Source organism: Anser anser, assembly GCF_964211835.1.
Source record: "Anser anser genome assembly, chromosome: 4".
Lineage (NCBI taxonomy): Eukaryota > Metazoa > Chordata > Aves > Anseriformes > Anatidae > Anser > Anser anser.
This window is the reverse complement of record NC_139724.1, coordinates 59,376,728-59,510,773: the sequence shown is the minus strand read 5'-3', so window position 1 is coordinate 59,510,773 and position 134,046 is coordinate 59,376,728. Positions and strand designations below refer to the sequence as shown.

General features: G+C 41.2%; 1 protein-coding gene across 2 annotated transcripts; it reads left to right on the top strand.

Moving 5' to 3' along the window:
* The first annotated feature begins 71,909 nt into the window (after positions 1–71,909).
* RBPJ (recombination signal binding protein for immunoglobulin kappa J region) lies at positions 71,910–131,227 on the top strand. 2 transcript variants are annotated; one of them, XM_083833802.1, is made up of 11 exons: positions 71,910–72,000; positions 103,354–103,392; positions 106,150–106,245; positions 116,284–116,449; positions 117,543–117,717; positions 119,211–119,348; positions 119,561–119,673; positions 121,887–122,027; positions 125,465–125,620; positions 126,297–126,400; positions 126,512–131,227. In XM_083833802.1, the coding sequence occupies exons 1-11, from the start codon at positions 71,981–71,983 to the stop codon at positions 126,825–126,827; spliced, it is 1,464 nt and encodes a 487-aa protein (XP_083689928.1). In that variant the 5' UTR covers positions 71,910–71,980; the 3' UTR covers positions 126,828–131,227. The 2 variants fall into 2 exon arrangements, with proteins under 2 accessions (XP_083689928.1, XP_083689927.1); XM_083833801.1 differs by lacking the exon at positions 71,910–72,000 and adding an exon at positions 85,655–92,882.
* The last annotated feature ends 2,819 nt before the right edge of the window (positions 131,228–134,046 follow it).

Sequence of the window (134,046 nt, the reverse complement as noted above, 5' to 3'; positions counted from 1 at the left end):
TCACTCTTGCCATCCAACCAGTTTCTAGCTAAAAGCAAAAGCTCAGCTGGCTGCAATGAAATGTACCGCTTGCATAGTAATTGCTGCACATAAGGTCATTCACATAAATAAATGAAAGCCACGCTGGTAGCTGTCGACGCTTTAGAGCAGCTTCAAGAGCTGTTCTGCTTAGCTAAAATGGTGCCAGGATGCTTTTGTTGTCTGACAGCCTGCTGGCAAGGGCCGCCCTTTTGGGTACTTTTGATGGTGGTACTGCTTAATACTGAGGGGGTGCGTGGGGACTGGCAGGCCCCAGGGTCTGGGATGTGGGGGATCCCCATGGGGCAGCAGGGCATCCCACCACCCCAGCCAGGAGCAGGAACGGCCGGGGGGCAATGGGGACAGCCCCCTGGGGACAGGGACAGGACAAGGCCAGGCTGGGGTGTCAGCCCACGGGTAGGCCTGGCTCAGCAGGGCCCATGGCCAGGCAGGGCTGTGGGGAGACAAAACCCAGCCCTGCTGTGGTGCTGCTGGGGCAGGGGCTGATGTCCCCAGGGGTTCTGGGCCATGGGCAGGGTGGAGACATCCGGGGGGGGTGTCAGGGACAGTTGGGGCTGGCAGGACCCTCAGGGCCCCGCCAGCAGTAGCACACATGGGCCACAGACATCCAGATGAACACACCTGCTTGCTCCATGCTGGTCCTGTTCCAAGCAGAGAACTTCCCTGAGTGCCTTCTCCAGTTCATAAACCTGAAACCTAATCAAATACCAGATTTTAATGCTTCTGCCAGAAGAAGGTGACTGCTACAGTCTGGCCTTTTTTTTTTTTTTTTTTCCTGGATAGCTGGAGATGCTTTACAAATGCTGATGTCTCTTGAGTGTAGCCAGACAAAATCATCATCTGGCCAGACAGTAAACAAAACCATTTGTTAAAGGTGAGCACACAACCTAAGCATCAGCTTGGTCTTTTGACTATAAACAAAGTATACATGCCTATTTGAATGAAATTTTCCCTGCAAACTGGAGTAAGTTTAAAAATCAGCAGAGTAGTTTTCAATGGAAAAGTCTGTTTCTCAGGAACATGTAAGGCAGAACCACTGGAAGTGGCTCTTGACAAGATTGCACGTGATGGCGGCCAGACTAGCTGCAGGACTCAGTGATGGTCACCCCATGTTCCTGCAGCTGGGTGGTGCCTGTAACACTGCTAGGTGAAATCAAGGAGAATTGCAAGCACTCAGTATCTGATAAGTCAGTCCCTGACTGACATAACTCACTCCACAGAGAGGTAAACTTCTGTAAATGGGTAAAAGGATCCCAAAGTGAAGGTTAGTTTCCAACAGGTAAGTCGGAACTGAAGGTTACCTGCCATTAAGGCAAAGATGATGTGATGGGGAAAGCTTTGATCTGATTTTTTGCCATGCTCATAGCAATATTCTTTCTTTGTGTAGCGTTTTCCACCCAAGCAACAATGCTGCTGTAGAAAAAATGATACAGTTGATGAATTATTTTGTGTTAGCTTTCCAGTCAGAAAAGTGAAAGGATATGCATTTGTCATACTTAAATGATGTCACTTTGGGAAGGGAATAATGTTTTTGGACTACAAGATAATTAACGTCTGCTGACCCTGAAGGTTTGATTAAACTATCAAATACCAAGTGACATCTTTGCCACATGACACTTCTTTGGAAACCATAAGCACCAGAACAGCATTTCAGTGTATACTTTGGCTAATGTGGAGCCACCGCTCCTCCCCAGGGCTGGATTTGTCATGACTCCTGGGCGGTGATGAATCTTTGGTCTCTTGAAATAGATTCCTTCCTATTTTAGAGAGAAATAAGAAGACACAGGCAAGGGATTAATAAATTTTAGGTAGAATTCCTGAAGCAAGGAACTTAAATGGATATGAAAAAATGGTAGTGCTGAGACCTTTCACAATCATCACAAAGAGAGAAACTGTATTATTTTTTCTGTAGGTGTTTAAAGTGCATTAACTAATGCTGCCACCAATGAAGTTCCTTACATCAAAGGAAAGGCACTGGTAAAGAACGAGGAGTACCCATCTGAGACCAAAGGCTTGGGAGATAGTAAAGAAAGACAAAGAGAAGGGAGCAAAAGGGGAAGGAGATACAGGTGATGAAAGAAGTGACACAAATGTGGGAGAAAAGCAGACAAGGCAATTATTAGAAAATTAATTGGAAGATTATTCCAACACACTGGAAATCTGTCAGTCCCACATGTGAGTGTGACCTGCTCTGTCAGATAACAAGATCTCATCTTCCACTACTTCACTTCTAAAAGGTCAAATCTGTCCTGATCCTCATTTGTCTTCTGCCACTGTGTCCAAGTTCTTGCAAGTGCTGTGGTTATCAATAAAAACCCAGGCATGCCAGCTTTGGCAGACCAGTGAATACAGCAGGTGAAAATATGGAAAGCTATTTAAAACTAAGTATCAGAATGTTGTTGCTGCAATTCCATCATGGGGCTTAAAGTGGAATGAATTTTAATTTAAAAATAAAGGGGGAATACTTATTTTTATATTCTAACCTTTCCCCTCCTTTAAGAGAGAGTATCACAAAATTTTATAATGTCCAGCTTTCTCTAGATACAAAGATGAGCTTTTTTCGTGCTCTGTAACTGCAAGACACCACACTCGTGATGCTTTGTTGCTCCCTAAGTGTCCCAATTGGAAGGAAGTTTGTTGAGTAAATGAAACAATAGCCATGAAAATAGTAAAGGAAGGAACATCCCCTAAACTCTGCTGAACTTGTTACATTCCACAGAGGGGAGAAGAGAGGGAGAAAGACATAAGAAATTCAATTTGAAATCTTTTGTTGGATTTTGTTTTAAAATTTTCTGTGAAAAGATTCAAGTGAATTTTATTTTTTTCAGTCCTCAAACTTGTTTTGGATGAAGTTCATTTTTTTGGATCCAGACCTTGTACTGGCAGTAATGTTTGGTTGGTGATAGAAAACTTCAGGCTTGGATTCCTCAGACTGTTCCATTCACCTGTGTTAGCTGAAATGCCAGAGAAATAATTTGGGCATGCAGGGCAGTTTCCCTAGAAGAAGCGTTTAAAATGTTGCCCCATCATTCAGAAACCGAAGATCATAATTTATTTCCTTCTTTTTCACATACTGCACCATAATTTGTCTCCAATTTCAATGATCTTGAATGAAAATCATTTTGCTGGCATGATGTGGAAAACGGAGAATATGAAATCAAAGGTATTCAGTCAAAAGCCAGTTAACTGACCGAGTTTATTACAGAATTGTCCCTAATACGCTCAACCTTCATTTAAATGTTTTATTAAATAATTATATCATTTGACATCTCTTGGTTTGTTTGTTCTAAGGATTTGTGTGTTTCTCAGTTTGCTAGCCTAGAGCATGGGATTGGAAAATACCAAGAAACCTGTCATGCTTCGAGGAAGGAAGTGATTTTTTTTTCTGGAGTAAACTTCTATGCTTGATAGAAGATCTATATATTCTTTCCCTAAGTGAACTTACTTGTGTTGAAAAAGAAACATATAAACTGTTGTGGCTTGGGCTAGAGAAATGAACTCATACTGTTAGCACGAAGAACAGCAGCGAACAACAGCCATCTTTCTTCAGCTGTCCCTGTATTTTATGCCCCTGCGCCAGTCACTTTGCCACTATATTGCATTATTCTCTAGAAATCTGTTTCATATTTCTTGGAACAGCTCCCTGATGCAGCAATTTATGGCAGCTCCTGGATGACTTCAGGAAATAGGATAAAGTTCAAAGTCCCACCATTTTCTGGAGGTAAAAGGAGTATAATAACACTTCCTGAGATTTTTTTTTCCACGAAACAAAGGCTAAAACACAAGATCAGTGTTGACAGAAGAAGTTCCTCTTAAAGCTCCTGCAAGATGGCTGTGATTGACAGAAGTTTGTTTTTGCTTGGAGTGGAGACTCAGCAGCACTAGGAGGAGGTGATGACACTGCTTTGGTGGCAGTGATGCGCTATGACGTTCAAAGAACAAGGAGATACTTGTGGCACTTGTGGGAAAAGAAAACAAAAGCTCGCCTGAAGAAGCATGGCTTTTTACTTTCTCTTATGACTGATATCAGATAGGGATGAATTGTTATGGGGATTTGAAGGAGGAACTTGGATGTGAGACATCAAAAAGAGCGGGGAGGTGTTTATGTACTGGCATGGTAAGCTAGTCCTATTATTGCTGAGCCAGAAGGAGTTATCGTGGCACTTCATAAGGAAAAGAGAGCGATCATTTGTTTTTTGGAGACTGATTTCTGTTCACTGCTAAGGAGCTAAGGGGATGGCTATTTCCACCTTTGGGTATCTTGTCACAAGGAGAAACGTGTCAACGCACAAAGCTTTGCAGAAGTCTCTGTGATCATCTCCAGGCAGTGTGTCTGAGATCAATGATTCATTTAAAATTATTACAATTCTTCAAGTGTGAATGGATTTTATGGAGTACTGATACTTCACTTTTGTACTTTTCCTACAAAATGTCTGCTTACCTTAGTAAAACTAAGTGTAAGATGTTGCCAGTATATTTAAGAGCTCAGAACTTTACCGAGTCAACCAGGTACTTGTTCTACACATATGGCAGATCCGAGGTGTATATGTATGTCTGCTTTTGCACTGTTGAAAACATTCCCAGACTTCACAAACAGAAAGAATCACCTGGTCAATAATATTCTCAGTGGAGAGCAGACAGTGGGATCTGATGCTGCACAGTCTAGTTGCTATTAACTGTTACTGCTGGCAACGGTGTATGTGGGATTTATAGGTGAATGGCCTACCCATAGCTTTGGGAATTCATTCTTCTCATGCTTTATTAATAAACTGTCTTGCTTTTGCTGAAAGAATTTATAGCAGCGTGGATTGTTATTGTTGGTACACTGAAGAGCATGCAGACATTTGAAAAGGACCTGCATCTTTTACATCTTTTATTAAGTGCCAGAGAAGAGAGTGTATAGAGAGCTGGGGTGGAAGTAAGGCTACAGAGCATACCACATGTGGCTTTTTTTTTTTTTTTTTGAGGCTTCTTGTGCCCTTTGCTGGAACATTTCCTGCCCAACACTTGAAAGGAAGTATTCAGGTCTAAATGGATCTTGTCTCTGAGCAGACTTGGCAATTCCTATGCTAAATGTTAAGCCATTTTTAGAATATAAAAATAAAGGAGTAGATAGCAGAGTGCTATTAAAACACTATTTGTTTCTTTCCATACACCTTTAAAGGTATGGACCTGAGGATAGAGATATTCACAAAATTCATAGTTTATTTCATTCTGATTGGAAAGGCAAATTACTGAGTCAGTGTTCTCCTCATTTTTTCCTTAGCTGTTGATTATTACTTGATCGTGTTGCTTTTGGAAGCTATTATTCTTTATTTTACTCTCACAATCTGGAAGTAGCTCTCAGTTTCCAAACTGGTCTGAGACTGCCTTGTTTCTGCTAACTGGTACCTTGTTTTGATTTGTTCCTCAGACTGATATGTTATGTCAAAGTTCCCCTTGCATGGCATCTCACCACTGCCCTGGTGTGCCCATATTCTTGGATCAACCACCACACTGGAATATAAGAAATGGTAGAATCATATTAAGGAAGGACTGAAGGACTTATTCTTCGCTTGTTGAAATACTAGAGAATATGCTCCAGAAAGCATTTCAGCTGCTTTTTTAAAGATCCGGGGTTCTAGTCAGCCTTGTTCCACTAGACCTAGGATCGTAAGATATCATAAGACCAGATTTTCTGGGTGACTCGACGTGGTTTATGTCAGTACTTCATTTTTAAACAGTTCGGTTTAGTCTGTTTTACTTTATTGGTGTGTTGCAACAAAGTATGCTGAGTGTTCATCACAGAGCAACCAGAGACCTGGGACGGGGGGTCAGGAAGAACAGATGTGGCTTTATAGATGCAGGTTAGAAGTTCATTCAAGTGGGAGGGGTAATAGCTATGTCTGTCTCAATGGGACGCAGCAAAATAGGAACGGGGCAGCGAGTTATACATGTCTGCAGAATGCCTTGCAACTATAGGATGCCGCTTTATCTGAAGAGTGGCTTTTCTGCTCTTCTGAATTTCCAGAAGGCACAGAAAGCATTAATCTGAAACATGAAACCAGGCCCAAGGTCCTAAGCCACACTAAAATAGCAGCGTTGTTTCATTTTCCAGCTGAGTAATTACTCCTCGGAGCCAGCGAGAAGGAGGGGCTTGGAATGCCACTTGGAAATGACTTCCCCCACACACCTCCACAATTTTTTAAAGAGTTTCCACGCAATGAAGTCAGTGCTTAATTCCAAGGAGCACACAAATGGGGATTAGTGTACAGGATGCAAGAGGAGCATCTCTCCAGAATTGCTGGGGGACTGTTTTGAAGAAAACAGAAGGGAAAGGGGAGAAGCCAGTTTAGATTTCACATTGTCAAAAATATGGCCATACATACAAGGTCCACTCCAGCTGTTCTGTATTACCAGAATGGCACAAAAATGTCCCATTCAGTCTGGCCCAGATACACAATCTGTTAGTCTTGCATTTTTATTCTTAGAATGGTCCATCTTAAAAAGGATAGGGTATTATCCAATACTAGGAGACTTTAAATTTCATGATATCCACCACAAAATAGAGCAGTGTTTAGGACACTCAGCTGAGTAGCCTACATTCATAAACTTGTGCTTCACCTTTCTGTTCTGAACCATCTTCTTCCCATAAGAGTTAAAAAAAAAATAGCCTTCCTTTTCCTTCAACTTTTCAATTTTTTATCTTTCTCTTTTTTTTCCTATCACTCTGACTGCCTAGGTTCCTGTTTCTCTTCCTTCCTCCTCAACATTGAACTCACCTACTATTTATTGTTACAGAATTTATTACTATTGCCTCTTTATGGGATTGGTATCACTGTCCATCACTACACTGTGCAAATGCTTTCTCAAAAACTTAGCTAAATGCCTATTATATTTCATGTTGTTTCTGGTACGTTGCCCATACTCATTCACACGGTGTGGGTAGAGTTCTTTGCAGGGCAGGAAGATATTTGGGGTTTATTGGAGACAAGGGCCATGATGCGGTGGAAGGCTTTGCTGCATTGTGATCGTGTTGTCCCAGAGGATAAAGCAGCTGCAGGGGCTTGTTGATCAAAATTCATTTTCATTTCTACAGTTTAGTCCATTGAATGCTTGAGAAATTAGGAGCAGATTTTCAAACCAGCTTCCGAAGCTTCTGGAAGGCCATATTCATACAGAGGTCTGAGTCGATGGGAAAGAGGACAGAGGAGGTCTGTTACCGCCTACAGGTTGTTTAGCTGCAGAAAATGAGGCTGCCTAAGGTGGGATCTGACCGAGGGGTGGGTTGATTGTCACTAAGGAGTGAAGAATAAGCTTTCCAGCAGAGCAGAGGAGGAGAGTGATGCTCTCTGGCCATCCACACCTAGCAGGGCATCAGTCAATGCCCTGATGTGCCACATGACAGTGATAGCTCAAATCTGAAGGTTTCCGCTATATTTTCAGGCAGCTCAAACCTTTTCCCCATTCTGATGAACACTGACTCAGTCTTGCCTAAGTTCAGTTTGAACCTTGCTTTATCTAAGACTTGACTTCCTGTAAATGTGCTGCCTTTTCAATAATAGTAACAGCGCTGTAGCTGTTCACACCAAGTGTCTCTTGCAGTGTTATCAGCAATACCTCTGCCACCTTGGAGCATCCACCAGTGAACCTGTGTAGCTATGAGAGAAGATGAAGGATACGCTTGGACAGAAGACACAGCCATATATCATTCTGCGCTCTGCTTCAAAGATGATATCACAGGTACCACAGTGCAGGGTCACCTCTTTCAGTATGCAGCATTTTGTGGATTATTACATCCCTGCATATGGCTGTATATGGAGTTTTCTCCATATAATCAACGTTTTCTGCATGTTAGTGGTAGGCTGAGTGGCAGTAAAGACAGTCTCCATGCCGTGTCCTGACGTGAACCCTGACTGTGAGGCCTCCAGAAAGCTGGCAGTTGTATGCTGTTGGCACTTTCTGGTTACTGCTTTTTTTGATAGTTTTGCCCAGGAATGAGATGGCGATTGCAGAGATCTTCAGGGGATAGTGTTTCCTTCCCTAGGAGTGGAAAAACTGCTTATTTTCCAAGGAGCTCGGTAGGTGAATCTCTCTAACTGAAGTATTGGCTATTTCCACCTTTGGCAGGCAAACTTGTTCTTCACCATTACCAATACTGAAAGCCATAAAACTGTTTTGTAATTTATGGCTCTTTTTTTTCCCCACTTTTTGTGAGCTTTGCCATACATATATGGGATAGGATCATCCAGAAGTGACAAAACAGGTATCTGCTAAAAGATGGAACCACATTTCTTATGCACTTGATGTCACCAGTACCATATATTGATGGTTCTTTGCAGATTCCAGGGCCTCAGCCTACCTTCTTCATTAAAGTCCCTGGCTTGGTGAGCTGGTTTAGGTACTGAACTAACTATTGTGGTTGTAATTGTGCTATACTTTTTAAAGAGTAATTTCTGTCTGCCTGATTTATTGGTCTTGAGCCATCTCTGAACCATGATGAACTTCCTATCAGAGTGGGCAGTTTGGCATTCACGTGTTGCTGACAACTATCATCAGATAGTTGGGCTGCTGGTTAAGGCATTAATGAGAGAGTATTTCTGTTCTTATAAGGTGAGCAAACATTCCAGATAGGAGGCTCTTTTTAGAAGTAGACCTGTTTGGTGAGAAAGCTCCGAAGCACTGAGACAGCAGTGGTGAAAAGAGGAACTTGGGCTTGATAATGTCCTGATCACACCAGAAAAGTGGTATGTTGATTTCAATCCCTCAGCCACTCCTAAGTGTTCTACCCTCTGCATAAGATCTGTAGGGCACGTACCTTGTTCAATGCTTTCTGTTTGACCACTTCCAGTGCAAATCTTACAGGTATTATTTTCCCATTGGTCTCCTGTCGTTAGAAGGTTCTGGTGCCAAGTGGCTAGGCACATGCAATCCTGCCATCCTCTGTTTTCTAGTTGTTCCTTCTGTGATTTGTTCTCACAGAGAGAGTTCTGTTGACTCAAGAAACACAAGAAATTGTGTCCTGGACAAGGCTGGCTAGTCCTTACTCAACACTCAACCTGCCAACAAATCTAAGACAACTGTTAGTGTAATAATAATGAATTCATCCTTGTGCTTCATATGCTACAAGTTAGCTTTAGGGTGAGGCGGGGCAGGGTGTGTGTGTGCTTTTTGTGTGTTTGTATATGTTTGTTTTTTTTTAATGTGTGTGTGTGTGTTTTGCTTTTTTTTTTATGAGAGCTGTGACTAGCTCTGGAATGTCTGAAACTCACTTCTGTTTCTTGTCATTCATAATCAATTCCAGTTTTATCAAATATTTTACAAACTTGTAGCTACACATTTTCTCCTACATCAGCCAATGGGACTAAAAGATAAATATGCATAATAGGGCCAGAACGTCAAGACACGTGTGACACTTTGTTATGCCTGAGAATATTGCAGTTTACAGCATCTGAAAGTTCTTGTTCTTTTCTCTTATTGTATCCTCAACTACTGTTCTATTCAAGTTTAGCCAAAACCATGTTGTTCTTGTTACAGTTCCCACTAACAAAGTACATAGCTTTTCATTTTTATTCTTATCCTCATTAATGATAATACAAAATTACAAAGCAAATACAATGAAGATTGTCAAGTTCCACAGGAGAATATATACTTCACGAGCCCCACGTAGACAGCTTATCTAACACTCAGCCAGTTCTTTTATGACCCATTTTAATCTGCTCGAAAAGGTAGTAATGAGAGGCATTTCCCAAATGATGTGAGAAAAATAATGTTTCATTCACCAAGAATCTCCAGGCACTTGTTACTCAGTACCCACAGGTAGATGAGTGCGGCCATGCATCTGCCCCTAAAATATGTGTATCTCAGAAAGGAGTCAATGGTATTGTGGGTCAGCGAAGGGTTCTGAAGACTCCGTAGGTGGGCTTTTTCGGATCTTCCAAAAGAAATTCAAGACACGCTAATTCTTAAGTCTACATCCTCTCTTCCCTTTCCTTCTTCCACCATCACCTTGTGTGTGTAAGCACGGAATGCTGATAGCACAGCTGCCAGAGACAGCTCTTGCATTACTGACGGAATGCCCAGTCCAAGCTAGTTTGCTTACCTCCAATGTAGGCTTGTAGGTGTGGGAAAAAAATATGAAAGGAAAATGCCATCCTGGCTATTACACCTGACTTTCATTGTGTTTTGGAATGTTTACGTATGGGCATTTTAAATACATAATTATTGTGAGCAATGGAGTCAGAGAGTTGTTCCTGCTTACAGCATAAATCTCTTTGTCACTACTGTGCATATTATCTTCTAAAACTTGACTTAATCTGTGGCTTGGATTTGTGGGAGCTGCTTTTTTTGGCTTTGTTATGTAACTACGCTTACAACTGTGCCAAATAGCCTGCTTGCTTCAATAGGATGATAATTTGTGAGAGCAGGAGGGAGGAGAGAGAAAGGCTGAAGTGCCACATCTGCTTGGCACCTTCTATCCACAAAGCATTTGCAAACGTAAAGGTATCGGTGTAGGTGGAGGTTTTACAGAACACTTTAGAAATTATTTATTTTCAAAGACTCCGAAATCTTGTGGGATTAAAATCTTCATCAGCATACTGATGTTTAATAAGTTACCAGCTGAGATGTGGTAAATCCAGTGTGAATGCTTTTAGCCCATGGAAAATGTCAGGCAATTTGACATAGTTTTGCCTGCAGGGAAAGATGGTTAAACTAAGCCATACTACCACGTGTTTGGCCAAATTAAAAGTGTACAGCCAGCTATTTCCTGGGCCTCAGATGATTTATGACAGCTTGACCTGTGATTGTGAGTCCTTCTGCACCTTCATGTGCATCCAAATGATCCTCAGAAACTGAAATCTTGAGGGATGTCTAAATATAGCCAATTTTTAATTTGATTCAACTGCTTTGGCACCAGAAAACCTTTTAGAATTTGCTCTGGCCAGGATGCATGTAAAGATTGTTTCTCTGACTATGTAATGTTGATTATTTTATGGATTTCCATGCTGTGGTCACTTTGGTACAGCAAGCACAAGGAAGTACTCCCTCCCTCACTGCCCCAGTCTTTCCAGTGATCTTGTGGAGAAAGGTTTTAGAGAATGACTCAAAAAAGAGGATCCATGTGTTTGCTTTTTGCTACCTACCATTGACTTCTCTCAAAAACTTGCAGGGGGGATTCCTGAGTTACGAGTGTACAGCTCATACTACACAGTGCATTACTAAGTACAGTACTGTCTTGCAGAAGGTAAGGTTTGAATATCACTCTTGTGGCTTGAATATATTATAGTGTGAAATGAACAGGAATTACCATTTAATCATGTATCAACTGACATTTCCCTTTGAAAATTCAACTTCTACTTGATTGCTGTATTTTTAAGGCTAGAAGGGACGTCATGATCACCTATGCGTGTCCTTCCACGTGACAGTTTGCAAAATTTTACAGTTCTCAGTTGAAACAAACCTAGGACCCAAGCAAGCTCAACACTAAAAGTTTGTAAAAGACCATTTTTAAGAAGAGGCAGTAGGAAACCTCAGGCTGCAACACACTCCAACTTTAGAGGAAAGTGAATTTGATTTAGATTTGAACTTTGTGCCCTGGCCTTGACTCAATCTTTTCCAAGTAAAATTAGTATCTGGCAAAAATACCCCAAACCCCTTGCTTATTGGGTAATATACTTCATTAGTCATTTAAAGAAGTGTAAAAAGATATACTTGGGAGGCTGCGTTGCTTCGGAAGGATGCAGAGTACCTCAAAGACACAACAGCCCCTTGCTACGGTATGAAGCACAGCAGTATTATTTTGAAAAAGCAACTGAATACAAAAAGTTCTGATCAAAACCAAGATACAAATAATCCTGACCTAGTCGATCTTTGCTCAGGCAATGACCCATTTGGAAAAAAAAATAAAAGTTTGGATTTAACTTCTATTTTTTATTTAATGACTAAGTGTAGACACTAAAGAAGGGAATTGCCTGTTTTTACTAGCTGATTCCCTTTCCTTCCTCCTTGGCTCATGTGTCTCTCTGGTGAGTAATGGGGAGGTTGCTTCTCTGGAACACAAGGGGAAAGTTTCAGTAAATTGCAAAAGCATGTTTGTTACTTGGAAGTCTTTTGGCACATTTTTGAGTAAAGTTCATGGAAACCTTAAAACTATTCTGAAGAGAGACTTAGAGGCTACATTATCAAAAAATAAGCACCTACGCACAGGGACCTGCTTATGGAGAGTTCATTGCAAGATCAAGAATCTAAGCTGTTGTGCAGTCAAACAGGTGTGCATAAAATACACTGCTGCGTCTGCAGATGAGGCAGTTCCCTAACATGGAAATATACAGCTCTTGAATTTGCATGGATGTGTCTATAATTTATAAGGGTGAATTAAGTACCCAGTTTTATCTGGGAATTAAATTTGTTCCTTTCTTCTTTCCCTGACCCTTATGCTTTCCTTGTGCATAAGCTCTAAGTTCTCCCTGCAGAGCAATTTAACACTTCCAGAAGTCTTTGCTTTCAGAGACAGCACAATGTGAAGCAAGATTAGGAATACAGTCATATTGGTGACTGGTATGTTCATACAGAACTCTGATCTCAATTGGACTTCTAGGTCCTGCCACCAACAACTTGTGTTTTATTTTCTTATTTATTAAAAAACATTAGAACTTAAGGATTTGTAGGGAAAATAAACAAATCTGCAAGATGGCAAAGAGGGTTTTGAAAGGGAGCAAAGGAGAGGATGGATGTTCTCTGGCAGAGTTTGAGATCTAGAAGAATATGCTCACACTAGTCTTTTGGCTGCCTGGATGACATCTGCAGCTGCTCATGTGCTGTTTTATATGTCTGCTTGCTGACTTTAGTAGTCATATTAAAAAAAAAAAAAAAAGGAAAAACAGAAGAAAAAAAAGAAAAAAGAAAAAGGATTTTTCATTCCTTAAAATAATCTTTAAAAATGCACTTCTGAAAGGTGCTAAATAGGCATGCTGAGACACCTGAGAGATATACATAGTAAAGAAAGCTTTTTTGTGTTTCACTACCGTCTTTCCAACTCAGTCTGAAGAAAATAAATCTAATAGGAAAAGGAAGCTTCGTTTTCCATAGTCCTTTAGGTCTTGGCTTCCCCAACAAGGAAGTCATATTAACATCTTCTCTGATGATGACTTATGTGATGCAAATGGACCTGTGCTGAGAATGGAACTGGAAAAGCACCTTAATTTCATACAACTCATATAAATAGACATGGGTTATCATTGGCAAAGTTTTAACTGGAAAAGTAGTTCATACGTCAGTACCATTTTCCCGAGCTCCTCATAGTTCTTTGAACTTGCTCATTTTTACCTGTCCTGTACCCATCTTAGAGAGGTTTGCAGTGTGTCCAACCAGCATGTGTCTGCAAATTTACAGTTGACTTAGAAATATCTTGCAGGTATGGCTCTACCTGCCTTTGTCCTTTTCTTGCACACTCACATAACCTGCAACATTCTGGGAAGATTTGGAGGTGTGATTTAAATGTCCTTGTTGGGAGTGAATAGGAACAGAAAGCACAATCCAGCAAAACAATAAATTACATTAGCAAATGAGAGCCACAGTGAGAGCTGACATAAGCAATCTATCTGCCTAACATGTGAAACATCAATTTTCTAGAGATGCCCCATACGTGCTGACTATAACCGCCTAACCCTAAAAACATTCATACACATGATTTTAAACAACGATTCATAAGAGTAACAACTCTGACACTGGGTGTTGCCTGAGAATTAATGACCGTCCACGATTAATGGCCCTCAACTGCGTTTGAGCCATCAGCTCCTCCCAGCTAGTCATTAATCCCTACAAGCAGTTCACAAACTCCTGTTGTCCATTTGGTATCAGACAAGCTGAAAATACATTGCCTTCAAACAGTGAAAAGCTTGCAGTAATATAAACATTCAGTAACTCTACTTGCTTCAGGCTTGTGCTAGGGAAATCTCGACGTTGAGTTTGGTCCTACATTATGTCTTTTACATACCTTTTGATTCCCACAATTAATCACTGCACAGCACCATAGGGAAGGAGGACTTCCATATGCTGCAGTAATGAGAAGCCTCTAAGAAATGTGACTAATAAAGGAAATGTGCAGCTTAAGCTGTGAATTAATAATTTATGTGAATTGCAAGCAGGACTTTGCATATGGTGCATGTATGATTACAGCTGAAGCTGTACATGCAAATAAAAGGCTCTGCAAAATAGTTGCACAGCTAGGGATCCAAATCCATTCAAGGCCAGGTAATAACTCTTATGACATGGAAAATGAAGGGCTTGCTCATGCACAATATATATTTAATCTGGGGCTGTGGCTTTGTTTTTAGAGTGTGATTCTGATCTGAAGAGAGACACCTGCAAAAAATTGCATTCTTATTTCATGACATCTTCCCAGGTCTGTACTCAGAATTGTCCTTGATAAGACAACTTAATCATACTTTGGAGACATAGATCCTGAGCTGAAAGGCAGCAGCAATGTAGGAAGTGGCAGGACTGGCAATGAAGATGGGAGTGGGATGGAAGGAGTCAGACAAACACTTCCTTGCTTTAGGACAGGAATGAGTTAAAAGACAGGATTTCCATGTAATGGAAAATATTGTCACTTCACAAATTGCTCTCCTTCAGAATGAAAACAGTCTGAAACTTCCCATGGAATGGAAATTCTGTTGAAATATTCTGTAAAAAAATGTGTCACGGTACAAACAGAAGAGGTTCCAATCCATAAAATAAGAGTTTCTGCCTTCACTAACACACAGCTGTCTATATATAAAATAAAATATGAGAATCAGCTAATAGAATATTGGAGGCATTGTAAGTCATTACATGTCCTATGAGACAGAACTGCAACACAACTGCGTGAGATGTCAGTACTTTTTAAATGAGATGTCAATATTTTTTTTAAATTCCCCCAAATAAACGTATTTTCGTAACAGATTTCATTTTAAGATGCTTGTAGGCTGTCTGTTTTTGGTTTCAGGACAAGTTGAAATCTTGTCAAAATCAAGTTAATTTTGGCTTTAATTTAAAAAAGAAAGAGAAAGAAAGAAAGAAAGAAAGAAAGAAAGAAAGAAAGAAAGAAAGAAAGAAAGAAAGAAAGAAAGAAAAAAGAAAAAGAAAGAAAGAAAGAAAGAAAGAGAAAGAAAGAGAGAAAGAAAGAGAGAAAGAAAGAGAAAAGAAAGAGAGAGAAAGAAAGAGAGAGAGGAGAGAAAGAGAAAGAGAGAAAGAGAGAGAGAGAAAGAAAGAAAGAAAGAAAGAAAGAAAGAAAGAAAGAAAGAAAGAAAGAAAGAAAGAGAAAGAGAAAGAAAGGAATGAAGGAAGGAAGGAAGGAAGGAAGGAAGGAAGGAAGGAAGGAAGGAAGGAAGGAAGGAAGGAAGGAAGGAAGGAAGAAAAAGAAAGAAAAACAACAACAAAAACTTTAAAAATCTCTTTAAGACCAGTGCCTTGAAAAGATAAATCCATGTCAATCTAGCTTGGAGCTGCAGTGCTAGTACCTCATCTGCACCAGGGCATCCATGCTACTGAGCACAGTGCCATGTGTCTGTTTTGAATTGGCTCCCATCGTGGTGTCCATCATGGTGGTGTCTGCAAGTCTGAGAATGTAAAGCTACTTGCTCTGCGGCCAACCTCTAACTACTAATAAGGGTTAGAGAGAAAGTTTCCTTGGAGGCAGTTCATCCCCTAATTGCTTGCACAGATTTTCTAAGGCTTTTCTCAGATGAAGTTGGCATTAAGTACTGTCAGAAACAAAGGTTTAGACTACAAGGACAACAGCAGCTCCTCTGCTTCCACAACAGTGTCTGTCAGTGCCCTGGGGGCACACATTCACAGCCTGGGGGGCACTGGCCAGGGCCAGAGCTGTCTGTCGAGGTGTACTTTCAGAGGGGCCAGCTGCTGGGGTAGGCAAAGCAGAGCATTAGCAGCAGCAGCAGATGTCTGGAGGTAGCAAAAAGGCTCTGCAGCCTGCTTGGCCTGTCCGAGGTCCTGCACCTTGGCTTGCCACCATGCTCCTGGGCCTGGGTGGGCTGGAGGGCAGGAGCAGGTGGGCTTGGGGCCTCTCCCAAGGGCAGGGTGGGGGGCGAGGGCTCTCCCCTCGCTCTCTGTCCTTCCTCTGCCCTTTGCCCTCCCTTCCGATGGCAGAAATAGCCTGACCTCTCATCCCCAGGGAGGAAAATGAAGTTTTGCCTGCTCTGTTGAGAATCTGTGTCCCTTCCTACACAGTAATCCGTAATGCCCTTTCCTAAAGAATGAGGCTCTGAGAGCATGAGTTTCTGAACAGAGGTAGATACGGGCCTAGTACGTGTGAGAGGCAAAATTATTTCAGTGTGAGGTTTAACAGCAACCATACCTGTCTGGATTTGGGGAATGGACTGAGTATGGCCATGTATATTGGTGCTGGTGCAGACAGTAAGAGAGTCCTTGGAGCTGGCCGTGGTTGCCTGTGTTGCTAATCAGATCCAGCTCCAGCTGGCTGGCTTGGAGAATGGGCAATGGGCTCCTGTGTCCTGGAGGCCAACTACACCAACAGAGCACAAGTAGAGCAGATCTTTGGGACAGCTAAACAAAAGCCCTGGGCGTGCTAGGTGGCAAGCCTGTTTTAGACTTGTTTCTAATCTTTTACCACACCTATGGTCTGGGGATTTTTTCTTTCCCTGTCACCAGGCTGTTTAGAGTTGGACCTTCTGATCTCGTAGATTCTAGATAAGAAACAATCAAACAAATGAGGCTCCTAACTTTACTCTGGGTTTTGCTAGTGTCTTTCATCCCAGAGTGTCAAGGCTTTTCACAAACATTACAAAGAAGTTCTGCAAAGTTGTCATTGCCTGTTTCACAAAAGAAACTGAAGGACGTGAACACTTAAAGACAAGCCCAAGATAGCAGAGTGGGCACGAGTGTGAGAATACAAAAATATAGCTCTGGGGTTTGAGTCCTAACCAATGGGCCATAGGGAAATGCTGTAACTACTTCAAGCTGTGATATTAATTAATTGATGTTTGCATATCAGAAATGTTACCATCGTGATAAACACTGGGACTGGTATTAGTATTGTAATAATAACAGTAGTATTATACTTATTTAATAAAAAGGCAGAGCAGTTGAGGTCTGAATGGCAGACTTTGTACACATTTTGGTAATAGGGTGGTGGCAGTGGTTCAGAATTGGCAATGTCACGCCAAGAAAGTGACAAGGAGCTTTCAAAAAGCTGAGTGCCTGAACTGGCAGTGAGAGTACATAAGATAAACAAGAAGAAATCCCTTCACAGTGAGGGAATGTAATGATTCCCTTAAGATCTTTTTAAATACTCACTGAGAGCATAGTTAAATGAAGTATCTGGCAGCAACATTCAGCATGAAGTCATCCACTGTTTATTAACAACAGTGCTAATTAATCTAAAGTCAGCTGAATCTAAACAACAATAACAACAACAAAAAACTTGCAATCAATCTTCAGAAGTATTCTGGAGCATCTGGTAGACTCTTGCTCCCACAGTATTCATATCAGTCAGTCTGATCACCAGGCCAGAAGTAGTTGTGAGCTCCCCAACAAGAACAATACTTATAAGGTGACATGTTCGATATGTGATCAATAAATCAAGGCAAATGTGAAACAGGTGCAAAAAGGGTGAAATGGGCTCTTTAAAGTCGTCATGCGTGGGAAGGAGAGTGGAGGAGGTGTTGGTGGACTAGGATCGCGGTGTGAGCTGGAGGCACGACGCCATCCTGATGTAGGCTGTCCATATGACTGAGTCAGAAGTAACTAGAAGCACTAGTGCTGGAAGCTATTTTATTCAGGTTCAACTGGCCTATGCATGGCTCTGCAATAAAGAAGCTATCTCCATGGCTGGAGAATTTCAGCCTGCAGACTGATTCCCAGTAGAGAAAGGAAGCTCTTAGCTAGGTATTGTAAAAGTGGTGGGGTGGAAAAAACTTGGACCTGAAACTACCCAACACTGATGTAGTGTCCATACACATTCCTGGCAGGCCAGTTTTAAAAAGTCATTATAAACCTTAAGTGAATGAGATTTTACATTTTTCCCAGGAGCTTATCACAGTCTTTCACATCTCTAACTGAAACCTCTGCTTAATAGCTTAGAGCCAAACGTACGAATACAGAGGAGCCACTTTGGAGATCTGAATGGAGGTGCAGCACAGGCTGCCCCACACAGGAGGGCAAATCTGGGACCTTCCTCTGCTGCTGCATGCAAGGCTGGTGCTTCATATGAAAACAAGGTCAATTTGCCAAATTAGTTTCCCAAAATCTTTGAAAGTTCAGAAAAGCTTATTTGATCACAGTGAAGTTCACTCAGCCCTAAAATAAGCTTGCTTTGCCTATACGAAAGATCCCAGAGTGTGTGGAGTTGGAAGGCAAGAGACAGAGTGTTGTATGTTATAGAAAGTTATGACAGATTCTTAGACAAGACTGGTATTGGCCAATGCTTCTTTCTTGGAAAGTAAGAAATAAATACAGTCCTTCATCAACTTGGCCCATTGCAGGAGGAGATTTATTGTAAAATCTCTACTGGCAAGAGTCCAGCAAAGGGCCATGAAGATGATCAAGGGACTGAAACATATGTGGAAAAGCTGAGAGAGCTGGGGCTGTTCAGCATGGAGAAGAGAAGGTGCAGGGGAGATCTTTCCAATGTATGTAAGTAGCTGAAGGGAGGGTGCGAAGATGGAGCCAGTCTCTTTTTGGTGGTGCCCAGTGCCAGGACAAGAGGCAATGAGTACATAGACGAACACAGGAGGTTCCTCTCAATATCAGGAAACATTTTCTCACTGTGAGGGTGACTGTGCGCAGGTTGCTTAGAGAGGCTGTGGAGTTCCTCTCTTTGGAGATTTTCAAAAGCCACCTGGACGTGGTGCTGGGTGACATGTTCTGGGTGTTCCTGCTTGAGAGGGGGTTGAACCAGATGGCTTCCAGAGGTCCCTTCTGATCTCAACCCTTCTGTGATTCTGTGAAAATATTTTTGGTTGTTTGATGTGCTGTACTTGTTTATTCAGGCCTCCATTTACCTTAGTAATTGATCATGCATACGATAAAAAATTCAAATCCCATTGTCATACAAGGATACATGCCATTATATCACCCTTCAGTTTAAATCAATACAAAAACAGTGGTCCTAAGGTAGTTCAGTAAGTACACTAAGAAGACCGTTCTAATAGGGGACATGGGTAGGCAATGTGCTTCTAATGTAAGGAGCAGTGCACAAAATGTTGCTACAGCTCTGTGACTATACGAAGGTGCCTTTCCTCATGCTTGTCCAGATGGAGGGGGAAAGAAAAAAAAAAAAAGAGGCTATGCAAGCAGAAAAGACATCTCTTGTGTGGCTATTCAGAACTGAGTCAGTCTCTGCTAGATGTGGGACTGTAGCCCTGGGGAAATTGTAGAGAGGGGCTAGCATGAAGTGACATAAGGACTTTTTGGCCTGTTTTGAGATGGATCACTTTGAGGATCTCCTTTGTTTTCATTCTGTCATTTTACTGTCACCTAAAGCATTTTGTCAAATTCAAAGAGTAGCCGTGATTGTTGTAGTTCCATGTCTACTTCCCCTCCCTTTAAATAACTGGGTAGAAAGAGACCTTTAGCAAAGTTACTGCTTCTAGTTGCGTGGCTTTCTCTGTTACTTCTTTGGCACTGAAAAATCTCTCAGCCTGCCTAAATGAAATACTTTTATCATGTAGAAAGCGGAAACCCATTTTACCAGAATACTATGTTATTCCTGACAGTGACCTGTCTAGACCCATGATGCATAAGCCTACACATTTGTTTTTACTATGAATGAGAATGAGTCTTTTCCCTGTTTTTCTGTGCTTTCATTTTCTACAGAATCTACATTTTCTGTCACTGTACATCACTAGAGATGTTACTTCATCAGTTAGACAATAATCTACATAGAGTCTTGGATTTGGAAGCTCCTTCTTACTTAGAACAGAGAGGGGCATGAAAATTAAGGACACCGGTGTCACTAATGTATTTTTCCTTCTGTATGCTTGCTTCTTTTAAATACGTTGTATAGAAAGCTTACTGCGCTGAAAACCAACAAAAATGGTCCAGTCTATTTTTTCAGTGCTATTTTAAACATGTGGTTATGGCTGTCAGAGACACAGTTTCACCACGCACACCCTTCTCCTTTTCCCAGCTTCCTCAAACTGTTCCTCAGTGCTTGAGCAGATTCACTCCACGTGGAGCAGTTGTGCAATCTTGCATCATCCCTCACTCTTCACCTCCCTATTCCTCTTACCCTCCATGAAAAGAGTTGCTCCAATATATTCAAGACCCAACCAAAGACTTGTTTTTTAATCATAGGCCCTTCAGTAGGCATTGCTATAATCTATTTGCATGTTTTCTATCTATCAAATTAACTCCAGTTTCATTTCTAACATATATGAATTTCACATCGGAAAAATGTTCAACAATACTTTTACCACTGGCAAAAATTGTTGCAGGAAACAAAATTTTATTGTATTCTTTCCTCCCATGATTTATAATTAAGCAGAAAATTAAAAAAAAATAAATAAAATCCCATTGAAGTGTTGACATAGGCCTGCAGAATTGTAGGCTGAAGTTAGGAATAAATTATGGGTATGAATACAGAGACCTTTCACTGTTAATTTTAATTCATACTAACATTTGTCTACATGCCATTTTATATTGTTTGTGTCACAACTGTACCTGCTCATTAATACATTTGTTTTAATACACATTCCTGTGGCACATGGAAATAACTCTATTTAATGGATGAGGAGTTGAGAAACAGAGATTAAGCAATTTATACAAAGTCACACAGGAAACGTGTGGCTAAACCTACATCTCCTGAATGCCAGTGTGGTGGTGCAATTACAGCAGCAGCTCTCTGCTTGCCAGAAAAATGAGTTGTGCTAAAGCCCTATATTTGAAATTGTAAAAAAAAATATCAAGATGATTATTAATTTTAAACATTCAGAATGATGGAATGCATAGCCCTATATCTAGTAATTATTAATCCTAGTTTATTTAAGTACTACCAGTCACATTACTACAAGTGGCTGCTGCTCAGAGTGCAGGGCTTTGGAGCAAGGTCTACAACTGTTGATATACCATTATGGCAAGAAGTGAACAAATACTTCTTATTTTACTTTTCCTCTGCTGCAAGTAATAAAGATATTTCCCTCCTACTAAAGTAAAGTGCAATCCTATAGGAAACTGCTTAATTAAGAAGTTTAATAAGACAGCCTCTCCTAACTCTAGTCACCAGCTATGGCTAACATATGCTTTGCAACTGCCCGCTTAAGTGCAGAGTTGAGATTACCTTACCCACAATATCTCCTGTTTCTGTAACACTGTTGAATGTTTCAGAAATATGCTGGTAGAACATAGACGGTGACTGCTGTTAAAAGTTTATTTTCATTCCTTATTTATTCTTTAGGGACAGAATGTGCTGCTAAATTCAACTGTGAATATATATAGCTGCTCACACAACTTCTTAGATGTAGCGTGTTTCTTTAATACTATGTAAAAGTGCTCGTGTAATAAGGACATGGGCTTCTGTGCAATTCTTGTGGGTCCCTTGACTCATGTCCTCTCTGTGGCAACTGGAAGACCATGAGGCACAAGTGCATTGAGTTCACTACATGGCAGTCTCTCTTACGGCTCCTCCAAAACTTCTTGTTCAAGTTTTGGTTTCAGTTGTTCCCTTGCTTTTTTTGCTTATATGCCCCCACCCAAGATCCAGGAGGTTGTAGGAAACCTCCCCATCAGTTTCCCCTCTCACAGGCTCAGGAGGAGATACCTGAAGGGGATCCCAGGGACAGAAGCCCAAGTTCACTCTATCATCTGTCATGTCTCTCGGCAGAGTACTGCTGCACAGCAGTTACCAGCTTCTTGGACCCTTAGAAGGGTTTTCTCTGTGGTGTCTCCTTCCATATTCAAATAGTGTTCTTCATTTCTAACCTGTGACCATGAACTTTATTTTTTTTCTCTCATTTGTTGCCCCCCATCACTCTTTTCTCCCCAGTTCCCTTTTCTTTTGCTCACACACTTTGCCAGGAGACTATGGGCTAAGGGTGTTCAGCTTTCTTAGAGACTGGCTAAGGCTCATAACTTCTGGAGGAAAATCCACTAGGAAGAGCGACCAACTCCAGGCACTCTGGGAAGAGTATAGGAATAGGTCTAGAAACCAGCAATATTTCCCAGATTACTTCATGTCCCCCAATGATGTGTAGCCTTTCTGAGGTAGGTTTGGTCCTTATTCTCCTTTGAACTGGATCATTACTTAATACTACTTTCAGGTAAAGATCATTTTGAAGATATTTAGTGTGATATGGATTTGGGTATGGGTAATATTTGCAAACCTGATTCTGGACAAAATCATCAGAAAATCTCCTGGAGGGAACCTTTCTAATAGGAAATTATCACAACAATTTTTCAGAACTTTTGGCTGTGTTAATAAACACTCAGCTGATATTCTGCATAGTCAGGTGATGGTCCACAAAAATTAGGTTTGAGGTACTTGCACAAACATCCTGGATTAGCTTTCATGCCCAAGGTGAATATTCATAGTTTTTAAAACTCCATTAGTCACTCCAAATAATTTCACATCTGGGAAAAAAACGCTGAGGAACTCAGCAGTGAGGCATCCAGCATGAGTGACATTAAGTGGATAGTTTCTTCCTCTGATTCATTAGCTATTTGCTTGCAGGATTCTTACTGTGGATACCTGAGTATATAGGAAAAAGGGATCAGTGAAAAAAAAAGGAATAAGTGCATAGAAAGTTGGGAGGCTTCAAAAGTAACGCTACCAGCAAAGAGACCTTGTGAGAGAGGCAGTCTGGAAGTATGTGGAACAAATACCAAAGGAGCAAGTAATGGTCAGTGCCTAAAGGTTTAACAGCATAATTGCATGGATGTCCAGTGTACTGGACAAGGATGGGGAAAGAGTTTTTGTCCCAGAGCAACTTTTTCATGCTGTGCTGTTGCTGAGAGGCAGTGCTGGGGGAGTCCCTGAGCCTTCCAAGCTCTGACAGAGAGCTGACTAATAAAGTGTTTGCTACACTAGCACAAGGGAAACGAAACTAGAACTTGCAAACTATCAGATTTGCATTGGAAGCTTTGGTAATAAGAAAAAAAGTGAACAATATCTCCCTGCCGCAACCTATATACTTAAGGAGGTTCTAGAAAAACATGTTGGTAAGATATGATTCAACACTGGGTAATCTGTGAGGGTGTTCCTATCAGTTGTTGATAATTAGCATCAGAAATATGTTCTTATCAGCTATCCATAAATCCCATCTTCTCTTCCTCCTCTTTTGGGTGTGTGTTCATGAGGTTTGACTAACCTTGGTAAATAATGCAAGGTAAAATCATAGTGCTTGATTTCATGACAAGAGTAGGGGAAAAGTTGTGGTTTAGCTTAGTCAGTCTGAAATAAAGTATTACCACAGCCGAAACAGTTTTCAGATGAGGTAAGTAGCCAAGCAAAGACTGATTAGCTCTTTGTGTGGAGAAAAGTTCTTTCGTCTCCGATCAGTTTACCTCTGCTTGTACAGCAATGTTCATCTTTCTGTTGTCATGTTGACAGTCCAGAATTTTTCTTCTGAGCAGTCCCATGATATCTTTTGACTTCAAGTTTTGCGTTAAGTACCTAATTTCTTATGCTGCTTGGGTACTTCCTTCATTTCTTAGACATCTCTGTTGACTCAAAGAGAAGAGAGGTTGAAGCTTGAGTTGAAGCTTGAGTTGCCTTGATGAGAGAGGACCTGACTCTAGAGTAAAACACTTCAGCTGGATTCTGTTAGTGGCCTTGTATAGGTATATACAGATACTGAAAGAAGAGTAAATTTCTGCTAACTTCACAGGATAGATGTTCAGAGCTTCTTCTCTAGTGCAAGTGACTATATTAATGGCAGGGGGCTGGAGACCTGGGCACTGTCTCTCTGAAAAGTTCTTCTGTTGATAGTCACCTAAGGCATAAGATAGATAGGAATCAATCCTGTAGAAATGATCCTGTAGACTAAGTATGAATACTATTAGTACTATTAAAGTGGTTGGATCCATATGAAATCCCTGACTTCTCCACTGAAAATGGAAATTTGGTCGAAGCACAACCCTAGTTATTACTGAAGGACTTACAATCTGTCTTCTCAGAGTGGCTGGGTCAAACAGATTTTATATTTCATAACAGCAGCAGGACAGGACCTAATCTGGATCTGACCCATAACATTTTAAAATGTTTGCTCTAGAAGTACTGCAAGCAAGGCTGATCAACAGACCTATTAGTGGATGAATGTATGACATGATAAGTGAAGCTGAATTGTATTTACATTTTCTGCTCTAAAAAGTGAGAAAAAGAAAAAGAGGGTGGTGGTCATGGAAAACAATTCAGTATTTGCAGAAATTAGCCTTGTGAACAAAAGATGCAGCTATTATTTCAATTGGTGCTGTAATAATTGATGCTATAATAACTGATGACTTTATGTGGGGGTACATTATATTCCTCACTTCCAAATTACCTAGCTTATTCAAACAAATATTTCCAAAATATATCAATTAGATTTGCTCAGTGCATCAATCAGCAGCATTTGAGATGTGCTGACTTCAGTTTTTGTGGTGTCTTCTTTGCAGTATTTTTGCTCTTATAAAAATTGTTTCTGTGGTCCTTTCAGATTTCCAAAGTCGGCTGCATCCAAATTTTTTCTAGCAGTGGACATTTTGGGTAGTTAGGGATAACTATTTCCAAAACCACATTTAATTTATTTATTACCTCATCCCAGAACTTATTTTACCCTAGGGCACAACCAAAACATATGTAACTAATTATCTGGAGAATGTCCACAGCTCCAGTAAGTATGATTCTTTTTCCTTTTTTTTTTTTTTTTTTTTTAAATTCTGCTATTTTTCATTCTTTTTGGTGTCCGTTATGTCCTACAGAAAAATTTCTGCCGGATAAATTCGGCTTTGAGTTCATTTATGTTTCAGAATATTCTGTTTCATCTTCTGCTGTTCAGATAATAACCTAGATCTCGAACCACAAACTTTCTGTCAAGCAACTCAGGGATATGAAAAAAAAAGTCACAGAACGAAGACACCAAGGCCCAGATTTAGACCGTTTAAGTTCCATTTGAGTCTCCATGCTTGGTGATTCCTCTTGGCTACAGGCAGCTAAAGGTGCAAGGCCAGCTGGGAGGAAACATTAGGCAAGAAGAAAAAAGTGGAATTTAGCCAATATAAATCACATCTTGGGTCTCTGATTTTGATTAAAAAACAAACCACAAAACCTCTGAATTCTCCAGGAAAGAAAGCTGTCTTGTGAGCCTGAAGTTTTTTTAAATGCAACTATTTTCACTGTCCTCCTTCCAAAAGAGGGAAAGAATAAATACAAAATACTTATTGAACTTCAGTGGAATCACAGGAGGAAAAAAGACAGCCCATTCTGATTAGAAATCTTTCTGCTTGAATTTGTGATGTTCGGGTAATTAAGTGAGTCCTGATTCTAGGACTGTGGTAAGAAATTTATTTATTTTTAAATAACATAATAAAGTTTGGAGAGACTTTCAAGCAGATGGATGCTAACTCTCTCTCTTAGATATACAGATTTTCTGTTCTTCAGTGCCCCAGAACAGACTCCTCTACCTTGCTCAAGGGAGTCAGGAGGGTTGCACATTTAAAGTATGCTGGCCCCACTTCAATGCAGTTAAAGAACCAAACCTGTTCAGTCTAAAAATTAGAAGCAGCTTAATTCTCATGAAGAGGAGTTCCAGATATGCTAATTTATCTTATCAAGGAAGGCTGGTAAATTAGCCTGAAGCGGCCCTCACCAGTCTAAAAATCAGATGTGCATACCGTAGAGAAGGTACTAAGCACTACAGGTCTCATTTACATTCCTGAAGACCTGGGAGCTCAACACATTTCATATTCAGGCTCTTGACTAAAGGTAAAATTCTAGCATCAGGGAAATCAATGGCAAAGCTCTCCTGAACTGCAGTAGGGCAAGATTGGCCTGATCAGGCCAATAAAGGACAGGACAAGTACTTCTTCAACACAGGAGCAGTTTCACTGCAGCATTCAGCCTACCTGCCAATACAATGTGATTCTACAGCTGAAACCTATGCAGATCCTGGTAGCATTGCTGCATGGGAGTAAGTTCTCATTGGAAGTGTTTGTTTTTAATGAGGGAATTTAATATCTGCCACTCTACATTTATAAACTCCCCTCATATTTTTTCCATGAGTATGAAAAGGAATAATTTACATTCCTGTTTTTATATTTATTTTTTTATATATATATTTTTTAATTAGTCAAATGGCAACATGATGTTTTGTTCCATAAAAGACTTGTAAGTCAGTGTGCCCCAAGAAATATTAATCTTTCAGGCACACATTAAAAGCAGGTTTAATGGAAGACATAGAATAAGGATCTGCTCCAGATTTTTAGCCAACTTTCAGGCTGAGTTTCCTATGCTTTGTTACTGTGTTGGTTGGACTTTTTGGGGACAACTGTCTTTGGGAATGTGAACTACACTTGAGAAATTTTATAAAGAAACTTACCCCGCATGCTTTTGCTCTGTGTGTGCGTGTCATTTGTTTTACTTGTTGTCCACTGAAGCTAATGAGTCTATCCACAAGAGTAAACATAAGATAATAAAAATTTCCCTGTTCAGACCCTATTCACTTCTCAAGATGTGTGACCAAATGTCGGACATTCCATTCAGAAGTCCAGATGAGCTCATCTAAGATAACTCACTGTGTTTCCATCTGTTTCAGATTTGAAGAAAACTATTTCGTTGGAAGAAGAAAAATACATTTTGTATCATTTTAATGCTGAACAGATTTAGTGACATACTTGCTTATTTAATCTACAGTATTGGAGAGCCTAATGAACTGAGCAAGATACATATCTTGGCTCCAATTCTGTTCTAAGATACACCAGAGAAGCTCAATTTGACTTAAATGGAATAGCATCTTTGTTAGAGTGCAAAATGTATTCTGGTGAAAAAAGTGTACAAGAATGGTATGAGCATGTACATTTCAAACCATTGGAAATTACTTAACAGTTTATCTGCATTTACATCTTGTGTGTGTGTTTTTTACAGGAACAATACTATTTTAGTCAATAAATTAGTCTGTTTTTCTCAAGTGAGGAGTTGAAGCCTGTAACTCCCACTCACAATAGCTGGAGAAATAATAGGTACGCGAGTCTTCTCAGCTCCGATGGGAGAGTGGAATCCAGCATTGTGCTGCAGCTCACACACTGCTGTTGTGTGTGCCAGACAGGTTACCCTTGACATAACACAGCCCGGGCCTGTGGGATGCCAAGCACCTCTTACAGAGTTCATGGCCATCTGCTACATTTCAGGAAAATGGGTTTTCTCAGGATGGTCCCAATATGCTTTATTTCTGTTGTACTGAAAGCACGGAGGGATAATTGATATAAAAAGTAGGTTTCCCCATAGCCCAACTCTTCTAGAGAAATGTGCATCTTCTGGTGACCTTGACTGGATAAACTACCAGGTTTCTCGCTCCTTTCCCAGTTCTGCCCCATTCTTTATTCCTGTCACATGTACTTGGGAGGCCTCCCAGTGAACAGTATCAAGAATCATATCCAGCTAAAGCTATCCTGTGGTTTGTCTGCAGGGGAAAGGATCATACAGACAAGGCACAAAGGTGGGAAAGAAAAGTGTTAACTGCACCAGGGGTGAGATCCAAATTTTTAGTGGCAGTCCCATTTTACCTGGTTTAAAGTAGGTCCAAGTGCACTTCAGGGCACATTTTCAGCTGTCAGAAGTGGTCAGGCTGCTTTGCCAGTTCAGCGACAATAAGACCTCATTTTATCATCTCTGGCTCAAGGTCCATCTATAGCTCAGTTGTTTGCATTTTTATTTTTTTTTCTTTTTCATGCCAAGTAATGCATATGAGACCCTGCAAGTAATACTGCAGAAAAATACAAAAGTTCAGAAAAAAGTTAGTCTGATTTTCATTTATGTGTTCCTTTTGTCATACAGTTCTGGTTTCTTAAATCTTGTGCTTTCAAGTAGTTGTCCTCCGGTTGTTTTGTCTTCAAAGTTGTAGGATAAGACTTGATTCTTAAGCACTGAGACTGGAGTGCTGTCTTAAGTGAGACTGATGAGAGACAAAAATTAGAGGGCTGCTTCTTTTCAAAAAAACTACACAAGGTTGAATTGTGCACAGAACATCATTTGGGCACTCTACTATAAAACATTAGGAGTCTTTTGACAAATCTTGTTGTCAGAAAGTGTCGTTTTATTGTAGCAATCAAACTTTGAAGTGTCAGTTCACCAAAACTTGACCAAATAGCTTCTCAAGATGAAGAATGGAAGGAAAGAGAGATCAAGCTAAGAGAAGAGCCTTGGCTTTCTCCCAGGTGTGGAAAACCAACTTTCAAGCCCACAGCGATTACTGGAAGCTCTGTACAGCCCATCTCACCATTTCCTTGGGAAGGAGAGAAAGAATTTTTTTTTCTTTCTTTCTAAAGAAAGAAAAACAGAGCTGAAAGTCTTATCAGCCACTCTGAGACCTGGCAATTTTACACTAGTGTTGGGCTGTCAAAGCCAGTGCTCATTTATCTTTCTGGTTGCCGGCTTGCAGCAGTGTTGCAAAAGAAAGTCTAGGACAGCACTAACTAAACAGATGGCAGAAGTTGAGAAAGATTGACTAAACTGGAGAAGGAAGAAAAGATACAAGGGAGAGGCTGAGAACAGGAACCTGAGCCTCACATGCTGGATATCCATCAGAAGTCAACAGAAGCTAGTAAAAATGGGGTTATCTTTTGGATCCTTCCCATTGACTCTGTCTGCCCACGTCATCTTTTAGGATTAGGAGAACTGAAGTCCTGCAGTGTCATAAAGGATCCTCAAGCAGCAGCAGTCTCACACAGCACTTCATTCAGCAAGCCTGTTTTCTCTGAACATCTTTAGCCTTCTTGTCTATAACCTTTATAGACTTTATATAGTCTTCTAGATAACAGGCAGAGGGAACATTTGCTATCTGGACAGCGATATGTCTTTGCAGTACATCTTGTTCTGGATTAGTTGTTTTGGTCCAGTGACTAACCATAATTAGTTTCCTTTAAAAAAAAATTATTATTATTTTACAAAGATTTCTTCATCGTCTTTTACAAAATCTGATATTGCCTACCATCAGAGAGGGCCACTGAACGTTGATATGCCAGCAGTCTTAGGGCTTCTGGTATAGTGGATGGCAAGTTTCTAAGGGTGTATTTCTCTCACAAATGTGCCTTGCAAATTAGCTTGAGATCATCTGATAGATATCACTGTGGAAGTGTTACTCTGCTATGTGCCTGTCTCCATAAAGATTCATAATAATCAGAAGTAAGTTAAGGATATATTCCCACAGCAGTCTCAGCACGGTCAGTTATAAGATGCTCTCCAGTGTTCACAAAAGTGATCATGAGGTAGCACTGGGTTCAGCCTGGGCACTGGGAACCTCCCGGGACCTTTGCTAAAAGTCTTGCAACTGACTCCTCAGCCTTCACTTGCTGCCTGGCTAAAAGCAAGCATGGGCACACCAAGTCTTGTAGCAATCACTTCTTCCTACTGACATCTACAAATGGAATAAGAAGCAAGAACATTATGCAAAGAACACTGCAGGGAACACTAAGCTAAAATTGTTCTGCAGTTAGAAAAATGTCATCATCAGATTTCCTCTTTTTGCTTCTGTAAATTGCAATGCTAGCAGAAGGAGAAATGGAGAAGGAGGGAAGCAGGCTTACGGCCTAATTTTTATTAGCCATTACGTGGTAGGTGGAACATAGACTAGAAAGTCTTTTGTTCAGAAGTGATACTTGTCAAAGTTGACTCAAGTTCTTCAAAGTTTAATGCTGTGTTTTATTACACTCCCTCAGTAACACTCTGAAATGGAATCAGTCACCCTCTAGTGTGTATGACCTCTTCATGGTACAAAGGATCACCCTGTGGCAAACGGCACTTCATTATGAAAGGCAGAAAACCAGTGTTTTGCAAGCCACACTTTTTTTTTTTTTCCCATAAATTCGTCTGGTATTCCCTGTAGTTGATGGAAAAACTACCATAAACAGTGTCCTAAAGAAAGACAAAATAAGGAGATGGATGGAAGAGCCAATAGTCTTTCATATTTAGTTTTACATACTAGAACTTTGAGCGTTTGTGGTCCTGTGACTCTGAGTCATGTCTGTGTTCTCCGAAATATGTTGGCTTCCCTTCTAGCTCCACTTCTCTGCAACATCCTCTGGTGCAGTTACTCATCTTAAATCACATTTCAAAAATCATCTCTCCTCTTTTACTGAGTGCTGCCATGCGTACCATGAATAAGACCTGATGAGTGTGGCTGCAGTGCCATGAGGGGGGCCCTGCGGCTGGAGCTGGAGTGTCTGTGGGGCAGCAGGCAGGTCGGGGCAGGGTGCAGGGTGAGAAGGTGCTGTGCACCATGCTGAAGAGGACTAGCGAGCCCAAGCCTCCCCTACGCACGCAGCCTCTATTTGAAAGAGGAACTAGTGTCTACCTTTTAGAGACTGCCCCGTCTTTTTATGCAACTGGCTGGGATGTCTGTTTGGTAGCACTAAGAAGAAAAAAAATCATCTTGCGTGCCTTCAGCTTGCTTTTTCTGGGTGCCTAATGCAGAACTCTTTTAAAAGAGATTCTAAAAATAAGAACCAACTTTTAATACAGAAAGTCTTGCACCCACAAGAGGATGACTTAAAATAGGAGCTCCACCTAACAGAGGAAGAGTGCTCTATGATTTTGTTACCTTATGCAGTCAGAAGGCGGCATGAAAAAATGATTAAAGAAAAACAACGAGCCAATTCTTTAAAGCCAAAAGCAGTTTGAGGCATAGTTAATTAGGAACAGAAATTTAACATGAGAATTGTTAATTTAAATTGGGAAGTATTCAAGGACCTACTGCTGCTTTTTCCATGTACAGCATAAAGGAAAAGTAAATGGAAACAAGACTAAGTTCCAAGTCAACGTGTAGAGGTGATGAAGGGAAGTCAAAAGAATAGATGGACTGTCACTGCAAGGTGCCTGCCTGTGTATCTCACTGGCTAGATCGCTCACTGCCATAACTCAGCCAGGTGAACTTGTGCCTGGATCGTTTTGCCACCCACTTCTCATTTTAACCCAATACAGGCACAAGCCAGGGGAACAGCAACCTGGTGCAGTGAGGAAAGGAGCCTTGTTTGAGGGGAGGGATCTCTTAAATTAGGTTAATTGCTGATCTCCCCCCACAGTCCCCCCCATTCAGTTTAACCTAGCTGTACGGTTCAGATAACTCGATAGTAAGGGGCCGCTCATTCATGTGCAGATGGGGTAGGTGTTAGCAAGTGAGAAGTGAGAGGTTGTCACCCTGTGTGATAGAAAAAGAAACAGGCCACTAAGAACTGGTGACAAAAGCAGAGTCAGGAAGTAGTGGGGCAGGAGGAAGAACGGGTCAAAAGATCTTTTAGGTGCATCATTTTGGTAAACATTTGACAAGTGCTGGAAAATTGGGAAATTTCCAGGGTGTCATGGGATTGCCAGTGTCATCCACTATTTCCAAAGCTTAAAGCAGGTGACCCAAGGGAGTTCGTTGTTCATTTGAAATAGATTTGAAATGAATTCTTGATAAAGATAATTCAAATTTCCATCAATTAAAATTGTAAGGATAACGTTATATTTACTTCCAGTTGATGTAGTTTTGTATTTTCCTTGAAAAAAAAAAAGAAATATCTATTGTGGGTTTTCTTACATGATTACATGTGTGCCAAATTGTGTTACAATGTGCTCCCATTCTGATATTTGTGCTGAGGGTATAATAAGTTTGCAAACAGAGCTAAAAAAATGACATCTGAATGGTTTAGAAGTCTTCTCACCAATTTAAGTATCTTGAGGACTCCCATGAAATACAGAATGAAATGAAGTTGTTTCCCACAGTTAGTTCGGATTTTTCAAAGATTCATTTCTCAACAGTTTCCCAGAGTTGCCTTTTAGAAACAATACCTCATTAAAATTGATTTTATGTGAACGTTTAGATAAAGACTTGGGAATATTAGTGAAGGGAAGGTGGCCAAAGGTTGTCCTGCCTAGGACTCTTCTCTGGTAGGACTCGGACACAGGAATTTGTCTCATCTGAAAGTACCAAGCCCAGCAGACAGAGAAGGAGACCTTGGAGTTTGTCATCCAAGGAAAACTTAAACCAAGTCAGAACATAAGGCCGAGGGGTTGTTAACTAGCAATATATCGATCAGACTCTGTTGACAGTGAAGTCATATTCAGTGCCACATCAGTAGCCATGAATGCAGATGTGGCCAGAACTGATGGGTATTATTCATGGAGAACTATTTTTCCAGTAGGATAACATCCTAGAGTACATCTTTTGGAAAAAGAAATAATCATTCATTAGATTTTCTTTTTAAAAGTGGAAAAGTTTCTTCCTTTCTGTTCTTTCACCAGTGAAGGTGAAATGGAAGGAGAACACAGGAAAAGAAAGCAAACCAGGAAAACGGAACCCAAAAACCAAGGCAGAAGGGACATTATTTTGACATGTTTTCTAAGAAAATATTAACATTTTTTCCCTGGCTTCAGTGAGTGCATGAAACAGACTTGCTATATTCTGGTGCTTTCTACACCATTCAGATGGCAGCCAAGCGGAAGTATGGGTGGGGTGCTTTTTTTTTTTTTTTTGCGTGTGGCTTTTTGACAGGTTTGTTCAGTCTTCATCTTCTTACTTCCATTAGAACTTAACATAAAGCAAACCTTAGTATTTCCGAGCATTTCCTTAGTAACTAACACTTAAAATAGAAAAATCTCAACATTGGCCTCACCGCTTGCTCTCTGCCCTCCAAGACTCCCCATGATATGGAGGACTCTAAGAAAAGGAAGTGGGATGTGCAGGCATGGTCCAAGTGAGGGATTAGCTCTGTAAAGACCTGAATCCAGGAAAGAGGCTGAGTGAAGGGAAGATCGAGCAGAGAAGCTGTCTGTCAGCTGCTGCTGTATCCGTGCTGTTGCGAGCACCACTTTTGCTCTTGTCGCAACAAAGCTCTAATAACAGTACTATCTAACTTCCACTTTTTGTGTTTTCTTTGGAGAGAAAAACTGCCAAAAGGAAATTCTTTTGCCTATGGCCAAGTAGTGTTGTTCAAAATTCCTGTGTTGGAAGGGGGTTGCTAAAATCCCATTGGAATCTCCCTTGTGCGATGTTTCTGCACAAACACGGCATGGCACTATGTTAAATCACCACAGCTGAATGATCTCTGCAATCCACGACATAAAGAAAATATATTGATCGTATGGCTTGAATCACAATAGATACAAAAGACTAATAAAGGATATATCTTCTTTAATTGGGAAATCTTTCTGTCCTAGGTACTCAAAAAGTGAAGCTAATTGATGTAAGCGTTTTACATCTGGGCAGACTTAAAAATGCATCAGCGCAGAATATCCTGAAGTTGCAGCTTCCTAGGGGAAATTCAATAATTTTTTAGGGCCAAACACTGAAGCCAATAGGATTTTCTTCTGTAGAATCAAAATAAAACAAAACAGCCCCCAACTCTCCCCTTGACTATTGACGACAGGCACCAGAGCTCTGCAAAGGAAAACAGAAAAGGAACACTAATGAATTTTGAAGTGATGTTGCCAAGTTACAATACTGTCTTAATTTAAGTCTCTTCTAAGAATTTTTCCAAGGTATTCACAGGAAATAAATAGCTTATGAAAACAGCAATATAATTTCAGTGGAACCATTGACATACCCAAGAGCCCAAGTCAAAGCTTTTTCATGTAGGCGAAAGTCTCCGTGGCCATCGGCAGAGCAACACGCAGTTCAACAGTTTGGGGCCAGTTTGACAAACAGATGTGGGTACAGTTGCTTTTTGCGTCCCTTTATGTTAAGAGAGCTGCCCCATCATGACCTCTGGGTCCCAGTTCTTTGGGTGTGCAGTGAGAGCAGTGATAGCCTCCTCCTGCCTTGCACACATGTAAAGGGGAAAACGTTAGAAGACAGAAAAGCATGTGGGTGTTTCTTGTAAAGGATACTAGACCTGCCGAATTATGTCAAGTGGCCATGTGATTTCGTAATTTTATCCATAGCCTTGCTTTTATCCTCTCTCCCTCCTGTCATTCACATCTATGTCTGGAGCATGCAGCAGTCCAGAGGAGTGGTGAGGAAGGGGAAAGACAGAGTTGTGCAGCTGATGCTGGGGCTGTGTGAGTTACAGAAGACTTAAAAAGCAGCAGAAAGCTGGCTGGGTCAGAGGCTTTCCAGCCTCTTCCCTTTTCTGCTGCTGCCATAGCAGGATGTGCGATGGGAGGCACCCTATGTCAGGATCTGCCCTGAAACTTAGATGATTCTCTCTTGGCCACTGAAGTTTCTATCAGTAGGTCACATTGGCAAAGCCCCCTAAGTGCTCATACAAGACGGAAGGATGTTGTTGAGTCAATTAGAAGTTAGGATAGGCATAATGACTGCTTTTGTATATAAATAAAGAAATATACTGCAAGGTAAAGAGAAAAAATCTTTCAGATGTTGTTAAAATTGCAGAAAAAACTCCTCTCTGTATTCCCTCTCCCCTTTTGTGGGTAGGATGTCTCACACGTGATATATGTTCCGCATGACTCATTTTCCTTCTCTTACTAAGATCACTTTTAAAGCAAAATTTGAGCACTAAAAGCAAGTCCCTGGCATTTTGTATTTAGTAAAAGTAAGTTACTTCTCTAAAATCTGTCTGAATTTCTCTGCAGTGGGTTTGTGAAGGTTATATCACAGATCTGACAGTCATAGTGAAAGAGGAATATAACCTGCTCCATATTCGAACCAGGAAGTCTGCTCTTTTACATAGAGTTAGTGAATTTCAGATGAAAGATCTGAAAAACTTCCCTTTTCCACTTCAAGCTAAAAACAACACAGCCCAACCAGGAACCCTCTCTACTTGGGAGTTACAGAGGGATGGGGATAAAGCCGTAAGACCGTCAGTCCCGTGCCTCAGGACGTCGAAGCACTGCATGGACATCGCACGCTGACACTATACACTGGGCAAAATAGATGTCTTGCAAGTGCTTATTGTGTATTTAAATGTACTCTTAAACATTTCTGCGCTGTTACTCTGCCCCTGTCTTACTTTGTATTAGCTCTTTTTTTTTTTGGTATTCCTTTTATTCCTTGTATTAGCTCTTTTTTTGTATTCCTTTTCCAGAAAGGAGGACTTAATGCAAAACCTGAATTATTAATTAAATTATCTGTGCCTGGTGCTGTAAAGAGGCATAACTATGTCAGTTTTCATGGAAGTCAGTTACATTTTGCCTGCCCTTCATGCCTAGCTTTGAGAGATCTCGTATTGGAAGATGAGGAGACTTCTGAATCCGTATTTCAAGCTATTTTCTCTCTGAGAGCCGTATGGCTGGTTTTAAGCCTTTGAGCAAAGTTTGAATGTCTCCATGGATATCCTTAAATTGTAGGGCATGTATGTGCTGTGGTTGTCTGATTTAAGCACCTGGCTGAAGTGTGTGCTGGCTCCTCCCTGCCCATGAGTCCATCCCCAGAGCTGGTGGGGAGACAGCGGGCATCTGAATCTCACCGAACTGGGACCTGGGATGTGGCTGCACGGGCTGACAGAGCCTTTGCACAGCTGGGGGACTGATGTATCATACTTGCTGGCTTTTGATAAGGATCTCAAAGATCGCTGATAATCTCGTTGACTACTCTCTGCCTCCCAGCAGGAGGGCAGAGCTAAGTGCTGGAGTCAGTAGACACAACATCAACCCAAGGAGACAAGCCAGTGAGATGGCCAAGAGCTTCTGCACTGAGCTGTTGCTTCAACAGCTTCTAGAATACCACAGCTCTTGTTTTTACCATTCAAGAGTGATCTAAATAAAAAATGGAGAGTACCCAAAGATGATCCACAACAATCGTTAAAGAACAGGAAAATGCACAGAGACAGACTGAAGGCGCTCAAGCTATGCATTAGGATGATAAATTTGGGGAAGAGAGTGCAAATCATGCTCTTTGAGGAAGAGAAAAAATTGTGATGATAAATGGCTTTCCAATCTAATGAAAAAATGTACAAAACCGAGTAAACGAGACCTGCAGCCTCCCCTGAAAGCCCAGCAGAAAATAAAGTCTTTCCCCACAAAGTCCAACAGCTCCACTTGGTCCAACTGAGATGGTAGAGGAGGGAGCTGCTATAATGGCTGTATCATTGACAGGCTGCCTGGGAGTTGTCAAGAGCTTCTCAAGAAGTGCGGATTGATTTTGGTATTACGGGTAAAGCAACCTTTTTAACATACATTAAGATTGAGCAAACAGTGGCAAAAGAAATGAGGACCAAAAAGGGAAACAAATCTCTTTTTGGCCCTTGGAGAAAGAACTTTTAAAAATTTTTGGGGGGTTCAAATGATTGAATTTGACAACCTAGGGTTATAGGCAGAGACACTGAAATTCCATTATACAGCTTGCTCCCACAGATGTCTGACAAATTCTGGCAATAAGGAAATTATTTCTGCTCTCATCATAATTCAGAATCAGCATTTGAGGTAAAAGAGGATTAGAGCATTTCAGATCTCTATCCAAACTTACTGTAAAATGCTAAGTATTTTCTGTCACAATATACTTCGAACTGATGACAGATCCTGCCATCAGAAGTAGAATTGATCAAAACTCAACCATCAGACTCCCAATGACTGCAGGAAGTGCTGGGCTTACAAAAGTGGCTGAAAATTTTCTTGTAAAGGAAAGGAAAAGGGCCACCTAGCTTTTAGAAGATGTTTTCTCCTTTTCTGGAAATTATTAGATTTGGTGATGAAAAACTTACATTTAACTGAGTCTAAACTGGAAAAGTTTTCTGGAATAATGAAAGAATGGAGAATGGAAAAAGCCGTCACAACATCTTCAAAGAAACTCTACTGTGGGCACTAGTAAGCCCGTGAGCAGCCCTATTCATAAATCACTGTACAGTTCTTGTGCCAATGGAGGCTAAAGCAGACTTTCAAAATTACATTCTCCGTATCAAGGAAAACTAAGCAAAGCCAATTGCAGAATCTCTACTGCCATTGAATTTTCTCTATTTTTTTTCGGCAGAGTAATATTTAACCGACCAAATTCCAGTGCATAATTAAATTCCACCTGAATTCCACCATTTGTCTAAACTGACATACACTATCAAACTGCTTCATACCCTAGTGCTACCTGCGTTCCTTTATTGAATAGAATAATTCCAATGTACAGCTGGAATATTTTTTGTAAAGTAGTTTTGAACTCTTTAAGGAAGAAGTTGCTCAATTAAAATTACAAAGGCAGCTACCCATACAGTACACAAATTCCTCTGATTTAGTTTGACACAAGGCAATTAATAAAGTAATCACATAGAACTATTGTATTATCATGATAGCAGGGAAAAAGATCTATGGAATGAATATGTTGCTTCATAGGTTATTAGAATTGCATTAGTTTAACTGCAAGACACTTAAATTATGATGGATAAACATCTTTAACATAAACTTAAGTTTTATGTCATTCATGACTCATTTTTCATTAACAATAATTTACAACAATAAAGCACTTGAAACAGCACATTTTTTCCTAAAACATAAACTTGACACTAAAGTGAAAGTGAAGCCATTTAATAAAGGACAGTACAATGGAAAAAAAAAGGTATATATAGTCAAATGTTCATGTTACTTTGCATATCATTGGATGGGGCTGTTTTGTCTCCTTTATATTGTGTTAAGAAATAATCATTTTACATGTCCAAAATTAATAAAATATCCTTGGTCTGAATAGGATGAAGTAAAGGAGGATTCTAAGGCAATAAAGTATATTAATTATATATTTTTTTTCTATTTCTATATATAAGATCAAGTGCTAAAAGTAAGGACAGAGAGGACGACAATCAATCCATTTAGCCATAATTAGAGGAAAATGTAAAATAATGTAGAAAATCCAGAAATGTTCAGTAGGTGGTTTTGATCTTTTCAGGGGAGGGGAAATAAAATACTTTATTCATTTAACCTGTTGATGAAATACTTTAGTTTTGATAACTACAGCTGTTATCAAAAGACATCTATATTTAACATATAAAGATGGAAGCTTTTTGCTGCTCATTCATCCTACCTGTCCGGGATTCCTTTCTCAGGACGGACTAAATTACTTTCTGAAAGTGCCTGAAAGTACTTCAGTACTTTCTGAAAGGAGATGAATACCATACTCTGGGTCAAACAACACGAATTTCTGTTGTTAAGTGGCCTTCCTCATCAGGGCACAACAAAAAAAGTGGAAAAGGCTCTTGTCAGGCAGAGGAACGAAGTGACCCAAATGCAAAAAGGGATAAGTAAATTCAGAATGAATCAGATGAAGGAGTTTATTTTTTTAAATAGGAAAATACTAATGTTATTCACCAAGACTATTGGTAAGATGTTATGTGGAAACTTGTTCAGTCATTTTCAAGAATTCAGACTTAAACATGGGTTATCCAGCAGGCTCCTGGATGACATGTGAAAACCTCTTCCAGAGCAGGCATGAAGGAGCTTGTCTTGTTTATCAGAGCAAAAGAAAGGCTGGGATGTAATGAGATTGCTTTCTGGAAACACATCACAGGGCTAAGCACCATGAAAGGAGAAAGATGGGTGAACTAGAACGTATACAGGAGATGGAAGAGATTAGATAGATAGATAGATAGATAGATAGATAGATAGATAGATAGATAGATAGATAGATAAGTAGAGGGCCACTATCAAGTTTACACTAATCATTAGGGAGTCATTTAAAATCACCAGAGGTGATTTTCATGAGGAAGACCTGGGAGAAAGAGAAAAGCATGAGAGATTATTTAATGCTGGTACCTTTGTACCAGTTGCAGGACTATTTTGTCTGGCTCTGGAGTTCAGCCAGCTCAACCTTCAACCAGCATGCTGAAAAACAGAGAATACCAAGAGAGGAACCATCAACATCAGCTCAGGGGACAGACATTTTAATTCAAAGTGACTCTTTCCTGTAGCAGCCATATCATGGGCTGAAATGGTTGGAAGCTGAAACGAGAGAAGTTCAAATCAAAACAAGATGAAAATTTTAATTCTGAAGGTAATTGTAGCAATTTGTCAGTTTGCGTTTCCTCTCAATGGAAACTTTGAAATCAAAATGGCACATTTTCCCTCAAAGATATATTTTTGTTCATTCATAGCACTGGCCTTGAATCAGGAACTGATTCATGGAAACCACGTGGCTTGTATTTTGCTGTGTGTCGTCTAGGTTATTCCCATAGTGCCTAAAATCTTGTTGCTATCATTCTACTTATTTACTTCCAAGCTCCTTTTAAATTGCATAGCGTAATTTAAGAATGGTGTAAATCAGACTTAATGGAAATGAAAATTGTGTCCTATGGTTTAGTACTTCTGTGAAACAGAAATACGTTGTTTTATGATATGTCTTTAGTCTTTCTTCTTTAATTGTTTTATTTCACACACGGTGATAGCTCACAATAATAGACTATATTGCAGTATTTTTTGTGTAGCTTCCTTTGCTGAGGAGGCCAGCCTCTAGGTTAACTTCTGGAAGTAACTTTGGAAACTAATTTTCAGGCAGTGCTCCAAGAAAAAGAGGCACATGTTAAGGAACTGACATAACTTTTTAACACCACAACCAGCATATTTCTTCAGGCAAACAGAGCCAAAACAAGTTGCCAAAACCAATATTGATCTAGTCTTTCATCCAATCAACAAATGCCATTGTTTATAAGATATAACTTTTCTTAGTAAAAGTTCAAAGCTAAACGCCAAGGATTTTAAAAACTATTAAAATGAGAGGATTTAGGTTTCCAGAAACTCTGGCTTGTTTTCAGCCTCAGCGGGTATTCTAAGCCATTAGAAAACCAGCCAAAAAAACTCCTTTATTTTTACATAGAACTTAATGGTGAAATGACAGCAAAGGGAACATGGGTGCAGGCACACAGGTATGTGTGTATGATATATGTGTACATAAAAAGTACTTTACAAATCTTGTATCCAAAAATGGCACTTCAGATTTTCTGAATCACTGAAATTCAGATTGAAATTAGGAAAAGAGAATTATGCAGTATGATCAAATGAAATTTGCAGGATCTCCTGTGTGTTGATAAAATGTCTGCTCTTCTAATCCAGCAAAATAAAAACTGTGTTGGTTTCAAAATTCCATGAGCTTGGGTTTTATAATCATAAATCCATTGTATCACTGCATAGGCATGAGATTTGGTTAACCTTTTCCTTCTTCTGTAACAGAATCAGTCAAATGTTCCTGAATTTTCCATGGTAGTAATATATCCAGAACTATGCAAGCCCAGAAGAAGCAATGCAAATGCTTATCTCCCTTAGAAAGAGATTTTTCACAATTCCAGTCAACGATAAGTCTGGGCTTCGTTTATGAAAGGCACTATAGGAGCTTTAAATAACATGTATTCAGGTAGGCTGTATGGCAAGAAGCCAAGTTTTCAACTTATCTTCAGAAACCTCAATAAATGGCAGCTTTCCTTTTAGAAGGTTTGAGTAGCAATCTCAAGTTCCAAGTAGCATCATCAGGGTGTTCTTGAAATATTAGAATTGCTTCTAGCTTTGGCAGGACATTTAGGTAATGATGAAGCCTCCTGTTTACACGTTGAATGGTAACGGGTTTATTTTCATAGCCTTTAAATTCCTGGAGCCATAGTGTGGCTCTCTGATGGTCAAAAGGCTTATATGGTACTCTGAGGATCCTTTTTCCTGAGATTTAGGATTTTTGCTTTCCTAGCTTGAGGGTAAAGTGGTTGGAAGTGATTATGATTTTCGATGTTAGCTCCTAAGATAACCCCCTACATGCCTATTTGCTAAGAATCCTGTTTATTTATTGCACTGAGCACTGATAGTACTTCCTTCTCCTCACTTTTACTATTTCAGTAGCCCACAACAGCCTCCTGAGAGTTGTAGCACATCCTCTTTGTGCCTCTGCATGGACAGGTCTTAAAGTTCCTGCCCTGTGACACAACAGACAGTGGTTTGAATTCTCCCCTACTGAATGTGTTACATGGCAGTCCTGTATACGACAGGGGACTGTGCCATTTTCTTGATGTCTTCTTAAAATTCAGGGGTATTTTTCTGTAAACAGGAGTGCCTCCAATTATGGCAAAACAAGTACAAATCGCTTTAGGTTAACTTAGCTTTTAGATGTCTTCTCCCTCAAAAATGTGACAGATTATGTAGTCCAGTAGATCAGGCTGAATACCAGGAAAAGGTTCTGCACCCAGAGGGTGGTCGGGCACTGGGACAGGCTGCCCAGGGAAGTGGTCACAGCACCGAGCCTGCTGGAGTTCAAGAAGCATTTGGACAGTGCTCTCAGACACATGGTCTGATTTTGGGGTGGTCCTTTGGGGACCCAGGAGGTGGACTCAATGATCCTTGTGGGTCCCTTCCAACTCAGGATATTCTATGATTCTATGATCATGAGAATGTAAAATGAAAATCCTAGCATATGGCAGGGCATGAATTTGGTACAAAAATGGGTATTGTATTTTTAGTTATTCTGAGAGCCCTTTGGGTTTATTTGGGTCTTCTTCTATGCCGAAAAAATAAGAGTCTGTGCTGTTTACTGATGAACACTCACAGAAGATGGTTCTAGTTTTTCCAGAAATTTTGCGTTATTGGGGTCTTAAACTATGCCATGATTTAAATTTTGGGTTTAATAGTCTAGGCTAGACTCTGTGGTAATACATACATTTTGTGCAGCTAGTTTCACAGTTTATAAAAAATAATTTAAAAAAAATTCTCAAAGAAAGCCCCTTGTCTCTAGGTCCTGAGTTATTAAACTCCATCACTCTAACTTTTAAGCGTAGCTTGAAAACTAGCATCCCTCTCAGATGTTAGTAGTCAGAGAAATATTTACCCACCCCTTTACCTGCAGGTGAAACATATTTTCCTTATTAGGAATAACTTGGTTTGGTTTTACGGCTAGCAAAGATAAGGACACTGTTGTCAGTGTCACCCCTTCCGCCATCCTACCAAAGTCAGCTCTCCATCCAAGAACGTAGTAGGCCCTTTTTATCAGTCTCAAGCCAGAACTCTAACCAGTCCCACAAAATGAATAAATACTTGCCAGAAGTGGGAGTATAAGCTCCTACCCTGGGCTGGTCAGAAGGGATATTTTGCAGCAGGTGAGGGACTTCTTGACCGGACTGGTTGACAGGGAGCAACCCGGTCTTCTGCTAAGGTGAACTACGCCGCCTTGTAGATGGAGTGGTTTGCGTTGTGGTGGGCTCTCCTCAGAGTTTCACATGACCTGGTCTGGGTTTCGCCTACCTGTTCTGATCGATTCAGCATTTTTTAATGGGCTCTTACATAACTGCTTCACTGTGATGAACAATGACTGCATAGGGTTCAGTTATTTGGCATTTTAGGACCAACTGCATCTCTACAGCAAGACCTGAAACACCCACCCTCTTCGGTCTTTGTATTATTTGAAAATCTTCCTGAATCTTGCTCAAAAGTAGGTGTTCATTTTTTTTCTCCTCTCAGATACAAAAAGCCATTCTGGAGTGGACATTCAATGACATATTTTGTTTTCAGGGAGATGTTTAAAAATATTTGAAATCTATTGCCAGTAAATATTCATAATATTCCCTGTGGAAAATCTTGTTCCCAGAAATTGCCATAGGTGACATGGAAGTTCAGGAATGATAAATGTTTCTTTTTGCTGACGATTTCACATTTGCTTCTCGCTGCTGACATTTAGACAAAGTTTTCTGCTGACATTAGAAAAAAAGTTATTTTCCCTGTCCAGACGTTCCTGGCCAAAGCATCACTTTTGTGCTTGCTTTTACATTCTTAAGTTCCCAGTTGTCCTAAACGAATTCTTTTTTATTGATCTAATGATTACTAGGTTCAAATTCTCCCTGATTATTCTTTCATTTTATGCCTTATTTCTGTAGCTGTAGTAAGAAAGCTCAGCTGTTTCATTTGAATGCTTTCAGTAATCTTCCCTTCTGTCTGTCGAGCCACACAATAACTTTCACTTGACTTTAGGTTACTTAATGGCAGGTGGCTACGCAGGTTCAAATGGAGTTTTTCCCATCTCGTTTGCAATCTGAATTAGTGATACTTTCATTCACACACATTCTCGAAAGTGCACCTACGCCACATGCTTGGCGCCTTTGTTTATGCATTGTTTAGAGGAATATGGTTGTGATTTCTTCAGTGATCTTACATTAACAGGAGCCTCTACTTCTCTGATCCCATCTAGCATTGTCTGTTCTCTTGAGTTATGGTCCTGGTTTCTCTCTTAACGTCATACATAATTTTCCTTAGTTCTGTACACAGTCAACTCAGGTCAAAACTTAATGCCAATATTGCAGTGGCCACAAATTAATATCTTTTGAAATGCCCTTTCTTTTTAGAACTAATATTCAGTGCAAGCTTGATTAGTTCCAGACATGCAGAGATTTTTAAATGCTGCTAATTCAAAACTCTTGAATTTACTTTTGTAACACTCAGACAATTAAAAGCAGGCTGGAAAACAATGAAGAAATCTGGGACTTGTTATGACACCATTGTTGTTATAACGGTTCCGGTTGTTTGTATTTTAAAGTGAGAAAATTGAAAGTGATTTTGAACAAAACCAATGCTTGTGAATGCAAGGCTTTTAAACTTAATTTCAATGCCTTTTTCTACCACGAAAAAAAAATCTTAAAAAAAAAAAAGAAGACAAAAATAAGTTCTTGAGTATCATTATCTGGCTGCCCATCAATAAGTATGCAAGAAGGGCACAAGTCTGCAATAACACAGGAAAGGGAAAGCCAGACACGCAGGCCAAATCCTAGCAGATCTGAAAAATTAAACCAGTCTTGCTGCAAAAGCCAAAACACTGGGGAGAGGCAATGAAAACAACCTGCAGAGAAGCCTACTGCACCTTTGTAAGTGGGAAAGATTTGTTCCATCTGTCGGTGCCAAGGGAGAGGGAAGAGATGACAGAGAGGGTTTTGCAGGAAATACTTGCTTGTGCAGGGCCTTTCGATGCTCTTCTTGTTGTTTATTACTTAAAATGATAGGAACCTGTACGCGGCTGTTGACAGAAGCTAACCTCTTATGGTGGTAAGAGCAAGAAAAATACTTTGCTTGGTGTTAGGACCTTCATTCCCTAAAGAAAAGCCCCCACACAGACATCTGCTGGTTAGTGATTCCAGGGTTTTGGATCCTTGGATCAGCACCTGTAAAGCAGCACTTTGCCCGTGGTGCCAGGTCCCCATTTCCATGCTTCCACTTCTGGAAATTCAGTTGCAGCCTGTAGCAGTGGACTAACTTTGCAGTAGGAGGACCACATTATATTTCCTGTCCTGTTGTTACAAACACTCCCTAATAGCCTTTAATCTATGATAGAAGGGTTAGAAGGTGTAATACATAAAGAGAACACACTTGCTAAGAAAATTAAAATATTAAAGAAGCAGGGAAAATAACACAGTCTCCTGATTTTTAGCCACATAGTCTCAAAGTGCCACATACCATTCTGTTATAACACACTCTTCTGTTCTACCTTAACACATGCAAAAGAAATCATGTTCTACTCTATCTTGTTTGTAGCCTTGAAACTTCAAATATCTGCAGGGTTAAAGACCCTGTTCATGTTGGAGGTTCAGTTGGAGGCAAAATAGAGCTGAAAGCATATACAGGATGTTGTGGGTAAATTACAGAAGAGACTCTTTTCACCACTCACAGAATTCCTTTTAATATAAAAATAATGAGAACTTCTAGCAGCAAAATAGTCATCCAGAAACTTCCTCATTTCGCTTTTCTGTTCATGCCACTCCCAGCAGTGCCCATAAGAATGAAGCAGTGGAAATTAGAATTGGCTCAGCTTCTTGGAAGTACAAAACTTGATGCATTGCATTTCAGTTATAAACTTGACACCTTGCATTAGGTGACAGAGAGGACTACATGAATAACAGGAAGTTTCCTGCTAAAGCAGGAAGCTGTTTTTATTTATTTATTTTTCAGAATCACCACACAGAGATATGGTAGTTTACAAAGCACTGATGCTTTGCTCTTTTTCTTCTACTCATCTGACCCAGCACAATGGCCACAAGGGCTTCCTGGTTTCAAAACACTAGTACCCAAGAATCTAAGCTTCTAAAAATACATATATTTTAGTTGCAGAAGGCAGATAAAAGGATGTAGTAATGCCATACTACATGTTCAGGCAAATGGCAGCGTTGGAGCCTTCTAAAACTACATTTAGGCACATCCTTAAGTGACAGCGTAATCCCAAACTCAGACAGGTACCACTGGGAATGTGCTTTCCTTCTCAACACAATTCTATATTGTTCAGCTGCAGGAGCACAGGAAGTTTAAGAATTAGGAGGCCATGGACTTTTCCTTATGCATCAGCAGTAAGTTTTTTTCATGAGCAATTAGGCACTTGTCTGACAGCCTTAAAAGGAGATATTTTACAAAACAACCTGCAAAGAAGAGCATTAAAAATTACAGCTCCTGCCTTCCCAAAGTTATTGATGATTCTACAGCTGGGCAGAGACATTACCACAGTTGCGGAGAGAGCAAAAAAATGGCTTTTGTGAATTTCCATATCTTGTTCAGCATTGTCCAGTGTCTTTGTTCAGCTTAAAGAAAATGGGGGAAAAAAGTGGCTACAATCCCTTCATGGGATGAACTTTCTCAAATTTTAGTATAAAGAAGGTGGACCATGTCAGCAGAACTCTATCTTTTCATCTCCTAGGGTAACCCTGTGCAATCTGCTACATTCTGGGAGAGTCTCTCCATTTGAAACTATTATATTTTTTTTGGAATTTAAATACAAACATTTAGACTGGAAATGGACATACCCCAGAATATCTGAAGCGATGACATTTCGGCATTTTGAAATTGGTTTATGTGCAAATTAAAGTGGGGAGGGAAAGTCTGTGAAATTTCCTGCTAAGCAGGCAAAGTGAAAATAAAATTGGAAATCCAAGTATACAAAATTTCCAAACAGGAAGGTGCTCTGCGAGGAGCAGAGCAGCAGTTTTGAGAAAGTCACTGCCAGTCGGGGGTAAGCGGTAGTTCAGTCAACAGGAATCACACCAGCATCTGCCATGGCTTCTAGGCTCCAGGCGGACTTGGGGAGCCCGGTGAGCCAGCTGGACGGGGAGCCTGGAAACCCTGGGACCCTCAGCCCACGTCAGCCTGAATCAGCAGCGAACCTCCGCAGCCTCCTCCGTGGCAGGACGCCTGGCAAGCAGGCATGTTTTGGCTTCAGCTGGGGTTGCAAGCTGACTGCTGTAGAGATGGAGGCCAAAATAAAGTTAAAGCCAGGGCTTCCAAGGCTTCCTTGCTTCTGGCTCTAGTAGGATCCCAAAAAACCCCCAGCCCCAGGACTGTTCGTGTAGGAGGGCTGTTCTGGAGCTGTGGGCTCCCGGACAGAAACCTTACAGCAACGTGGCTGCAGTCCATCAGGACCGGGAGGGAGCACTTCAGGTTTGACAAATGTGTAGAAAAAAAACTGTTTATTTATTTATTTATTTATTTATTTGGAAATAAATGCTAACTGACTAGCTGACCTCCTCTTTCCATCCTCCTGCAGGGATGTGAAGTATAAGAGGAAAGTAGAAATGACTCAGACTGAACAAAGACTGTATCACAATTTCACAGAGGTGGTAAACATATCTCTGTAATGCCAGAAGAGGCATTTGTTTTCATGCCATCAATCCTATGTCTTTTAACTCTACAAAATAGGGTTTTTCTATTGGTCTTAATTATCTCACTAAGGCCAAGACTGGGATTTTCTGTCCAATAACTGGGTCAGAGCTAACTATACATCCTGTGTCACCTGGAAGTGAATTAGTAGAAGGACAACAGCGTAAGAACTTGCCTGAAACAGAAATATCACTGGGTCATTTTGCCACTGATGTTACTACCACTATAATTCATTTTTTCAATGTCATTGCTCAAAGGATGCAATGACAGCAGGTCTGCACTTTGACCCGGGAGCGGAATATAACCCGCAGTATGACTGTTCTCCTGAATCTAAACTGCAGAGTAAGGTGGCACGCCACACACCTTTACCCTTACCTACAAAGGGTAAAAGCTGTATATCGAAAACATTAAGAAACATCACACTGAAATAAAAGGATTCAGTTTAAGACCCAGATCCGTAAATCAGTATAAATAGAAAACAGGTGCCAAAACTGCACTCGTGTGGGGCTTGGTTGAAGGTTAACCCAATACTCTTATCTCTGAAAGCAACCAATATCAGTTTCTCTTAAGATACAATACTTGGGAACTTCTAACTTCATACTTCTGTAAGAGGGAGAAATGTTGTCTTCAGCAAACTATTTGATCAGCCTGTGAAGCAGGACTGATGCTTCTGGAGGCTCTCCCTAGCTGGTAGTGTAGCAGTGGAGACAGATGCAAAGAAATTCCTGAATGAGGCCTCCATACGTTTATTGACTCATCTTTATTCCTGCTTTTTTTTATTATTTTTTTATTCCATGTTCTGCATATGAACAAATACGAAACACTGCCCTTACTGCTTAGCAGAACAACTAACTGGTAGGCAACAGGAAGTTCACATGCCATCACAGTTCCTTTTTTGTTCCCTTTCCACAAGATACATCACTTAAACACAGACCTATCTCACTATTTGATGCAGTGCTCTTTATTGACATGAACACCACGCTCTCTCCCTGTCTCCCCATGTGCCTACAAAACACAATCGGTGGGAAAAATACTGCGGCTGCTTCTTACTGATTGTTGTACATTTTTGTGATAAAGTGGTTTGAGAGAGTATCGCGATGAACTCCAGCTGACTGCTTTCAACCCAGCAACGTTCCACATAGCCAGGCACTAACCCTTGAAGCATTTCCTTCTTTCCTTCAGCTCTGCAGTGAGGAACGCTGACTGGTTATCTGTACATCCTGAGTGCTTCTCTGTACTTCTTTAAAGCAAGACAAAGAGGCATTCAATAGGAATTCACTTGCATTATATAGCTTCTACTCCTGTTTTTGCCATTATCACATATCAGCTCTGGTTTTGTTCCCCAGCCAAGTTCTTCTCATATTTTCCAGATCATTCAAGTGCCTGCATCCAGTGCCCCGACAAGGTTTAATGAACAAGTCACTATTACTCTGTAAGCAAGCAATTATTTTTGATTCATCTCTTTTTAGGTCTGTAAGGGAAACAGTGAAATAAAGAAACTAATGGAAACAAGTTTTTGCTGCCACTGCCATGCGCTGGCTATGAGCCAAACTGTGCCTAACATCTGCAGGAGTCATGAGCATGAAATGAAGGTGGGCAAAGGCTTTTCTGTAAAATGATTAACTGTGTTGGTCCACTTTTACTCTTCTCATGGAAAGAAGTCAGACAGTTCTTGCAGAAGAGCTAAACTCAAAAATATTCCTACTCAGCCTGCAATGGGGAACCAAGATTTCCTCAGCCAGACTTAACTCATCCAACGTTTCCCCCCTTCTCCCAAACACATAAAAAGTTCATTGACAAAGGTATGTTTGGGAGTCTGGCACAGACGATTGTTGCCATCTGAAGTAGCTCAGATCAGGATTAGGTCTTGACGAAGATTGGGGAACCTATGTCTATTCATTTCAATTTCTTTTACACTTTCATTGGCCTGGAGTACCTCCAGGTATGAAACTGCTGCATGCCGATGTCCTACCATTGTCAGCCTTCAGGAGAAAACGTTTTTGTCCTTTTGGCAAGAAAAAAAACAGCAGAAACTGGTAGTTTCCCAACAAGTTCCGAATGAATAACATCTTTTCTTTTTTCTTTTTTTTGGTTCCCTTCTCAGATAAAGCTTTTGTCATCTCTCTGACATCTCAGCCTACAAGCATTGCTTTGTTTTCCCTGTATCAACAGCTCTTGGTATTGCACTGGTGTATTGAAGCACGTGATCTAACAGCCAGTATCTCCGAAATGAAATACCCCAGTTGCCTTGGAGAGCAGAGGGAAGTAACATAGACTGTAACCTGTAGGCAGCTCCAGTATCTAATAGGTGCTCTTTGGTCTTCTCTTATCTAGGGATGACAGAGTAAAACTGGGATCCCAAGTCTCCTGAGTGTGTCTCAGTTAAATGCGAAAAGCAAATAGCATATCTTCCTCCATGTCAACAACTTCTGAAAAGACTAACATTGTTTGTTTCTTCATTTTTCTTTTTTGATTAGAAAATTGCCTTAAAATAGTCTTTTCAAAAGGGAAATTTTTTGTTTGTTCTGTTTTCATTTCAGTAAAATATCTGTACTTGATGGGAGTGAGTAGAATTTAACAGAAACCCTGCAGTGCTCCTGTCTTTAATGGTTTTATAACTGAAAGTGGAATAAAAGTCACTTTTTTACATGCTTATGATGCCAGGAGATAATCCTTATGTTTTGGATCTGGAATCCGACACCATAATAGAACACGAAGTGAATTTATCACTGTCCTGCTTCTACAGTATTACAACCACCACTTCTACAGCATTACAACCACCATCCTTGTGCTCCTGATGACTAAGATGTCAAAAGAAATGCTGATGCATCTTCTCACACGGTATTCCTGTTAGAGCTCCTTGCCACTGTGACTACTTGCATTTGAGTTTCTTTTCCTTCTTTTTTTTTTCTTTTATTTTTTTTCCTCTCTGGCTGATGCTAACACGAATGTCTAATATTTATGCTGATGCTGAAGTTTAAATCCGAGTTTTGCTTATGTGGCATTTCTTCAGGCAAGTTTTTATTAGAAAATGAGTCAGCATTTTCAAAAATTACAGTCTTGATCCTCATATGCTTAACTTTACGGGAATAGTTTTATATCTAAAGCCAAAGACTTCTGAAGCTTGAGCCTGGATTAGCAGGGATTAGAGCACCTGAGATACCGATGTGAGTTTGCAACTTTGATTTCACCCTAACAAAGTCTCCTGTATTGTCTGTACATGTGAATGTGCTGATAACAGACAGGCTGATACAACACAAATTTAAACACATTTCTGTTGTCTGACACAATCTGAGTTGGACTTTCATTAGAACTGCATTAGTATATTCTCTCCAACATTTTAGTTTCAGAAGAGTACTGTGAGGGCTGGCTGAGCTGGTCAAAGAAATGTTCCCTCTGCTACAGGCAAATCTGAAATGCAGGCAGCTGGATTCTTAGTCCTCCAGCATGCGTCTTTTCTAGCCCTGTTGCAGAGCCTGACCTGAAGATGAGAAACATGCCTAGGTCCTAAGCTTTATCGCATTCTTCCTTCTTATTTTGGCATTGATTTCTGTTTGCATTACAAGTCTGTGATTTCATTATCATTAAGAGGCCTTTATCGCACAGAACTGTGATCACAGCTCCAAGCAGCATTGCTTGTGTTGAGCTTGTATAAACCACCGTATCTTACCGCACCTATTGGCAAGCCATGCCTTCCACTTTCTGCCTGGAAGTATCTCACGGTATCGCCTGCTTCGGGTCTGAGGACAGGAGTCAGTGCAAGTATTCCTCTGTATTGACTGTAATGGAGAAAAAATAACAGTGCAGCAACTTTCTAGGAAGGGTTTTGTGTTGTTTTTTTGTATTTTTGTTTTTTAAATGAAAACAGAGCCTATTGACTGGAAATGATCTGAATGTGATTCTAGACACTGCCAGGTCTCTAGGCAGTGTCAGCTGCCAGCTTTCCTTTCCTGTTTTCTTTTTTTTTCCCCCCTCTGATAACCTATGTAAACAATCAGTAGTACACATCAGAAGGTTTTTCTTAGGCTTACGTAGGACCTGCAGCATAAAGCACACACACGAGACGGGATGGCGAAATCTATTCCATCAAGAGATATGACTTGTTCTGTCATAGGGTAAATTCACATTTGTATGATGGTAAAACAGCATGATGGTAATGGAATGATTTGCAATTCGGGGAAAGAGATGCTGAGGACAGGGTCAGATTACAGCAAGCCTCTGCCCAAGGCACAGCGTGACATGAAGCTTGCGTGGTTCTGGCTTCTCACGGCCATCCTACAGTTCATTCCCATTTCCTCTCACAGGCTGATGGAGGCAAAGAGGCCTTGGCAATTATTCCAAAAGCCAAGGCTTTAGTGGGTTCAGTTTAATAGGGTCTTCACATTTCTCTTGTCTTGGCACACAGAGTCACTTCATAAGGTTGTCAGTGAGCCCTGAGCTACTGAACATCTCTCTTTGAACCTCGTGATGCAGATTGGCGGTACTCACAGCTATTGTTCCAGACTGCACACTCAGGCATCGGTATTGGCATAAATATTTCTTCAGGGGGACTTATTTTGAAATGAAAACTGAGACCATGATAAAATCAAACAAACCTCAGGATGTTTTGGTCCAAAACTATTCAGATAACTTATACATATACTGCCAGGTAGTTCTTTTCCATCTTCTCATCCTAAATCCTCCATCACTTCTACACACACTCTTAACTTAGTTGTAGTACTTCAATGTCTTTGTGCTTGCCAGACTATCTGTTTGGAGCAGGGGAGGAATACGATATGAAATGACAGAATTGACTGCAGAACCTAACAGTGAAAAACAGAAAACAAAAAGATAAAAAGGTAAAAATACAGGCAAGAGGAGACTCCAAATCCTTTCCCTCTAAAATGAAATCTCAGGAGTTGGAGGACAGTGAAACTTAGGGGCATGAGTTGGCTATTTAGGTCTTCCACACTGGAAGCTCTGGTCTGACAGGGTCCATGACAATCCTGGATCTTTCTGGGTTTGATCACTGAACGATGTCACGGACTTTGGAGAGTATGAAAAAAAAATACATTGTATTGCATTTTTGGTTTTCTCAACCGATGTCAATAACTGAATTATGTCTATCAGAGTAATTTGTTTAATTGCCATTCTTTCTGTCACTGAAAGTAGCACCTTTAGCACTCTCAGACTGTGAGTGTAGCATGTGCTGGCTGTGGAGCACATACCACAGCACAATAATACATGAACCAGTAGATTGTAAGTAAGATAGATAAACTTAGGAACATATAAGGGATAAAATAAAAGTTTAGAGGTTTTTTTTGTTTGTTTGGTTGGTTTTTTTTTGCACTGGTACAGTTTTGGACACCGCAATATAAGAAGGACATAAAACTAGCAGTGTGTCCAAAGGAGGGCTACAAAGATGGAGAAGGGCCTAGAGGGGAAGACGTATGAGGAGCGGCTGAGGTCCCTGGGTTTGTTCAGCCCAGAGCAGAGCAGGCTGAGGGGAGGCCTCATGGCGGCCTGCAGCTCCCTCACGAGGGGAGCGGAGGGGCAGGCGCTGAGCTCTGCTCTCTGGGGACAGCGACAGGACCCGAGGGAACGGCATGGGGCTGGGACAGGGGAGGGTCAGGCTGGGTGTTAGGGAAAGGTTCTGCACCCAGAGGGTGGTCGGGCACTGGGAGATTCCCAGGGAAGTTGTCACAGCACTGAGCCTGTTGGAGTTCAAGAAGCGTTTGAACAACGCTCTCAGACATGTGGTCTGATTTTGGGATGGTCCTCTGGGGACCCAGGAGTTGGACTTGATGGTCCTTGTGAGTCCCTTTCAACTCAGGATATTCTATGATTCACATCAAAAATAAAAAGGTCATACATGTACCTAGTTTCTTAGACACACTGACCTTGTGAATATCCTTGATATTAAAGGAATTACAAATTATACTCTCAAATGAACCCCTGTCTCAAGCAGCTAATCCTTCATTATCTTGGGCATTTTTACACAGAAGTGAACAATAGCATTTTGACCCAGTCGGAAGTTCATTAGTATCCAGATAATTCTCACTTAATGAATTATTAAGCAGAAAAATAGGTTGCATTATTGAATGTCATTTGCCAGCATACTTGACACTGTGAGGTCAGTCAGACAGCAAGGTGAGGAAATGGCAAAGTGATAAGTCACAAGACACAGACAAAATGTACTTTCCCTAGACCAAGAAAGCAGTGTGTAAGTAAGTCCTCCGCTACTTCATCCTCCCTACAGCTCTGTATTGTAGACTGGAAAGCAGAGGGTTGAGCACCTAAAAGGACGTGGAAGGTGTCCTTCTATCTGAGGAGCTTTGAAAACACTTCACCCACCAGCTGCAGAGCCCACCTACTTTGCAGCTGACAGTAGGCAGCAGGTCCTCATGTAAAGGTTTTGCCCACAAGGCCGTGCTGCCCCATATTCAAGTCCACATTTTCCTGTCCACTCTATCTTTGTAAGGAATTGTAAGGCCAAACTATCCACGTGCACACCTTCACTCCTATTTTAAAACCTAGCAAGTGGTAGGACTTGTACTGTTTGTTCTCGATGGCCTGCTCTGCTCGATAAGGTAAGCACAAGGAAAAGTCACTAAAAGCTGGGCTGTTTTCATTTCATTTCTTCAGACTGACTCATACTCTCCAATCCCTTGTCCTCAGGGAAGATACAAGGAAATGATGTAATTCTTTTTTTTTTTTCTTTTTTTTTTTTTTTTCATGCTTTGGACTTTTTCTTTTGGCATCAACTGCGCTGGGCCTGTTTTCTAATGAATCTGTACAGACTGACTATGCTTCAGTAAAAGCCTGCCCCGTCTGTCTCTCTGTACTCACCTGTAGTAGGGTGCATAATGGTTGAGGATAAGAAGTACTGATTTCAGTGACTTATCAGGGCACCCATGAACAGTTGCTCAGGGGTTCTGCAAGCTTTCTTTAGAGAAAAAATTTAGAACGACTGACATTTGTTTGAGACATGGAGTTGTCATAAGTCCTGCAACTCGAAATGTGTTCCAGACCAGAGGTGGAAGGGAAGATATTTTACATTTTTGTGCTACATTGAGAGAAGAAAATCAGAAACCCCTAGGGGATGTTCAAAATCCGGATGCAGTTTTTACAAACAGGTCCTGATCTTTCATCGGACTAAACTGAGGTCTCCTATCTGGACACCCCTGTGGACCACCTCCAGTTCAGATTAAAAAAATAAATAAAAAAACTTAAAAACTAAATTTGAGGCTATCTGTAATGTCTGACTATGAGGAAAGTCCTAGTTGGTAAAAAATGAGGTGGCATGCTTTACAACAGTGTCTTCTGATCAGGAAACAAATTCACTTTTGTTGTTCTAGGACAAGAATGAGAAATAGAGAGGAGATGTGCTGAGGTAGAGAAAGTCCAGGAGGCTGAAAATGTAGTTTTGAGCCCTCAAACTCAGAAAGGAGCTGAGTATGGGTGTCTCTGTAAGTTTCCTAAACGAGAATGACATTTCGAGGCAGAAGTGCAAAACGACATTCCAGAAGCAGGTTTTAATTAGCGTGTGGCCTGCCAGGAGTTTGGAGCCACAACTGCCTGACAACATCTTAGCTCCCCAGGAAGCAGCATCTCAGAGCTCTCTGGGTAAATTCCGCTTCTGGTCTGGGGATAGGAAAATTCCAGTTTGGGACACTATTCTCCAAATTTTATTTGCAGGAAACTGGACCAAATTGGACATTTCACAAAAATGGATGGCAGCAATTCCTACTTCTACCTTTTACAAGGGAAAAATCTTTCCTGCTGCTGTCGCTCCTACAAAAGTCGGCCCTTCTGCGAGCCCTGGTGTGGTTACACTGGAGTTGGTGTTATCAGCTGGGCCTCGATGGCAGTGAGCAGCAAGTTAACAAATGCAGCTCTGAACGTGTGCAAATGCAAACCCACAGGTTCCAAAAGAGCCTCTGGGTTAAAATAACATAGCTGTAATTGAGATCAGGCACCTCCATGGCAGCTGAGCATTTTTGCCTAGATTTACCGCAGTGCCCATGGTTTTAGGAGCCATCATTCCCTTTTGCAGCCAGCAAAGCAACCTTGAAGGCAGGAAGGCAGCCTGGGAGTATAATCAGCAGTGTAAATGTGGGTGCCCTCTATTAACAGAAGCTGAGGTGCAGCTCTAACGACACCTACTTCAAACATTAGGACAGAATTGCTATTTTAAGTGACCAAATCCCTTTATGGATCAGAACCCAGTGGAAGAAATTCAAGAGTATTAGAGCTGAGCCAATAGAGCACAATACTTGAGGAATTCTCTTTTTTTAGCAGTCAAATACTTTTATACCATTCACTTTCTATTGGCTTTCCGGAAATGTGCTCCTGAAAATGTGCCTGATCATTACTTGAGAGCAAATGCAAATGCAAAAATCATATACACAATAATTAAGAGAAACTAGATTTTGTGCCTGTACAAGCAACCACACTAGAAATTTGCCTGAGTTATAGCAACCCAAAAAGGGAACAGAAATTACACAGATGAATGACTGCTCAAAATCAAAACATTCAGTGCAAAAAGACAGCAGTAGTAAACAAAATTTGCATCAACGTTTTAAGAGTAAAGTAATAATGATTCCTTTAAATAAACTAGAGATTGGAAAGGCAAATTACTGTGTTAAACTCTTGCTTGTGCTTTTTGAAGCATTAATATTCCTTTTCTTGGGTGGGAAACCTAGAATAGTAACAACCTGAGAGACATGAAAATCATTGACAAAGTCAGAATTAGCATTTGCGAGTTCTGACTTCTGATCTCATGAGAAATATGTTGATGTAGTAGATTGTGTCTGCATTTCTAATGTTACTTTTAATAACCTCTGGTAGAGAGGAGTAAGAACAAATGAAAGTTAACTACTTTTTTTTCAGACTTCAGATCTGATACATTTCAGATTTTGACTGATACTTTGGGATAACTTTTTCCTTGACAAGTTTAGAAAGAGAAGACTTTGCCTTTCATGGAGCTCTAGAATGCACAGCTTGCTTTTCAAGATTAAGTATCAAAATAAATGAGTTGGAAAGCAAATGTTCTTTTTTGTTGAGACCCTGAAATATATTTATGTGCTGTACTCATTGCCCAAAATATAAGCAAAAACAGAAGTCCATGATAAAAGCAAAGATGAAACAGAAAGGTTGATCTTGGCAGAAAAATCAAATTTTTAATGTGGGTGAGTTTTAAATACCAGGTACTTAACTATCCCAAGTACCATCATTTTAAGTTACTAGATCTGTGTCCTTTTTCATGCAGACTGCCTGAACTACAGCAACAGGGAAAGGTGGTTAGCTACGGGAAGTGATCAGTACTATTGTCTTTTTTTTTTCTTCTTTTTTTTTTTTCCAGTTGAGAAGACAAAAGGGACTTACTCATTTATTTTAATATCCAGTATTTGAGTGAATGAATTTTCAAGTACATTGCTCTAAATGAAACTTGCATGATTCCAGACCTTTTTTTTTTTCTTCACCCTTTCTGTGTTCTCATGAAGTTCTGTGTAGAGCAGTGCTGCCTTTGATCACAGACAGTAAGTCTCTTCTCCAGGTTTGGCAAACACATCACTTTCTCTTTTTTGGAGGTTTGGAGTAACACTTCCTCAATTTACATTGCAGTTATTTCATCACAGCTTGGAAAACAGTTTTTCATATTGCTTATGTGGGGACCACAACTATTATCACTTGATAAAATAAAATCTGCTCTTCTGAGTTGCATGTAAAGTATACATGTAAGAATTTATCTGCTTGCACAGTGATTCAGTGTAGTTGGCTTTTGTCTTGCACCATTAAACATAGAGAACTTACTAGAGGTTGCTGGCTAGAAATGTATACAAGAAGGTATACCACCATTATCATGCAAAATTATTGGGTTTATATACAGCAGAAAAATACGCAGTATCTTCCCCAAACTGCAAACTATATATATAGTTATATATACAATGGCATTTTGGTTCAGAGCAGTAGTGCAGTTTTGAAAGAAATCCCTCATCACACCCCTTTATTGCTCATTGGTTCAGTTCACAGAGCAGCTCAGGTTCCCTTCAGAGGAAGCCAACCCCGCAGCTCTGCCCAGTGCGTGGGAAATGTACTCCAAACTCCAGTGGGGATGCAAGAGTCCAAACCAGCCAGTGGGCCTTTGGACAGCTTTAAACTGCTTGTATGGTGAGAACAGCCAGTCCGAGGGATCGAGTCAAAGGTAGCCTGAAGTTCAAATCCGCAAAGGGCTTGTAACAAACATGCTGATTCTCAGCATTAACTACATCAGTATGGTGATCTGTTATGATGAATTACTCATTGATACAGACAAAGCCACCTATGAGACATAATCAAAAAAAAGAAAATAAGTCCTGAGAATCATAACGTAGGTTTTAGCACAATATTATAAAACTTACCTCAATATGTTTATTTTTCTGCAGCCCTTGCCATCACCTCCTCCTACAACATAAGAGGTGCAGCTAAAATTTTACAGCTGAAGCAAGATACCTTTATTTTAAATAAACTTACAGTTCAGATGGGAAACTCCTGAAATGCTAAATTCAAAAATATGATATTAATTATGTTCTATTACGCATGAACTGAGCAGATGACATAATAAAGTAAACACTATCCCATTCTTAAACTACTACCCAATGCAGGATATCTGATGATGGACACAGGATGATGGTCTAATATTACAACTGCTAAAGTATCTGCAAGTTCTTTCAAAATTATGACATGCTAACTTGCAAAAATTTCACAGAAAAAGTCAGTTTCATTCCACACTACGTACCATTCCTACAGAGAAAGACAGCTTCATCACTGACCTAAAAATTGGGGATTGTATAGATGCCATGGGTCATGCTCAAATTAAATTTGCTTTGGAGAAACAACTATTTTTTTGACCTACTTTAGAGAGTAATTTCCCAAGACTGAAAGTAAATGCCAACTTAATAGAGCAAAAGGACGCAGTTTATTTTGAACCTGAATGATAATGGAGAAAATTTTTTAAATGTTTTGTTAACTTCAAAATCCTGTCTTCAGGGCAGGAGCCTTCCTTTGCTGAAAAAAAATAAAAAATAAAAAAATAAACAACACTCATCTAAAATGATCACAACAGGGTGCTCACAGGCAAATGCAGGCAAATTGAGCGTACCCACTTCCAGTGTGGGCAATCAAGGATTTATCCTCTTCTCATTTCATGGCTGACATACCTTTTGAAATTTGCTATCGTCGTTTGTATTACTTGATCTCAATCTTTATGGCGCACTTCTCTGACCCTTCAGAAATTACCAGGAATTCCCAGAAAATCTGTAGACGTTAGTGCTCTCTCCCAAGCAATATTCTCTTTTGCACGTCTACCAAGTTATTCCTAACTTATTGCAGATACTTAGGGTGGAACTGTTGGTGCTGAAGACCCTGTGTTCACTCTTGTATGTGTTTCATGGATTTTACTTTAAAGCAGCTAGAGCTGGACCCGTGGACTGAAAGGCCATGAGCAATGTGGGGCATCCAGGAAGATCCTTCCAGTTTAGTTGCTTCGTAACAAAATTCAGTTCTGGTGCTCCCAGCCTACTCTTCCTTCTGGATAAGCATGGCAAATAGGGTCAGCTGGGAGATTACCAAAACACTACGACACATGCCTCCTCTGAGCTCTTGGATGCCCCTCTTAGGTGTCCCACGACACAGCCAGGCACACCGTGATAAAACTCCAGCCACACTGCTTTGATTTGAGCTATCAGCAACACCCCGGTTTGTACATTGCCATATATTCTCTCTGCGGATTTAATGAACTACAAAGGAAAGGAGAAATGGCTTTGTTTGGGGTGGCTTTTTTTTTTTTTTCCTCTCCCAGTTATTCTGAGCAACAGAAAGACACGCCAGCCTCCTGACTTGCAGAGCTCTTACCTACTTCTCTCTGAAACTAAGGATGAGGATGTGAACCCCTGTTTGCAGTGCCTCTATAAGTCTGTTAGGGGACCTGATGCCTTCCAGCTTGTCTGTATTTCATAAGAACATTTGTAAAAATGGGAGACTAAAATAAGCTTGTTTCTGTCTCAGAGGGGTGGTGAGATTAACATTAGTAAAGTAATCATTTGTTTTCTCAATTCTTGCCGTCTCAGCTATATTCTTTGATAAAGCATTTTAAGAAGTGTCAAATGTGACAATTATGATCTATTTTTGCCACCACTTTTGCGGATTAGCATATTTTTCTTTTGATTTTGTCCCCCCTCCCTTTAGCCTGCTCCCCCAGTCCCATTTAATTCTCCCTCCTCCCTCTTTTCCCCCCTCTTTCTTGCTTTGTCTCTCTCAGGTTCTTTCATTGTCACATTGTGCTCCTTCAAATGCAGCACACATTTTGTCAATGGAGCCTCTGTAGTGGCTGGAAACCGAGAAGACCCTGTCCTGCAGACTGCCAGGCAGCAGGGGACCAGAGTTTTCTCAGTTTCCAGCTGCTTTTGAAGCAGCACTGATTGGTTTCTCTCGCTGCTGCAGAAAAGGCTGGCACACGGGAGCAACAAATTCAGCATGTCCTTCTGGCCTATTTTCAACAGACCCGCAAGTGCCAGAACAGAGACTGGGAGCAATCTGATGCTGCCTGCTCAGCCATCCCTCTCCACTTACTGAAGCAACAGCCTCTCCCTTTGCCTTTCCACCCCCTTTTCCCGTTTTTTTTTTCCTCCTCTCCATCTACAGTTTCGCCCTGCCACATCTCCTTGCAGTTCACTTCCCCAGCTACAGAGTTTCTATAGGGCCTTGCAGACAACGTTTTTCTCTGGTGCTACTCTTGCAGCAGCGTTTAAGCAGCTGATGGGCCGGCCGGGTTCTGCGGCTCCGTGAGGTTGTGCGCGGCCATTAACACAGCGCAGTGGCTTAAAAGGTGCAAGTGGAATGGAGTAATGTCAGCTTCTTTTGTAATCGACATAAAGGACAAAACAAAAGTTTACTAAGTTGATTAAAGCAAGACAACCCTTTCAATGGTCCTTTTCAGAAGATTTCTATAACTACGAAAAGTAAAACTATAAACAATGGGGGGAAATATATTTAAATATTAAAAGCTTTGAATATATTTTTCTCCCTCCTGAAGTTTTAAGAATCTCCAATATGCTGGGGAACTCCCTGTATTATAAGCTTTGGAAATACTGCTGCAAAGACTTATTCAATCCGTCAAATTCAAGAGGGTAAAATACAATGCTCTAAGTGGGTAGAGCAAGCAGTGAGAAGGGATGGAGGACAAAAGCACCAGAAGTCCACAGTAATCGTATGTATGCCTTAGGCCTGCTGCAAAGCACTAAAATATTGCTTTGTAAAGCTACATAATTATATTTCATGAATCCATTATTTCCTAATGGTCACTTATCTAGCCATTAGGCATTAGAAGTTTCTTGCAGACAGTATTGCAGAGGCAATCCAGAGACAAGGTTTGGAAGAAGATAGGTTAGCAGAGTTGTAAATGAGTTCAAGGCAGATATATAAGAAACACTATCTAAATCATTTGGGAGCAAAAATCAGGCCAAGGCTCCACCAGGCAGTAAATCCAAAGTTACAGGAGTTAATCCCAGATCAAAAATGTCAGCACCTCTTGGTGCAATGTACTCAACTGGTACAGCTTGCAGCACTGGATTAAATTTGTTCAAAAAGGCAAAAACTTGCCCCTGTGCAATTCAGGTTTAATCAAGCACCGCCTTTTCTCCCATAGCTGTCACTGAGGCTGCATAAAGAATAAAGCTGGCATAAACACTGCATTATGTGCCCTGGCTAACTCAGCAGACACCTCGTTGTGCCTGATCTGGATTGGGTTTACACTGCCCTGCGATCTGGTAACTCACAGAACTGGTCTTTATAAAAACACTACCTGCAGCCTCGAAGATAATGGATTATGTTAATGAAATAAAGAGGCAACATAAAAAAAATATTTTAAAAACATTATTTTGGCCTAGATATTCCCAATAGCTTGTTTCCTAGTTAGGAATCTAAACAAAAAGTTTGCAACCTCTGGATGCTGTGTGGTTTCAGCATTTGACTCCTAAGCTGTAGCACCTAACTGTGTGCACTATATACATTCATTTTATCTAGGCAATTAAGAAGAATAAACAGAACCCTCTTGTTCACACAATGACAGTTTTATGAAGTAGAAGTTAAGAATATGGCTCATGCAGGGCACCATGTCTTCTGCATATGCCACAGTACGGTGGAGGAGGAAGGAGTATTTCACCAGCGTCCTCATCAAAGAGCACAGTTCAGCAGGAACATGCCATAAATAAGAGTACGAATGTGATCATTCAATTGTTTGTTTGGTAAAAGCTTGATTTTTTTTTTAATATTAAAAGTTATTTCACTAGGTCAGAAGGCATCTATTCTTGTGGTTTTTCAATCTCAGTGCTGTGATTTAAAAAATCCTTCTTTTCATTCTGATCCCACCCCAAGGACTGCCTCGCTGCAGTACGAACTAGCGCGGTTTAGCTCAGTGCTGAACAGCTCGGGGTAAGTGCCCTCAAATTGCAAACACACAGCCGAGTCCCGTGACGTTTTCCAAGGGAGCACAGCAAACGCTGCTCCACGTTCCCCCGCGGGCTCCAGAACCAGCTCTGCTGCTCTGGCAGCGGGGCGTCCTGGTGCCAGGCAGGCCGAGGAGGTGGGGTTTGGAAGGCGTGTGGGTGCAGCTACCTGGAGGTCTCTGGCCCCGCGTTACGTTTCAGGCAAAGTGAGTGCATCCAAGAATGCTTTCAAATGTTACACGCACTCAAGAGGCTTAACGAAATAATGCCCAGAGTGGAGCTTACTAAAATATGAAAACAACTGAGGAGAGGACCTAACAAGATCGGGTTTGCTTGTGCCAAAACCACTAATTATCAGATGAAATGTCAAAGATTATGTATGTGGTAGCGCTGTGACAGATACTGCAGCTATGTGAGGCAGAGAGTACAGCAGTCCTTAGTGAGTTCTCGCTAGTACAGCATGGTTTCTAGTTATTTGGCAATAAGCCTCACTTAACAAATATTCTGGGTCTAGCTCCACCTGCCCTCTTCACTGCTTTCCAGGGCTGCTGCCCATGCCTCTTACCCCATGCTGGCACTGTTGCCTGCTTTAATAATACTGATGCTGAGACCAAAATCGGATGAATACTGCCGAGTTTGTCACGAGCAATGCAGACGTCTTTGCTCCGAGCTCCGTTGCTCCACCGCCTCCATTTTGATCCAGTGCAGGGACATCGGACTTAACCCTGCAGCAAACCAGCCCAGGTTGAGGAGAGAAGCTGGGCTTTGCTTCTGTGCCTCCGCACTGCGCCTCGGCGTGTAGCAAGGAGCCCCACATCCCCTTCCAGGAACCACAGGCGTCCTGTCCCTGCTCAGCCATGGGGCCAGGAGAGCACTGAGAGAAGGGCCGGCAGCACCCCACAGTCCTTCCTGGGCGGCGTGTCGCGCTGGTGTTACTGAAGCGGCCCTTTTTAGCAGAAGAAATGAGTTACTCACTAGCTGTTGCTTGGGCTGAAGAGATGCTAAAACTCCTCGTTTGGTTTCAGCATCACAGTGGTACCGGCCCTGTTTCGAGGAGCTGCTCAGTTTCCGTCAGCTCAGGGCTCTCCGCACCTTGCCCCAGCGCGTGGCAGAACCCTGGTAAAAGGTGTGGGCAGGGGCAAGCTGGGGAAGGTGGGAGCGATCCTCTGGCCGCTGTTACAGAATAATATATCAAAGTGCTTAACGTTTACTGTCAAAGCTTTCCCCATTCAGCTATCTTTTACATAGGACTTTGTAAAAAGGGAAAGGGGAAACGTGGAGAGCCAGGCACCCTTTTAGAGCTGCTACGTCAATTACAAACACAATGATCCCTAGGTCTGAGCTTATTGGTGACAGTTTTTCTTCACTTCAATTTGTGTTACGGCCTGAAATCACAAAGCTGTGATCCCCGAGAACCCCCTTTGTAATGCATATCAACTTTCGTTGTGCCCCTTTGTTCCGAATGTGATGGAGCATTGTGGTGCCTGTGTCCGGGGAGCAGGTTCGCTTTATTGTTCTTGTAAATATGTACTGCTGGGCGCAGCGCCGGGGAAGGCATTGAGTTTGTGCATGACTGACGCCGACCCGGACAACTGCTCTGACCCCCAGCAGATGGTGGTGCAGGGACTGCAATGATCTGGAAGTAATAGCATGTGCCATTTCTTTTTGTTTGGAACAGACAGCCAGACCCGGCGTTTCCCTCCCCTGTGCAGCAACAGCTGTATATACAGTACAAACTGGCAAAACCCTAACTGTCACTCGGGTGTTCCTCCTCTGCCATTAATCGCAAAACCTTGGGCGCTGGGACTTCATCAAGGTTAAGCACTGCATGAGCACCACATGGCTCTCCCCAGCGTTCATAAAATTGTGTGCATCGGGGCATAATTCAGCGGCTAGCCTAGGGAGAAAAAAAAAAAAAAAAAAGGAATAATAGTTATAAACATCCACCACCCCCAGGATTGGACTTGGTAGTGGTGGATTTCCTGTTTTTTAACCTCTACCCGGAAAAAGCCAGGGGACGGGAGTCAGTATGCACTAAGATTTTTGACTGTCAGACTACACTACTGTAGCTTTATTCAGTTTTCATTGTTGTTTGTATTTATCAGGAATCAAAATAAGTGTTTGTTTTGAAAAAAAAAGGTATAAAATGGGTGAAAGTCCACAAGTGATGTTTTTTTCCAGGGCCAGGGGAGATTTATTGCCTCAGAATGATAGCAGGGCAGTTGGCATTTGTTTTTCTAAGTGAGAGGCCAGATTTTTTATAATTTATTGTATATGGGACATCCCACCAGAGGTCAAAAATGACAAATAAGAATAACAGCTTGTTCAAAATCGGAGTTAATAATCACTCACTGTATGTTTGGTCTGTTGTTCCGATGGCCATAAAATTGTCCCGGCAATCCGGTAGGGAATTTCCTTGGGGTAGAAAACAGACAGAATAACTGCTCCCTGCCACTCCTCTCTCAGCCCAAGCCAAGACGGCTATCAGAGAAAGGGGCTGGAACACAGCTGCTCTCTAAATATTGTATTTCTGGCTGCACTAATGCTTCTGCGAGGCTTTCAGCAGGCAGGTCACAGACAGGCAGACTCGCAGTGCTCGAAATGAGGTACAAAAGTACGACAGAAGTACTGGGAAAGAAATGGATTTCTTTTTCCAGAAAACGTCCTCACGGTCTATTCCCCATTCTGTACCAAAATAAACATCTCTTGAAGGTTTCACACAAAAGACCCTAAACCTACCAGCCCGTGTCCTAGCTGTCAGGCCAGTCCTCTGAGATAACAGACACTTTTATGCTGTTTAATTCAAGGCAATCTCCCTCATTCTGTGTGAGCAAAACCTGTTCTGGGTTCTCCTGGTTTGCAGCATCGTGACATAGCTGTCGGGTTACAGTCAGCCTCTGCCGCTGGGCTCTTGGCCGGGACGTATATTTCTCATTACCTCTCAGTAGAAATTTCATCCTAGACTTGAGGAAAGACCTGGTAAAGTTTGCTGAAACCAGCTTCGGTTTGGACAAAACACCCTTTTCTGAAGAGAAACCAATGTTAGAAAATTTCTGTTCACCTCCAATGCAAAACCACCTTTGCATAAATTGATGAATTGTGCTGTGTCTGACAAAATAAGTATAAAAAAACTTTTTTGCAGGTCAAAACTCGGAAAGGGGAAAACATAGTTGAAAGGCAGAAAAGGTAAAGAAAATTCAGAAGTGAAAACTTTTCTGTGGCAATCTGTAGCTCTGACCTTGAAGGCTAAGTACCTGGAAAGCTCCTTGAGAACAGCGGCATCTCTTGTTCATCACCTACCAGGCTTGGGTTAAGGAAAAATTGTTTGAATTTCCCTTTCTGTGACTTTTAAGGAAAAATATTGTTTGGTCTGAATTCTCTCCAGTTTCCTGATCTTGTTCCTAGTTGATCTGCCCCAAACGACAAACACTTAGGCAGAAGTAGCTTTACTTTCTTGACTAATCCCATTAGCTTTAATGAGTCTAATCGCGTGAGTAAAATTATGCATGTGCATAGCTCTTGGCAAGGTCAGTGCCAGTAATGAGCAGAAAAACAAACTGATAATGAAGCCATGAGTAATAAGAATGGCCGTCTATCTGGATTTCTAGAAACTTATGTAGCTACAACAGTAAAAACAAAATACCGTTGGTTATGATCAAAGAAGTGATAGTGACTTCTGAACCAAGACTGCCAATAAATAGCATACAGAAATCCTTTAAATAGCATCAGTGGCATGGCTGCAGTTACCTCCGTAACAGCCGTAAGCTCATTACCTTAGTTCTGACTTATCTGTTCATCCATTCATTTATACAAAGCTTATCAATATGATATCCAAGCACTAATGAACTTTAGCATTAAAAAGTCACTTTTAATCCACTAAAAGGAAAAAATAAATTCAAAAGGTTATCTTATTCACAGGTGTCAGCCACCCTGGATCTGAGCAATGAAATATCCTCAGGCAATTTGTATGGACTTTATTTTCATCACTCACTATCAGAAATAGACTGGGGAGGAGAGGGGATTACAGAGAAAGGGCTACAGAACAGCAGAGGATCAAACCCATGTTCTGGGGGAGACTGGCATGGAAGTTAGACTACGTTCACAACAGCTAAAATTTGTGTGACTGTTCTTGACAAAAGAAATCGTCTAAATAGATCCAAGATAGCAGTATGACAAGAGAATTATTTTTTTAGGATTACATGTTCTTTGACCACATGTTTAGAATACTTTAAAGAATCTTCTGTTTCAGGAATGTCTAACTTCCTCAATGTTTTAAATAAAGAAATAGACCAAAACCAAGTATTATCTTCATAGCCCGAGACCATAGGCATTCTCCATAAGCCACCAAACATGCAAAATTAATTTAACTTCTTCATATGGGACTTGCATAAGGCTTAGCTGCTGCTAAATTCTCAAAATAGCATGTATGTGGTACCTAGCTTTGCACTCTGTAAAGCAATTTCCTAACTCTTCTCTAGCCATTGCAAGGAAAATTCCTGTGTGCACGTTTGTATGGAGGATTACAGGTTAAGGATTTCTGCCTATGCTTCCTCCCATTCTACACAGCATGTGGTTATGACGGGGACCCAGACTTTCCTAGTACATAGTAAAACGGGCTGGATTATAATGTTAAATATGTTTCCAGTAGTAGTTTTATCAAAGCGTTACGCGCAGTTTGTGGTTTTATTTCAGAGTAGGCTGCTGAGCTCTTATTTTAATACCTTTTTATGGTCAGTCTGAAATTCCCTTTAGCACTAAATACAGGAGAAAAATGTGTATAATCAAGAGTTTGTGTTTATTTTTTCGCTTTTTGCCAAACCAATGAGTTTTCACTCTTTAGGGGCTTTTCCACAAACACATTTTACTTGCAGGTAAAGGTGAGGCATGTCAGAATACACTTTCTCAGAGAGCCTCATGAATGGGAGAGCGGACTATCTGAAAAAATCCTCTCTCAGTCACCGAACTGCAGGCTTGGGTGCGAGCGTGCCTCCGTCAGCGTAGCCAGTACACTAAAATATACATCACGAAAACATCAGAACTGAGACAGTGCCTCTGGTTAAGTACTTTTTCTGCACAGACATCTGTTTCCACATCGGTTCAGAACTGTAACATTGCAAACTCAATTTGTATTTATATATGAATAAAATTGATAAAACATCTGGAGCTGTGTCATAACCTTTAAATCTTCCTTTTTGTTTTGTTTGTAATAATTCATAGTCTAACTGACTAGTTCAGGCTTTCCTGTCCTCTTGATTTCAGTGGGATGCAATTAATTTACCTTTGTTGCGCTCCACTGAAACGTCAAAGGGCCGTACACAAAAGGAACAATATGTTCCCCAGCGTGTTTTGGAAGTGCGGAAGAGATTTTTGATACAGTTTATCCTGCCGTGCTCCTTTGCGGTAATCACTTGGTGATCCCGAGCGCTGCGGTTGAATCCGAGAACTGGTTGGGTGGGTACGTGTGCTTACCGGCAGCACCAGGTCGCAGCAGCCCAAAGGTGGGGCCCTACGGACCTCACCTCGGCCAGCCCTTGTGGTCGTGAACGCCCGAGTGCGGGAGCCGAAGGGAATGCTGCCGGGCAGCGGGCAGGCACTGCCAGCCTCCAGGGTGCCATCGGATTCAGACTCACCTGCAGCAGGTATCTGCAGGGCAGCCTGAAGAGCAGGAGGCTGAGGGCAGCACAGAAGGAGCTGTGGCCCAGGGCGATAACCAGGTGCCACAAAATCTGTCGGACGGGCGCCCCGCACGCGCACGAGTGGAGAGGAGCGCTGCGCACGGGAGGCTCGCACATGGGCAGCTGTTTCTTTGAAAGGAGTACAGATACCCAGGGTGGTTTACAGGCAATTGGAGAAAAACTTCACCCAATGGAAAATAACTGCAGTGGGGTGAGACACAAAATTTAATTCAATACAAAACGTGTCTTCAGAGGGTGTTTTAGAAAAATATTTAAAAATAAAAGGTTTCAGAAGTCAGTCATCAAACCCTTCACACTGTTAACCTACATAACCACATGATGTTATTACTGTTAACCTCATCTTCCCTCCCCCTCTTCCTTCCTATTGTTTGTTATACTCACTTTTTGCATCTTGCCTTTAGATTCTAGAAGTGCTCGGTGGAGGGACTGTACTTGCTTGCAAGGCACTCTCGAGAGGCACAAGCCTGACCGTAGCTTTCAGGAGCTACTGTGCTAAGGGCACGCTTATGCCCTAGCTGGCATTAAGATGCAGGTCACGACTTTTCCTTGCGCTGCTGAGATTATGACACACAAGTGAGAACTATTTAACAATGCTCCGGTTTAAGATTGCTAACTACCCTCCTCTTCATCCTTACCATCCTCAGGACAGTGTCGCAAATCCTCTGAGCTACACTGAACAATAGCTTCCATTTCGAACAGCAGAGGCACTTCTGACATCTAGTTGTCCAGCTAGCGGTTAAGGCGATCACTTGAGCTGGCATATGCACAGAAGTTCAGATGTAAGATATGCTCTGTGGGCAACTGCCTGTTTATTTTCTTTCCTAGACACGCGGTTAAACCACACTGTACATCCTGTGCTTATAAAATTCCAGAAGGGTTATATCATAGCATGCACTACTCGAATGTGTGATTTACATTACCAGATACAAACTGCAGCATCTACAGATAAACCTGTTACTTACAATGAGCTGCAGATTCAGATAGCTGCGTGAATCTACTGCCTATGATGTTTTTAAGGTCAGTATGCTTTATAAATAGCTAGGATTTTACAGGATATGCTATGAGTTATTTTTTCTGAGAAGTGAGACTCGACTGGGAAGGGGACTCACTGCTAAGCACGTAACAGACACGGGGTGCTTCTGTAGAAGTGGGGGCAGTCCCTAAGAGATCTGCAGTCCCCTGAGCTGCCTCCAGGTCATCTGGATGTGGGGCAGTGGCCGAGCAGGAGGGCAGGCAGCAGTGCTAGCTGTGCCGTGACCGAAGGAAAGAGCTTCAGGGCAGGACAGAGTCAGGGTTGAGTCGGAGAAAGTTTGCTCCGGACCGGTCGAGCAGGCTGTTGAAATCTTGAGGCCTCTTACTACAGCTTGCACCCAGTGCTCCCCGATCCCGCCTGCCCTCCGCTCCAGAGCTGGGCTGTTTGTGCAAGGCAACTCCTTAAATGCCACCTGACAGCCAAAATGAAGTGCCAAAAGACCACAGAGAGGGCCTGATCCCTAACAGCTTTGCTGGCTGTTGATCCCTGTCTTTTCTCTTCTTTCCACCCTGAGTCCTGAGAGGATGAGGGGCCATATGAATTCCCAGGTGAAGCTGTAGGTGTCTGCACAGAGCACAGACCTGGGACAGACCACTGACAGACAGACCTATGGACCTGGCCCTGTCCACACCTGTACGTGTCAGTGAACCGAAAAAAGTAGGAGGCGGCCCTGTCCGAGGGTTTACAAAACAAGAGTAACAGCCATTTTCTTCTTTAACCTTCCCCTTCCAAAGGCAGCTAACGACTGCGGGCACCCCACTGGGCAAAGCCCCCTCCTGAAAGGAGAGGCCCCGTGCCCACTGGGAGCCCCTGTGTCCACGGTGCCTCCGCGCCAGGCGTCCCCACATCCTCCTGGAAGCCAGGGGCTCCATGCAGAGCTGCGCCACTGAATTCGGCACGGCTTGAGTCACCTTCTGTTGGAAAGGCTGACTGCCGATTTACATGGCAAATAAATACAAAAATTTAAATCTTGCAAGCTTTGTAGTTATATTTGTTCCCCTACCTCAGCTCTGGAGGTGTTTACCTTCACCACAGATCAGAAAGGGGGGTCTAGTTCACTGAGCTATGAGATGCTTTCAGTTTCCACTAAAGGCAACTGAAATTGCACACACTGTACCATGTGAAGTAGGAACTTTTAGCAACGAGGAGAAAATCCAATGCATGAACAATAGTAAGAAAAGAAAGAAAGAAAGAAAGAAAGAAAGAAAGAAAGAAAGAAAGAGAGAGAAAGAAGGAAGGAAGGAAGGAAGGAAGGAAGGAAGGAAGGAAGGAAGGAAGGAAGGAAGGAAGGAAGGAAGGAAGGAAGGAAAGAAAAAGAAAGAGAGAGAGAGAGAAAGAGAAAGAGAAAGAAAGAAAAAGAAAGAAAGAAAAAGAAAGAAAGAGAAAAAGAAAGAAAGAGAGAAAAAACAAAGAGAAAGGAAAGAAGGAAGGAAGAAAAAGAAGGAAGGAAGGAAGGAAGGAAGGAAGGAAGGAAGGAAAGAAAGAAAGAAAGAAAGAAAGAAAGAAAGAAAGAAAGAAAGAAAGAAAGAAAGAAAGAAGGAAAGAAAGAAAGAAAGAAAGAAAGAAAGAAAGAAAGAAAGAAAGAAAGAAAGAAAGAAAGAAAGAAAGAAAGAAAAGAAAGAAAAAGAAAGAAAGAAAGAAAGAAAGAAAGAAAGAAACTAAACACACCACTGTGGTTTTATTGTCTTTCCTTCCACCTCAAGATATTCACATAATTTCAGGCTATTGTTTTTGATGTGAACAGTATTCCTGCCCTTTTGCACTACAGATTGTTTATGACTGAAAAGAAAGGAAAAAAATCAATGTTTGTTTGTTTTATAATGTACCTCTGTCAGTGATGGAAAGGACTACAGTCATTTCTGTTATTATTCTTCAAAATAATATACCTGCTCCAGTATCCAATTAATTTGATTATTAGTCAAAATGACTTCTTTGTAAAATATTAAGAGTCTAGACATGGCATATTATTGTGTGCTGTATTTTTAGATCTTCCAGTTCAATTCAAAACACAGTAAAAGAGGGGCCCCAGAAAATGACCATCTAGAGACAGGCCATGGCAAATATCCAGGAACCATTCTTAACGGAACGGAGCTAGCATGAGCTGAGATCATTCTTTAGCCTTGGAGGGAAAAAAAAAAAGGACAAGATGTTTTTAGGAAGAGATTTCCAAAGGGATTATGAGTTGCTCTTCACAAACAATACAGAGGATTTCCAGTATGCATCGTGCTTTTGACAAGAGCTGCGCCTTCATGGCTCCTTCGTGGAGCCAATCAACGTCATTTCGTAACTCCTTTCAGAAGGGGAAATCATGATGGGGAAAAGTGCCTTTGATAATAGCAAACAATAGCTGTTTGTACAGTGAGCAGAATTACAGTAAACCTGGTGGCCAAACGATCTCTTAGAGCATGCCTTTATACATCTGACACATTCATTGAATTAGTATGAGTGTACTTAGGAAAGACATCAAACTAATGGTGTTACTGAAAATGTTCTCGCTTTTCCTACCTTGGGAAACAGCAGAGGTATGGAGGTGAAGTAATAAAAATGATGCACTTTTTGGAGTCTCAGGGGATCTTTAAATCTATGTTGAATATGTATTTGAAGTTAAATTGATATGCTATACTAAAGGCATGAAGAGGTTGAATGGATAGGATAGAATCCAAGTCAGAAAGGGATTAATTTTCAGACAGTCCTCTAATGGACTTGAAATGGTCATGTTGTTAAGTGGATCCAAGATCAGGCTCCTCTCATTTTGTTATGTCAAGATGTCGGAGCACACCCAGGTCCTTTCTTTTTGCAGATACCTTCTTGTTACATCATCCACACTGAGACTTCTGAGAGGTCAGTACAAGAGTCACTTTATTGGTCTGGGTCTTAGCAGACTCCAAAATTACCTGCTAAACAAATATATCTTGCCCGGAGAGGTTGTGGATGCCCCATCCCTGGAGGTGTTTTGAGGCCAGGTTAGATGAGACCCTGGGCAACCTGATCTGGTGGGTGGTGTCCCTGCCTATGGCACGGGGGTTGGAACTGGGTGATCTCTGAAGTCCCTTCCAACCCAGGCCATCCTATGATTTTATATTCTTATGCCTTTTGGTTGTAGAAAACACCAAAATTAAGAAAATAGGCTTTTTATTAAAATTTATTTTTCAAAAATGTGATGATTTTATGTAAGAAATGGGAGCAGTCCTTGGAGTACCCACACCTCTGAAGCCTGATCTCCAACCCCTGGTTTGTAAAAGAATTTATTTTCTGGCTGGTTTCTGGGCTCTGCGTGAGGAGACTTTTGAACTGAAGAGTTAGGAACGAAGGAACGTTTGGTGTGCACTCCCACGGGGAGCTACAGAGGGCGAGGATACGGCCTTTTAGGCTTTGGGCGGCAGCCCGCACCGCTGAGGTGACGGACCCGGTCAGGCCCGTGGCGGACAAGCCCCGGGGGCTCCACACAGCCCCCCCGGCCGAGCCCAGCCCCTCACCACCCCCAGGGCCGGCCGAGCCCCAACATGGCGGCGGGACCCCACCGGACCCTGCCGCGGGCTCGAGGCGCGGCGCGCGCCGCCGGCCCTCACCCGGCACACGGCGGGCGGGCCCACCGCGCCTCCCGCGGGGGGGGAGCTCGGGGTAAGGGGGTGGTGAGGAGGAGGCAGCCGCCAGCCCCCCGCCTGCCGCCGCTACCGGGAGGCTCTGCTAGGCGTGCTGGCAGCCACCCCCCTGCTGCCGCCCCGCGTGGTTTGCGGGCAGTGCCGCTGTCCTCCCCCCCGCTGTCCCCGCGTTGGTTCGGCCCGCCCCGCCCCGCCCCGCCCCGCCCGCCGGGCAGCCAGACGCACGAGCGGGCAGAGGGAATCCCCACCACCCAGCTCTCGCGAGACTCCCCTCACTGCCCTCTACCCAGCGCAGCGCGCTCTCGCGAGACCTCGCCGGTTCCCACGCCGGGGCTGTTGTGTCTGAGGGGAGAGCCCGGGCGCTGAGTGGGCGGTGCGCGCGCGCGCGCGCGCGCGTGTGTCTCCCGGCCTCGGCGCATGCGCGCTGCCATCCCGGGGAGGGGAGGCGTAAGGGGAGCGGGGAAGGGGGGGGGGGAGGAGGCAGCTCTCGCGAGAGTAGGAGTTTTGGCGAGAGTTTGTGGAAGATGGCGCCTGTTGTGACAGGGTAAGTGCGGGGGGACGGCGGCGCCGCGCCGGGAGCGCCGCGCTCCGGGGGGCCCCCGCCCGCCGCCCGCCCGGCCCCTGCCCGCCGCCGGCCCCGCCGCCGCCTCGGGGAGCCCGGGGGCCGCCTCCGGGGGCTGTGCGGGCGGGCCCCGGCCAGCCGAGCCCCCGCCGTCGGGGTCCCCCCCGGGTGGGCGCAAGGCTCTGAGGGGCGCGGGGCGCGGGGCAGGGCCTGCGGGGCTGCCCCCGGGCTCCCTGAGGCGGCCCGGCCGCGTTCCGCCGCCCCCCCCCCCCCCTCCCCGGGCTGCGCCGCCTGAGGGGCTCCGAGCTCGGGGCTCGTCCTCACGGGTCCCCGAGGGGTGGCGTGGGCCCGGCTGTGCCCCCCCGAGATGCCGCAGCCCGGCTCCGCTCGCACCCAGGCTGCTGCCCCGGCCGCAGGCTGGGAGCCGCGGTCCTGCCCTGCCTCAGCCCCCGGCCGGGCTCAGCGCCCCCGGGCCCCCGCACGGCTGCTGGGGTGCGGGCAGGCTGCGGGTCGTGCCGGCTAGGCAGCCCCTCTGTCGGGGCGCGGGGCGAAACTGCCCTTCCTCGCCTCCCCTTCGTCCCCCTTCCCCGCTCCCTGGGCTTTGCTGGGCTTTCTCAGCTCCTGATGTTGCATGGCCGAGGGGAGCAGGCTCCCCGCCCCACTAAGCCACCGTGAATCGCAATGAATGATAGCTGCCGACCCTTTCAGCCACGCTGGGTAATAGCTAATCGTGGCTAGCCCGCTGCAGTGCGTGTCACTGTAACCAGCGACACCCTCGTAGCCACCTACAGCCCGTGGATAATAACAGACACGCTGCTGGCGCACAGCGTCCGATCTCACCTGCAGTGTTACACTGAGTATTGCCACCCTTGCCACATCTTGACTGCTCCTGCTTATTGTAAAGGCCGTGCCTGTAATTTTGGACCGTGCTGGACATGTGTAACCTCCTATATGCCGAGGGAAGGGACAGCAGGAGAAGAGCAGGCCATGTCTGCGCTCCACCTGTTTGTTCCAAATGACATTGTGAGCGGTGAAAGCACCGCCGAGCCTTTCTAAAAAGTGGACCTTATTTTGTGATTTCACAGCGTGCCTGTGACCTTCTGTCTTCCCCGTGGGATTACATTGTCTCCAGCATGGGCTATGTGGTTAGAGAGCGCAACAGCCTGCTTGGGGGTGGGGTGGAGTTGGTGGTTGATGCTTTTGTTCTCGTGGAGAAGGTAGCATTATGGTATTTTGTTGTTTTGTTTGGCTGCAGCAGTGTTTCCAATTCCTCGCTTTTGTCTGTCGAAAACTATATCGAAGCTCTTGCTTGATTTCTCTCCTGATAAAGGCATCTTGCGGCTCGTACACATTTTCCCAATTAAATGTTCTTTGGTGAAGCTGGTCTTATTTGTTATGGTTCCTGGGGTGTGCTATTTTAGAGGTTAGAGTTGAAAGAAGGAAAGAAATGCTTTTAAAGTTTGCTGCGAGTAGTAGTCTGTGTCCTAGTTAGCAATTAAGCTTTTCCACGTTTGTGTTAGTTTACTCATCTGAATATTTGGGCTCCATTTCCTTTTGTTTATTGATTATTACAGGTTTGTCAGAAATGTTCTCGTGCTTATGACGTTACAGTTAGCCTTCGTGGGAATACGTTAAAATATTGAGAATAACAGACGCTGTATTTCTTTTTTAAATGGGCGATCAAATTAAAAAAGCGTTTTAACAAGAATGCAAAAAACTGTTCTGGATTTTAACCCTGAAGTTACTGTTCAAAACCTGTAAGTTGAGTAATTCTCTGAAAAAGTTGTCTCATTTTCTTGTTGTTTATTACTTTTAACATTGATAAAAAGAAGTATGTTAAGATCGGTCAACGTTGTAGCTAGATTGCATCGAGGAGCCTGGGGTTTTTATGTATGAGTGTTTTTGGGTTACAGCTGTGATGCTGAGCTGTTTGTGTACATTAGCACACCCGACACGATTTGACGATACTCCAGTAACTGACTTTTTTCCAAGTAAGTCAGTAAAAATGGTTTTTCTTTCTCGGCTGTTCTGCAAAAGCTGGGTATTAAGCAGGAAAAAAAAAAGGGCTTGAAATTAAAAAGCTGTAACTGAAGTCTGTAGTGCCCAAATACTGCCTGGTATTTGAATGAGCAGCGTGCCTTTCTTATGGGTGCTCGAACGTTGAGATAAAGCGCATGGTTTTTCCGTAGCCAGTGCAGGCTGCGTGTGAAAACGCAGCTTTTCCTGCGAAAGCTGCACGCCTGAGCCTAAAGTATGGTTTGTGCAGTGCTGGGTGGGATAGTATGAATTTACTAGAGTAATTCTGGGGGGAGTCAGGGTACGATAGCAGTTTATTACCTGCAGCACGTTGCACGCTTCTCGCATCGTGAGGAACGGTGCGATCAAAACTGCTGGCGTGTACAGGATGGCTGAAAGCCCACGGTGTCAGAACTGCGGCTAATAAGGTACGCAGAAACTGGGGGCCGGTTACTGAAAATGAACTGTTTGTAAGGCGATTTTAAACGAAGTGGATAATTTAGGGCTGCAATGGTAGGATAGTGTTTGGGGATTCTGTGGAGCATTTTTGGCTTGTGAGCAGTTTAGGGAAACTCGATGTTTTAAGATGGCAAAATTAATGAAAATGTTAGTTAACTGGAGTTGCACATTTTGGGTGCAAAGCGCTTTGTTTAAATAGTTACTGATACTACAAAAATACCTTTAGGTCTTGATTAGCTCGAAAATTGCTGTGCTAAGCCTATTGCAACAATGTGACAGAATCTCTGCTCTTAAAAACTTATTTTTAAGTCATTTTAAAATGGCTTAAAAAGTGGAGTGGTGTCTTCTGTGGCTTGCTCTCTAGTCTGGGACAACCCCGTCTGTAAAATATCAGGAAAAAAAGCAAGAAGCCGTTGCCAAAAACCTTTGCAAAGATTTCTGTACCAGCAAGCGAGTAAAAAAAATTGTAGAGAGTAGATAAAAATGGTAAATGCTAGCCATAAGTTTGAGTACTCAATTACCAGTGAAAACCGTTATAATAGCAGTAAACAAGACAGTATTTGGGTTATTTTTTGAGCAGCGTTCAGATAAACCCTGAAAAAAAGACGGTAACAACTGCACAGGCTTCTCCCGGGTTTTCCAGAGGCTCTGTAGACAAGTGTTTTAGTAACACATTTCTAAATACCAGGCTGCTAGGTGCCTGAATTAGTCACCCCGAAGTCGGGTGGCGAAGAGGTGTTTCCTGAACACCAGGCGACTTCAGGGTGAGGGAAGACGCCGCAGATCTGTGGTGGCACAGGAGAGTGCTTGGCGCCAGGTGGAAACGTGAGAGGGCGCTCGCTGAAAGCTGCCCCTTCTGCGTCCTGGTCAGCCGTGTGAGGAGGGGTTCACCAGCAAGGGTCTGGAAGTAGAGGGTGAAGCGGGTGCTGGGAGAGGTGGGAGGGGAGGAGGACTTGTGTGACCCGACGTCGGTCTGAAAAAGCTGCCTGGAGAGGGATGTTCAGAGTAAACAGAGCAGGGTCAGCTCTGCGTTTTGGAAGGGTGCTTCGGTGGTTGGGATGTGAGCCGTTGTGGTCACAGGATAAAATTTAACCTACTAAAGGCAGATCTTAGCGACATGGGTCTCAAAACCTGTAGGTCTGAGGATGTATAGAGAGCCACGGTTTGAGGGCTGACGCTTTAGGAGTCCCGAAATGCAGCGACTTGCCGCAGTGGAAAGGAGGCTGGAGCAGTGACAGAGCCCGTCAGGCCCGTGTTTTGTCTGGGCTGGGGCTGAGCTGATAGCGAGGCATCTGGACGGAGAGACTGGTGGCGCCAGCCAAGGTGCTAGCTCGGTCAAACACTGCAGATACGGCGTAGAAAGTGCGTTTCTGATTTGTTGGCAAGCCGGCAGTAGCTTCATGTGGTGCTAGGTGAGGTGGAGGGGAATGGAAGGAAAGGGATGTGAGACAGGCTGCTAAGTAGTTCGTAAAAGAGTAAAGGTGAACGGGGATGCTCCTCCAGAAGGATGTGTTGAAAGGAAAATGAGAACGATAAGGGCTGAGTCACGAGAGGAACAGGGCCAAGGGAGTCAGGGAGAATATTTCCGGTGAAGAAGCGCTGCTGATAGTCTGGGTGATTGGCAGGGCTGGCGAGATAAGAGCTGTACCTGGATCCGGAGCCGCGTCGCAGCGGTGGCTGCAAGAGGTCTTCCTGAGAACGGTGTCCGTGGAGCTCAGGGGCTGGAGAATGGATTATGTGGACTGCAGGAGTAGGATCCAAGGAATGGGATCTTCGGGCTACACTTTTTACTGTTGCTGGAGGTTTAAACATAGCGCTTATTAAGATTTGAGTAATAGCATAACCGTGGCTATTGTGTTGTGTGCGCACACATCATGAGTGCTAAAGGTTGTTGGGAGAAACTCATTTACAATCAAATGAGTAGATGGTTTTGTGTGACTAACATTTAAATCATTATCAAGGGGCATGTCAGCGTCTTCGTTCTGGCTATTGGGAAATCTCTGTGAGCACTGTGTTCCTGAGAGAGTCTTCTGAGATGCCTACAAATGCTCTTCTCACCGCTTGTAGGCTCGGCAGGAGCGATTTTATGACGTTAAGCTCTCGATTAGGATTTTGCTCCCATTGTTTATTCGTTGTTTTAAGTAGCTCTTAGTCATTTTGGACTTATTGTAGTTGATGTATGGCACAAGGAAGCTTTGAAAGTCATCTTTTTATAGCTTGATTTCTCTAGAAATAGGCTGTAGTCTGTTTTAATAGGCATAAAATGCGTTGGCTTTTTAAACTGCTACTTAAAAGGCAGAATCCTTTACCAGTATCTCTGTGCAGAGAGAGCTCTGATTCTCTACTATGAATTACACAAACGATTTGTGAGTGGGAGAGAACACTCTTTCTTTCCTCTGACTTGCTACATTCTACTTTGCAGTAGTAATTCATTCGAGTTTTTTTTTATCATTATTAGGAACTGAAACGATTTCTACATTTAAAAAGAGCGCACAAAGAAGCTAAAGTAGCCTGCAGCAGCAGTGGCTTGTGAAGGCTTTCTGCAAGACCTGCTGCACCTTCATGTGCACGGGCTTGGAAAAAAGCTTTTAGGAACTCATTCTTTGAGTTACTTAAAAGAGTACAGTTACATTATAAAGAGTATAGTTAAGGTGGGTGCACTACATAGCTATTCTGTGTTTTTTGGTAAAATTGAGCAGAGAAATTGTAGTTTTAGATGTGTGAAGTACGTGCTCAACACAAGTATTGTGTCTTACGCAATGCATGTCAACGTCTGTTGGGAATGGAGAACGTAGTTGATCCCACATACTAGCTTCACATGTGGAGAGCAAATCATGTCAGCAGAATTTTAAAGTTTGGGGCCATCCTTTCTCTGTTGGCAGTGCTGATCACCCTGAATGCTTTGGCTGTTAATTGCAAGCACATTATTAACTGACCTGAGTGGCGCTGGGATGTGCTGAATCGCTGCCTCCCAAGAGCATTTCCCAGGGAAGGCGTACTTCTAAGTGCTTTTTGTTTTATTTTTAGTTTACATTATTGCGCTATTAAAAGAAAAAAAAAAAGCAACTGTAGCATCTGCCTGCATTTAAAGGGTTGCTTATTTTTTCCTGTATGCTTAGATAAAGAGGGGAAAAAGATAAACATCACTAGCTGCATTGTTGGATGAAATTAATTCTGTTAGCACAACTGCGTATGCCTTTTAAGTCTGTTATTTCAAGGCAAATTTACAGTTACAGATGCAAAATCGTATTTCTGAACTTACTGAGGTTTCATTTTTATGTAAAATGCTTATGATCTAATATTGTACAGCTGTCATATTTGTCTTGAACGTAATTGCAGAAAGAACTAAGTAAGATCATACGAGGCAAGGAAGTAATATGGTGTTATGGTCATTCCTTTCCAGCATACAAGCTCAGAAGAGGAAACAGCTGATAAATTTCAAGAGAAAATTATTAATAGAAAGTAGCAATTTCCATATCATTATATCCTTACCGAGTTGTGGAAAAGTAAACGCGAAGCTCGGAGTTTGACATTATCTCATTTCCTGGGGTTCTGCTTGTGTTGTGGTGCTTTTTACTCATAATTCGCGCGCGTGCGAGTGTGTGTGTGTGTGTGTTTTGTGGTTGCTACCTTTTTTTTTTTTTTTAAATGTGAAGTACCCTTCCCAACCTGAAGAAACTCTTTCATCGCCTGTTTGTGTGTGACATCACAGGCCGCTTTACAGAGCCAGGATATAGTAAGCAATTTAAAATAATCTCGTTTTCTGAAAAAATACTCGGTACTCTTCTGCTGCGGTGGTTAACCAGATAGTGATACACATCTTCATGCTTGTAAATGCGTAAACTACGTGTTTGTGGCGGTAAACTCTGTTACCAAGAAGAGAGAGAAGATAGGGGTTTCAGTATGCACCATGTGAGAAATCCCTTGATTAAGACTGAATTTCTACATCTTTACAACACGCGGAGGCTGTAGCTTTGCAAGGATAACCGTTTTCGTTTCCCGTCTCATTTTTTTTCTAATTTTTGAGAAGTTTGATTTATCTATAACATTTTACCACTAGTTATACCAGTGTTTTACTATTCCAGTTACTCAGGTGGTTCAGTGAATGACATGATGCTGCGACATGATTTATTCTTTCTAAAGCGATCTGAAAATTTCGGTCTGCAGCATGTATCTACAGTAAGTTTGTCGAGCTCTTTTTTGAACGCGTCTTTGTATGTGAGTAAGTCTTGAAAACTTTCTTGCTGAATTTATGTATTTTTGTAATGAGTGATTTAAAGTTATTGTTGTTGCTTTACTTGGAAAACGTGAAGGCATTAAGATGGTTGTATGGGAGTATAGTTTTCCTCCTTTTTGTTGCAACTGGACGACTGACTTGTATGAAGAGGCATTTAATCAGCACGTCCAAAATCCAGAGCACGTGTGGTAAAAGGCAACGAGCTGTGTTGGCAGGTGGTCCTTTCTGACTGCTCCATGTGAGATTACACCTGTTACTTCATTTAATTGTTCTACGTCTGGTAGCGAGAGGCAAGAGTACGTATTGCAACGGGTCCTAGTCGGCGTTAATCTCGTTATTTATAGTTACTTGAATAGCAACACAAATATTTAATTTTATTTAATTTTCCATTAGGAGCACAGAAAAATGTGGGCATCTTTCAGTATGTGCCAGACAACAGTCTTTCTGCTGCTGTTCTTGATAAGATTGCTCGGTCTGTAGAACATTTATTTCATCTGCGCTTTTTTATAACTTGTACTTGTGGCATATTTCCAGTGCGTGGTGCTTTGGGAGATTACCAGGAAGCCTGGTATCAGAAGGAAACTTGATCAGGCAGCCGTGAAATTCAGAATTCTCTAAGCCTGACAGAGAGAACTGAATTGTGTAAAATACTGGTCCCTAATTTTTGCCGGGCCATAGTAACAGCGCAGAGTAAAAAATACTCTCTAGGTAATATCCTGCTTTTCTTTTCCTGGCAGCTCTTATTTTAACTCTGTAATTCAATTTTGGCTGGGAGCAGTGGCAGAGGGTCTCGCAGGCAGCGTTGCTTTCGCAAGCTGTAGATTAGGAACTGCCCGTGTACAAAATAAGGTTAAACTTGTTTGCTCAGCAGCACAATTTGTGAAACAAAGCTTTTATCAGGTTTTGGTACAGCAGGGGGGAGTCTGCTGATGGGCTGCTGCTGTCCCCGGTGTTTTGACGCGAGGGGACCTTCACACTGGAGGTCTGGGCAATCCGAGGTGCTTGTGCTCGTTCTTGGCTCGTGCCGTTGCAGAAGGGATCTAAGGCCTGGCACAGCAGAATAAATAATAATTTAACTTACTCGGTTATCTTGTCGTTGTTGTTCCAGCCGTCTGCGTAAAAGCGCTTCGTGTCCTGAACATCAGAAAGCAAGTGCAAAAAGCCAGTGACTTGCCAAGGTCAGACGCAGGGTTGGTGGAGAGGTGGAAGCTCAGTTAGTGTCTCCCGGCCCCGTTCTCGTTGCCCCGTGTGCCTGGGGGCCCTGCCCTGGTGGGTTTGCTGTGTTTCGGCAGGTGGCATCGTGCCTTCCTCCCTGCTGCAGCTGGGTCACAGAGTGAAAGGTGCGCGGAAGGCATCGCGCTTCCTTAGGCATTCAGCCTGCCTAACAAACAGATGTGGTAAAGAAGATGAAGTGTGACCGTGTCCGTAATAAATGTGTCTTGGTAGGAGTGGGGGATACTGGAACAGAGAGGTGCTGCTCTGGTGTAACTGCACCACAAGGAAGGGATGGGGCATGACCAGCGGATAAAGGCAAAGAAAGACAGAGTGGTGCTGTGGTGGGCTGGAGCCATGCCTTCATGCTCCAGAAGAAATTATTCTGTATAGGTATTTATTTTTAAAATTCAAAATCCTTTCCTGCTTTCCAATTCAGCCAGCCAACGCTGGCTTCAGTAGCGAGCATAAGAATTCAGAAAAGAAGTTGTATTGAAAGCCTGGTATTATGCTGCGTGTGTGTTTCTTTTCACGCTCTTTTAGTTTTGTAGTAGATATACAGTGATGACTAGTAAAATCCTTAATAATGTAATATCTTCCAGAAGTGAGGGGGATATAGCAAAACTATTCTGGATGTGTCTTTTCTGTCCAAGTATTTTTCTGGCCAACCTTTTTTCTTTTGCTGTTCAGTGCTTCTTTGCCAGCACTGAGTCCTGGGGTGTTTTTATTTTCCTTTTTGCATTCCATTTTTTTTTTTTAAGATTGCCTGGTTGGTGTTGGTTTTGTTTTGTTTACATGTGAATTACAAATCTTTCGTCAATAAACTGTGCTGAGCAGTCAATCAAAATAAGCATTTGGGCTTAGGCTTCCTCTTTGGAAGAGGCTTGTGGCACATGGCACACTGTGACAAGCTGTGTCAGTCAGCACAGGTGATGCTGAATGAATCCTACTGATGATGTAAAAGCTAGGTTTTGAGAGATCTTTGGATAAGCACTGAATGCACAAGGGTGGCTCTTAGTTCCAGTATTAAGTGTTTTGCTGCTGGGTGTGGAGGTGAATGTGCTGGTTTATGGGTAAGTGTGACAGATGAATATTGTATAAAGAAAAAAGGGAGTTCTCCAGCTCTGAAGTGTATTTTGATTGTAAAGGTCATCAGAAATAGGAAAACTAAAGCATAAAGACTTATTTTCCTATGTTTTAATTATACCAGTGTTGGCCAAGTTAGTGTTCAGTTTTGATAACACAGTAAATACAACCTGTGTTTGCAGTGCTTATGTTTTGGTAGTAATGCTCTCAAAATACGGAGAACTGCGTTAAAACAAACATGAGAACTGCACTAAAACGTCACAACTTTCCGTATTTTTATTTGCAATGGGCAAAATACCTGTGTTTCACAATAGCTAACAGACAAAACAAAGGAATGGTTACGAAATGATGCTTAAAAAAAGGTCTCGTTGGGAAGTTTTACAGCGAGCTTGCTGAAGGGGTAAGTCATACTTCGGATGATAGCAAAGGGAAGATGGATCAGGAGCTTACAGCCATGTCCAAGTGCTACAGGCTACTAGAAAGTAGAAGACAACTCGTTTTGTTGGATCCCTTGAGCTGGAAGGAAAATTGTTCTTCCTTCTGACCGGCTGCAGCATCGACATGGAGCTTTTGAGACAGCAGGAGGTGAAAGCTGACCTCGGAAGATGTGCTGAAGGTGCCTGTCGAGGCAGAGTTTGAAGCCAATGTGAGTGTGCATTGAATCTAGGCTGAATTTTCATATGGGAATAAAATGTACAAGAAGACTCTCTGGACATGCCGTGAGGGTTTCGCGTGTTCATATGGATACTTTTTGGATGAATTATTTTTTTTAATACCACGCAGTACTGTACAAACGATCAAAAAAAGAAGTCTTTCTCTGCTGTTTCACCTTACTGCTGTACGGCACTTCAAGTTAGCAGGAGACTTGTTTGACTCATCAGTTTGCATAGTCATGAAGGTCAGATTGCATCAGTTCAAATTTGGAAGTTTATCTTTTTCAGTTAGAACAGTTCTCAAAAAAAAAACACAACCAAAAACAAAAACCAGACCAACATTTTCCAGAAGTCATTAGGCAGTGATGAGTATTACGTCTGGAGAGATAAGAGACTTCTTCACTTACTAGAAGTCTGGTGCGTAGGGTTCAAGTTGTGGATATTGTTGTTTCATGTACTTTCTCAATACAGATTTTACTGGTTACACCTGTGATAACATTTGTTGTCTTCAGTATTTTCCCATGTATTGTCCTGATTTCAGGTGTTTTCCTTCAGTAATGGCAGCCTTTTCCCTAAGATGAAAGTTACTATCCTAGCAGCGTCCAAATTGCTGTCCCAGCTAATACCTTCTCCTGTTTGTTTTGAAATTAGTTGAAGAATGTTTATAGGCACTGCTTGACGTTCCCTTCCTCTAATTTGAATTCAGACTCAGTCAATGTTTCCTCTTGTTTTATATACGGGATATTGAGATATCTTTTATTATTTTTACCTAGCGACTTTCAGTCTTGTTCTCTCCTGAGTTTTGTGACCAGTTCTCGATTCGTTTTGCTCCTACATACCCTTTTTTATGGATCATCACACCAGAATATTTTATCTCCCCATTTTTTTTTCTGTGAAGTTTCTGTGTAAGCCCTGTTCTCTCTGTTCCTGGGCAGTTTGTGTCCAGTTGCCTTTGTTCAGAGCAGAACTTCCAGAGGACTTCCCAACTGGACTGTTCCCTACTCTGGATCCATCATGGTCTTTATTTCCCCCCAGGTCTGTTATTACTGGCCCTATAAGACTTAGGGTGTGCTTAGAGCATCACCACCATTATCTGTGCAGTGGAAAAGTCACTGTTACTACTCAACCAATATAATATGCTAACAACTGTCTGCTTTAAGTCAAGTCCAAACCCTGTTCCTTGCTTTTGGGAACGTGGAGCTTGCCCAGATTGGTGTCCTCCATCACGAGAAAAGTCGTCTCTAATGAGTGCTTGTATGCCGCTCGCCTCCCAGCTGAAGTGCCCATTGCCATCATTCACAGAACTTGGGAGGACTGGGGAGAAGACAGGTTCAAGAACCTGAAATTATCTTTTGTAGCAAGAGACAAAATATGGATATGGAGCAACGAGGAAAATTAAGTTGTAAAGGAAAAGCAATAAAAAAATGTAATGATGTGAAGGCGGGGGTAGAAATAGTGGAGGAGCACTTTATTTCAGAGTTATTTCTTTTCACTTACCTCCTGTCTTTTGGCATATTGCAGTCCTCTTCACCACGTTCGAAGTGTTTGGGAAGCTATTACTACTACATTTTTCTGCTCCTCCAAGGATGGATAAAATATAACTGAATGAATTGAGAGTTGCTGCAATCAGTTGCTAGTGGCTTTGTAGGAAATACATTGAAAGTTGGGAAGGAATGGGACACCTTGTTCTTACTAATATGATGCATTTCTAAAGCCACAGAGCTGGGAGAAAGGATTGCTTTTGAAATGCTGAAAGTAAACAAAGTGAAGCTGAGATCAGGTTTTGAAAGCTAAATTCTGTAGCTAAGCAGTGCCCTAAATGTGGGTGCGTGCATGCGGATAAGCTTCAGTTCAGGTCGTTTGTTATACAGCTTTGTTATAAATCTTGAATTAATATTTACTGTACACAACATCTCTCCTAATTTAGGATGGCTTAAAAGAGCACGTGTAACTTTCTCAATAAAATTGCATCTTTCTTTTTGCCTGGTTCACTGGTTCAGTACATTAGTTTTGCTTTTCCTAATACCTTTTCAGAACCTTACAGAAACTGTATTAATGCAGAGTGTTCTGATACAGATTAAAAACCAACAGTTCAATTTAAATATTTCTCTTCAGCATTTGTTCTCATCAGAGAAGGAATCTTCAGTAGCTTGTAGATTTTGCGATGCACTTGTCATGAACTTGCCTACTGCTGCTGCATCACAAAATCCTCTCATTTTAGAGGCTAACATCAAGATGTCACTGAAGGTGGGGTGCAGCAATGGTCCCTGATTTTTCAGCAATGAACTTGCTGCCTGTTTACTCTCTGGTTAAGCAGCTCACGTAGCCCTTTGGCTTAAAGCATTCCTCCATTCCACTGTTCATTTGGCAAGAAAATTCAAACAGGGATGTCCTGCGGACATCAGAACGGAATAATGGTTCTGACCAGCGAGCCTCGATGTGTGCAACCTTTCTCCTTCAGTAAAAGGAACCTTTGAAAATTCAGTCTTGCAACACTGGATCATAATTGTAGAAACAGGAAGCAAGCGCTTAAGCTTTGTCCCAGATCTCCATTGCTCCTTGTGACTGTGGCCTCTTCCTTTTTTCAGCTGCCTTCTTAATTTCTGTCTTGGAAGCCAAAAGTAACTTCACGCTGCTCTCCGAAGAGTTGAGTCATTTATCAGGTTCTCCTTTGCCAAATATCTGTAATGGAATCCACTAAACTTTCTTCTTCCTGAGGCCGTTCAGCGCATTGTCCACTTGCTTTTTGCCTTTCCGTCTCATTCCTCTTGAATCTGTGCTATACAGCGCCTGCAGTTAGTGGTAGCTGTTAGAAACATCTTGAGGACTTTGAGTTCAAAGTGCCCCGGGTCTTGGCATGGCCTCATTCCTGTGATGAGCCTGTACTTATCTCTAGCTTCTGCACACTCCATCTGGAGGGTGGTATACGGGTTCGGCACACTTCCAGCAGTGGCCATAGTTTACTTGAAATGCTGGACTGTGTTAGTTTTTCATCCCCAAAACAACTGGGGTAACTGGAGCTCACAGGCTCTGTGTTCCTTGCGAAGAGTGGTGCGCAGGCAACGTGTTTTACTGTGTTCCCAAAGCTTAGAAGCACCTGGGGCTGTATTGCATGGGGCCAAAGCACAACTACTGGCACTCTCAGAAGCTCTCTTTTCTTACGTAATTAAATGAGCTTTCTGAAAAGCAGCTACACGGCCAGTGGAGCTTCCTTGTGCTTTCCCTTTTGGTTGCGGAGGGGTTCGTGTTACCACGTGGCGCTGGCCGGCTGGCTGAGCCGTGGCATCCCAGCGCAGTGGGCAGGTCAGGAGGGAGTATCTGTGGCTCCCGAGCCGTGCGGTTTGCAGGCTTTGCAAGCGTCACTCCGATGTGACACTGGCTCTCCTGGCGTGTCAGAACTGAATTTTAGATCTGGGGTGGGGTGACCTTTCAGGGCTGATCAGGCTGATAATGTCCTGGTGCCTTGGGATTCTCCTGCACATCCCGCATAGCCCTGCGTTATAGCAGAAATCTCCCTCGGTCTCTTCTCTGCCCCACTGGTCTCCAAACACATCCTTTGCTGGCTACAGCGTGCTTGGACCATGTGAGGCCACAGTTATTAATAAAGGCTGCGTTCATTCCTGGCATCAGCATTGGGTCCAGAAATCCCCTGAACTGAAAATAGTCATAGACAGGGAGAACATTTGGGGTACGTACCCGTCAGGCTTGTCTGGCTCTTACTTTCCTTCAGCTGTCCGTTAAGCCTGCTGTTGGAGACCAGCACGTGGCTTGCTGGACCCTGGGCTGTACCGAATCGGTGTAACCCGTACATCCCACAGCAGTGGGAGCAGAAAACTCTCAACGTCAGTGTCAGCTCTGCCCATCTTCCTCCTCACTGCCTCTCCTGCTTTGCAGCAGCAAAAGGGGGACCGAGGGAAATGGGGGGAGAGGGGTCAGGGCTGGGGAAGGGGCTGAGCTGTGCAAGGGCGAGGTGGGTGGTGATGCACGTGTGTCTGTGGAGGCTTTCTGCTCTTCTTTTCTCTCCTGCTTCTCTTGGATTTCCTACTACTTCCCACATGGGTTGTCTGAAGACATTTTGGAGGTGGGAAAATTAGACTTTGCTATCTCAGTTTTTGAAATTTTTGCCTCATTCTTTTTTATTAAGGTATGGAAACATTGAAGACTTGCGACTTGACTGTTTTACATATGTTCTTGTGTTTAGCTGTAGGGAAGTTGGTCTTTCTCCTCCCCCCAAGGGAGTTTCCTGTGTATATGGAAAAAATACAAAACAGAAGTGAAAGATACCTCAGGCTTCCAAACCTGCAGCTCACATTTCACTTCTCCCACTGCCCTCCTCGTCACAGAAGCAGTCCTGTAGTTCTTCCTCTGTCTCCACAGCACTACCATCTATTTAAAGAATCAGGCACCATCCTAGCTGACATGGTAGGTGACTTGGCACACAATTGCAACAACCTGTGAACCACTGGGGAAATAAAAAATTTAAATAAGGCAGTGAAATACTTTACTGGTGTTTGTCTTCAAATTACTAGGATTTAGGCTTTCTTCAGGCTAGTAAACATAACAATTTCATACCTGTTTCAAGAGGTTTATAGTCATAAATCTAACATTCAACCCAGGGTTCTTGTTTAAAAATCTACTTAGGGCAGCGTCCCTAAAATTGTGTGCAACTCAACAGTGAAGTTACATTTCATAACTTATTGCTGCTGTTAGCATTCTGGAGACCCTCTTATAATCTGACTTTATAGCTAACTGTTGCTTTTTATATTTCTTATGCCTGACTGAACAGCACGTAGATAACAAATTTAAGACTTCTACGATGAAACGCTGATAGAGTATTCTGTATGCACGAATGCTATGCTGACAATATTCAAAGTTTCCCATAACTCTATAAGATAATTAAAGCACTTCAAAATTGACGTTCTCAATGTTCTTCGTTTGTTTCGACTATATTTGCATATGCTATTGTCAAGGAACAGGGTGGGGTTTTTTGTCCTCAAGTTGTTCTGCAAACAGCAGGACTAATGAACTTACGCTTCCTCTTGTATGGTGAGGAAAGTTTACAGGCTGATACCGTGAGCTCCTTCATCCCTGATGGGCAGAGCGCGGCTTGTGGCACAGCGAAGGCATGCGCTTGTGCTCTGTCCAAAGGGCACATGCACGGTGACCAGCTGTGAAGCAGTTCGTGATTTCCAAGCTCTGGGTGTCTTTTCCAATGACATCATTATTTTGGAAATGTCTCTCCAGCCTCCAGTTTTCGTAAAACTCATAGCAGCTTAATTCTTCTCCACTCTTTAAACTTGGTCAGAACTGAATTAGGGCTTCCGAAGTTACTGCAAGGATGGATAATCAGATTCATACGTGAGGTTCATTTTTTTAGTAAGCTGGGAAACAAAAGCAACGAAGGACTATTAGCGGTTAGTAGACTAATAAGCCTGCTCTGTGGACGTGTTAGCATGGCCCTGTTTTCCAGCATGCATTAGTGGCTTGGAAGACGGCACTGTCCTGTTACACTGCTGAATTCTGAGCCCTGACTTCCAATATAGGTCACCCCGTGATTTTGCTTAGAGTGAGACTTCTCTGTTCATTTATCTTGGCTGCACAAGCATCTGCATTCTGGAATTCAGGAATTCGGCTTCTCTATCTGATTTCTGACCCTTAATTATTGCATTTGTCCATGATTAGCATTTTTCTTGGCGAGCCCAGTCGGCCCCGTTTGAAGCAGCAGTAGGCAGAATTGCCGAAAGGAAACCTCGCCATCGATGAGTGCGGTCCATGCTCTTCGCAATTGGCAATTCCTTGTTGGCTATCATCATTAAACCAGTCAAGATACAAGCGAGACCCTGGTAGCTGCTAACTAAAACGTCTTCTTAAACCTGGTTGTTTACCACTTGCATGCAGTTTTGACAATTTACTTTCCCTTCTGGCCTGAACGTACTTGAAAGGATGAGACAATGTTTTGAAAAGAGGTTGGGTTCAGAGCTCAGCAGTTGGGAGTCTTCGCAACGCTGCTTAGGCACGCTTATCATGCAGTCAAATCCTCGCACAGAAATTTGTGCCAGCACAAGCATTATTCTGGGAAACCAGGCTTGGAGCAGGCACAGGCTCGGGATCAGGCAGAATCCAAGTGCTGCTGGTACAGCTTCCTCCTGCCCTCCGAGTCCTTTAACCGCTTAGAATACCTAGCTCGAGTAAAACCGCCGTCAAAAATGCTCTTGTTTTCGAGTTGGCTTCATAGTTTATAATGTACCTCATTAAGATGCAGGGAGAAGTTTTAGCAGTAATTTGCATCTGTGTGGAGTTTAAACTTGACAAACCTGAAAGGCAAGCCTACTTGAATTAAGTATGATTCACACAATTTCCATTTAAAAAAATGGACAATAATAACTGCTTTGCATTTTGTGCTCTGCAGATTCTTTTTCTTATGAAAAATACCCCGTGAAAGCTATTTTGGCACGAGAGGAACACGTATAATTGTGTACGAGAACTGTAATGCCATAATACCAGAAGAAAGGATAATAAGGTGTTAGCCTGCTGACATCCCGGCCACGCAATCTAAACTTTTCAGATGATTATTGTAAATGTACTGCGATAAGGAGTAAAAACCGTGGTTCTGGAGTGTCAGTTTAATTGTCCTCTTCAGGGATCACTGATCTGTTTGCAATAACGGTTATAAAAAGTATTATTGTAGTTGATGATAAGGCATTGCAGAGATTATGTTTCTCTAGCAGTTCGGCTTTAAAAATGAATTATGAAATCAACAATAGCAGTAAGTGAAAGGCCTTTCTGGCTTGTATTATTTAAACAAATAACGTTTTTTTTTACACGTGCCCTATTTTATCTTTTTCTTTCAAAAGTCAACGATTTGTTAAATGGGAATCTGAATTTGTGTCTTTCCTTTGTGGGAACGCGTAATTAGTGCAGGGGCTGTAGCTGAAGTATAAATGAAGGACTAGTTATGTGACTTTAAAGGCGTAAGAACGCTCTGCTCGTATAAAACGCTCCCTGCTTGCAGAGCGCTACCGCAACCACAGGGAGAGGTTGCTGATGAAGGATGGCCTCCGAGTGATTTAGCTGTCCTCGACAGTGACAGAGAGCCTCTAATTCTCCCTCTTCTCTGGGATGTGTTTATTGCTGCTGCTGTTATATTCATGGGGCGATGTATTCACAAGCTTAATTACAAAACAATATACTTGAGATCGATTAATTCTAGGATAGTGACAGCTCCTTGTGCAACTGCACCCAGCTAATGTTGATGTAACCACATAATTCCTGGGTGATGCACCAAGAAAACGTCTGAAATCTAGGAAAACCTGTAATTTTGTAAAACAGGTTGGTGCCAAATAGGGTTTTGTTAAAAAGTGCGTGTATTCCCGGGTTTTGTGTCATCGCTTGCATCTACTGGGGAGACAAATTTTAGTTGACCATTTGGAGAACGCCGCGTGCATGAAAACCTGCTTGTGAGCTGATACCTGTGCTCTGATTAAAGGCTGATAGTTGTTTTACAGATCTTGAAGCAGGGGATGAGACACAGTTGCAGAGAAGTAAGCTTACATAACTGTAGTAATTTTCTTCTAATTAATAGGAGGAGCTGCTTCCATGTTGCTTTCTGAAGGATTGCTGCGGTGGGGAAGTTGGAGGGGGGAAGGGAATGAAGGGAGAGGATACAAAAAGTAAGAATAGTGTTTAAAATAAATAAAAGATTTTAAAATATAAGAAGTTGACTCAACTGATAGAGCTGCTGGAGGAAGGAGATGCTGGGGTATGGTCCCTGTTTCCCCCAGGTGTTGTTTAGAAGTATGAAAATACAGTAAACATTTTTATAAATGGCTCTTGAAACTTATCCTTTGGTGGGCTGAGCATTGCATATTTTATCCCAGTCAGAGCTTACAGGTCCTGAAACAAGATAAATTCAGTAAATGGAACGTACAAATCATATTTTATTACATAATTTAAAACACCATAAAAACGGGTCTGAAGGGAAGACGCACCAGCTTTCTAACAGCATACTGTCGACCTCTCGGTGCTCCCGTTGGCCGCATCGCGTGGTGGTTGGCACTACCCCAGTAGGATTTACCTTCCTGCTGCCCCTCCGTCCCCCTCCTGCCCAGAGGTGTTTGGGCAGGGCCACTGGTTTTAGCCAGCTTGTGGGGCGGTGTGACGGGCGCTGAGTTGGGTGAGGAAGGGTAGGGGGCTGTGGCCGCGAGGAAGCCCCGGGTTGGTGTGGTGGCAGCAGGGCCTTCGGCTGCTGTGAAGCCGCAGCCCAGCTGTGAGGTGGCGTGGCTGGGACACAGCCCTGCGTCTGCTCACCCTGGCCTGGCGCCGAGGTGGGAGAGGCCTTTTGGGTGTCAGTGACTTGTGCTGTCACAGCAAGGCTTTGTCAGAGTTGGCCCTCTTAAACCTTAGAGATAGATGTAGCACACGTAGCTGGCATTTTGCATGAAGTTCTGACTGCAGCTGGGGCAACAGGCCTCTGCTTTTCTAAGGTAACCTTTACTGAGAGCGTTAGTCTACCAGTAAGATCTCTGAAGTATAATAAAGACATTTTTGCAAGTCATTTTCCATATGCAAGAGGATTAATTTTCTTTCCTGATTTTTTTAACGAGTGATTTGAGTCACTAAAAATATATATATATAGCATATATATTTTTTTAACTTTATAGGTAACAGAATTCTCTTGTGCTTTTTCTTCCGCACAATTCTTTTCTCTGAGAGTTACAGGCTCGCTAGAATGCAAGGGAAGACAAGCGTAGCTGCTGCTTCTGTGTGATCTCTTTTGGTTTCTGTTAGAGCTTGTGGAGGAGGCTGACCAGCTGTCTGCAACCAAAAGACGCTGTGTCCCCGTCTCTCTCCCGCTTCCCAGCGTGTTGGTGGTGTGGCAGACTGGGCTGAACTGGTGCTCAGAGCAGCTCTGGGCGCTGCAGGTGGTGCAGCTGAGAGGCTGGAGTGGGGCTGCCCCTGGGGACACAGCCCCTGGGAGCCAGCTAGGTGTGCTCTTGTGGTTATGCCTAGGAAGCAGTCACTGAAGTAACGAAGCTCCGTTGCTCGTGTGGCTATAGGGTAAGGAAAGGCACACCGAAGACTTACTGCCTGTTACCCTCATAGAACAGCAGTCGGAGATTTGGGGCTGACCAGTGACTGTCCCTGTCAGGAACCTGTTGTGTCCTTACGAGCTGTTCAGAAGAAATACGGACTTGCCTTTATGGTTAGTGAGGTTAGGCTGGCTTTTTGAGGATCTTCCTCCTTTGTAAGTTCAATATGGCTCTTTACCACTTCCTTGCAAATCATTCACAATTTCTGCTTCTACTGTGTATTTTTGGCATTACAGCGAACAGTGGCGATTCAGAGAAAACCAGGAACCTTTAGGTTTTGTGCTTTTTTCACTACTATTTTTTGCAAGGTGCCCTCTGCACAGAAGATGAATGCTTATCTCCCAGCTAAGGACGGAAGGTCTGAAGAGGGGAAACTGTTCTCTGAACACAGCAGGCATTCAAACATTGAAACCAAGGTCGTGCAAAGCCTCAGGTACTGTAGTGCAGAGGAGGGCTCCTATGTTGGCAGAAACATAGTCTAAAAAGTATCGTGACCTTTGTCAAGTAATGAGGCATCCGAAGCAACATTCAGTACATTTAGTAAAGTTGATTCCTTATGTAATAAAAAAATCTTGCTTTAGACTAAATAGTAATTGCAGTTATGGGCAGATAGTGGCCATAAAAAGCATTGCTTTACTACTCAATAGCTGTGTTTTTACAATATTTAGAAAGCTAGTATCTTAAAAGACAAGGGAGTCACTTGTTTTGTTGTTTGTTTTTTTTAAAGGCCAGGTGATAACTTGAATTACAGTTTAGTAGGGGAGATAGAATCACTTTCTTAAGAAATAAAAACCAAGTTCTTTGGTGAAATATCTATTCACAGGTGATGCGCAAGGTCAAGTCCAGGGGGAAATTTATGGGGCTAGAGGGAGAAGAAGAATCCTTGTAAGTGTACACTCAGCAAAGGAGCTGTCACTGAAAGCTGTGAATGTGGGACCGCGCTTCAGACTATTTTCATGCTTTAGGAGTTTACCATTATTTTAGTGGCTAATTTTGTGAACTATGTGCATTTATTTTCCTTTTTCTCAACAGTCACTTTTTTTTTGAGTGAATGAAGATAACATTAATGAGTCTTATAGTGCACATTCCCCATGCAGTTACAATAGCTGAGCCAAATTATATTGTTTTAGGGACGGAGATTCTGTTGGCGTACTGATTTTTCAAGCTGATAACCCTTGCAGCTGCTAAGGTGTGTGCTAATCTCCAGTTTCCAGTGAACTTCTGAGCCAACATTTTTATGGATTCAGTCAAAAAGAATTAGTAGCATGTGAATTTAAAGGAATCTTTATAAATATAGTCATTTTTGATGATGATTCTTACATTCTGCACCATCCTACCATTTTATTTGCATGCTTTAAGTCGATTATTATCAACTATCAATTTGAGAAGTTAGTGTACTTGAGATTTTTGAGTTATTGTAGCTTCTTGCAACAGGTACCTAAAGCAAAAATCAAAGCAGGGAAAATGCATCTACAGAAAAAGTTTCGGTCACGTTCTTGTTCTTAAATAGGCTGCGATTACTGATTTGCTTGCCTTACTGTCGTGGCACAGTTGTGTGGGTCCTGTCTGGAGTAAAATGATGTCCATTTTGGACCAGACCTTTGATTTTTAGAATCATGTGAAGCTATAGTAATTTACTGGATGGAGTTTTTTCTCCAAATGTGTATGACTAGTATAAACTAGGGACTTTGTTTACTTCTGTAAGCTGTTTAAAAGTCAGCGTGTTTGCTGATAGCAGTGCAAGCTGTCGACTGCAGTCGTAGCTCTGTGATTTCCTTTATCTGGGGGTTGGAAAAGAGCGAGGACAATAACGAAAGCAACGTGGGAGGATGAAAGCAGGTCAGAAGAGGGAGAGGGAGTTCCTAATTGAACCAGGGACTTCCAGTGAGAGGGCGTGACTAACCGAAGCGGAGCCTTTTCTATTGTATTTATGTCAGTATTATTTGATATGGTGCCAGAAGTGTACATAGCGCTGTACAGTACAAGGCTTGCTTCAAACACGGAACATGTTCCCGGTGCTGGAGGGCTCCGTGAGCGCAGGCCGGAGCAGCGCAGGATCATGCAGTACAGAGATGTGATAGTGCGTGGCTGCTGGCATTCACCCTGGAGCAGGTGGGTCTTTTTTTTTGTCTTTTCCTTGAAGAGAGGGAACATTTTGTGTGTTGATCAACAGAGCGTCCTGGTTTTGTGACTTCAGGGCTGCTCTCTACTGCCAAAGGGCCAGAGTGCAGTTGGACTGCCCATCGTCCGCTCGTTCCGGGGAGGAAAGGACTTTGGGAGCAGCAGGAGTGCTAGCATTGTTCACATCCCTTAAACGTCCTCAGTTGGTGGGGCTTTAATTTTATCTCCTTTTGCAGGATGGATAGGAAAGAGAGGGTACGTTGGGTCAGTAGTATTTCAAAGCAGGTTATCTGAGGTTGGCTGTTTGTACGTTATGTGTGGATGTGAAAGCCATGGTTTATTTTAAAAGTAGGTTAAACTCCTAATCTTCAGGACAAAGTCTTTATAGCAACGTTTGTAATGGCAGACAGCTGATCAGGATTGGGGCCTAAGTGCTGCGGGCAGGCAAAAGCGAGAGCGAGCTGAGGGCCGGGTGCGATTCTGCAGCTGCGTGTGCTCCTCCTGAGTTGCACCTGGAGGGAGACAGATGTCACTTCAGCAGCTGCCATACCTCACGTGTGTGGTGCTATCGAAGGAGCAAGAGCTCCTGACATGCATCATTTATCTGCGGCTTAGTTAGATGTGTCTTACTACACGAGTCCAAGTACGTTCATTGCAAGAAAGAACAAGATGCACACACTGCTGCGAAGTAATGGATCTGCATAACCTTCAGCGCCTGATGCACCTTGCACAGGACTGAATACCAGCCATGGCAGTATTTTTATTGAAGAAGTAGCACAGCAACAACAACTGTGGTTCTGCGAAGTCAGAGGAAATATTAGAAGACCATAAAATGTTTAGGGCGCGAGTAGCCTGAGGATTTAAAAACTCCTTTCTCGGAGATGCTGCACAGATAAAGAAGCCACAGTAGTTAGGAACGCTCCCGGTGCGGGTTGGGTCGTATTCGGCTGCATGGCTTGGAGTTGTGGCAAACTGTAAAGATCAGGGGAGGGCAAAGAAAAGACACGTGTGGGATGTTGGGGTGGGTGAGCCTGGGGAAAGGAACTCTGCTCCGAATTTGTGAATGGTTCAGGATGTGTGGAGTCATGGGCTGAAGAGGGGCTGCGAGAAGAATTTTCATCTTTTTACAATATAATTTTGTTTATTTTGATTCTTTCTTGTTAGTTTGTGCCTCTGATGTGTTGGTTGTTTAGCACCGGGTGTTACTGGTAGTACAACCTTCTCTGTTTCCCTTAGCGATCTCACCTGTGTGTAGTGAACCCATTTGTGTTTTGGAGAAGATAAAATTCTCCTTCCGGAGGTCTTTGTTGAGCCACTTGTATTTTCATTCATTCACTACCCTCATCCATGTGAAAGTTAAGTGTGAAATGTTCTATTTGAGCACAAGTGTGTGTGTGTGAAACCTCCATAGCATTCTTTTCTCAGTTGTATTTGCCACTGGCAATTCATAACAATACCCTGTTTCCAGCCTCATTACAAATAATCAGAGGGGGATGAGGTGGAGTTACAGAAATCAAATACATACGCAAATATATTAAAAATGGTGTGAATCAACAGATATATTTAATATGTATTTCACAGACCAATGATAGAAAAAACTACTGTATGAAGTTTGGTAGTCAAGCTTGTGCAGGATCACAAATGGCCGTTTTTCAATACACAGGCATTTTGTGTGTGTGAACCACCAGATGGGACGTTGTTTCCTAGACGATCTTTTCTCGTGGGAGTTGTGTTCCAACATGCTTGTGAGAAAATATGGTTGTGTAGGTGAATGTGCAGAAATATTTTCAGTATTTGCATCTTGTCTTCACAGAGGTACATGCGCCAGAAAATACATTTACATTAAGAAAAAAATCCTGTGTATTTTTCTTATAACGTATTTGCAATTTAACTTTAGTAGAGAACGTGGAAATCTGCAAATGCAGAAATCTGTAAAAAACAAGATGAGGCTGATCTAGAACAGTTGTCTTGCCATGTAGATTGCAGTGTACTGCTTAACTCGTATGAAGTGTTTTTAACCAACAGGCAACGAAGGGATGGCTCCTGAGATCTGTTCAGTATGTCCTAGACATGGACGCTGTTGTGTCTGGTGGCTCTGATAATTTTAAGCATGTTTGAAGTCTGAGTATGAACTTTCCTCCGTGCTTCTTCAGTACCTCCCTAATTTCTCTGTAAGTAAATTGAATCAAATTAGGAAGAAATTTTTTCTAGGAAGAAATTCTTCATTGTAAGGGTGGTGAGGCACTTGCACAGGCTCCCCAGAGCAGCTGTGGATGCCCCATCCCTGGAGGTGCTCAAGGCCAGGCTGGATGGGGCCTTGGGCAGCCTGGGCTGGTGGGAGGTGTCCCTGCCCATGGCAGGGGTAGGAACTGGGTGGTTTTCAAGGTCCCTCCCAACCCAAACTGTTCCAGGATCCTCTGAAGTTGGAAATGGTCAGCAGCTGAAGGGGGGTTAAAGAAAAAGAAACAACTAATGTGTCAGTTAACTGCTGAAAATTGATACTTCTGTATTAATCCTCTATACAGACTTTAAACATAAAACTGACTGAAAACTTAGCATTTCACTTCCCCAGGTCTTAGGTAACCTCAGCAAGCTCAGTAAGCCTCGAAATAGCACCGCGAAGTGAACGATCCTGGCGAACTCTGTACACAACTTTTAATAGGCTCGTGATAACTGACCACACAGCGACTCAAAAAGAATTCTGTGAAGATTATTTTTGTTTGTTAGGGTAGAAGCGGTAGGCCCTGTTGTGACTAGCTGTCCTGTGCTGAAGGCTGAACTTACATTTCAAAGATTTTCTGCCTTTCCAGATATGTTGGAGTTGTTGATTTTAAGTTGAGGGAAAACAATAAAAAAAAAAGCCTGCAAATTACTTGTCTTCTTTCTTCTTTCTTTCTTTAAAAGGCTTTTGTCTCGTTGTCCAGCCCCAGACTCCTCACATTCCTTCACAGATGTACGTGGCTGTACTGCAGGAGCCGGTTGCATCTGACAGCAGACTGCTTTTAGAACGGGGATCAGGGGAAGGACAGAAGTTTCCGTTTAGCACACTCCCAACTACAGCGTACCTGTAGTGGCTGAAATGTTAGTATTTCTTCACTCCCCACCCCGTCACAATGAGTGGCTTTTGGGATACCACCTATTCCCCAGAAATCGGAGATGTAGAGCTGTTGGCACGTAACTTCAACCTCTCATCAGACTTCACTGTCACTTCATGTTGTTGGAGAGCAGAGGTTGGAATTTGTTCTTTCTTTCTGACTTGGGCAGTGTATTCTGAAACGTCTCTGGAGATGCTATAAAAATCTGAAGATCTTTTCATTAGATTCCTCCTATTTCAAGCATTGTTTCCCTCAGACCTCCTCTGAGGAAGTAAAACTTTCTTTAGTCACTCTATTCTGTATTTAATTTAGTGTTCTTAATCATCTCTATCCCCTAATAAGTACACTGTGCGTGTCTCAAAGCCCATTCATTTGACAGCTTTGTTTAAGGCAAGTGGGACTTGCCACTCCATCAGGCTCCGGGCCTTATGCTGTCCTGGATTAGTGATTGCCATATTTTATGGCTGACAACATCGGGAGGTTTCTGCTTCAGGAGAAGGAGCCGGAACTGTTGCATTAAACAGCTATGGGATAACATTTTTTTTCCAGGAAAGTTCCCTTCTGAGCAGTCTTCCTTTCCCGTGCAGAAAGCACACGATTTCCCTTCAGTTATCCTATTTACTGCGGCTGGCTGGGGTGAGGTTAACATGCTTCCTAGCAGCTGTTCTGGTGCTGTGTTTTGGGTTTGTGACCAAAGCACTGCTGCTAACACCCCCCTGCTTTAGGTGTTGCTGACCAGGGTCTGCCCGGCATCGAGGCCTTTCTGCCTTGCAGTGAGTGCACTGGGGGCTTGTGAGAGGCCAGGAGGGAGCACGAGCAGGCAGATGACCTGGGCTAACCTGAGAGATGTTCCCTACCATAAAGTGTCATCCTCAGCAATAAATGGGAGAGGGGGCTTAGGGAGGTTAGCTGTCTTTTGGGGGGGAACTGGCCGAGCTTGATCCACCCGTGGGAGTTGGCGAGTGATTGCCTTGCATTGCTTGTTTTCTTTCTGTCTTCTTCCACTTCTTCATTTATTAAACATCTTTTTTTTTAATCTGAAGCTACAAGTTTTCTTGCTTTTTATTCTTCCTTTCCTCTTCCCCCATCCCACTGGGAGTGGGGGGAGGTGAGCCAGCAGCTGTGTGGTGCCTAGCTGCCTACCGGGGCTAACCCCACAACACCATGAAGATCCCTTCCTGCTTGTGTAAGGCAAAAAGAGGTGCTTACTCAGATATCAACACGTGGATATCTGCTGTATGTTTTGGGATGATTTAGGTCAAGTATTTCGCTTTTATTTTTAATCCAGCTTTTCTGGTGCCTCACTTCCCATAATGTGCTTCTCCAGCCCATTCTTCTCAGCTAGCCAGCCTTAGTCTGCCACTCATGTCTTCCAACTCTTGCTCTTCCTGGTATTCCCTGCCTGCTGGCCTCATCAGCGTACTCTTTCCACTCAGCTGTTAACTCCTACTGTCTTCAAATTCGACAGCTCCCCTTTGCTTTTTTGCCTCTCAGGAGACCATTATTTACAGTAAGATCCATGATACTCATGCTATACGCCAAAAGGCCAAGGGAAGACAGAATTCTTAAGGCAAATTGCTGAAGTTTGCCTCTATTTGATTGCTGTGGATTGATTTTTTTTAAGGCTAATAAGCTCAGCAAATAAAGGTGAATGGACTTTCTCAGGGACTGTGAAAGGGTTGTTCCTGGCTAAAGGCCAGTGCCGGAAGAATGTGAAGTTCATATTCCAGGCATGAGGATGCTACAGCAGTTTAGCGACCACCAATTTTCAGTCGAAGCTGAGGATGGGACAGCCTGGGATTTCTTTTTTATAGTTCTTGCAAATGCAAAACTGCCTTGGTTTTAATTTATTTTTTCCTTCCAAAGTTGACTTGAAACACAGAGTCATTGGGGAAAAAAAATGTTCAGCCAGAACAGTTAAGTTTAGCAACAGAAAATAAGATTGTATTACAGAAAGAAGTTGGGTACTGCTAGTAGATGGTTACAGTAACTGATCAATTTTCTTTGTGCTCTTACGCAGATGTTGGCAATGATGGAACTTCCCACTCTCACAGTGATAGGAGGCTGTGGTATAATGTGTATTGTATCTGAGTGAGGCATTCCGAATAGGATTTGGCATTGTGATGTTGTCTGAAAACATTTGAGAATTACCATTGGTGTTGTCATGTTTACCTAACCTGAGAATGTTAAAAAATTGAGCAGGAGTAGTTAGTGTTCGTACAAGGTTCATGGTAGCGCATTGTTCGTGTCCAGGGTTACTTGAGAGGCAGGCAGGTACAGCATGCGAAGAGGCAGAAGCAGTGCGTTTTCTTCCCATTCCATGAACGGAGAAAAGTTTGAATAAAAGTTTGAATGGCAAACTGGGGCTTGCTAAATGAAAAGGATGGATTTGAAAAGAAGAGTGATTTGGGACATGATGTGCGAGCAGAGCTATTCCTACAGTGCGGAACGTGCAAGTGAAATTAATTTATGCAAAGTATCAGAGGAGAAGTAAAATACATAAAGTAATAGGATACAGAGCAGTGGTTGGAGAAAATATAGGACTGGGAAAAGAATTATTGGAACCGGCACAACTAGCTGCAACAGCAAGTGGTCCTGGTGAGCCTCGCGCTCGCACTGCTGTTTGCAGTGCAGTGTGTTAGTGAAATGCAGTTTGCACTGAATCAGTTTTGTGAATTGACATGGCAGCTTGGCTGTGTGTCTGGCATTGCAGTACAGTACACCTGAAGCAGTGCTTAGTCTTGGATAGTTTTTAAAAAACAAGGAAATGAGAGGGCATTCAGATATAATTATATACGACTTCTTATTAGGACTTCAAATTATATATATTTAGCTTATTTTATAACCACTAGAGGAAATGGTCTGTGATACATTTTGTTTCCTGTATATTTTTAATGCATCAATTTACATATTTTCAAGATGTATGCAAAGAGGAGTAAGGGAAATGCTGAACACAAAAAGAAATCCCAGAACAGAGAAAATCCAGGAAAAGCCTACACGAGAAAAATATTGCAAGCTCTGTCAGGTAATGCTGACAAAACTGAACTGGCTTATATTTCAACATGTCAAATAGCTTGAAATAACTGCAATCATAGCTTATACACTGTCTGTCATTTAGCACAAAACTGTAAATGTTTCTTGCACTTCCAGAGTGTCTGTCTTGGCCTCACAAACATTAAAGAGCCTTCTTCATGGCAGTTACTGGTAGTCCTTGTGCGCCGCGTTGGTGATACAGGTATCGACAGCAAATTGAAAACATACGGAAAGAGCAAACCAAATGAACCATTAAATGTAATACATGTGCTACTTTTAGTTTTCCTGTCTTTTTTGTGTATTTTGAGTTTTGCAATGCGACTGAAAGTGTGGTGCCCTGGATGCAACAGCTGCTGCGGAATAGTCGGGCTCCCAGGGGCGTAGATACTGGACCATGCCTGCCGGCCGTCAGCTGCAGATGACCAAGGAAAGAATCAAAGATAGCTCCAAATGTTGACTGTTTTTTATTGCTGGTGATGTCTTTGCTGCTGCTAGACCATGGTTTAGGGTTTCCTGAGAACAAGGTTGTGAAAAAAAATAGGTCGTTATGTTTAATAGAAACTAACAGAGTACTGTACCAGACTTTTGTATAAGCTTTTTTTAAGTCCTTTTTTCAGCCTCCACAGCATCCTCTAGCAGTAAATATGTTTCACAGCTTAGTCTAAAAAAACAAGTGTTGGTAGAGCAACAAAAAATCATTTTTTAGAATGAAATTGGGAGACATTAGATATAATTCCTAATTCCTGTTTGTGAGAAATAGAGAATAACCATCTTCTTTTCACATCCTGCATACCTTTTCTTTTTCTTGCAGGTTGTTGCATCCGTTTGTCACTTTTCTCTCAGGGTTTCTCTCTCACTAAAGCCTAAAGAGTTTGAGCCTATTGAGAACTATTGATCGTGCTTATTAATTTTCTTGGTATCTTTTTGTACTCTGAGATTCCTTCTTTTCACTGTGGTTCTCAGTGGACGGCAGGCAGCATTCAATCTTTTGGGTGTGTGGCAGAACAGTGCCACGGCATAATCACGTCTGAGTTGTTAATTCTTGAATTATGACCTCTTTGACCAGTGCTGTCATTGGGCTAGAGAGGTTCTTTACTGGATGTCTAAGAATGCAGTGGTAATCAACATTATTCATGCACACATTATTTAAATAATCTATAATTGTAGCGCTTCCGTACAAGAATAACACTAACTTTTCCTAAAATATCATAGCTATCCTTGTCCAAGTTTCTATTAATTGGAGTCGTTTGTAGGTTAGATCGTAAGAGTTGTAAGTTCTGAGTAACATTCATGGGATTCTTGAAAAGATGCTGAGGTGGTGCAGGGAGGTGCTGATCGCTGATGTCAAGGATGAGGCGTGCGACCACCGGTCTTTGGTCAAGTTCTCTGCTCTCTGGGGACAGCAACAGGACCCGAGGGAACGGCACGGAGCTGGGACAGGGGAGGGTCAGGCTGGGTGTTAGGGAAAGGTTCTTCACCCAGAGGGTGGTCGGGCACTGGGACAGGCTCCCCAGGGAAGTGGTCACAGCACCGAGCCTGCTGGAGCTCAGTGCTCTCAGACACATGGTCTGATTTTGGGGTGGTCCTGTACAGAGCCAGGAGTTGGACTCCATGATCCTCCTGGGTCCCTTCCAACTCGGGAGATTCTGTGATTCTGTAAGATGACGTTATTAAAGAAGCAATAGCTCTATTTAATTAGCGTGTCAAAAATTGGACTTCAGTAAATGTGAGTCTGTAACTTCCTCCTGTTTTACCTTGCCTTGTATGTGTATGTAACATCATCTCTGCAGAAGGTTCGTGTTGCTACAGGTAGCATTTGTGTGTGTTCCCAAGCCGACTCCAGCGAAGCCATGAGCTTCCTTGTGGATGGCAGAGGCTGGGGAAAGCTGCCAGGTGGTTTAGGAAGGTGCTGCGCCCAGCATCAAGTCATCCGAGTTCAACTTCTGACTCAGTCAGGGGCCTGCAAGGGGACACTGCACATCTCCAGAGTGGCTCCAGGCTTTCGCTCTGCCTCTGAAGTGGCCCTGTTGGTACAGGGCCAAGAGGATGGGTTTTGTTTCCTGGAGTAATTGCACCTGTTCCGTGTAGATGCCGTGCTCGCACAGCTTTACTAGGCAGCGATAAGCCCACCTGCAAGGGGACAGTACCTGCTGCGCCCAGAGGTAGCACCAGCACATGCTGCCTTGGAGAACGGCTGGGTTGGTCCAGGGATGTTGTGGGCTGCATGGTTTCTGCTGTGCTCGTGGCCTCTTCTTGGGCTGGATCTGTTGGCCAAGCAGGTGTCGTGTGATGCTTCCTTCACTCCAAGCTGGCACCTCTTCATTTTTCTCTTTGTGAATTAAAAGGTGCAGAGGGTTTGAAACAAAGAATATGGTTCTGGCAGCTAACCTACAGGGTTTTGTTCGAATCAGAGGGCATGCCTGGGAGGTGGAGTGAGGCAGATCCTGAAAAGACGGGGTAGAAGAGGAAAGGTTTGGGAATATAACTTCGTCTTGGTAGAGTGTCGGCTTGTGCAGGTGTAGACACCCGGTACTGCTGCCCAGGTGCAAAGCCGGCGGGTTTTGTACTTACTTTCTGCCCTACGACTGTGACAACACAGCCACGTGTACCACAGAGAAAAATCCAAATAAAGTACATGTCCGATAGAGCTTGAAACTCAAAACACACAAAAACAAATCTCGCAGCCAGAATTTTATCAGGTTGCATTTTAACTTAAAATAAGGCAAAACACGAGCGATACACTAACACCACCAAAGTAAAATGGGAAAGGAACTTAAGCGTGTTCAGAAAAATAAATGTATATTTCATTGTTGAAACTGGAAGAAGACCAACCTCATTTGGCTTAATCCTCTTTATTTGATTCCTCTGTATGGAGTGGACCACCAGCACTTCACAAGGCAAATTTCTCCAAAGTGGAATAATAACAAAACCTTGCTGAGCGATCTTGTCACTGCCCTTTCAGCAAAGTGCTGTTTTGCTCAACGCTATAAACGACTTGAGCTGCGTATTTACACTTCGCACATCTGGAGCAGTACCGAAATGAAATCGAAACGCAGCGAGTAATTCCCCAAGCTGTGGTGGAGGAGCTGCGGGCAGCCTGGCTGCACAAATGGTTAAATGACGCCACCAGGAATTCCCCCGGCGGGTCCTCATTGTCCTAGGGAGCCTCCGCTGCTCCTGTAGGGAAATATTAGAGGCGGGTTTTTCCCTTATCCAGGAAGCGTGAAGGGAAAGATATGCCTGCTTATCGAAGGGCTTGGCAAGGCGCAGCGATAGTTATGAGCACTGACAGCAGCAGCGCTCTCTCTTCTGCCTCGGTTTATTTTTAGATAGAAAAGTGTTAAGCTAAGCCTGTTAGATGTTTGTCTTCGAGCCGATAAGTGCCTTTTTTCCCCCTTTTCTTTGTCCTCATTTTATTTTGTGGTTATACTTCCGTACCAGGTTGAGCAGATGTATATTGCTGTGTACAGCCGTCCTTTTTTGCTCAGGTCTTTTACTTGGCGATTTTGGTTTAATCTGAGGATGTTTTCTCTTAGTAAAAGTGTTACTGCCTTGTGTAGACTCATTTTCTGGTGTTAGTTAAGGCTTGTCTAAAGAGCGTACTGTCTCTCAAGAGCAAGCGAAAGCACTGGAGGAAATACAGCTGTCTCAAAACACTTCGACTAAACAACATTCGGTGTATACCAGGGTATTTCTGGCTTGTGCTTTGCTACAACTCACAAGAGATTTTTCGTATACTTCTGTACCAGCACACATGAAGTATGTTGTCATCCTTTTTACGCCGTAAAGAGAAACAGATTTTTGAGAAATAAGCCCAATGGGGAGAATTTGCTGTGATTTGTTAGCGCAGAGCTAAGGCTGTTAATTTCTGTTGGTAATAACTGCTTTTTTTGGCACTTCTGGTCAATGCAAAGAGCTTCTGGTTATCTGCGTAGCTGTGATATCGTAAATCTTCCAACGTAATTTGGGGGAAAAGTAGACGTGGCCCTAACAGAAAAGACAATGAAAAAGAGTGAGTTGCTGGAGGCATTTTTTATAAGCGTAAAGTAAATGAAAGACTTGTTTAGTATTAAAGTAACTAGTGTAAATGAAATACTTCGTAGATATTCAGCAAAGAAAGCTATCTAGTCTTCTGAATAAAAAATGCCTCTGCTATTGCGGGAGGAGCTGTTGCAAGATGAATGGCATTGTAATAATAATCAAGCTAGGAAACGACAAAGAAATTATCCCATCTTCCAGTACATTTTCAGAAATTGTAAAATTGGGATAGTGTTTCATTTTGAAATTATGACTAGACGTTTTTGTTTTAAATTAGCAACTTCTTCTTATTTCAGGAAATTTGGAGAGCGACCTCAACCGAAACGGCTTACCAGGTAAGCATTAAAGAAATTCTATTTGTAGGAATATTCAGAAGTTTCCTTTTTCATCACCAGAAGGATTTCCACGTTTAAAAAGCGTGAATTGCTAATCCTAGGATTTTAAACATCAAAGCTTTTTAAAAAAATGTGATTATTGTATGCAGTTAGCATTCAGAAGAAAACTCTGAACAGCCAGTGGCTTGTTTGTTTTTAGTATGATATTCAAAATGCCTTTTAATAAATTGTATTGACTTCAGTAGGATGTGAATCTGCTTAGTTTTAGATAACCACAGGTAAGCCAGATGTCTTTTATTGCCTGAAAGTGACTTGTGAAGTCATATAAAACAGCATTCTGTACTGGCAAAATGCAGCTGTTCCGTTAGTGCTGTCACGCTGCAGGTAAGAGCAGAATTAACGTGGTGCTGTCCAGGAGTGGTCTTAACCAATTTTTGGTGAAGCCTAAGTCAGTGATGACATGAAATAGTACCATCGAGTCAATTCGTTCTGGAAAATGTTTCATGTGACTGTGCAGTGCTGTGCCTCAACTGGTTCTGGGCTCTCTAGGAAAGAATTTATGCTAGAAGCTGTCAACATTTTTCAAACTGTAGTAACACAGTCAGTGCAAATATTTATTTTTCTCTGCCACAAACTGTCCCCATCAAAAGCAGCTACTGTGTTAAAATCCTCTTAAGTATACAAGATCTGCAATTTTTTACAGTTTTGTGTGATGTTATTGCTGTATAAAGACATGGAAACACAGTGTTACTGAGGCCTGCTTCTGTCTTGAATTAAACTGTGTAAAGCACGGTGGGAAAAATGTCTGCATTTTGTGTTGGGGATATATCTGTCTTGTTGCATTTCTGGTTAGTTTGTCTTAAACTTCATTTCAATGCAAAATTGATCTGAAGTGACTTAAGTTTTAATTGGACAGACACTGCTGTTTCCTGTTGACCTACCCCTTTTCAGGGATATTTAAAGATACTGTTTGAAGTCATGAACTGCTCTCCATCTAGAGCAGTAACACCTTTTAGTATCCCCTTGAAGTTCGTGATAGAGTTTGCCTTCTGTGATTTGAAAACAACAAACTTAATGACTGTTTATTCACGTATTTTAACTATGTTGTCGTTTATATAGCGACTCTAAATTTCATGTGCAGGATTTAGCTATTAGATGTGTCAGGTACTTCTTACTTTGATTATAGAGTAGGCATCTGGGAGCTGCTAGCCATCCTTCAAAGCAGGAGCTTGTAAACCTCGTCTATACGAGGGGCTAGAAGCAAGCAACCTAACTGATAGAATATTTTGATAGAATATTTCAAATTGTCAGATAAAGTTTTGAACCTACTTAAATGCAGCTAGTCTATTAGAAGGTGTAAGAATCTTATGGCTTAAAATATATTTGTAGACAAAGATTGCAAATAAAGTGTTCATGCAGTTTGAGACAGTTCTTAAAATTTGTGTTGTCATGGATAAACATCAGTTTTACCAGTGTCAAATGTAAATAGATTGAGTTAATTCAAGTTAAAACAGTAATTTGTCTTTTCTCTGCTCTTACATGCTGCTGTTCTCATAGAAAATCTAGCACACTGATCACTGTCTTACACAGGCATGGCAAATGCAAGAATTTAAAACACGTCCTTAGCAAAGCTGGATTGTTGTCATTTCCCCCTGCCTCCACCCTATCAACTTGCTTTCCTTTATGAAACTGTATGTGGGGGATTTCTTTTGGAAAAAGTGTCAACAAAATTTTGCTTTTGTCTTCCGTATTTTTTCACTGGAAATGTTTTTACAGAGAAGCCAAGATGTCAGTTTATTTTGGTGTTACAGGTCTGTCTAAAGGGAGTTCAACAGCAGTTATAAAAAATCCCTCTTCTGTAAGGTTTCGTCTCTTTATATAACTTCCTGTTAAATTCATAATTTGTTTGTATGGTCGATGACTTTGAAGATGAGTGCATTGGTGGGCATTCAACCTGCAAAAGCTCCTCCAGGGACTTCAAAATGTTCTGTCAGCACTTTGACACAGCTAAACCCTAGGGTGTTGAATTTGGCGTGCTGCTTAATGAGCAGTTAGATTATTATACAGAGGAATGATAGGGTGTATTGTTCTCTTATTTCTCTCAAGGAATGGCTGTTGGTGTGTCTGAGGTAATTACAGCTTTTATGACTTCTGTCATTACTGTGATGATGAACGGTAGAAAAATCTATTTTTTTTGCCTGACTGTATGCAGGAAATAAAGATTTCTCTAGAAAACTAGATCAAACAATAAAGAGTTTAAGTTTTTTCTTATCTTCATAGCCAAAAGAAAACTAACATAAACATGACAAAAGTATTGATTCAGTTAATAGCTTAAACAAAATTGCAGAAGAATTTGTTGCTATCATCAGAAACTGTATTAGTTAAAGAGACAATATTGAATGATGTTCTAATCAAATATTTGGATTGAATTTTACAAAGTCAGATTTTGAATGTGTTATAGTGATGGGCACTGAGATGATTTCATATCACAAACATCCTTTTTTGTGGACAATGCAGTAGTAGCTGTAAATGACCACAAACCAATGCTGCACTGCTAGCTTGATACAAGATAGTTTGTTGTTTTTGATGTGCAATTGTCAGAGAAAACAAAACAACTTATCTTGACCCAATTAATATAATAACAGTTGTTGTTTTCAATTTCATTTGTATTTTTTTTTGTCCTAAAGCTGCCGTTGGATTATTGTAATTATAACCAAAACCAAAAGAATTTTCAAAATTTATTCTTTTAATTTTTAGGGAAGCAATGCGAAATTACCTAAAGGAGCGAGGTGATCAAACAGTGCTAATACTCCATGCAAAAGTTGCGCAGAAGTCATATGGAAATGAAAAAAGGTAAGTCTCTTTTCCTTCCTGACTTCCTTCCACAGCTCCCAGCTAGGGAAGCTGTAGTGTGTGGTCTGGTGTGTAATGCATTGTAGAATCCCTCAGATTGTTCTATAATCCGAAGAAGCTTAAATAAAATAGTGTCCATATAAATCATACAAATATGTAACATGCTGCAAACCTGTGGCATTCGACATAGTGATGCCTGTTCCTGCCAACAGGTTCTCTCTCTGTGGGTGGAATTTTTCTTCCATTGAGTTGAAATGGCTCCATTGATAATGTGATGTTCAAGGAGGTTCTTCCTTGTACCTTTTGTACCTTTTGCTTTCTAAAAGGGAGAACTGAAGACTGGGTGAAAGGCTGGATGCTTTTTTTTATGTCCCGTCCCATCCTATCCCAACATAAAGAACACATCATAATGGTCAGAGGCGTAATTTAACTTTTTTTTTCAGATTAGCTTAATGATGACCTCAGTTTATTGACTAACTCTCAACCAAATATGTAAAAAAAAAAGTCTAAATGTTTCCACCATTATTAATAGTTCAGTGTTTTATAGTGAATTAAAACATCTAATATGTCTAACTGTAAACTTTGCATTTTAAGCCCGGAGTAAAGAAGGTGATTATTGGTGACTATTTGTGGAGAAGTTTTGTCCCGAGTAATTTCAAATCGGTATAAGAGAAATTGTTCACCTCATGGTTGTGATAAGCATTCTGTTACAAAAATCAGTACAGTACAATTTACAATAATAGGTAGGGGACAGACCCTACAGGAAGATGTGAGGATGAATGCATTTTATGCACAGGTGTATTTCCTGTAGTCTTCTCTGTGTGATGCTTTTATTGCATGAGTGGTAGAAGCAAGTAGGGTGATTCTTGATATACAGATTCTAGTCCTCTTAGGATGAAATATTATATTATTAGCCTTTAATTATAAATGTTAACTTTCTTACCTTGAATTTCACTAAAATAAACAGTGCAGTGTTCAATTAGGAGTTTTCAGATACTTGGATTTTTAATGTTTCTTCGCCACAGAGGAGCACGTTCTGCAAGTTAATGGGTTTGAAGTTTCAACCTTTTTCTCCCATTGTTGTGTAACTACTGTTTCATCACTGATTTTTACAGCTTTCTGAGATTGGAGATTTTAACTCGTTTTCCTAGGAAAGTGTTAGTAAATAGGAATATAGTAGAATTAAGCCTATGAAGTTCTCTGTTCAATACTACCAATCTAAAACACATTTCCTGATGTTTGTGGGTCATGGAGGTGCAAACTGTTCTTTAGTATTCTGTGCCTGGGTAATTCTGTTCCAAGATGTGTCCTCTTCCCTGATAGCCAGTGTCTCAAATCTTTTCTTTTGGGCAGTTCTGCAGTTTCTGGTTCAGCAGCTCCATTTGCGTACTCATTCTGAGTGCTTTTTAGATCTTTCTGAGATTCTTGATGAGAATCAAATGGGAAGTCAGGGCAGGAGGAAGGGCACAAAAGCAGGCAAGTGTGCTGTGGCTCTACTGTGTATTATCTACACAGCCCTCTGTTGCTCATTGCCCTGCAAAAGAGTTGTAATGCAAGGCTTTACCAGCAGTAAATAACTTCAACCCTTTGCAGCAGATTTAACAGCCAAAAAGATTAACCATGGCAATATAGATACCTCAGTCTGTTTTCCTCTCAGATTTATTGTCATTCAAGAGTTGCGTAGTTAAGGCTCATTGCAGAGGAATTAAGCGCATTAGTCCCAGAAAAATGAGGTGCGTGCCAGCAGATATGAAAGCAAATCTCGAAACAGCTTGCTTGTAACTTCAGTCAGTTTCTTCTCCTGGGGCTGGAGCAGTTCTCGTGAAAGCAGGAACATTCTGCAAACCTGCCCTGTGTCTCATTAGGTTGGAGAACAAATTGCATCAGAAGAAGGGAGAAAAATAAGAAGATAAAGTACATTGTTTTGATTATTAAATGTTCCATTACTGTTTGGAAAACTTGAAGAAGTGTTATGAAGAACACAGGGCAGAGCTTCAAATCGTCTGCTAACAGTTTCTGTTGCCTTGAATATGTGTGTATGCTTCGTTTGATGCTGTGAAAGTCACTTTGGCACATGCATTGCCTAAACTCTCGAGTACTGGTAACACTCTGTAAATTAGTAATTGGTTTCTCGCTGCTTTGAAATGATTGCAAAGCAACATTAGGCATTCTTCTACCACCTGGATTTTGCGAGGTGCGGTTTAGTTGCCTAACTCAGCACTGCCGTAGTCGTTCCTGAAAGGTATCTCAGTTTCACTGCTTAAAAATGGGAGCGTGTCAGTTGTTGTGTGCAGGATTTCAGAGCTCTGCAAAAGAAGGCTGGGAATGAAAACAGTTGGATGCTTGTTATAAAATAATATGATGGTGACAGGACGAGGGGGAATGGGCTGAAGTTGCGCCAGGGGAGGTTTAGGTTGGATATTAGGAAGAACTTCTTACAAGAACAACTGAAAGGGTTTGTTAGGCATTGGAATGGGCTGGTCAGGGAAGTGGTTGAATCACCATCCCTGGAGGTCTTTAAGAGACGTTTAGACGTAGAGCTTAGTGATATGGTTTAGTGGAGGACTTGTCGGTGTTAGGTCAGAGGTTAGACTGGGTGATTGTGGAGGTCTCTTCCAACCTGGATGATTCGGTGATCTGATTGCCATTCTGGTACAGGGATGAAATAGGTGTTTGGAATACATGCTAATAATTCGTTTTTCAGTTAAAACCTCTTTTGTGTTACTAACCCACGTTTTAGACTATTTCTGGTACTGTTCTGCTAGCTCCCAGGCTGTAAGCACCAGCAATGATGTCCTGTTGTTATCTAGATTGTCAGCATAAACAAAAATTCTAGTTATTAAATCGTTGTATCCTTGTGTGCCCCCAAGGTACCTTGTGCAACGGAATGATTAATTAGCTTCTTTATTTTATTTTATTTTATTGAATTTTTAAATTGCTTCTGGTTTATTCATAGCAGAAAGTGCCCTTTCATCTTTTGTATTGTTGGACTGAGGAAAAATTAGTGAAGTTTTAAGGCTGCTTCATGCAACTAGTTAATCAAGTTTTCATCCCTTTTAATAGTAAATACCATTTCTAAAGAGAGTTGTTTTCTGTACATCTTTATAGACATATCTCATACCTGTTTTTACTGACAAATGCCAGATTTTCCACAGGACTTCAGTACGGCATGGGTATGACTGGTTAGGTTTTGATCCATAAAGAATAAGGTATATTGCACTATGTTCAGAAATAAAAAAAGTCACAAAATGATTTCTTAAATGACATGTCTCTTAAGGAAATATAGAAATATAGAGGCAAAAAACAAGCAAACAAAAAAAAAACACCCTTCCAGCTTCTGTTCCACTCCTTAAGCTTTGTTTGTTGTGAAGTGTTGGAAGATATTTATCATTATTAAACTTTGCATGGCATAATTAGAAGTCTGGTGCAATAACTGCCTTTCACTGTTTTGATGAGGTTTAGTAGATGGTGAAATGCTCTGTTGAAAGCTGGTTGTAGACTGCACAGATCTCTCGTGATATGGTCTGGTTTAAGTGTCCTCACAGAAAGACAGCTCCAGGTTGCTACCACGTAGGTGGAGACTTTCTGCATCAGTTTGAGGGTGTTCCTGATACTCGTCCCGATATAATAGCGTGCTAATGAAGGGAGGCTTCTTTCTTCTTTGAGTGGACCTTTCTTAGTAGCCTTGCCCTGTCTGGAGTTCCTGTTGTTTTATTTAACGAAGAAGTCGGGCGGCTATAAGCCTGGTGCTGGACTTGAGCTGAATTAAAGACTTCTTGCCTAATGTTTCCTGCTGGATGGCTGCCATCTGTCAGGGCATTCAGCTGACAGAGGCTCAGATGATGTTGAGTCCTAACGAGTGTGGGTGTTTGGCTTGTGCTTGTCGTGTCCCTTCCCTCCTCCCCATACTTCTATTCACTGAGGTTTCTCTCTTCAGAGTCGGTCCTTCTTAGCACAAGGGACGCAGTTTGAACAGTGTGAACATTCAACACGTTGAAGGACTCAAGTGTTTTGGATTCCAAGATGATGTTTGTTAGAGGCTGAGGGCCAGGCTGGTACTTGTGGGCTACATGCTGTTCCAGTTTAAACATTATCACTGCTGATTAGCCTGCAAATGTTCTAGCTGCATCTTGTTTTACGGCTGTTGGTGAAGGACCTTCTGTAATTCCTGCTCAAACACTCCCCTTCACTGCGCTGTGTTTGTTGTTGAGAGCGTAGCCTTTTCTAGGGCTTACCTCATGGCTCCACTTCTTTATCCTCAGCACTCTAGCACCCAATTATTTTTAGTTTGTTTCTTGTTGTGTTGTGTTCTTCAGTGGATGTTGTCAGTCCATCCAGCTCCGAAGGAGAGAAGACTGCTGGGTGTTTGCACGCTCAGAGCAGGGTGGGTAATTGACAGCCTCCTGCCCTGGCCCAATTGACCAACGGGTACAAAGGAAAAACTTCCCTGCTAATGGCACCCCGGAGTTAAAGAAAATGTGGTAGACACTTCTAAATCCTCCTTAAGGCACTGACTTTGAAAAGATGAACAGAGGGATGGATGACTTGGGTATTTGAAAAGAGCAAACCTTAGGGAACAGAACCCTGTGGTTTTAAAAGAGCATCGAGTGCATCACAGCTAGGTAGCAATGTCATAACCTGATCTGCTTTTACTTTATGCCCTTTCCTCTCTTGGCAGGTTCAGTAAGGGTAGCTTCTCTACCGTGTTTCTCTGTATTGATCGGCTTTAGTTGGCTGAAGGGGCTGAGGGAATATTGCCCTCTCCTTGGGTGACTGTCTGATTAAAAACAATATTGCAGGTTCTGCCAAAGGCTCCTCCTATTCCTCTTTTGATTGTTGCAGTCAAGACTCAGAAACTAATAGAAATTATCTTGTTCCTCCCTTGAAGTCGTCTGGAATGAAGGGGAGCTCCCTTAGACACCTCAGCTTGGTGTTCTTGCCGTGAAAAAACATTCGGTTTCCAGTCTGGTGGGCTGGATGTGTCAGAAGAAATGAGTAACAGCTTGCTTCTGTTTCCTGTACCGCGTTTCTGCGCTTGTAGCCTTAATATAGTTGGTAGTACTGTGTCCGTTCCTTGGTTGAAACGAAATTATACTGAAAGAAGGCAAGTGGTGGAGGCCTTTTGATTTTAGGAGACTGATCCTCTCTCTGATCTTTCCTGGCTAACATCAGTGCCACTGATAGTTCAATCTAAAACTGCCAGTCATTTTGGTTACACCAGTCACAAATCCTTGGAAGGTGCAAAGCTGGGGCATCACAGGGAAGGCAGCCTCTGCTTGAGAAGCGAGGTGTCCACAAGAACTCTGTTCTCAACTGCATGTTGTGGGGTTAGGTTGCTGAAAGTACTTCGTATATTTAACCTGGTATCCCAAAATATTTTCCTGGTTCAGCCAGTCACTGTGCCTTAAATCAGCAAATAGGAGGTACTGAATCTGCACCTTGCCATGAGGCTTTAGCAAGCGTGGAGTGGGTTTTGTCCGATGAAGCTGTTCCTGGTTGCTACACTCCAGTAATGAACAAGCTTAAAGAGCTGATCAGATCTCGTGCGGTTTCCAGATCAAGTTGTTAGGTGTTTACCTCGTGGAGGAATGCCCTTTTTTGTTTTACTGCTCATTCAGCAAGGAATTACCAGTCCATTCGTGGCACAGAGAAGAGGTATTAAGAGAAAATGTCATAAATCCAAAGAGGAAATCACATCCTCTGTGATTTTCCACTTCTGTACTGAAAATTCTGACCAAGCTCAGAAGAACCAGAGGCAGCTGCCTTTCCCCACAACAGCTATCATTTTCTGCTATAGGTCAGATTAATACTTCAGAATAATTTCTGCCTCCCACTCACTCTTACTTTAGCTTGTGGTTAAAGAAAAAAGAGGTAGGCCCTGTAAATCAAAGGTTGTTGAAGGAGGAGCAGTTTCATTTGTTCCACCAAGCATTGTCCTGCCATTTTCCCCATCAGCAACACTGGAAATTACCTAAATTAACTATTCTGGGGAGGCGATTTGCCTTCTTGTTTTTTTCCATTTCACAGTTATCTGAAAGCCAGCCTCTCATCATAAATGTTTACATTCCTATTTACATGGGAAATGGTTTGTTAAGGAGAAACGCTTCCTAGCAGTTAGTTTATACGTATCAGACACATTTTTTAATACTCTGTGAAAATTAGAAACAGGGGGATACTTGTGCCTTTTATTCACACTTCTGCATAGAAAATTGTTAGTTAACCTTTTCTATACGTGGGTTGCTGGGGTTTTGAAGAAGTGAAAAGCCCCCGTGCTGTACTTGTCTGTATCTGAAGGCTGACACGTAAGAAAACCCACTGAAATCATGGTCACTCACTCTTTCCTCTCATTTTCTAGTTGAAACTTAACTTAAAATGGTCTAAGTTAAGGGTCTATTTCTTTGTTCAGTAATCCAAAGTTTCCCAATGTTTTTCTCAGTTTCAATTTAGAAAGAGCTGTAATTGTTGTGGCTTGTTTTCTCTTCAGCAGTGGGTTAAAGCTTCTTTCTTACAGGTCTTTATTGCCACCTAGCGGCCGTAGTCATGTCAAGGACTTGGTTTAGAGTAAAGCTGAAATGCAAATAGATACGAAAAAAGTTCGGGATTTTTTTCAGGTGTTTTGACCAGTAATATAGACAAAAAGACTACATGAGGAAGAAAAGCAAATGTGTGATGCTTTCTTCATGGTGTTATACCTGTTTGTAATACAGAGCTTGAGGAATTTGGTTTCGTTTTTTGCTAAGTATTGTTCTGTTAAATGCTGATATCAATTTTTAGTCTGTATATAATTTCTTAATTGGATATAGCTTACAACTGTTGATCACAAAGTTGGGGGAATGCTTCTGTTAACACTGTTCTGCTCAGAAGGGGTCTTGGATTGGCATTGGAGTTTGACAGTTCAGAAGCTGACTATGTGATGTGTTTTTTCTGCCAATCCAGGTGTGTTTCCGAAATATCAGCTCTTGTATAGATGCATCTGTTACTTCCAGTTTCCCAAAAACAAACAAAACCCCATGACATTTCCTAACCTTGGAGCTGGTTCGTAGCCCCCATTTGAAAAGCATTGTTTGCTGGGGAAACAAGACGGTGGTGGTCCGTCTGGGATGCTGAAGTAGAGCAGGCTTCCTAAACACCACTTGGGCATAATCACTGCCCTGCTTGGCCCCATGCTGGTCTATCAGAAACGGGACTCTTCTCCTCCTTTCCTTCCGACCCACATACATGTCTGTGTATATCGATACATTTCTTTAAATATGATCACACGGCTGCAGACAGAATTTTCTCAGTGTAATGCTAAAGGTATTATTTCTTGCTTTGTTTTCTTTTTTGTGTGTTTTCCTACAACGTGCCAGAAATTACAGCAACCAACTAGGTAATCCTCAGAATAGATTTTTAACAACGACTATTGTATTCACATCTAGAGCTGGGAATATAAGGAATATAAACAAGGTTGTTCTGCAGAAAGTAAACGCCCTGCACTTTAATACCTTTCTGTGACTTTAACCATTATCATTGAACGTAGTTGACGTAATGACATATTGAACATAATTGTCATTACAAACATAAGGTTATTAAGGTCATCTTTCCTTTAAGGTAAAGAAGCATTTGAGGGAAATGAGGTCATGTAATCTGCGCTGATCTAATTTTTTTGAATAAATGCAATTGAAAAGTAGAAAATGCATTAGTGGTTTTGAGGAGAAAACTTTGTAGTAGGAAGGGAAGGGGATTAGAGTCTGAGATACTCATGGTGATCTTAAATACTCCCTGCTGCGTCATTCAGCATCTTCACAAAGAAAGCTGGAACAGATGTCAGGTAGCAAAAGATAGTAAAGATATAATAAGCCAAAAGGTGGTACAGATGGTGTATGCTGTCACATAAGAGTTATTTATTACCACTTGCTCTTTCTATTTGAAGTGATCTTCAAAATTCAGAACTTCTCTGCTTACAGCAGTAAAGTGTGAATAATGCATTCTAATGTCGGATAACAGTAAATTTCAGCTTTTTCATTAAAGGCTGGGCTAGTGGAAGTATTCTCTTGTGTCACTACTGTGAAGCTGTTAATTTTTTTTTTTGAGGCAGTTTATTGTGTAGTTTTTCAAGTTGACAATTCATCAGGAAACATCTGCTTTGCAAATTGGCAAGTTTTTACCTGCTGTTTTAATGTTCTGCATGTTTGACTGGAAGAAAAAAAAAAATCCCTGTATTCATCTGACCCATAATTACCCCCAAAAATGAAATGCAAATAGTTAATACTGATGCAATAAGCACAAAAAAAATGTTAGTTGTTAAACTTTGAATACTTCACTTCTACAAGTGGCTTTCCATTAGCTCCCAATTCCATATTTATCAAAATTTCTATCCTTCACAACAGTGTGAAGGCAATAAAAGGAGCAAAAAATTGTTATGCTATGTCTCTGCTGAAGTGGATTATCATAATGGAGGGAATAGATCATTTAGTTCTGTTGGTTTTGAATTAGTAAGTTTAAAAAGCAATCTGTATGAGCAGTTCCACAAATTAATTTCATGGGTTTTTCAAACATGCAAATCTTTTGACCTTCTATATGAATCTACCTTCTACAAATTCCCTTTTGTAGGCAGTCTTTTTTTTCAAAGCAGAGTTTGTGTTGTACTTCGAAAGATTTTCCTACATATTTAAGCTGTATGGTATATTGGTATATCATCAGTTTTGACGTGTTCCTGAAAGAGCGAGAAGTTTAAGTGAAAATCTGTGACTGTGAGTTTATTTGGCAAGATAAGCTTTTAAAAGCTGGCTTTTTTTTTGTATTCTTTTTTTTGTTTGTTTTTGTTTCTCTAATAAGGAATATAAGTTAATTGCATGCCTTAACTGAAATAGTTACAAATCTTTACGTTTAGTTGTATGGGTCCTTACTATTTACATTTTTATTATATTGTTATTAATGAAGGATTTTGGTTTCTTCTGTTTAGAAGTCTATTACTTAAAATAATTTTATTGCTGTTAAAGGTAATAGTGCTGAATAGTTGAAGTGATGAAGTATATTAAGCTTGATTTCATACTAAATCTGATTTACACTAATTAAGGTTATTGTAGTATTTAAGAAAAATTGTCCATGAGCTTAGTTGTTCCAGACCAAATTTTCAAAAAATTGTACCTACCTACAGGGATAAGGTAGGAGTCCTCGTTGGATTTCAAAAGTGCCAAATTAAGTACTGTATTCCAATTTGAATTAGAATAATTAGAAACTTTTTCAGTTATCCTTTCCCTTCATGCCTCTTTAGCTTCCTCCATAACTAGCATATACTAGTAGTTCTTTTGCTTTTTCAACTTTGATGATAAAGTGATGATAAGTGATGATAAAAACACTGCAGCTGTTGGCTAAACTCAACACAAAAGCAAATAGGATTTGCCTTTCATCATTTTGCAGAAACTTCAAGACTAATACATGGTATTGTAATAGTGTAATTATTTTTGAACTTCATGCTTTAAATAGCATTTAGACTGACTTCAGTCAGTGCTGCCAAAGAGTAAATCTTGTTTTTTATGATTACTGATGAAGATGTAAAATCACCTAAAAGAGATTTATGCTTGGATAAAATAAACTCCCTCCCTTACTAATGATGAAACCCAAGATGTTTAGGGATTGTAATCACCAGTTGTTCATTAAATTAGTTTCTAGAACAGTCCTGCATGTCTTAATCCTGTTAATCACCTACAAAAGCAAAACAGTGTAATCACTTTTAAGGCCTTTCTACTTTCTTTAAGAGTATTTCCCCTTTGTAAAGGTAAAAAGTGTTTTCATTTATAGAGATACTGTTAGCTGTCATTGAACTGGAAAGATGCTTAGTGACAGTGCATCTAATGCTAATTTTCCTTGCTTTTTCTCTTTTTTTGATTTGCATTTTAGGAAATATTCAATGCAAATGAAGTGCATGCATGTATAAACTGTAATGCAAAGTGTAAATTGATTGAGAAAGCTTTGGGCCTACAACAGTTTGTGTCTCAGTGTTTGTTTTTTTTCCTTAAAAATTGGGTGTAATGTCATAATTCACTTCATTTTTAGGTTCTTTTGTCCCCCTCCATGTGTGTATCTTATGGGCAGTGGATGGAAGAAAAAAAAAGAGCAAATGGAACGGGATGGTTGTACTGAGCAAGAGTCACAACCCTGCGCCTTCATTGGGATAGGAAACAGCGACCAAGAAATGCAGCAGCTGAACTTGGAAGGAAAGGTAGAAGTGTAATAAAACATTCAGATTACCACAAAGGATGTCATAACTACGTGGTGCATCCTTCAAGGAATGCACTGGCTTATTGTAACTTTCATTAAACTCTAGCAGATACTGCGTAAGTGGTTTTAAAAATACCTCCAAAAATATAGGACAATTCAGTCAGTGGACTTGGTTCATGGGATCATAGCAAGATACTAACTTTTCATTTGTAGGTTGTTGATTCAGAGTTCTTTTATTTGCTGCCACGGAAGCCATTGACTAGGTCACCACAATTAGATGGATGATTTGGGTCTGATCTGAACAGATTCTTTAAACGGTTCTGAAATCTGGTTAGTTGCTTCCACGAGCAATTACTAACTCAAGGAGTTTTTGCAAAATGCATACCATACGTACATTGTAGCTTAAACACATGATTTCACAGAATCCCACTGAAGATGTTACAGCTTTAAAGTTTATAGTATAATTTCTCAGAAACGTGTTTGTTATGCCAAGATAGACACTGTTTTTGTGTGGGTTCTGAGTACTCACTTCTTAAAATGAAGGATAATAAAAGTTCTTGAGATTTTTAAGCTCTTGCTGTCACCTAGTTCAGCCGCTTAGCTATTAGTAACTTTCCATTGGCTTCAAAACCCAATCCTCTCTTATCTTTTCAAGAAAAGCTTGTTTCAATGCATTTTTTTGCCCAAGCAGCTTCTTGTGCACGTCTGCTGTACTGCCTTTATAGCTCTACTTGAACGTAATTTTTAGTAGTGCTTTCACCCATTCAGATGTGGCTTTGATACAGCTAGTCTCTAATCATCTGCTTTCTAGCCTTAGCAAGGGTATTTAGAAAGAAATTAAAGAAATTAAACTCAGGTGCTAAACTTCACAAAGCTAAGCAGTAGTTCATAAGAAAATGTCCATATGGAAGTGTTCCATATGAATTGGGAAAAAAAATCAGGCGTTGTCAGTAGGGGGAAGAGATGGAAAAAGCAATTTCTGATCTGCTTTAGAAAATAATTTGTCAGTTTCCAGTTTTGTTCACAATGATGTGTATAGCTTCTTGAACTGGGCTAATCTGAAAAAAGAAACAATAGTATGTTTTTACCTACAGAATTATTGCACTGCCAAAACGTTATACATATCAGATTCAGACAAGAGAAAGCACTTCATGTTATCAGTAAAAATGTTCTATGGCAATAGTGATGACATCGGTGTGTTCCTCAGTAAACGAATCAAAGTCATCTCCAAGCCTTCTAAAAAGAAACAGTCACTGAAAAATGCAGACTGTAAGTATTCTACAGTTCTTTTCTTTATGTAGCAATTCATTTTGCCTCCTACTCATTTTTGATGTGTTCTGAGATTTTGACTACAACATAAAATACAACAAAATTTTCAATTCGTTTTTTCTAATTTACTTTAGAACTGTACACGAGTATATTTTAAAGTGTTCCAATGTAGATTATACTGTTGGGTTTTATGCAGTCACAATTACTTAGTAAATATAAAAGGTCCACCAAAAAACTTTATTCTGAGGAGGAAATCCTTGTCAGCAAATGCATAAAGAATGCTCTATCTCAGCTTTCTAAGCTGTTGAATCCCTTAAGCTGCCTTGATCTGGTGCTTAGGATATTTTGACCAGTAGCAAAGAGGTAACTTTCATATTGTAGTAAGAGTAACACACATTACCCACACCGTGCCTTTTCACGTCACAGCCACCTTCTTACTGTCTCATGCCATTTCATATTGGTTTTACTTTTAATATATTTTGCATGATCACTAATAAATAATTAGTTAAGAAATCTGTGTGGTGATGTTTCACCCAGATTTACTTGCTTACCATGTTTTTTAACTAAAGATATCTCTGGTGCTAATGTACAATTGGGAGCATTTTTACTTTTTCTCCAAAGTTTTTTGCCTGCATACCACTGGAGCACCTCAAGAGATGCCGTGTTTTTTTTTGTTTGTTTTTCTCTCTCTTCACTAGTGCTTTAAAAGGCTCTTCCATCTGTGTTGGGCTGGAACCCATTCACCTATGGAATGTGGATCTCGGGGCGCTAGCTTGCCACATGACTAAAGGCGGTCTGGTGCTGTGCAGTTCACACCCGTGGGCTCAGAGTATGCACTGCTGACTTTGTATTCAGACAGATAGTGTTGATGGACAGTGAATATGAACCAAGCATCCTTCGGTAGTAAATGTGAACCAAGTAAAAGAAACGTGCCTGTTTTCATGACAAAATGATAGTTGCTGAATTTTTTTTAGGGGAGCAGACTTATCCTTTCTCCCTTTTGAGCAATAAGTAAGTTCAGATCTGAGAATTTCAGGTTGCATGGTTACAATTTTATATACTTGTGTCTGTCTTCCTTTGAATTGATTGTCATTTGTAAGAATAATTTTTTTTATACTTCAAATGTGATGATCACTGAAAGTAATTTAAGTACTTCTCAAGGGTAAGCTAAAGCTTCTGCTCAAATAATCAATTGTTTGAAAGCTGTGAACAGAAGAAAAAAATCAGCTGGCAAGCACTGGCCAATTTGGCCAAGTGGCATAATTCTGTGAACTAGCATGCCTTTGGAGAACAGCCCCTATATGTTTCCCACTTGTAATTCTGTGACTATTTTTGGTCTGTCACAAATATTTTGTAATCTAAGTAGTAAGTGAGAATTATTTCTTGATTTCCGCTATTTATTAGTTTATTTATTGTATTTGTGACTTTTTCTTACTTTTCTGTGTACTAGCAAAGTAATTTTATAATCTGAAGTCTGTATGTATTCCTTGCAGTATGTATTGCATCAGGGACAAAAGTGGCACTATTTAATAGACTTCGATCCCAAACAGTTAGCACCAGATATTTGCACGTAGAAGGCGGTAATTTCCATGCCAGTTCACAACAGTGGGGAGCATTTTACATTCACCTCTGTAAGTAAAAATGAAGGAATATATATTTTTAACTTCCCCTCCCTCCATCCCCACAAAAAAGTCCTGCATTTTTCTTTCTTACTAATTGCCCAAGCTCAGATTTGTTTTGTTACTGAGTGTATATTTGATGTAATAGTGTGATATTAAATTTTCCTCTTATCAAGAAAAACTTTTATCAAAACAAATAATGTGGAACTTCCTGTTTCGTGCAGTGGATGATGATGAATCAGAAGGAGAAGAATTCACAGTGAGAGACGGCTACATTCATTATGGGCAGACTGTCAAACTTGTATGCTCAGTTACTGGCATGGCACTCCCAAGACTGGTACAGTTTAATTTCTCCAGTGCTATAATTAATTTGTAGATGGTTAGTTAGTGTAATCGCATAGTTGGTTTTGCATTGTTTACAATTCTGGCTTTATATGTTTCCTTTTAGTAATATGTGTTTTATATGGAAAATGGCATTCATTTTAATAAAAGCATATTTTTATCTTTGTATCTGCATATTAATTCTATAAGTAAAGAACAGCTTGTAAATTAAGCACAGGGAATTATTTTTTTCAAAATTCAAACCTACCAAAGTAGGTTAATCTGCAAGCTGTCCTTAAGAAAATACAAGTCTATTTTAAAAACAGTAATGTAGGTCACAGTCTAGCAAAATACTTTCAATATTGAATAGATGAGTAAAGACTTTACAACCTGTAGGACAATGCATTTGTTGAGTTCAGCGCAGATTTTAAAATATTCTACTGATTTGAAACTAAAAGCAAACCAAAACCAAGTATGTACTTCTAAGGCTACATCATTATACCAACATCTTGCAAAAACATTTTGTTCATTTACTAATGCTGTATTAAATATATAACATTGCAACTACATTTAGAATGATTAAAAAAAATTAGAAACTTTCAACCATTTGTCACAGATATAAAATTGGTTATAAGAACTTAAGATTTGTGAACTAAGAAATCTTTTATTGATGGATACACAGTAATGTTGTTTATAAATAAATTTAAATAGAATTACATTTTTTTTCTCTTGTTTTCTGCACCTAATGCCATCCTAAGTGGAATTTTTTGACTAATAATAAACCATGCTTCCTATGAGATCTTCTGTGAAATTGTGGTTTGTCAGACCATTATGAATTTCATACAAGATTTTGCTAATTCCACTTTTAATTAGAAGTGTTTTTTTTAAACATGCCAATATAAAACCAACCTTCTATGCAGGAAGGTTTTTCTTCCCCTTCCCAGAGGTATCTTACTCTGACTGTAATGAGAAGTTTTTTCCTAATATCAAACTCAGCTGAAGAATAAGATAGACTGCTTGCATTAAATGGTATAAAAAGATAATATAAATAAATCTCAAAAAAAAAATCATCCTGTTACCTGACAAAAAAAAATCCAGACCCAGTTACTACTGATCTGGTTCAGCGCATGTGAAATTCAGTAAGAGGGATCTCATTTTATTTGTGGGCATCAAATTAACATTTTCTTACTGCCTAAAGTAGATGCCATCATTTGATTCCAGAAACCTTATTTGTAGGTAGAAATAGATTTGCAGGTTAAAGCAAATCAGGCTGAAGGTTTCTGTTATGTTTGCTATTGAAAACATTTAAAATGTTGCCTTAAAAGAGTGATTTGAAGGTGATGCAATTTCAAGGTAACTTGCAGACATTGCGTAAGTTGATGTGAGGAACTTTGAAGAAACAAGTTAACCTTGAAAATTGTGTTGCAAATAATGCCATTTATTACCATTAGAAATCCCAGAGGACGTGGCTGGCTTTCTAATTGTTGGTTTAGAAATTTTCAAGCACCGTGGCTGCTGCTTCTGCTGATGTTGCATGACATGAAGTATTGCTCTTTTTTGTAGAAGTTAAAATTCCAAGCTACATAATTCCACTGTCTGTAGGGGAATAACTTAATTTTTATAAATGTAACAGCTCTGAATTAAATTAGCATATATTTTTGCACAGAACTGTCAGCTTGTAAGGAATAATTGTTCTTTGCAGTTTCCTTTAAGTGATATTTAATGACCAGCTGTTAAGATATACTATGATAGTTGTGTTTCCAAAACTGTACTTAAGGACATCTCAATACCTTTAAAGTAAATCCTTATTTTCAGCTGTTTTGGTTCGTTAGCCAGTCTGCCATAACGTTCGTGATGCTATTGGTGATGGAAGCATGTGCTTCTGCAGACAGAAGCCTGTTACTACTTGACCTGTTGTTTCTGTGTATCAAGAAATGGAACAAAAGTAGATTTTGCTCAAGCCTGCACTTGTTTTTTGCTGTAAGAGTGGGGAAAAATGTAAAATATATATGCATGCAACACATTGAAGCAGTAGTACTGAGTATCACTTCAATATTGTATCCTACAAAAGTATTAGGAATTATGAATCTTATGTTGGTATTAAAACAGACGGCATGGAAACTTGAAAAATACCACCTTTCACTTCTTTTACTAATAGTACGTGTGTAATTGTCAACGTAATGAAGTACAGAAATTGTCCTAAACATATATGTACAATTTCATTCACAGATAATTCGAAAAGTAGATAAACAAACAGCGTTATTGGATGCAGATGATCCAGTATCGCAGCTCCATAAGTGTGCGTTTTACCTTAAAGACACTGAGAGAATGTATTTGTGCCTTTCCCAGGAGAGAATAATCCAGTTTCAAGTGAGTTGTTTAAACCTGTTTGAATAGATGAGAAGCATGGTTGCAGACTTTTCCCAAATATTCCCAAAATGTGTATGAGTGCCAGTTTTGCAGTTGGTTTTGAATGAGTCTAATATTTTGTTTTGAAAAGACAGAGGATGGAAAGAAACACATTTTATCTTTCTTTTTCCAAAATACGTTTTTTCTTTCACCATAACCTTTTCCATGCCTGTCTAGACAATGAATTTCTGTTTTCTTCAGTGGAAGAAATGGAAACATAGAGTACTGTGACTTAACAAGTTGACGTGCTAGTGGAGTTCTGCCATTTATTTGTCTGCCCACTTCTAGCTTACAGCAAATAGGACATAATAGAGTTCATCGTAGTCATATCTCATGATATACTCAGCAGTGTTGCACTGTCTTGCTCTTGGCTAAGAGCATAAACATATAGACAGTTAAGGCAATTGACCATGGTAATTTGTAAAGCCACAGAAGTCTGATTTGTCCCTAAAGAATGTAGCCATCTCTGTCTTCAATAATATTTCTCCAGCAGGTGGAAAAAAAATATACCTAATGAGCTACTTTAACAGGAATAAACCCTAAGGAATAGCTGTAAAAAGAAAAAGAAGTGTGCAATTGTTCTGACAGCTCATATAATATGCCAACAAACTGGGTTTAGTCTCATGTATGTTAGCATGCTTTTAGCAGACTTCCAGCGTGGCAATTACCATTAGAATAACAAGAATAACATCACGTTTAAGCCCATCTGAGTATTGCAACGTATTCTCTTTAAAAATCCAGGGCAGCTCAAATAGCAAAGGGGAATTGAGAGATAATGTGCCCCAGGAAGATCGCCACACTCAGGAAAGACTCAGGAATTTGTTAGTAGAAGAGCTCTGGCATCCAGGGTAAGAAAGGTAGAAGCAGGGAAGTGGAAAGCAAACTTCTTAAAGATTTCCCTTAATTTAAGGGAAGGGACCAGAGAGATTGGTAAAGGCTCAATTGAATTCTATCCTACCCTACACCAGGACAGTGGAAAGAATGAGATGCTTTGTTCATGTTTTCAGGAAACATTCATGACCTAGAGATCACAAGTGGCCACGTCTGGTGGTTCTTCCCCCAGTGGATAGCAGAGATAATATATCTATTAAAGTACCTTCTCGTAAAGCAGAATGGGTCTTTGTCAGGAAGAAGAGAAAGCAATGAAACAGGAATTGCAGTGACTTGGAATCAGCCTTGCTGTTTGATCTTTCTCAAACTACCCTGAGGGAAGGGCTGAATGAAGAAGCAACTCCAGCTTCTGTGACAGCTGCCTTACTTCAATATCCTGGAAATGCCCGGGGGACTGCAGGGACAGCCTAACACTCTACAGTTTATGCAACACTTGCAGAGCCCAGTCTGATAAGAGTTCTGAATTTTCCATGAGAGTAGAGCTGAGGTAAAAGGACAACCCACTCTTATGATTTTTTTTAGAGGAGTAGGTACCTGCTTTTTTTGTTTAATAACATCCGTTAAGTTGCACATCAGGATGTTATCACTCTTTGGTACCTGAAATCAAGACAGAAGATAAACTCTTCCTGCCAGTGGCAGGAGAGACTATTTTATCCTTTTTTATCTCTTTCTTCCTTTGAACCAGAAGACCAAGACCAGTAGAAAAGGCATGTGTGGCATCTTTCACCTGCTGAGCATTGACTGCTGAATATAGTTCCTATAGCAGGAGTCTAGACAGTCTGTGGTCACTGGGGAAAAAACCAAAAACTGTCACTTTAGGGTGACAGTTGTCATGGATGAATGAAAATAGCCCAGTATAGAGAAACTAAAGGCTTAAAGCAGGAGGGCTATAGAAAGCTAGCAGTAGACCATGAACCTACAAAAAAAGGATTAAGGGCTACATCTCTGCCTTTTGGTAACATTTTGTAGCCGTTTAGTCCATCACTTTGATTCCTTTTGACTTGCCTTTACCAGTCCTTGGGGAATTTTCTCCTTTATTAATGTTGTGCAGTTTGTTTCCCATCCTGTCTCCATGTGAATCTAGACAATTCGTGAGGTACTAAGCATGGCCTTAGAGCATTTCGACCTTCTGGTGCTGCCTGTTGAAAAGGTTAGGAAAATCTAGGGGAAAAACAAAAAAAAGAGCCTGAAGGTAAATTGCCACGCTTGGAAATGACAAAGACAAATGTTTCTCTTGTCGAGTAGTCTTCTGAGGATTTCTGTGACAGGAGGAGTAACATGTTCCTGAAATGATTCTTCAACATAGCAGGGTTGTCAGAACAAATTCTGTGGCATTTTTCTCCCGTTTTTGAGTCAGGTCTGAAGGGACAAGACAAGGATGCTGTACAGGTTCATTCAGTTTTGATATCCTTGGTTTTATTTGTTACAGGTTGAAGCATGTTAGTCCATTCATGCCAACAGGAGTTGTAGTCTACCTGCAAGGAAATTGCCGTTTGTCAAAACAGTATACAATAGTTTCTCTTTCGAAGTTGGGCTAGTAATTTAGAAGCATCATATATTTCTAATAAAAAGATCATTTGAATCTTGAGCCGGGGAAGATCTGTATTTCTACCCTCACTGCAGGCTTTTCTTGAAAGCTATTTTCAGTGTTTTTTAACCTGATCGTATCAGAATGAAGAGTCCACCCAAATTCGGCTTTGATCTTGACTTCCGCTCATCTGAACTAGGCAATTTGTGCTAGTTTATCTAATCTGTGAAGTTTATCTGCCAGTTCTGAAGAGTAAAGTCTATGGTTATATACCTAGATGCACTTAAAGCTTTATGGAAGCAAACAGAATTTAGGTATTAAACTTAAAATTTTTCAGTCCGTCTTTTTTTCTGTGTTTAACCTATGCACTATTGGTTGCTAGATAATGGAATTGTTCGGAGAGGCTTCTGCTGCCATAACAAAGTAGCATAACATAACCATTTGCAAGGTTGTCATTTCAGCTTCTCCCACGTCTTTCTACAAACACTGAAATATGAGCTTATTTTTTCCATCATTTTATAGGTGAACAACTTTTTTAAAAAAAAAAAAAAGTCTTGGCAATTGGCCATTCATGCAATGAAAAGTATTCCATGTCAGTCTGTGGCTGTTTTGGTCACTTTGTCATTAACACAAGGTCCTACTAAAATACCTACTTTTAGTTGCTGTAGGTTTTGTTAATGGCTATTGAATAACGTTAAAACTTGGGAAGCTGAACTAAAATGAACCCTATTAAATAAATCCAACTCAAGAAGGTTGGAGAGGTGGCTATATCATAGGTGAGAATTAAAATGTTCTCAGAAGTTTGCATTTCTGCTAGGTTTGTTGAATTGTATGCGACTATTTCCATAGTGTATTTTGTTAGAGGAAAAACAGGAAAGCGTGTTATTGAACTAATAGACACTGTTACTGACTGAGATGCTTTTTAGCTCTGTGATTGTCAAACAATTTTACAGATCAGTTTTCAAACTTTCTTTCTAAGGCCACTCCATGCCCAAAAGAACCAAATAAAGAAATGATTAATGACGGAGCTTCTTGGACAATCATTAGCACAGATAAAGCAGAGTACACATTTTATGAGGGGATGGGACCGGTCCATGCTCCAGTGACACCTGTGCCTGTTGTAGAAAGTCTTCAGGTAAGTGATTTATGTATTTACTTATTTTTATAAGCTCTTTCATGTGAGATTATTTTTGTCATGCTGATTTCACCTTCAAAGCACCTTTGGAGGCTACTGTAGGAGAACATTCACGCTAGCTTTATAAATGGTAAAATTGCTTTATGTTGCAGTAATTTTTCTCAGCTACATTTCAGAATACGTGAGTATATCCATCACAGGAATAATATTAATACTATTTTGTACATTAAAAGTTTTATTTTTTAAAATACTATGATGGTGATATCCTTAGGACTTTTGTTTATTTAGAAATTGATTTTGACTCTTAAAACAGTTATTTATGCATCAAATAGAGGCAGACTGAAACCTTATTAAGAAATGAGCCACCCACTGTTGAAAAACTTGGTCTCCTAACATATTCTGAGAAAGATTCTTTTTTCTTCATTTTCAAAGCCTTTTTCACTTTTTTTATTTCAAACAGTCATTATCCCTTCAGGATATCAAATTATTTGGCAGTATCTTTTAGATGAGTTTACTTTACAATCCAGTTGTGTAGGTCTGTTTATTTCAGTTTCATCCAGCTAATAGAAACAGCATTGTTCATAGTTCTTGTATATACTGTGAGGTTTTTTTGAGGGTCTTCTTGTCTTTATTAATTTTTTGTGGGTTTTCTCTTTTCTGCTCACCCCCACTCCAGTTGAATGGTGGCGGGGATGTAGCAATGTTGGAACTTACAGGACAGAACTTCACTCCAAATTTACGTGTCTGGTTTGGGGATGTGGAAGCTGAAACCATGTACAGGTATTGTATTTCCTGCTGCTTTTATAGTGGCTACATTTTACTGGATACTTTCCGTAGTGTATACTCATTCTTTAAGTGTTGTTATACTCAGTTGACTCTCCTGTTTTTCAGATGTGCAGAGAGCATGCTATGCGTTGTTCCAGATATTTCTGCATTTCGAGAGGGTTGGAGGTGGGTCCGTCAACCAGTCCAAGTTCCAGTAACTTTGGTCCGTAACGATGGCATAATTTACTCCACCAGCCTTACCTTTACATACACACCGGAACCAGGGCCACGACCGCACTGCAGTGCTGCTGGAGCAATCCTCAGAGCCAACTCTAGCCTCATGGCTTCCAGTGAAACAACTGCAAACAGCGAGGGAAGTTACACGAATGTCAGCACAAATCCAACCAACGTCACATCATCTACAGCAACTGTAGTTTCCTAACTACCGTTGTTTGTTTGGACTTTAACTGACTTTTAAGTGCTACATTCAAGAGAACTGAACAATTTTTGTGGTTTCATGGGAAAACACCTTTCCATTTTAGGTGATATTATTTTGAACCTTGTTACCTGCAAGTGCTGATCTTAAATATAGAAGCCACAATAAAAAAAATAGATCCGAAACATAAGAACTTTATTGAAAATCTATTTTTCAGCTGTTTTTTTTTTAATGGGCAAGAAATAAAAATGTGGCTGGGATACATGTTGAGCAAACTAGAAAACATGAACACAACATAGTTTTTATGGACCAAGGAACTTGTATAAGCTTTAGTATAAAAGGTACATTTTCACCATACCTTTTTTGTATCACAACATATAGTACACTTTTGTTACCAAATAGTTTATATTTTTTTTCCTCTGAGCTTTTGCTCTGAAGTATATTCAGGTTCCAAGCCTGACCATGCTTGTATAATCTAATTACCATACTCTTCCAGTTTTAAAAAAATATATATATTTTTGGTCTGTGGCTGGAACTGTTCCTTTTTTTAAACTGAAGTCTTGTGACTTTTTATGAACTGAAATTGTTTTTATTTCAGCAAGTAGAACCTTGTAAAGGCCAGCATATTTTTTTTAAGATTATATGAAGTCTGTGCAAAAGCTTTAAAAAATGCCTCTGCCTTGCCTGCAATACATGCAATGTATGTTAACTTTAGTGCTCTGTTTTCAGTCATTGTTAATAGTTATTTCTGTTTTCCTTTTTTAAAATATGTATTTATAGTGATAATTCTTGAGGTTCTAACATTACGTGAGGTTTTTTTTAGTGGCATCTGAAGCAGTCATGTTAATGATTGTTCATGTCACAGGCATACGTTGGTGTTTTTGAAGGGTTGTTACTGGGTTACTCCCCCTCTCCTTTCACAGTCATTGCATCCGAAAATGTTTCAGGATCTGTTCAGGTTTTTCTAATCTTGTACATAATTTGTATTAAGTGTAAGTTAAATGTTTTATTTCAAAAGTGGAATGTTCCCAATAACTTCATTTGGCAGCATGTCTTCTGTCTTGTTGGCATGTAACTAAAATATCACGAGAAGTGTGTACTGCAAATGGGATTGGTAGGTGATGCCCTTCATCACTGAGAATCGCAAAAAGCATGTTTTTCATCATACTGTTCGGTAAATTAGGCCAGACTTCAGTGTAACACTTGTATCGAGAACGTGCTTTCATTGTGAAGTGATCATACCATAATAACTAGAAGTAAATTTTATTACTTGGAAATGGGCAAATAGAAAATCGCAAAAGCACTATGAAGATGTCAACTCCTCCCATCCTTGTTTCCTGTGGGTTTCTCTTTCCCTGCCAACAGCTTGTGCAACGTTCAAGTCTTCTCTCCATCATAAATTTAAGGCTCATTTGCACTTTGACTTTGTTGGTTGTTGTGTTTGTTTTTCATTTTGACTTTGCCATGTTTTATCCCTCCTTGTAGACCTGCCTGTTTCATTTGTATTTGAAAATATATTCCAGTAGTTCATTTGTAGTCACAGAACTAGGCATAGACTCATAGGACAAGTTTTGATAGTGTGATCTTCCTCTTTAAAAGCCAAAATACAAATGTTATGGTGTGTTCAGCCTTTTCTGTACCCTGAAGCATGAGCCACAACTACTGTGTAAATGTGAACCTGTGGCTTCCTACAGTGCATTGCTTTCAAGCTTACCTGTTGACCATTTTCACAGAGTTTGTGTGTCTGACCACTTAACTCCAGTTCCAACACCCACACCATTTTAAAGCATCATCTGCACCATGTGTGTGTACTCCGACGCTCCATTCTACTTGTTTGCTTTAGTGCTCTGTTGTACATGTGAAAACGACGTGGTTAAAGGAAGAAATCCGTTGTAAAACATATTTAGCTAAGTAGTTTAAATCAGTGCCACTGTCCTTTCAAAATGTGCTTGTATTCTACCACAGGCCTTCATATTTGCTCTTCTGTGTTATGAAACTTATTCCCACGACATAGTCACAATGCTGGTTCTTAGCACTAGTGAATACTGCCTCACCTCATCTCTGTTCAGTGACCAAGGGCAGAATTCATTGTGGCCTTATCTCTGTTTTAAACTGTTTACTGGCATTTACTTGCAAACCTGTTTACTTGTGTATGTGCTGTAAAACTTCATGTTAATTGTTTTGTGGCAGGAATCATTTCAGCATTTTTGTTCAAAGCACATAAGTATCGTACAGTACTGCTTAAATCAAGAGCCACAGATTTTCATCAGTAATCAGAATTAAAATACATGATACATGTATCGGATTTAGAAGGCTATTCAAGAACAAACCATGATATACACACAGTAGGCAAACCATAACAAGCCTTTTAACCTTCAGAGAATATTTTAGATAGCTTTTCAGAACTTGACACCTGCTTTTATACTCATTATTTAAAAATTTTTACATATAAATGCAATACTTTTTTATATTCAGTTTCTTTATTTGCAATAATTTCGCCCAATAGATATATTATAATACTCCTTGACTTGTAAAGAACCTGATGTCTTAGCCTAATTTCTGCTGTTCTACACACTACAGCCTAGTGGGTGAAAAACAGATTATTAAGTTGTGCTTACAAGACTATTTTATACCCCATTTTTCCCTTGGGCTTGTGGCTCTGTTGTTGCCAGTAGTTATTTTGTAGTACAGAAATGGTCTTCCAAGTCCTTACTGTTGTTCAGATGTCCAGTTGTTCAGATACGTTATCTTCCTGAACCTTTTCCTGTGGGGTGTTATTGTTACATTTATTGGCCTTGTGAGCTGTTAACCAATTTTCATGATATTAACAATATCTCAGCATTTTGATAAAACTACTTTTAGAGTGTTTCAATATGAAACAGTTATAACTCTTCAAGTCTAGCTGTTAAGTCTGCTGTTAATTCTGTATACATAGAAACTGAGTCTGTGTTCAGAATGTTGTTATAGTTCCAACTGTAGGATGCAAAAGCAAATTAAGTGCTCAAACTTAGCTCTGCCTTTTCTTGTTTTCTTTTGTTTGGAACTGCATTTCAGAATTCAACACTAGCATAGTCTTTAATAACCTGCTGCTGATGTTTTTCCTAATTATGTGCCCTGAGGGCATCCCACAACTGTGTTAATAATGATATTCTGTACTTCTTCTCATTGCACAGACTTGTAAGATCAGAATGGTTACCTGAAAAGACGCGAACTCAAGGCATAAATCTGTGAATTCCCCGTATAAAAAACATTAATGCCAAGTGAAACAAAGTGTCTATTAAAAGTAAGCTACCCACTTGTAGATTAAAAGACTCCGTAGAGGTGTCCATCTTGAAACTAGATGCTCTTCAATTATTAACCATATTATTTACTTTCTTTCAAAAGCAGCTGTGTTTATGAGTACTGAACAAATGTGTATACTTTCCTGTGCCAGACTTTTGACTTTGTTTTCAAGCACTGTACTGTGGGATTGAGTGGCAGCTTTGTTAGAAAAAGAAGTATCTTAGGGTTTCTACTTAACCCTTTTAGGACTGAACAATTTCTTCCCTTTAGAAGCTGTAAAATAAATGAACAGTTCTGACTGTGTAAGCATTCTGTCTGTGTTCAACACTGCATTTGCCCCATACGGAGGTGCTACGCTAATGTCATTTTTTTTTAAATCCTGTAGCATGTGTATGCATTCAGTCTTAAAAGGGTTATTTTTACAAACTGTGCACCTGTAAAGTTTCTTAGCAATAAGGTAGAAAAATGAGCAAGTTTTTACCATAATTTTGTAGAATTAATTGCTCAGTTCCATATTTCATCAAGAAAAACCCTGCAATATGGGCAGTTTTGAGGATTAAATAAAAGTGAAATGTAAACCACATAAAAGTGTTTTTTTGTCAAGTGTACTGTGTGTGTGTATATGTGCATATAATATCAGGCTTCATTTTTTTTCTACAAGGCTAAAGATAAAATGCCATGTTTCTGTTGATGTGACAAACATAACTGAACATCTGTACAATGATATATCATAAAAGTAGTTATGACTTGATCAGGTGTTGAACCTTGCCACGTTTTTGTGGGCTCTTTTCAATGTTAACCAAGGAATATGTTTGTTTCGGATTTTTTTTTGTTTGGTTGGTTTTTTTGCGCATGAACAGTGAGGTCACCCGTGAAACCAGAACAACACAAAAGAAGACCAAGCCCAGGAGTGGAAAAGTCATCACTAGTTGTGAGGCCATGCACGCTGGACTCCACTTACACGGGATATGGAATGTGCACCCAAAAAGCTGGTTTTCCAAACTAAATCTGTTTCATTATGGCTTGTACAATTGCTGGAGTTAGATAAGAAACTGTTTTTTTTCCAATAATGTAACAAAAAAGGTTCACTTTTTGATATTATTTATTAAATAAGAAAAAATGAACTGTGTTTGTTTACCTTTAGCAGCTTTATTATTGCAACTAGTGTTCACCTGATCTGTTTTCACCCTTTTCTTACTTGCAGACTGCCAGATATTTATTTGTTAATAAGATCTGTGGAAATTCAGCAAGCTGGTTTGTTTTTTGTTTTGAGAGGATACTCTAGAAGGGTTACAAGGAATAACTAGAAATTACACCTTCCTTTTAGCTTCCAAGCCCGTGATGGTTTAACAAAGTTTCTGAAACTTAGAAGGGAAATGGGCACAACAATTAGAGAATTTGGAATGGCGGAAACTTACCATAGTACTAGTAATCTAGTAGAAAAACTACTAGTTTAGTTGTTAGACTGCAAAGGGGCCATACATGGTGGTTAAGATGTGGAGAGAACAAGAAAAATGCATTTGATAACGTAAGTAGATCCTTTTCACTAAAACATTACAGATGCTTTTCTGAAACATCTGCAAGGGTAAATGCAATTCTTTAAGACACAAAATGGGCAGAAATTTGGTCTGTTTGAAACAGGGACAGTATGGGCAGATTACATTTCAAAATTATTTTAAAGCCCTTGCAGTTCAATGCTGGAATGATAAACTGACTTTTCTGTGAGACAAGAGAAATTAGATCTTTTCTGAGGTTTTGGTAAAAAGAACAGTAACTTGCTAAACTTCAATGTTGGCATAATTGGAAGAAATGGTGTGGGATGGTGCTCATTTTAGATTAACAAGTACAGATTTAAAAATGTCTTCATCTGAACCTTGGCAATTAGCTGTGTAGGTAGTGTCAACAATACATCTTGTTAAAATCCAGATTAGAAGTTTAAAAGGAGAATAGCATGAAATTATTTGGCTAGAGGCAAGGATTCATTTAGGGGTTTACATGGAATATGTCATTTCAAAATTACAGGACCGGGACAGGTAGGATTAGCAAGTTGGGAGGGGTAGTTTACCTCTCACAGTGCCCTATTTGGATTGGCGTTGTGCCCTTCTGAGGAGGGTTAAAAACAAACAAATAAACAAACAAAAAAACTTTATATGCTCAATTAGTGTGCAGGTAAAGAATATTTGTTTCTGATATCCAGTAACGCGTGTTTAGCGTGAGGCCAGAAGCTTGAGAAGGTACATCTCATTTATTGTAAAATATTTTTGGTTTTAATATTAATTATGTATGATGAAAATTAGTTGAAGTCTTGCTTCTGTGTAGAAGAAAAATGGTGAGCTGCCTGCGCCCAATGAGATAGAGGTGATAGTGTTCTGAATTTGACATCTTTCAGGTTCTGCTTTTCTTGTTCAAGTATGGAAAAGGATGGTTAAAAGTTTGCTGTATTCTTTTCCGTTCACTATTTATTGCCTTTGCATTTTAGTCTCAGTTCTCTTGTGTTTCCTGTGTACTTTTCCAGCTCCTTAATTAGTTTGCAGTTCTTCTCAGAAGGTGCAAATTTTGCTGCATAATTTAGGAGAAATGAGTCAGTGATGAAAGTAAGGTGAACTATGGCTTCGGAGATTACGTCTGCCATCTCTCTGCTGTTTCTACTCCTGTGCTATAGGGGAGGAAGAAATGTTAATTTGTTTTTTAAGCTGCTTATAGGTATATCGAATGAAAATGAGAGGTGCCCTTAATGATCTGCAGGATCTGAAGGTGATGCGTGAGTTGGATCCATACAAGGGTGCCTGTGAATCTTGCCGTGAATTTAAAAATTCTTTGCTTATCATTCTCCGTCTTTTAGTTGCATTTGCTGTCATAGTGCCCTCTCATCTATGTTCATTAAAACCTTACGTTTTCTCTGCTTTTAACTAAAATACTTCTGTTCCGTTGCGTGATTTGTCCACTGGGAAATCGCTGCTTTCTGCCTCTACGAATCCCCCCTGCTGTGTTCCACAGGAAGGGTGGGACTTTGTGTCATTCAAGTGCCTTCCCCACCTTCCTCCCTCTCTTAATTTATAGTGTAGCTTCTCATGAGTCACTTGGCATGAGGCCCTCATCATGTAAACGATGGCAGCTGCATTCATTCGTGCATCGCTGTGTCGGTGCATTAAGACTTTCACAATAAGCTGTAATCCACTGGCCATGCTGAAAGAAGGAAGGGTTTTGTTAAACCCAGCCATGCAGACCCTATCATCAGGGTCTCAAGAACTTCATAATTTCAACAACTGTATTAGGGATGGATGCACAGACCTATACATAGCACGTTTTCTGCCAGGGGATTGTCTGTTTTAACAGCCAAGTGGCCACAAACAATTGGATCTATTGGATATTGAAATCTGTGTTCAATTCTGTTTGGAGCCCAGTGACTTTTTGTTTTAGTGAGTTGATGTGTTTGAGTGTTTCTTCTTAATTTTGATATAATTGTATATAATCTGCTCAGAGCTAATCCAGCCAAGGTAGCTGTGCTCTGAAATGGCAAGTGCTAAAAAGATGCTGAGATCCACATGGGTGTATTCACAGCACATGGCAAATATGACAGCAGTGGCTTCAAACCTTTGTTGTTGTTGTTGTATTCCAAATAACTTTGCATGATACTTCAGTGTGCATGTAGTTGCACAGTTTAGTTCAGCATGAACTCTATTTCTTTACTTGCATAAATGTGTCCCGTGCAACACATAAAAATCCCCCAAAACATAAATGGTTCGTTTGTTAGCTTGCTAGCTTCCCCTGTCACCTGTCATCCCCAGTAACTTGTTACTATAACATCTTAAATGTTGTCTTTTTCCATAGTTGTACTTTTTCTATTTGTTCTCAGCTAGGTGTGCTTCAAATCCCATTTTGGCTCCCATTGCCAGCAATTTGTATTTGTAGAAACTGGAAGAGAGTAGGTAGAGGGTTCATG

What these genes read in the sequence shown, in the direction of transcription:
- RBPJ (XM_083833801.1), top strand. Translation starts at nt 92,701, where the DNA reads ATGTCAGTATTATTTGATATGGTGCCAGAAGTGTACATAGCGCTGTAC. An exon ending in GCATGGCACTCCCAAGACTG is followed by an intron (nt 119,674 to 121,886) that starts GTACAGTTTAAT and finishes TTTCATTCACAG; the next exon opens with ATAATTCGAAAAGTAGATAA. An exon ending in CTGTTGTAGAAAGTCTTCAG is followed by an intron (nt 125,621 to 126,296) that starts GTAAGTGATTTA and finishes CCCCCACTCCAG; the next exon opens with TTGAATGGTGGCGGGGATGT.